General features: G+C 40.0%; 1 protein-coding gene across 3 annotated transcripts; it reads right to left on the bottom strand.

Moving 5' to 3' along the window:
- Positions 1-5,107: 5,107 nt before the first annotated feature.
- Positions 5,108-87,694, bottom strand: cdin1 (CDAN1 interacting nuclease 1). Of its 3 annotated transcripts, none has more exons than XM_078796077.1 (12): positions 87,536-87,694; positions 87,209-87,327; positions 72,055-72,100; positions 70,530-70,594; positions 68,754-68,814; positions 65,064-65,136; positions 52,766-52,845; positions 52,508-52,557; positions 51,326-51,393; positions 49,067-49,132; positions 48,767-48,872; positions 5,108-7,308 (listed from the first exon to the last, which is right to left on the bottom strand). In XM_078796077.1, the coding sequence occupies exons 2-12, from the start codon at positions 87,307-87,309 to the stop codon at positions 7,173-7,175; spliced, it is 852 nt and encodes a 283-aa protein (XP_078652203.1). In that variant the 5' UTR covers positions 87,310-87,327; positions 87,536-87,694; the 3' UTR covers positions 5,108-7,172. The 3 variants fall into 3 exon arrangements, with proteins under 3 accessions (XP_078652203.1, XP_057947397.2, XP_057947400.2); XM_058091414.2 differs by having other exon boundaries at positions 87,515-87,674; XM_058091417.2 differs by lacking the exon at positions 5,108-7,308 and adding an exon at positions 48,046-48,093 and having other exon boundaries at positions 87,515-87,674.
- Positions 87,695-121,896: the final 34,202 nt, after the last annotated feature.

Below are 121,896 nucleotides of genomic sequence, written 5' to 3'. Positions count from 1 at the left end.
TGGAACATGCAAAGAGTGTTTCATATTGTGGAACTATTGTGCACACAACATTATGTAGCGTGCACACACAATACTGTGGAGGTGGCACACCACACTGTGGTGCTTGCACATGATATTGTATAGTGTGCACACAATATTATGTAGTGTGTACACACACAACATTGTGGAGGGCGCACGCAATATTATGTAGCGTGTACACATAACATTGTGGAGCGCACACACAACACTGTGGAGCGTGCATTGAACATGCACACACTGGTGGAAAGTGCACACAGTATCGTGGAATGTGCACATAATACTGTTGCGAGTGCACACAACACTGTGGAACATGCAAAGAGTGTGCATATTGTGGAACTATTGTGCACACAATATTATGTAGCTGTGGAGCTGGCACACCACACTGTGGTGCTTGCACATGAAATTGTATAGTGTGTACACACACAACATTGTGGAGGGCGCACACAATATTATGCAGCGTGTACACACAACATTGTGGAGCACACACACACTGTGGAGCTGGCACACAACACTGCGGTGCATGCACATGATATTGTATAGTGTGCACACAATATTATGTAGTGTGTACACACACAACATTGGGAGGGCACGCACAACACTGTGGTGCTTGCACATGATATTGTATAGTGTGCACACATTATTATGTAGTGTGTACACACACAACATTGTGGAGGGCGCACACAATATAATGTAGCGTGTACACACAACATTGTGGAGCGCACACACTACCTCGGCACATGCACATGATATTGTTTAGTGTGCACACAATATTATGTAGCGTGTACACACACAACACTGTGGAGCGCACACACAACACTTTGGTGCTTGCACATGATATTGTATAGTGTGCACACAATATTATGTAGTGTGTACACACACAACATTGTGGAGGGTGCACACAATATTATGTAGCGTGTACACACAACATTGTGGAGCGCACACACAACACTGGAGCTGGCACACAACACTGCGGCGCATGCACATGATATTGTTTAGTGTGCACACAATATTATGTAGCATGTACACACACAACATTGTGGAGCGCACGCACAACACTGTGGTGCTTGCATATGATATTGTATAGTGTGCACACATTATGTAGTGTGTACACACACAACATTGTGGAGGGCGCACATAATATTATGTAGCGTGTACACACAACATTGTGGAGCGCACACACAACACTGCGGCGCATGCACATGATATTGTTTAGTGTGCACACAATATTATGTAGCGTGTACACACACAACATTGTGGAGCACACACACACAACACTGTGGTGCTTGCACATGATATTGTATAGTGTGCACACAATGTTATGTAGTGTGTACACACACAACATTGTGGAGGGCGCACACAATATTATGTAGCGTGTACACACGACATTGTGGAGCGCACACACAACACTGGAGCTGGCACACAACACTGCGGCGCATGCACATGATATTGTTTAGTGTGCACACAATATTATGTAGCGTGTACACACACAACATTGTGGAGCGCACGCACAACACTGTGGTGCTTGCACATGATATTGTATAGTGTGCACACATTATGTAGTGTGTACACACACAACATTGTGGAGGGCGCACATAATATTATGTAGCATGTACACACAACATTGTGGAGCGCACACACAACACTGCGGCGCATGCACATGATATTGTTTAGTGTGCACACAATATTATGTAGCGTGTACACACACAACATTGTGGAGCACACACACACAACACTGTGGTGCTTGCACATGATATTGTATAGTGTGCACACAATGTTATGTAGTGTGTACACACACAACATTGTGGAGGGCGCACACAATATTATGTAGCGTGTACACACAACATTGTGGAGCGCACACACAACACTGGAGCTGGCACACAACACTGCGGCGCATGCACATGATATTGTTTAGTGTGCACACAATATTATGTAGCGTGTACACACACAACATTGTGGAGCGCACGGACAACACTGTGGTGCTTACACAAAACTAATCCCAGCCTTTACATGACATTTAATACTGCACACTGATTAAAACTGTGCAATAATTGAAACATGGTGTCTATTAGGTTGTAAACCACTATTGAGGAACTACAGTGTTGGATGTTAATAATTAGTATAGAGCTAACCCGATGGTATTCATTTTCCCATCAAACTTTCTTCCTGTCAGTCAAACTTGGCCTCTTTCATTCCCCCAGTTCATGTTCTCATGCCCCATTGTTGTTTTTAAATAACATCTGATTAGCAGGCAGCCACAGCTTCCTAAAAATACAAAAATCCTTCCTTCATACTATATCTGCCCCCCCCCCAGTCACCGTCCAGTTCCTTTTTTTTCTTTAAATATAAAATTTTAAAACAGTTCCTCTGGCTCTTCCAGGAAAACTTTTATTTATTTCCACCCTGTGATATCTTCCTGGCAGAGAGGATCCCTGACTAAAAGCTCCATGCTGCCTGGGGCAGAAACAGAGCGGCGTTTCTCTCCACATAAATAACACAGAAGCGTGGAGGAAGTCTGTCTGGTGGTCTGCTGGAGGAATGAAACCTTTTGCTTCAAGTCTGTGTGAAATCTCAACGGGCTATTCAGCAGTTTTCTTGAAGAGATATATAAAAAAAAAAAAAAAACATGAACCCAAGATGGACATCTGCGAGGTCCCATAGTGGATATTGGAACAAACCAATCCGGTCTCAGGAGAATTTAGTCAAAAATTGTGCTAAATATATGATCTCATTATATTACTGCCTTTTTTGAGTCTTTTAGAGGACATGCATGTCCCGCTAAAACCCAATCAAAAAGACCAGCAAGGAAAACATCTAATTTGAAAATGATTAGTTAGTTATTAAATAAATTAAATGTCTTGTATTCTGGCCGAGTGGTTAGCATCACATTGGCCATCACTGTGTGGACTTTCAAGTTAACAGAATGCATACCAGATTCCATTTTATATATGTATATATCAGGGGTCTCAAACTCAATTTACTTGGGGGCCACTGGAGCTCGGGTCTAGGTGAGACTGGGCCGCATCAGGTTTAAAAAAAAACAAAAATGCATTTATTAAAAACAAAAAAATTAAAAAACTTCGCTATGGTTCCAATTTTCTACAAGAAAAGCTCTGATAAAACATTCCACTGTTCTCAAATATCTTACTTTTTATTTTTCTACACAAAATAAGATGAAAAAAAATAAACAAATCAAGAATAAAGAAAACCAATCAATCAGTAATAAATAAATAAAATAATAATAATAAAACGGAAAATAATAAAAACTTAAGAAACCACATATAGTTGGTGGGTAGACAAATTATTTTTTCAGATTAAAATGAACAAAGCATTATTAGAGCCCTGTAGACATGACAAAACACGACTATAGTCACATTTATACTCTTTTTATTTACAACATATTGCGCAACTGCAGGGTCTTGAGACACATGCTAACTTGCAAACTAGAGAGCTAGCAACCTAAACAGTAGCCTTCAAGTTATTTCCTTTAAACTTAAATAGCCAAAAACTTACCACTTCCACATGGATAGGGAGGGTAACTATTAACAGTTATTTAACCTTTAACATGAACATTAATCAAACGTAATAATTTTTTCTGGGTACATATCAAACTTAACTAACATTAAACTTTCATATCAAGGCGGGGGCCTCAAAGGCCCGCAGGCCGCGTGTTTGAGACCCCTGGTATATATTAATATTTGACTCCATTTATAACATGGACATTGTTGACAACATGTCATTAATAAAATGTAACATATCCAGTGTGTACTAAAATATATTTCAAAGAGAAACACTGTCTCATTTCCTCAGTGGATGTCCATAACATGACCCCTGCCAACTGGCCTTATTTGGAGAGCGCCCATAGAGCTGCTATTATAAATAATTAGTCTGAGGCTATTTTTTCTATATTTGTGCTTGTGTCGTGGAATCTTGTCAGCTGCCGTGACTTTGAAGTGAGCTTTGAGAGCGGCAGTATTTAGTTGGCATTGTGTGCGCAAGCTAATTTATAGGAGCTGACCCCGACTCCTCTTTTGTGCCACAGCCATCTTGGAAAACAATGGCAGGAAGGCTCCAAACTTGAGAGGAACTGATTCTGCTGTTTTTTTTTCTCTTTCTTTCTGGTTGTATTCAACTGAGAATTTTCCCCGTGTGAGTAAAATAGCCCTGTTTTTGTGTCCGACAGGAGCCATAAAGTGATGTCTAAGCATTCCACGGGCAGGCAATAGGCTTGAGTTTAACGGGACACATGGGGACAGTTGTTTTGTACCACCAGGAGAAGGGGGGGTAAGGAGGGTAAGCCATGGCTGCCTGGTGACCCAGCAGTGACCCGGTGGCCTCCTCGTGGAGGGATCAAGGCCTGGATGGGAGCCGGCTAAGGGTTAGAGGTTTAAGGGTAACAAATCAAGCAACACCTCAGTGGTATTCAAGCACACATACCGTGTCTTTTCGGACTGCGTGAGTGCACAGAACAAATATAGAACTGCTTATTTTTATTCTCTAAGGTCGCACTAGCTTCCGTTTTGGAAGTGAAGTAGATTAGGGACAGTGGAGATAAAAGCCTGTTTTACACAGCCTCCAAAAGACGGCCTTTTTATGCCTAATGCCTAAAGCTAATTTACCGATTTCAGTACCAGAGCCGTAACAGCCGTAGCAGTAACAGAGGCGGGACAAACAGTACCAGGCAATTCTACAATGCCGGGACCGAGTTGAGAAGTTGTATACCAAACATATATTTTCTACTTGATATTTTCTAGCTCGATATAAACATATACATCAACAGTTACAAAGTATGTGCTACATTAAGAAAAATGTGGGTAAACCTGAACTTTTTACCTGAAAAATACATAACCACAAATTCAATATCCTGTTATGGAGCTAACTATAGTGGCTTGCAAAAAAAGATAGCTAGCTAGACAAACAAAAAAATCACGTATTCAGTGTTAAGAAAAACATTTAAACTTGTAAAACTAACTAAAATTGTAACCCACAAAATATACAAACATCGCATTAGCTTTATATCAACATAAATAACTGTTTGCTAGCTAGACATACATACATTATATCCTGTATTAAGAATGAAATGGTCCAACATTAACTTTTTACTAAAAAAGCAAACAAATATAACCATGTATTCAATACCCTATTAGGTAGATAGCTATCTAAACAAACACACAGTGTAAATACATTTTCTTAACGTGTAATTAGTTTTACACGTAATGAAAATTCTAAACTCAAAAATATATATCATTATCATATTTGCTAGCTAACAGTTTGCTAGAAATACAGCTTGCTAGCTAGGCACACATACAGACAGATACTATATAGTAAAAATGTTAGGACTCGTAAAACGTAAAGTAGTGACTCAATACAATCAAATATATAGTGTATATAGTCTATGATATAGCGGGTTTGTAGAAATATAGCTGGCTAGACATATAAGAAAAACTTACATATCCAATTAGCAAGCTACTCGATAGATATAGACAGCTAGCTACAGTAGCTGTTGACGCTGTATATACACACATCAAAGGGTCGATAGTAGTCACACACTATACAATATTAAACATCTACTGTTCTTACCATTCACTTCCGCTTCCATGGACTGCAACCCTATAGGCAATGCATATCTTCCTCTAAAAGCATCAGTCAACTTTACGGTCACATTTTTTTTTTTGCTTTTGCTTTTACAGGAGTCCAGTAATGTTTCTTCCATTAGAGTCCACTCTAAAAGAATTTGGGGGTTGTAAAGATATGTTTTGCCCAACAGTCAGTTTTACAACTTCTACGTTTACACATATGCATTGAACACTTCAGAGTTTTTATTGACAACACAGAACTTTTGACTGTACAATTTTGTTTCAAATAACAAACCAGATTTCATAGTCTACATTATCCTCATCTAGGAACGATATCATAACTTCACCAAAGATGTTTCTGAAACAAACAACAGCTGCCTTGATTGAACATTTACAGATTACCATAACGTGATGACTATCAATCTACCCAGACGTCATTCATTCACTTTCTACCGCTTATCCTCATGAGGGTCGCGGGGGGTGCCGAAGCCTATCCCAGGTGTCTTCCCAGAGGCGGGGTACACCCTGGACTGGTCGCCAACCAATCACAGGGCACATATAGACAAACAACCATTCACACTCACATTCATACCTATGGACAATTTGGAGTCGCCAATTAACCTAGCATGTTTTTGGAATGTGGGAGGAAAAAACCCGAAGAGAAAACCCACGCATGCACGAGGAGAACATGCAAACTCCACACAGACATGGCCAAGGGTTGGACCGAACCCAGGTCTCCTAGCTGTGAGGTCTGCGCGCTAACCACTCGACCGCTGTGCCACTTCTACCCAGACTTTATTTATTTAAAAATACTTGATCATTTGGGATCTGCATCTGCAAATATCAAGTTACAAATGCTCACTGGTTAAAATTTGAGGTTCATTGAATGGTTTCAGTAGTTTCGAAGTCAATCAGCAATGATTGAAATAATGACGTTTTAATAAGCTTGCTAATTTCTAAAGACGCACTAAAAAGCAGACATAGAAGTGCATGGCCGAATAATGCCCCCTCAATTAATAAGCCAATATGAAGATGAATTAACAGAAATCTCGCAACAAAATTAATAGTTTGGGAGGAAAGAGGTCACAGTGAGGCCACGGTCTTAATCAGCCAACATTTGTTGTTTATCCGTTTGGAGAGTGACTGAGAGAGCACTGAGTGACGCAGGTGAGAGAAAGCCAGTCGTCCTCCCAACCACCCCCATGAACCGCACCTCACTTATCTGCTTACAGAACGGAAGAGGAAGGAGTGACAAAGGCCAGGACTCTGGGTGTGATAAGGAAGGACCTTGTGTCCAGCACTGGTCCTCGAGGTTACCCTTGGTGTCCATTTCAGAGGGGCCAACCGGAAACCGGGAGAACCAAGAAAGCCTCCATGGGTCTTGTACAGTTGAGCAAAGGGGTGAGAAAGGTAGCAAAGACTAGGGTCAGTTGGAGTTCAGGGCAGCAAGTCATCTCCACGCAGGAAAGCTAAATTACTTCCGGATTCCGGCGGTCCGGTGTTACTGTTCCTTCCCTTCCTGCCTCGCCATCCGCCACTCTCATTCCTTACGAAGTCTACACCCACCCTCTTAGTCCGGCTTCAGTCCTGCTGGGCAGCGTGGCCAAGGGTGACGATGTCCGTAGGAAAGCAGTCTTTGAGAAGGATGCCTCTGTCTCTCTGGCAGTCCAGCTCTCCTATAAACCCGTACCAGTAGATGACGAGACCAGGTCCGAATCTAAGGCACCAGAGAAGAAATGAGTCATGACAGCATGATTTAAAAAAAGTGTTATAAAAAGCAGAGCATGCGAGCTACAAAGATGCACTACCAGTGAGACTCATCTGAAAGTCTTTGATCACAATCCAGGAAACTGAGACAAAAAAACGCAGCCGGTCGACAAGATAAAGATCTCCCTAACAGGGTGATACACACTTCATCACATTACAATGGCAGGGAAATAGCAATAATATGTGAAATAACAAAGCACCACCAAGGACTCCGGAAACCTGTCATCGGAAGCCTTTAGTATATGGCAGACCACGCAGAGTTCAGCGCGAATCCTCAGACTTAAGCACCGCATGTGTTGGCAGCACGACGAAATCCAGCTGTTTCATTCAGATTTGCTTTGTAACCCCCCCGAAAAATGAGTTGGTGAGCTGTGAATTTCCCAGGAGGTACGGGTAATGAGTTTCCAAGCAGCTAAGAAATCAGGTTGAGACTATTTAAATGTGCGTTAACACTTGTCACCTTTGCTTCAGTGAAAACAAACTGTGGCCGTGTTGCCTTTGCCCTCCGAGTGCGGTTCATTTAATGAAGTTTACTGCAATCATTGAAACCTTGGTGCACAGTGGGTTCTTGCGTGTGACACGATTGAACCTGCAACTGCCACTGCAGGTGTTTTACCTGGAAACACTAAATGCACCAAAGGTGTTAAAATCCCACCAAAAAGCATGTTTTTTGCAGACAGAGCTTGATGTGCAACTTATGCAACAGCTTTTGTTTAATATTTAATGTTTTTTGTTACTTCTCCTTTGGTTTCCATAAACGTGACTGATATTCTACATCGGCTACACAAGTATGTGGAATCAAACTATGGAATGGATTGAGTAAGGACCTCAAAAAAAGGTCAGTAAGGATAATTCATAATGCCGCCTACAGAGAACATACTAACTCCTTATTTCTAAAATCACAAATACTTCAACTTGCTGATATAGTTCATCTTCAAACAGCTAAAATAATGCATAAGGCTAAAAACAACCAATTACCTAAAAATGTCATCCAATACTTCTCTACAAGAGAGGAGAAATATGATCTCAGGGAAGAACTACATTTGAAACACTTCTATGCTAGGACTACGTTATGCTAGCCATAGCATTTCAGTATGTGGAATCAAACTATGGAATGGATTGAGTAAGGACCTCAAACAATGCACAACGATGAGCCAATTCAAGAAACAATACAAGCAGTTGATGTTTGCTAAATACAAGGATGAAGAGTCTTGAACCAGTCATGATGTGCTATATATATCACTATATTGACACTTACTATGGTACCCATTATGTCATTGGATGCTCATATCACCTTGTACTTCGGTACGAGATGCATTATTTAAAAAAACAAAACAAAAAAAACCTTAAACTGTATTATAGAAAGCAGGAAGTGAACAAATGTAACAGTTACTGATTGTAAAAGTACCAGATGGAGGGGTAGGATTTAATAAGCTTTGCTTCTTCCTACTCCTTTTGGACATGTGGAACTGTGAACTGATTATGGGATGCACTCAATTGTAATCTGATGCATGTTCAAATGAAATTAAACCATTACCATTACCATTGATTACTTACACATCCAACAACAATCTGGATGTCGCGTCATTCACCATTTTCACTCCTGATACACAGGAAACTAAATAGCTAGTCAACAATAGTTGTTGTTGCTGACTCTCAAACAAAACCTAAATGTGACATCACTTTGAAATCTGGCTGTCTGCGATTCTAGACACTGATGGCAAATGGAGAATTCTTCACCAGGAAGAGACTAAGGCGATCCTCAAAGACAATAAATCATCTTTCTCTTTATTGTACTCCAAAGATTCACCAATGGCCTCTCTCTGCCTCGTGGAGTTTTCTTTGAACGCAAGCTGCCACACATAAAAACATGTCACAGTTGAACTCTGAACCCAGAGTGTCTATACATGCAAAAGCAAAGATTCAGGGCGCTGACAGTGCGGCCGTCCCAGACACTCTTGACACCGTTGCGGACCCTCCGGGGACCCTGACAGGAAGTGGGCAAAAAAGGCCACATGGCGCTAGCCAAGTTCAGCTTGGAGGTAAAGTGCATAAAAACTTCATCTGGGGCCAAATTCAGGTTGAAATACAGCCTTCAACTCCCCCCATGGTGTGGTTTTAATATCAACTTTGGGAAATCTTTTGCATGGTTATGATTTATACGCACTTAAAAGACACCTACAAGCTTAACCCCTACAACTTCAACAGCATATTTTAATAGCGTATATTAAAAACCGCCCCTACTGTTCCAACATATGTGAGCGCTTGTATATCTGTGTACAGTCTGGTGCCATTTGACAAGGCCTTGAGGCGCTATTCTACTTACAGACGCATTAAAAATATGTCAGGGTATAAGCACACAACACCCCCACCTTCCCATCTCTGAGAGGCCCAAATAGCAGTCCTGTCCTGTGCCCCATCCCTGCATTCTAACTTTTACTGTGTGTGATTTACGGTGCTGTATCTATGGGCGAGCAGGCCCGGAGAAAGCCCACAGATGCACGCCGCAAGTTCACCGCAATGTCACACACATACCTCAGCCTCTCAACACAGCCACCCCCCCACCACTCACTACCCTAAACTCCCACCGTTTCCATGGTGGACGGCAACACATGTCAGCCAAGTCTTAATATGGAAATGTTATGGAAACAAAACCTAAACATTTACATTAGATGACTTTTGAACAGGGGTTGCGCTCCTCTTTTTATTCAACTGCTGTGTTTTGTGCAGATTTGTTTTGAGTGGAGGGAGGAGGCTGCAAAAAAAAAAAAAAAAAAGCTGAAGAACGGGGCTACACCGAGCGAAGGGAAAGGTTAAAACTGTACATCAACAGATAAGGCAGCAGCAGACGATACATCACGTCGCCGCCTTGGTAGAGGAGAGGGTGAGCGTAAATTGAAACACGCAAAAATTATCAACAGCGAGGAGCCGTGTCACCAAGGCCCTTTCCATACGGTAAAGAAAATAAATGGACTTTGAATTGTACTCGCAATGAATCCTAAAGGACTGAGGAAGAAGCAGACACTGGGGGATTGAAATAACAACACTGAGTGCTCAGGGTCGAGCTGGAAGTCAAACTATTTCAAAGTATATAGTAAAAATACACAGTAATGTATAGAATGAGCCTCTCACGATATTTAGTAGGATTTTGTACCATAGCTGACTTTCCAAAACTCAGGGGGTGGGTTCCAAAAGGGGTTTCAGGTCATGGACAGTTCCCAACTGTCATGAGTATTATGTGGTATACAGTACTACATATTTTCTTGGTTCTTGCGTCTTTTGGATTCATGATGCCATTTGTCTGCTGTTCTCTTAATTAATCATTTATAATGATATAACAACACTATATATTATATAGGAAAACTTTGTACAGTGGAACCTTGGTTAGTGGAATTAATTCCATCCAGAAGGTTCGACTCTAACCAAAACGGACATTAACCGAATCAACTATTGCCATAAGAAATCATGTAAATCCAATTGATCTTTTACAGAAAGCCAAAAAAACATTTTTACAATTGGAGTCTTACATGCATAAAACTATTTTCGATACATATAACGATGAATGAAAGGAATACATGAACATTCAAGGTTACTTTTACGTGATTCTTCACCTAACTTAAAACAAGAAGGTGGTGGTCACATCATGACTTCAGGAACAGTCATGTCTTCAGTTAAGGTAAAAGTAACATAAAATGTTCATGTATTCCCTTCATTCATCATTTGTATGTATTTAGAATTATTAGGGATATCCGATATTGGCCTTTTTTTTTTGCAAAAAACTGATATGCCAATATCGTACAATGCTCAATTTCCAATATTGATATCAGCCGATACTAATATGTGCCATATATGACATATCTCCTGTGTTGGAATAACAAATATGTGTTGTATACAGCATTTAAAAAAATATCGTTTTTCAGGAAAAAAAAATGGAAAAAAATCGGATTCCATTTTTATGCTGATATCGTGCCAATAATTATTGGTATCAATAATAAACCCCAATTTAGAATTGTTTCATGTATGTAAAACTATAAATATTGGTTCTGTGTTAATATTTATGAACAATGTAACTTTAAAAATGTTTGGTAGATCCTTGCACTGAAGTTTAATCAAGAGAAAATTACCTATGAATAAAAATGTATGCAACACAAACCAGACATTTCCCCTTGCTGTTGCTTCATGAGAACAGGAAATTGAATTAATAATTGGAATAAACATTCTGCATTACGACAAAGGCAGTCATATGATTCCACATTTTAATCTGATTAATCAGAGTTTTTTAATTAATTGATCATAACTAATGACCACTTGTAAGGGTTTTTTGTATTACGACAAGGTCAGTCAAATGAATCCACATTTTAATCTGATTAATCATAGTTTTCAAATTAATTGATCATAACTAATCACCACTTTTAATGGTTTTTTTTGTCTGATAAGTATTACGACAAAAGCAGTCAAATGATTCCACATTTTAATCTGATTAATCATAGTTTTCAAATTAATTGATCATAACTAATCACCACTTGTAAGGTTTTTTTTGTCTGATAAGTATTACGACAAGGACAGTCAAATGATTCAACATTTTAATCTTGTTAATCATAGTTTTTGAATTAATTGATCATAACTAATCACCACTTGTAAGGTTTTTTTTGTCTGATAAGTATTACGACAAGGGCAGTCAAATGATTCAACATTTTAATCTACTTAATCATAGTTTTCAAATTAATTGATTATAATTAATCACCACTTGTAAGGGTTTTTTTTGTCTGATAAGTATTACGACAAAGGCAGTCAAATGATTCCACATTTTAATCTGATTAATCATAGTTTTCAAATTAATTGATCATAACTAATTACCACTTGTAAGGGTTTTTTGTCTGATAAGTATTACGACAAAGGCAGTCAAATGATTCCACATTTTAATCTGATTAATCATAGTTTTCAAATTAATTGATCATGACTAATCACCACTTGTAATATGTCTGATATGTGCCCACTTTCACTGTATTTCATTAACAGACAGACAGATGATAGGACATTATTAAATATACTTTTTTTCAAGGTTTTTTAGTCTGATAATGTAGGGGTTTACACAGCCACGATGCAATAGGAATTCAACCACTTAATCTCTTAGTCAGTGTTTAAGAGTTTTCCCACCTCTTGTGAGTGACGCTCGCTGCGCTGTAATGACTAAGCGGGCGGCAGTTCACTTTGAATTTTTCGGCTAATTGTGGTTTATTACGCAAAAGTGGGCGGGCTGGCTTTAAAGTGGCATGTGCTTATTATATACACCACATCTTCCCTATAAACACCTCGCTGCTGTACATAACAAGTTGGTGAAATTGTTGTTGGTGAAACGTGGACTAATTTCAGGGGAATAAAAAAGGAAAGGTGGGGGGGTGTTCACTCTCTGACTGCAAGCCTTGCTTAGGTTGGTGTTAATGAGCGGGTGCTTGGTCACATTTAAAGCAGGTGCTAAGCAGACTACTGTATGGTAGCTCAATGAGAGCGAGGCACCTTGTAGAATAAAAAGTCTCATAAAGGAAAACAATACTTAGTCCAAAACACGATACAGCTTGATGAATTATCACTAAAATCAAGATAAATGAACACACGCCACCATACATCAATTGCATACCACTGCAGCTCATTTTAAACAAATGCGGCAGCAATAATTTAGGTGACCTCCACCTGAGTTCTCGCCATAAAGGTGTCTTTGTTTTCGGCACCCATACATCAGTCGACAAGAAGAACTGCTGCCAAACTTGAGCTTAAGTCTTTTCTTTGCTGGCAGCAAAGCAGGTAAGACTCTTTAAAAATATAGAACTGACTTGGGTTAGAGGTTGTGAGGTACTCCAAGAAAAGAACATTTAAAATGCATTTTTTTAAAGTCAAATGCCCTAAAAGTTAGACCATTAAACCATTTTTTCTGGAAAAGTATCCCTTAAAAGTCAAGGATAATTTTGCCAATGTGTTAATTACGCAAAATATTGTAACATAATTAGAGTAAAATTAGGTGCCGTCATTAAAGCGTTATTTTTCACAGCCCTAATTGGATTTTTTTTTTTTTTTTTTGCTTTTCCTGTTGCCACTTGGCGGTGCTGAGACAAATTCAGGAAGTGACCTTTGTATAGCTTCAAGGTGTTGTCTTCATTATCTCTACCAATTATAATGAATATCTGACCTTGTGGAACAGAGTTATTCACGTTTACAGTTTAGTGGTCGATTGTCTGATTGATCATCAAAGTGTGAACCAACGTATGACACCACCTAAAATCCTTAGCAATATTCCATTGACGGAAATGCAACCCGTTTTTGACCCAAAATGAAAGCAAAATGGCCAACTTCCTGTTTAAGACCATGGGTTCCAGTCACAATTGACGTCTCCACCAAATTTGTACTGTGAAACTGGTGGCATGGGCTAAAATTTAAAGGAGCCGCTACTGAGTAACTTTATTCGCCTGACCTGATGTACTTTAAATTTTTTGAGAGATTTCATGAATGCCTCAAAAATGTGAGGAAAGTGTCAGCATATTAATAATAAAAATAAACAAAGCAATTAAAAATCGTGTTCCTTGGAAGTGGCATTGCCAACCAGGTTCATACATACTATTTCTCAAAAATAATTTTTAAAAACACAAAGAACAACAAAGATCCTGTGTGTAAATAATACCCCGAGTTGCTGTTTGAGTGAGGGGTGGCGGGGCGTACTGACCCAGGGTCTTGGCGACAGGTGATGCGGCCCTGCAGCTGATCACTGCACACCCTGTGTGTGAGTTTTAATGGTCTTGCGGTAGATGCTTGTCAGCCAACCTGATCATGATAACACAAGCATCCATGCACACGATCAGGTAAATAATCCGTCGCTGCTTTACTTTTAAGTCCTACCTCCTATAAATAACAGCACTAGAATGGAAGAGTTAACCTTGCCCTGACCAAGTTAATAACAAGCACCACTTCTCCTTGTTGTTTTTATGGCTGACAAATGACATGTAAACCACCAACCCGACTGTATGCGATGGATGCAGGACGCTACACAAGAAATGTAATTATTCTAGACAAGGAGGCAGTAAAGATTCAAATATCCAGCGTAATTCTCCGGGACACTTTAATGCTTTTCTGTCGCTGTGGTATGGAAATGTAACTTGACTGGTAGATGGGGTTCGTCTTGGTCACTGCTGGAGGTGGAGGGTGTGTTTTATGCGAAGTTTGTGTATTGTGCTGATGTGTGAGTGTGTCAGTGTGATTGGGTGTGTGGTGAGGGGGAGTGGGAGGTCAGATTGAGGGCTGTGAATTGTATGTTTCATTAATGTACGCTCATCCATGCAATTTATCAGCAGCGGGACAGATACAGGAAGATTAGCAAGTGTTATCTTATCGCCATAGCAACAACATATAGGTCAGCACATGACTCAGAAATCATGCTATTGTTAAAGTATAACACTATATTGCTATATATTAATTGTAATGATAATATAAAATATAAAAATGTTAACATTTAGAAAAAAATATTGAAAACTAACACATGAAAAACACCTGAAAAATTTGTAAAACTAAAATTAAATATCCATTCGCAATTTCTTATGACAAAAAATGTGAGACTTTCTTACTAGGAAACGGCTTATAAATAAATTCAATGCACTCTGGAATCTTTTCTCTAATTCGATCATAAAAATTTCCATATACATTTGGAACACAGCCTATTGGGAAATGACTTTTGAGTTATAATGTATTTATTCTTCAAATTAACCTCTGACATTTATAAACCCCAAAGCTTATAGGAAGCACACTCCACACACTCTCCCGTCTTTATCTCCCAATTGCAAATTATCACTTTCCCTGACCCCCCTACCCCACACCCCAGTGTGACTGACAAAGCTGCCGTTACCTCGTCAACCTTCTCGCACTTCCCTTAAATCTTATCTCACACACACACACACACAATTTGACTGACCCTTTATCAATCAGCTCACTGATAAACTGGTTTACACATTTGTACCTGAATAAACAGATGAGAATCTTATAATACAGCTAAATGATGGATACTATATTAAAGCTGAATTGGCAACCTTCCGAAAAGTCTTCGTGTTGAAGGAAGAAGTCAATCATTGGAACGCTCACCAATCACATTAGCGACACGTACTTTTATAATAACCTGATGACCTCATACCTGGTCAAATTTGTTAGTTACATTTTTTTGAATGCGTATCTTCTTATTATATTGTATATTAAAATATTTATAAGATGCTAAGATCCCACCCAAACCCCTCAAAATAACTTGTTTCCTTTTTTTTTTTAGTTCAGTATTTTTGAGATACTAGAAAGATTTTTCAAAAATGTTATGACATTTAGTAAATATTTATTTTAATTGCATATACTATATGTTATATATATATATAATATTTCTTAAACAATTTTGTAAACAATTGTATTTTTTGTCATTCATTCATTTTCTACCGCTTTTCCTCACGAGGTTCGCGGGGGTGCTGGAGCCTATCCCAGCTGTCTTGGGGCAAGAGGCGGGGTACACCCTGGACTGGTGGCCAGACAATCACAGGGCACATATAGACAAACAACCATTCACACTCACATTCATACCTATGGACAATTTGGAGTCACCAATTAACCTAGCATGTTTTTGGAATGTGGGAGGAAACCGGAGTACCCGGAGAAAACCCACGCATGCATGGGGAGAGCATGCAAACTCCACACAGAGATGGTCGAGGGTGGAATTGAACCCTGGTCTCCTAGTTGTGAGGTCTGCCCGCTAACCACTCTACCACCGTGCCGCCTGTATTTTTTTGTAAATATGAAAATACTAGGTCCCAAACCTAATGTTTAAAAAATGGGCTACACAGTGTACGAGTGGTTAACACGCAGGCCACACAGGTAGGAGACCTGAGTTCAATTCCAGTCCAGGGTGTAGCCCGCCTCTTGCCCGAAGAGAGCTGGGATAGACTACAGCACCCCCACAACCCTCGTGAGTATAAGCGGTAGAAAATGAATGAATGAATGAATGAAACACTAAAATCATGCATTATTAAAATAAATCTAAATAAGCCACTTATCAACATGGTATTCATGCAATACCCTATTAAATTCTCACATTTTCACAATTAATACTACTACTGCGACTTACAATGGTACTCCTATATACTACAATGCGATGCTGCTTCTTCTAAATGTCTTACATTTTCACCAGATGGTCAACCGAGTTCCCCCCCACACACGCTAATAACCATCTCCATCATGAAAATGGCTTGATCGCTTCAGTTATGACACGCTGAGTGAGATTTCATTAACACCTGAAGCTGACATTATTAAAATTCTATTAAAGCAATGGCTTCCAATGGTGGTATCATGCTGCAATGATGATAGGGGTAATAATAACTGCATTGCACGGGATTGACATGCCCTTCTGATATCCAATAGGGCCACTAAATATATATACACATATATTTGTACTTCACTGAGTTTTATCCAAAGCCAAATAGTGGTAATAGTGCTAATTTGAAGATCTGTTCACAGACTCCCTGTGGCACTGAACGTGCCGTATTCTCTAAGCTCCCCATGGTGGGGATTGGACGTGTAGACTGAGAGGAGTGTGGTGCCAAGGGGATACATGCTCCTTTAACCTGTTATTGTGAACCCCCAGCAGCCTTTGCTGATAATTGCCTCCAGTCTCTGGGGAAAGGCGGTCAAAGGAAGGCATCGGGACAACCATTTTGGGACTCCTCTTTGGCCTGCACAGGCCCTGGTCCTAATTCTGCCCTTAACCCTGGCGGCTAGCGTGTTTTCAATTTAGGATGCTCCCCCGCTGAAGCTGTGGCCCTAATCAACATCAGTTTGTACTGTAACCCTATCTGGCCATGTGAGGGCAGCGCCAGGCTGACCGGGCGCCTGCAAACCTGATGTGTCCAGCTGAGTGTTAAGTGTGTGCATGCATGTCTGCGATATTGTGTGTATATGTGAGGTCACAGGATGTGTGCCTGATACTCGCTATGTTTGCTTTCCTCATATCGTGCAGGCTTTGTGGACCCAAACATACAAATCACACATGATAAACACGTAATTTGATGCTCGGGACTGGATGCTCTATTTAAAAAGAAAGTTACTTTGAAATGTGATATTGTATCATAGAATAAGGCAATACAACCATTCAAAATAGTTTTGTAATGTTATATCATAATACTGTATGTCCACAATTAAATACTGTATTAGGGAAAGTCATACTTTTTTCATACAGTGGTTTGGCTTCTCCTGTAGTTAGGAACACAAATGGAATGATAAAGAGCATATCGGTTTTGTTACAGTATACATCTAGACTTACTTACATGTGTCTGTAAGTAATGTGCAACTATAATGAAATGATACCAGTGTTGATTGAAAGAAGTTTTTTTTTAGAGTCTTTTTTTTTGTCTAGCTTGGAGATTGTACCTGCCGAGTCAGCCACTGACTAAGTACATGCGTAAAATGTTCAGTTATTTGAAATAATTTTTGAATCCAAAAATGAAAATTTGGTGTTGAAACCAGGATGCTTCTAGGCATCTTGTCACATATTAAAAGCAGAGTTTTTTTTAATGCATCCATATACTTCATGGCTAACTCCATGCAGTGCAAGTTAAGGTAATGTAACGGTAAGGTAATGTTTCATTAAGGTAACATTACTGACTGGTAGTGACTATTCATTCATTCATTCATTTTCTACCGCTTTTCCTCACGAGGGTTGCGGGGGGTGCTGGAGCCTATCCCAGCTGTCTTCGGGCAAGGGGGCAGGGTACACCCTGGACTGGTGGCCAGCCAATCACAGGGCACATATAGACAAACAACCATTCACACTCACATTCATACCTATGGACAATTTGGAGTGGCCAATTAACCTAGCATGTTTTTGGAATGTGGGAGGAAACCGGAGTACCCGGAGAAAACCCACGCATGCACGGGGAGAACATGCAAACTCCACACAGAGATGGCCGAGGGTGGAATTGAACTCGTGTGACCATGCATGTCTTTCAATATTTTGGACTAATAAAAGGCCATAGTCAATCACAAAACAGTCATCAATTATTCATTTATTTAAAAAAATAATAAAATGCAACAGATTGAGGGCGTGGTGTTTGAACCCCAAAGGGGTGAGGGACGACTGTTTGGCTAACTGTGATTGATATATGTATTTCCCCCTTTTTATGACACAATTTTGACGTATGATAATGTAACAATTCATTTTAATAAAAAAACCTTCATATAAGCATTACATGGAAACACAACACAACAGTTATTTGGTCACATTTAGAGATAGAAATGTATCTTCTAAACTTATTACTGTATTTTCTAAGTGTATATTTTTCTCAACTGATATCAATTTTAGCAGAATACATATTTTATACATTGCCAGTCCTCTGGTTTGAAGATTAGATGCATTTTCTGGGGGTTGCCGGCACTTGATTTATTTTGGGGAAAAAAAAAAGTCAAGACGACATTGTAAGTCTTTGCTTTTAACTTTCCAAAAAAAAAGCAGTTCTGGCAGGGCAGCAAAACTAAATTTATTCTAAAATCACAACAAAATAAAACATGATTTCATTGGCCTGTAGTAGGAAGTGTAACTCATTAGCAAGTGTGCAACTGCATAGCGTTAGATGTCTGACAGCAAAGACAGAAGTCTTTACGATGCAAAAAAATCCTGCAAACTTGGTATTTGTATTCCCAGGGAAGATGACTTTACCTGGTCTTCACTGAGAGGCGAATAAATAAAGTTAGGTCACAGTAAAGCAGGTGTGAATGTTTGTTGTGGAGGGCCTTCTGGCCTCAGTGTCCAAGACTAAAAAACCACTGCCCCAAAATTAGAGCGCGGCCTCTAACGTGTCCCTGGGAGGGGGGGAAAGAGGCCTGGCTTTCGTCCAAGTCAGCACCTTTGGAAGTGCAGTCGTGTTACCGCCACTAAATCAACATGTCAGCGCCCGGCCTAGTAAACTTCTTCACCCAGACTCCACCGCTCGCAGCTACCCCACACACCTAATGAAGTGGTGTGAATGCCCATCTGTCTGCTCCAATGCAAAAGGGGCGGAGCCAAGAAATACATACATTTTGTGTTTTTATTTGGCCCGATGCAAAAACAAATGACTATTAGTGAGGTTACGACACCCCGGGCTGACGACCTTGGCTATTCCAAAACTGTCCCAGTTTGAGAGGGCAAGTTTGGAGATGGACATGGCGGTTGAGGGTGGGGTGGGGGGTGGTGGGTGCGCAAAGCTGTGCTTACTCTGCACTCTTGTTTACATTCCTGAGGGTAATTTTAGCCCCAGGGGGTGGAGAAGGGAAGGGGGTCCGACATGTCGTTGAGGCTTGTCAGTAGTCGACGGGCCAGCCTGGCGCAGTGGCGGCACCCCGAGTTGTGCATTTTACAAAGACAATAATAAAAACATATACACCTGCAGACATTGCTGCTGATGTGGGCAAAAAAGGGCAAAACAAATATAAAAAAAATAAGCCAATATCACCCCATTTCTGATTTTGCCTTTTTTTTTTTTTTTGCCCTTTTTCTGTGCGACTCCTGCATAACCGGCCATGCGACACTGTTTTGCGAAATTCCTGTTTTGTTGAAAGCAATTGTCACTGTCTGACAAGTAGTCTTTCCATCACACTAGATGTTGTTTTTGCCTCTAATTACCTGATTGCAATATGTATGTACACAGGTACAACAATACCCCGCTTTACTGAGTTCTGTGCAGACAATTTTGCGGGATGCCTGTGCAAAAAAGGCTATTGACAAATAAAACAACAACACAACAAGAGTCTGTGAAAGGCAGAATGAGTCCACCTTACTTTTGTGTACGACCCAGGCTCAGTCTCTTCAATTTTCTATCTTCTGAGTAGTACGGGAGCAGTAACAGAGGCGGGACTTCCCCTGTGTGCAAGGGAATGCCACACAGATCTAATGATTTCATTACAATATGACTTGGTACTTTGCGAAAATGCAGTTGTGGCAATATTGCGCTTCTGTCACGGCTCTAACGTTTAAATTTTGTGTGATTTCTGTGTGAAAGGGGCTACAGATAAGATCTGTGTAAAAATAAGATGTGTATTTGTGCGCAAAGTGAGCTTACAGTTATATACAGTAGTTCAGTGCAGTCTTGGAAACGGACCAACCACAGGGTCCTATTAGCTTTGGACAAGGCGGTTACAGCCTGAGTAGTACGGGAGCAGTAACAGAGGCGGGACGTCCCCTGTGTGCAAGGGAATGCCACACAGATCTAATGATTTCATTACAATATGACTTGGTACTTTGCGAAAATGCAGTTGTGGCAATATTGCGCTTCTGTCACGACTCTAACGTTTAAATTTTGTGTAATTTCTGTGTGAAAGGGGCTACAGATAAGATCTGTGTAAAAATAAGATGTGTATTTGTGCGCAAAGTGAGCTTACAGTTATATACAGTAGTTCAGTGCAGTCTTGGAAACGGACCAACCACAGGGTCCTATTAGCTTTGGACAAGGCGGTTACAGCCTGAGTAGTACGGGAGCAGTAACAGAGGCGGGACGTCCCCTGTGTGCAAGGGAATGCCACACAGATCTAATGATTTCATTGCACTATGACTTGGTACTTTGCGAAAATGCAGTTGTGGCAATATTGCGCTTCTGTCACAGCTCTAACGTTGACATTGTGTGTGATTTCTGTGTGAAAGGGGCTACAGATAAGATCTATGTACAAATAGGATGCTTATTTGTGCGCAAAGTGACATCAGCTTACAGTTTATATACAGTAGTTCAGTGCAGTCTTGGAAACGGACCAACCACAGGGTCCTATTAGCTTTGGACAAGGCGGTTACAGCCTATTGTTTTCACTGAATTTGAGGGTGCAAATCTAATTACGTTGTAGTTTTAAAAAATTTGTTACGCAAACAAAACAATAATCCCGGGCTCAAGAACCGCCGAGGGCTTTCGAATGCCTGCTGGGATTTGTCTCTTTATTACTCCCAGCCTGAAAACGTCCCTTCAAAGGCCGCAAAATGTTTACAATGTTCAAAAGACGGGAAAGGGAGGGCAGAGAAGGAGACGACGAAAGAGAGACAGAGCTTATCGAAACTAATTAGGCGAGGGATCAGGATGGAAGTTAAATACCGGGCTATGTGTAATGAAAGCAGCCGAGTGGGGTGACATCTAGGGGTCAGGCCCACACCAAACAGTGGTCCTCAGGCAATCTGGTATTGATTTTCACTCGTTTGGGGATGAAGGTGGATGGTGGTAAGGAGGGACAGAGGGAGGGAGGGAGGCAGAAAAGGGGGAGTCATGTAGCAAAAGAGAGAGCGAGCCAAAGAGAGACGCTAGGGCAGAGTCTAAGGGTCTTATGAGTTGTCAACTTGACAGTTTAACCCCTTTTGGAGTAGAGCAAACAAACCAAGGGATCTCCTGGGCTGACAGTGTTGATCTGTCATAGCGATGACACTGCAAAGCCCCACACAATGCCCACACAGAAGAGGAAGTGTGTGTGTGTGTGTGTGTGTTGGTATAGCACACATGGGTCAAAACATGCAAAAGCACACTCCTTAAGCCTCGGGAAATAGGACTGTAACACTTGCACTGCAATGCTAATACTCATTAAGTAATCACACAAGATTTGCTATTGATTACTAATACATTTTCAGTTTGATTCAGAATAAGGGTGTCAAATCTGGGGCCCGCAACTTCTTTTTTATTGGCCTTGTGGCATATTGTAGAAATCAAATTAAACCAAAACTTCCCTGCAAAAATGGGAAAAATAAAGCAAAAAAGCACAATGTAAAGAGGATAAGCTAACTATATTGATACTAACAATAACACAAAGCTTATAATATGATAAACAAATTTTATTTAGAAATTTTAATTAGGATGATTTAATCATCCATGCATCCTGGAAATAAGGTTGCAGGTATGGTAGAGCCTATCCCAGCTGTTTTTGGGCGAGAGGCAGAGTACATCCTGGACTGGTCGATGATTTAATCATATAAATAAATATTAAAGATAACAACCTTGAAATAAAAATTACAAAATTTTGAATATGATGATGATTTTCAGTATGCTGCCCTCAGTCGGAAACATTTCTCTGAATAGAACCATGGCATATGTTCCTTTTTTTTTTTTTTACTTTATTATACCTATATTTTATTTTGTATTAGTTTTCAAATATCCACAAAATGTCCAGTGGCCTAACTATTCTAAAGTGACTTTATAGTATATCACATTATTATTTTGGTTCAGTTTGAAAAAATACAAAAAAATGCATTTTCGTCTTCAAAATGTCCAGCAAGTAGTCATGTGAATTTTGCAAGAAACTGTACAAAAAAAACAACCCTAAATTACACCACTGTGCAAGCTTCACGTGCAAACTTCCATAGCAGCAATTGAAAATATAAAATAAATAAAATAATAAATGAAAAATACCAAATTAAACAAATGCATTTAAAAAAATGCTAATTTAAATAAAAATATACTGTGGCTACCAAGTGCAAAAAACTAAAATAAAGACAAATGCATATAAAAAAAGAATCCCCCCCTCCGTTCACCAGTAACTTGATCAATATGCTTGCACTAACTTATACAGTAAAAGAAAGAAATATGAACAAATACCACAATTACAAAAAAATATATAGCTATCAATAGTTATTTAAAAACTACAATAAAAAAGATTGCTTGTCAAAATTTGTTCCCCAGCCTTCTTCCACAGCGTTTTCACACACAGGCTAAAGCCAAATAGAAGACTGTCCACAAGCACACAGATGTCAATGCTCTGCTCCTGTCACTCAATCTGAGACTGTCCCTCTGAGCACCTTCCCTTTTATGTTCCTAAACACTTGAAGACCCCGTTGTCCCCTCAGACTCTCACTGCTTTGTCAGATGTCCGAAAGGTACTCCATTCGAGTCACCCCCACCTCCGACTCTCTGCTATGCTTAAAAAACAAAACACACACACACACAAGGCTGTGCTCGTCAAATTAGAGTGGCCCTTATTGTCCCCTATTATGACCTCGGAGCGCTCCATCATGACGGATGCTACGGGGGGACCCTCACTTGTCAGGAGTTGTCAGACGGATACACACACAGTTGACAGGTAATCTGAATGTCTTCAATTAGCCCAGTTAGGCCTGTCATAAACAATTCGATAAGTGCTCAACCAACACAAACAGATAAACACATGCACAAGTGCACAGGCGTACGCACCGCAAGGTCCGCAGGGTATTAATGAGAAGGGTAATGGGTATATCAGCCGATGCTTGTCTTTTGTTTCAAGAAGGGGTGTCCGTGTGTGTGTGTGCTTGCGTCACCCTCCCCTTCCTTTGCTTTGCTCTCAGCTGTGCACTGCTGGCTTCTACCTGGTCACTTCAAATTGCGCCATCTCCTTTCATTAGTACATTGCCGGCTGAGAATCTGAAAGGCCGTGACAAAATTCATTTGAGACGAGCGGGAGCAGATTGCCTGAAGCAGGTGCTATAAGGGAGATAAAACAAAAGCAGCCACCTCTGCGCGTGACTGTATGTGTGTGTTTCATTCCGTGTGCATGTGTGTGTAGGTGGTAGAAGCGTTTCCCTGGTCTTCACAACGTGTTTTTGTCCTCGCTATGGTAAATGGGTAATGGCATATAAGTGCTTTTGGGTAAGCCAGAGAGAAAAAAAGAATGAAAGAAAGAAAGAAAGAAAGGGATCGGCCCAGCGCACACTTTTACAAAGCTGTGGTGAAATCTAAATATTGTTTCAAGCGTGACCAAACAGGCTGACGCCTTTGCAGCAAAAGGGGATGTGTGACAGCGGCGACATTGTTTGATTTGGTCTACCCTTCGTATTATCTTATCGCAGTGCAAAGGTGACACCCACTCAACATCCCCGGCCTTTTGTCCCTTTTTCCAACTACACGCATTCACTATATGCATTTCTTTAAAAAGGCATCGAGTGACACGTTTTGCTGCAAGCTAATGTTTAAAAGAGAGATTTCACAAACACAAGACGCAAGCAATGTTAGCATCAATATTTGAACAAGGCCTCTGCAGGGACGGCAGGGAGATCTCATATACAGAGGCTGGACACTGACATTTGGAATGCTGTCTTTGGAAGCTGCTTCGGGATTTGAGAGTAACGCAGTACCAAGGACCAGGAAGAAAAAAAAGAAAATATCAAGGTCATATTGATATCTCTCACAGTATTGTTTTTAAAAGGCCAAATATATGCCACACAGTCAGGGCCACGCAGACCTGGGTTCGATTCTTTGCTTCGGCATCTCTGTGTGGAGTTTGTATGTTCTCCCTGTGCACATTGCAAAAACATGCATGTGAATGGTTTATTTGTCTATATGTGTCCTGCAATTGGCTGGCGACCAGTCCAGGGTGTACCCCCGCCTCTCGCCCCAAAGACAGCTGGGATAGGCTCCAGCATATTCGCGACAACAAGCATAGAAAATGGATAAAGGGAATGCATGATAACATCCTGAGAGTGGTGTAAAAGTGTCGTTTTATTTTTGAGGTTATCCTTAAAAGCTGGGTGAAACAAAAACAGGAAACTTCTATTGACTTTTCATGACTGTAAAAATAACTGTTTAATATAATACTTATTTTTTGGTGCTCCTGAAAAGACATGTTAATATATACCAGTAGATATTTCTTATATCCAGTTATTATACATATATGTACACATTGAACAATTCTAGAAATGTGTTCCTCTTTTTAGTTTCATGTATTATGATTTATTAAAATCATTGCTGTATTCTAATACTATTTTTAACCCTGGCAAAATATTGTGATGATTTTAGCAAATAATTGAAATTTACTCAATCATTTTCCTAAAATCAAGTCAATCTCGACAAAATGATTGACTACTATCAGGAGGCACCTCTAACATGCATTGTTACCTGCAACGCAATCCAAGAACAAAAAAAAAAGGGGTGGGGGCCAAGAAAAAGAAAAGCCGTCACGGGGAACACGGGGAAGTTGTAATAGGAAATTGCTCTTGGCAACTATTTGTTCAAGCACCGGATTTATTTCGTCTTGATGCCAACCCGGCGAGCCCCCACCCCATTGGAAAACAGCGCAGGTTCCCCCTAATGAGTAATCTATTTCCAAAGCAGTCGTGTCTGGGCATGACAGTTTACTGAGAAGCTTGAAGAAGTGGTAATTACCAGTGTTACGGGGCAATTAATGCATATTACACTGCGGCACTCATAGCGCTGACTGTCAGCTCCCCAATAAAAATGAGCACTCTTCAGCTAAAGGGTGACATTAATTGGGCCCTTAATGACTATGCAGAGGAACCAAGCCAAATAGGAACAAAACAGTGGAATCACTTTGACTCCAGCAGAGGGCTGGAAATTGGACTAAAAATGAGATTAATTGCCGGCGAAGAAAAAAGAAAAAAATATATGGCAAGAGAAAGAGATTGGAATTGTAGGGTGCAGAGAGAGCAAGGAGTGCTCATACAAATGGCAATTCAATTAATTTTTCCATAGTGGATTTTCTCTGTAGACCATAAGAAAAGAGCTTCAAAACGCAAAACTTTTTTTTTAGCCAACAAATTAATGCAAACAATCATTAAAGTGAAATAGACTACTCACTAGCTGATCAGAATTTTAAGACCATGGCTCAAAAAACATGAAACCCCCCTAAAATTAAAATAAAATGTAAAAAAAAAAAGGACTTAGGAATGAGAATTTGCACCATGCTTGTTCAATCACCACAAAATTGGTTTGGGCATGATGCCTGTGTTTCTAGGAGACTAATGAGAATGTTGCTCCAGGTGGTGAAGATGGCTTCAAGGAGGGCATCCAATGGAGATGTTTCCCATTTTTGTAAACGTCCATTGCCAGCCATACCCAAATGTTCTCAATTGGATTTAAATCAGGGTAACACACAGAATAGTAAAAAAAAAAAAAAAAAAAGAGCGAGGTTAGGTAGGCATTGTGAACTGCAGTGTTGTCATTACCACACAATCATGAGGGATCTGCAACATCTCCACACATTAGACACCCCTGCACAAACTTGTTGTTCCATTGAAGGAAAAAGCACCCCAGGTCAAATGTCTGAAACATTTGATCAGCTGATGAACAGCCTGATTCACTTGTTTGTAGTTGCTTACTCAAAATGTTTTTTGTCTCACTCCAAATTCTCATTTTTGCATTTTTATGCTCTACTTACAACCTCCTTAAGATCCAACACTGCAAAATATAAATTCTTAAAATTTTTCAACTTGTCTTAAAATTAAAATCAGTAGCATAACATTTCACATGGATTATGATTTTTATATCAAAGGATGCTGTTTGGTTGACTTTGAAGTTGTGCTAGTTAAAAACAAATCTAAAGGGAATTAATTAGAGTAATGCTGGTTGGTTGACTTTCAAGTTGTTCAAGTAAAATAAAAAGAATGTAAGGTGAATTAACTTGTTTCAAGATAAACGTTTTTCACATTTAGCTAAACATTTTCACCTTCCTGAGTGACATACAACTATTGAAAAACCTTAACAACTATAAAAACTATGGAACAGACACGTAATGGAGAGGAAATGTGATTGCATTTGCAGAGCGATACTGTCACTTAGTGAGGTTTTATAGGTATTATCTTTTGTGCAATGTAATATGTTTGCGTTAGCGTCTACTTGGAAAAATTAATTTGTGTTTTTTAAATTTTCATCTGCCATCAATGGTAACCTTCTTTTGTGGTGTGGACCCCAAAACATCCAAAGAAAAAGCAATAGCAAATGCCTCAAAGGACACCACGCATGATGCCTGAGTTTTGTTTGACTTTTGGTTCAACTGCAAATTGTACGACTTCAGTCGCATTTAGTGTGCAATAAATTGAAATGTTCAGTATTAAACACTCTGAAAGTACAACACACTTACAGTATTTATTCATATAATGCAGAAAGAACAATGAGCAACTCCTGTTCTCCGTGTTGGAGCACCTGAAGCGCTGTGGTCCTTGTGCTGTTCATGCACTGTTGTGTTCTGGTGATGATGTGTTTAAGCACACTAAATAATTCAGTGTAATTGAGTGTTCTGACACAAAGTGAACGCAATAAAATGCGTACTCAAAGTGCACAAGTTTAATTAAGGCTCAAAATGAGTACTGAATACGAAAAATACACACATGTTTAGGTTCCACTGTGCAAACCTTTTTATGAAGCCTCATGACTAAAATGGGATTTTAAACTGAATGCAACCCATACTTTTTCTTTTTTTTTTGGAATGTAGTACTTTTAGCACTTGAAAAGTTTGTTTAGAAGAAAATACCGAAGACATGAAGTCATTTTGATTAGCGTTGCTAATGCTGGTGAGGCTGTAGTCCCGAGCATACCACCTTGAATATGAAAGCTCCCGTAAATCGTAAAAATATCAGCGTGCAAAACATGCAGTCATTTGCATACATTTTTGATTTCTGATTTCCCGGCTATTTAAATATGCGGTTAGAAATAGTGCGGCGCTGCCTCTTGCGCTGTCACGCTGCACACTCACGCTGTCATTGGCCCTGATAGAACTCACGCGCTTCAAAGGCAGCTTTGCAGCCGAGCGGAGAACCAGCAAATATTTGAATTGCAAAAACACATCATCTTCCGAGGGGAGCAAATTCAAGACAACTTTCTGGAGTTGGAGACAACCCCTCCTCCCACTAAACACACCCCTCAACCTCGAGGAAGCGAACCCCTTTTGCACACAGAGCAAAAAAACATATTCACAGGGTAAGCACTCCCCTGGCTAATTTACCACATCCAAATCTGCGTAATGGGATATGACATTCTACAGGGGATTGGGTGGGGGGGGGGGACTTTAATACAAGGAGAGAACCGTAAAATGTTTAAGCTTGCCTTGTATATAAATGAAATCCACCACCCAAATCCAGGTTCTCAGACAACCTGACATGGGTTTGATTACAGAATGAAATGTAATTAGCTGCTTAAGTTCTCCAGTGAGGTCGTTCAGCGATCCTCAGATTCTATACAAACACATTACACCTCAAGATTTTGCACTGCCGCCTACGTATGTTCACAAGAGACAAATGTTGCACGGCTTCCAGCTAAAGAGAAAGTTAAAGAGAAAATGTCCAAAAATAATTGTAATCATAAATCAGCAGTGTGGCTTATTGCTTTATGAAAGTATGAGCCCAGACCCGTTTGATGCCAGAATAAATAGTAGAGTTAAGCCAAACAAGTAAAAGTCGAGGCATGAAGGCCACGGACAACCTTAACATCAATAAATAGTCATCGTCAGACATCTAAGAAAACAGTCATGCAACAAGGGAGACACTCATCTCCTGTCTTTATGACGAGACACATCTGCAAAAGTTGAATTCAGGCTTTGAGGAGCCAGCAGTTTTTCATCATGTTAAATATGCCTGAATGTGTTTTTTTTTTTTGCTGTTTATCACCATCCCAAAACCAAGATACAAAGACAGTTGAAGCTGCAAATTAAGCCCATTTCAAGCTTGGTTCTGAGTGGGTCAACTCACTTTTGAAATCTGGTTGGAAGTCGTGAATTGTGCGCAAAACTGACAACAATTGGCCACTCTCAACCGGCCTTACGATGATGGTACAGTCACCCCTCGTGTATCGTGGAAAATTGGTTTCAGACCCAACCGCCATAAGTGAATTTCCATGAAGTATGATTCAATATTATTAAGTGGAATAGTTTCATAGTTAAGGCACAAAAAAACTCTTTATGATCCTCTAAATACTGTTTTGGTCACACTCACAAGTGCTGAAGAGGACTTCCAAATAGCTGCCGAACGCAACTTTATAAAGGAGTTGATAAACAGTATAAGAGTTGATAATAAACAGCGATTCATCCGTTTAAAATGTTCACTTTTAACATACAGCCATATGTGTTGGATAACGAATCCGGCTGTGCCCCGCCCCGCTTTTACTCATGTTTTAACTGTGTATTAACCAATGAATGTTGTATTTTGGTGTGTCTTCTATTCTGTTTACTTGCTTTATTCAACTGTAAAGTGTCTTTGAGTATCTTGAAAAGCGCTATACAAATAAAATGTATTATATTATTATTATTAGAGGCTGGGCAATCAAGAAGACCAGACAAGACCTTACTTAAAGACGTCTCTGAATGGTAAGTAGTCTTAGCATTTAGCTTTAGGTTTCTACAACATCGGTAATGTGGTCATCACACATTTTTTTGTGGGACTACCAGTGTTTTAGAAACCCGGGTAGATCCACTGATTGTGGTGGGAAATGGCTATTATCAACTGCTTTTGTTCCATTACTTACTCAAAATAAACAGTTAGGATACTGATAAACTGTTACTTCTGACACTTTCGACACAACCAAGTAACGTTAAGTAACTGGCCCAACAGTCCAGTGTGAAATGTCAATTTATGTACCCTTTTGCTGGTAGGGAATGTGTAACTGCAATGGCTTCCGCCTGATGTTTTGCAAACAAATGTAGCTTTCCTTTACACCCAAAGAAACACTTCCTGGGAGACATTGCTAACACCGCAAACAGAGAAGCGGAGCTTGGACTACATTTCACACTGAAGGGAGGCTGACCATTGAGGCAGCAGGTCCGAGCCCGACATGCCACAGCTGAGATGGAGAAGCCATGGCTGAGATCAAGTGGAAAAAATGTTTTCCTCTCATACTGTGTAGAGGTACTAAGTTTTAGTCTTCTTTGTCTTTCTTCCCCATGCAGTTTGAAACAGTGACAACAACTTAAGTCTTAAATTGAGGTTAACTAGGTAGCGCGATAGCTTACTATCCTAATGGAACCTGCCTTTTGTCCCTTCGGTGATCCAGTAGTCTGCACAATGTGATGGAAGTAAAATTGTGTAAAAATGACTCTAAGGCAGGGGTCTCAAACACGCGGCTTACGGGCCAAAGGTCACATAGCATTTAGAAAATTGTGATAAAATATAAGATAAAAACATTTGGAATTCCCCCCAAATTTTAATGTTTAAAGAATAATTTAAATTTAGACAGAGGGGTCTCCTTGACAACACTTCCATTCTGTCTAAATCAGGAGTCTCAAATGTGGCCCGCAGGACACTAGTTTGAGGCCCCGGCCTTGATATGAAAGTTTAATGTTAGTGCGGCCCGCGCAAGTTTGATATGGATGCTGTATGGTATCATGTACCCAGAAAAAATTATTACGTTTGATTAATGTTCATGTTAAAGGTTAAATAACTGTTAATAGTTATCCTCCCTATCCGTGTGGAAGTGGTAAGTTTTTGGCTATTTAAGTTTAAAGGAAATAACTTGAAGGCTACCGTTTAGGTCGCTAGCGCTCTAGTTTGCGAGTTAGCATGTGTCTCAAGACCCTGCAGTTGCGCAATATGTTGTAAATAAAAAGAGTATAAATGTGACTATAGTCGTGTTTTGTCATGTCTACAGGGCTCTCATAATGCTTTGTTCATTTTAATCTGAAAAAAATAATTTGTCTACCCACCAACTATATGTGGTTTCTTAAGTTTTTATTATTTGCCGTTTTATTATTATTATTATTATATTTATTTATTACTGATTGATTTTCTTTATTCTTGATTTGTTTATTTATTTTTCATCTTATTTTGTGAAGTAAAATAAAAAGTAAGATATTTGAGAACAGTGGAATGTTTTACCAGAGCTTTTCTTGTAGACAATTGGAACCAAAGCGAAGTTTTTAAAATTTTTTTGTTTTTAATAAATGCATTTTTTTTTTTTTTGGAAAACCTGATGCGGCCCAGTGTCACCCAGACCCGAGCTCCAGTGGCCACCAAGTAAATTGAGTTTGAGACCCCTGCTCTAAGGTGTTACTCCATATCAACAGGGCAGTAATAATTTAAATCTGTATTTCGGAAGTCATAAACAGGTTTTCTACGCTCTCACTACAAAAATATTCAGTTTATTAATGTATGGAATTTCACTTATTTTGGTTGGGTCTGCAATTAACTGTGATAAATGAGGGAGGGCTTAACAGAAGCAGGTATTTATAATAAAGAAAGGATCATCTAAAAGGCGTACCACCAATGTCTACTGCCCCAGTTGCCCCAGTCAGGTCTGAGCAGGAATCAAATGTGAATAATGGACAGCTTTACTGCACAATGACCTCTTACTGGGCTCTTGACCTAAATCAGTGCTAGCAATAAGGGGCCCTGTGCTAACGCTCAGCTTGGTATGTTTCACCAGCAAGACCTTATCTGTGACTTGAGGAAGTTTGAGTAATAACTAAAGACAAGCCACAACAAAACCAAACCCCACCTTGTCAAACATAATTTACAATGTATACTCCTCTATTTCCAGCGTTGCTGTTGCTGAGACAACTATTATATGAGAACCACAGAGATTTTGGGATGAATGCAAATCTGGGTGAGTTGTTGCAGTCTTTTAGAGCAATGTAACAAAAATCACTTACATTTCATTTTATTCAGGGATTTAGATAATAGAAAAAAAAATTTTTAGACAGAGGGGTCTCCTTGACAACACTTCCATTCTGTCTAAATCAGGAGTCTCAAATGTGGCCTGCAGGACACTAATTTGAGGCCCCCGCCTTGATATTAAAGTTTAATGTCAGTGCGGCCCGCGCAAGTTTGATATGGATGCTGTATGGTATCATGTACCCAGAAAAAATTATTACGTTTGATTAATGTTCATGTTAAAGGTTAAATAACTGTTATTAGTTATCCTCCCTATCCGTGTGGAAGTGGTACGTTTTTGACTATTTAAGTTTAAAGGAAATAACTTGGAGGCTAGGCTTCAGGTTGCTAGCTCTCTAGTTTGCGAGTTAGCATGTGTCTCAAGACCCTGCAGTTGCGCAATATGTTGTAAATAAAAAGAGTATAAATGTGACTATAGTCGTGTTTTGTCATGTCTACAGGGCTCTAATAATGCTTTGTTCATTTTAATCTGAAAAAAATAATTTGTCTACCCACCAACTATATGTGGTTTCTTAAGTTTTTATTATTTGCCGTTTTTTTATTATTATTATATTTATTTATTACCGATTGATTGATTTTCTTTATTCTTGATTTGTTTATTTATTTTTCATCTTATTTTGTGCAGAAAAATAAAAAGTAAGATATTTGAGAACAGTGGAATGTTTTATCAGAGCTTTTATTGTAGAAAATCGGAACCAAAGCACTGAAAAAGTTTGTATATTTTTCTGTTTTTTTTGGGGGGGGAAACCTGATGCGGCCCAGCCTTGCCCAGACCCTAGCTCCAGTGGCCCCCAGGTAAATTGAGTTTGAGACCCCTGGTCTAAATGTATTTCATACATAAATGTATTTCTCAATGTATTTCATAGAGTGGCTGGGCTTGTCCTTAGACATAAGGTGAGAAGCACTGTTATCTGGGAGAAACTGGGAGTAGAACTGCTGCTTCTCCGCAGTGAGAGGAGCTGGATGAGTTGGCTTGGGCATCTGGTCAGGATGCCTCCCGGATGCCTCTCTGGGGAGGTGTTCAGGGCACCTCCAACTGGCATGAACCCCCGAAGACAGGACACCCCAAACCCAGAAGAACAATCTGGTGTATGCTGTCCAACGCAAAAATAGCTCATAAGAGTTTATTTTAAGCGCTGATTATCCAGCAACTTCCATGGTTTTCTTGATAATAACCAAAATCAATTAAGTTCTTACATTAATAACTATAGTATTGTACTGCCAAAAAAAAAACGTTTGGGAGCCATTTTTGTTGCCACTGTTATATTTGTCCAAACAAAACTACTTTAGTTGTACCGAGCAGTAAACTTAACAAGAAACAGAAGAAACAAGGGTGATTTAATAATTTTTTCCATGACTATTTCCAGAACAAAAATGTACACATTCTGGACAGAGAAGAAGGATGGTTTGAAACGTGGGGCTACAACACCACATTTCTCCCACATACAATGCTGTCCTTTCATCCCTTCCTCAAAGACGCGGCCATCTAGCCTCTAAGGGAATAAACGCAGCATAGCCACCTTGGTTACAGATGGGTCCATGATCATCGTTACATTTGAAGGGGATGCTAACGAAGGTGATACCACACTAACGAACATCGTTGGCATTGTATGCTAATGATCGTCATTCGACATGGCACATATCTCATCAAATGAAGTTATTTTTCCACAAGCTTGCAGATATTTGGTACTAAAAACGAAAGGTTTTCAAAACCTCCGGCCAAAGTGTGGATCTAGAGAAAAATCTGATTATGTGTTTTACATTTCCCAGCGTCACTACCTGCTGTGATGTCACACGTGAAACTTGTATTTCCATCAGAAACAACATGGATGCTCTCAGAACTGTGTTGGTTGTAGCTATTTTACAAGCGCTTTTTACTTGCTTGTATTTGCAAGCCCAAATATTGCGTCACTTCAAAGAGCAGAGGTGAAGAGGTCGGCCAACTTTGCTCAAATAACAATTTCACGTCCGATGAGTCCTACTCGTAGCAGGCTCCGACGCCGACTTGCTTTGGCAAGATTCCCAATCAACATATTCTTGCGTCTTGTTGACTTTGTAGTCTATTCAGTCCACACGAGTGAGATGTGCTTTATGTTTGTAGAAGTCGTGGGATGACAGAGGATGATTCTGACTGGATAGAATTTTAGGAACTACTGCCACCTACAGGTTTGGCATACTTATGACTAGGGTTACCAATGCATTTATACGATTACGTGTGGATGCATTAAAAAAACATATAAATATAATAAAATATGAGTTTGGGTGGACACCATTTTCTTCATGAACCGAGAGGGGAAAATATGCGGTTTTAAAAATACCCTGCTACGTGTGGACAAGGCCCAAGACAACAGTTGATTGACCGATTGGATGCCCTGATAATACACTGACTTGGATGAAAGAGAATATTCACAGCCATATTAAAATTAAATTTTTCCTCAATAATATTATGAGTTTATGTTCCTGAAATTGTGACTTTTTAGTTAATATTTTGACTTTATTCTCATAATTTTTTTCCTTTATGCTGTTTTTTTACATTTTTCCTAAGATCATGACTTTATTCCTATAATGTTTTTTTTTCGCAACCTAATTTGGAAAAAAAACAACTGTCAATATTATTTAAAAATAAAATCCATGTCCTTTAATAATTTTTAAATATTTTGTTTTTTCTTAATATGAAGAATTCCTGTAAAATTTGTAATGATTTTTCCATTTCTGCTGTTGTTGTTTTGCCACAAAGGGCCCTCAGGCTGCACTTTGGACACCCCTGCTGTATGTGATGAAATGTTGAGAAGTTATGTGTGTGTGTGTGTGTGTGTGTGTGTGTGTGTGAGAAAGAGAAATAGTCGCACATAGTAAGGAGAGCTAGCACGCTTCCAGGCAGTCGCATCAAAACGGGGAGGGAGACCAAACATGACATCAAGCGTCGCAATTAGCTGACCCCCTTTCCCCGGAGTCGCCGTTTGAAATGCCCTGCCTTTAAAACGGTGATTAAAATATGTTTGCTTTCTTATTCAAAATGACATTTGACAAGGTTAGCAATATTTCAACTAACTGCAAAAACATTCTTGCGGCCATAATCTTTAACTTTTTTTTCCATTGAGGCGAAGGGGCGCAGGTAACCTCTGAGTGAGTTTCCCATGAACTCATTGCTACAATTAAAAAAAAAAAAAAAAAAACATGGGAAGAGGAAGAAAAAGGAAAAAAGAACCAATTCCTCAATGTTTCACTAAGGCATATTTTGTTTCACCCAGACAGTTAATGCTAAATGTTACAGGATTATTATTCAGACAATTTAACCCGACCTATTTTAAGTCATTTTTTAAACCACAAGCTCCATCTTTGCACTTGACTGTCAGCAACTCAGAGGATAAAGTTTCTCCAATCGGTAAACCCCCTCATCACCAAATTAGGACTGGTGTAGACCGCAGTCCAGTGGTCATTCCCCCCAAAAAAGACCAAACGCGATATGATGCGATTTAATGATGCCTTTCACGAGTATTATACAGTGACATCTCCAACAATTGAGAACTCACATTGAACCAACATTTAAGAAGACTTTTTGTCGGCATGCGTTCAGCAATGAATCATGGGACAGGCTCAAAAACAGGCCGTTTGAAGTTAATGGTTTTCACTTCCACTCTGGTTGCAAGAGAAGAGAATGCAAAGTGTCGGTTGGGACAGTGAGTCTGGGCTTTCTGGCAGCTGGGCTTGATGCTGCAATGGCACTTTCCATCAGAGGCCTTTCGCCAGACAGCTATATTCTACCCTCCTTTTGGTTGCAACCATCACGACACAAGAAAGAACGCAACTCAAGTTGTCATTTCAAGTCATTATCAGTCATTATCGGGTGTGACATGGAGGAAAATTCTCAGTGTGGATAATATAGGATATCCCTCAAAATGGGCATCTCAAAAGATGCACATTTGTAGGGAGGCAACCCCAAAGCCTTTTCCTCTGCATAGACCTTTTGTTTCACTTGAAAAGTCCATGAAAAATAACAGCCTATTTCAAATTCCAGACTGATGAAATGTTGGATTGACCTAGTACAGAGTTGGAATTTTATTACCATGTTAACTCCTTTAGAGGGCTTTTTTATGATTCTATTTTAGACATTAGAGAAACAACATACTGGTAGTGGTAGCAGTAACAGAAATAGTCAGTCAGAATTCCAAGTGCTTTTTGACGATGCCCAGTGCCATTTATTTTTAACGTTTTTTTGCTCTTTTTTTCCTTTAACTTTGTTTCTGCAGTGCACTTCAGACCAGTAACAAGTGAACCTGCACTTTGGGCACCCTTTGTGGTTCTTCCTCAGGGTTCAGCGAATGCTGTTAGCTCTGTGAGTACACCACAACCCTATCCAGGATTTTTTGGGGCGGCGCATGTCACCCAACGCTTGTTGTTTTCCGGTAGGGTATGCACTGTAAACTCCGGGAATCAAGGATTTGTTTCCGAATATTTTGGGGATCAACCAACAAAGTCCCAAAGATCAACTGGTCCATCGTGAACGATAGGTTGGCAACCTCTACTCTACAGTCTCCACTCTGCTGAAGCGGTCAGGTTTAGTTCCCCTTGGGATGAACTCTGGTATAGTGACTTGGGTCTCCCGTTGCTGCCCTCAGTCGACTCTTCGTTAAATGGTCTTCCTGCGTTTGGTCTCGTTTATTATTTGTGAACAGGTCTTGTTCAACTCCACTGTCAATATTTTTAAGTGGACAGTCAAGGCAAGTACGAACGATGCTGCTAATGTCCAATAAAAAAGTGAGTTCATTTATTTTTAGGTGTTTAATAGAATACAGTGGTCATGGATTTGTATTATTATGCTAGCATAATGGCGTTTTTGGACACAAATCTGTGGACCTAATAGAGGTTTTATCTTAACCCTCACAATTGATGAGTATAATCAGAAGGTCAGCACTTGGACACAGCCTGCTCATGTGTCTTTGATTACATACTCCCGCTAAGGGAGAGGGAAGCAGCGAGGTTTAAGCTATCAGGCAATCAGATGGCGGACAGACGTGAAACTCAAACCAGAGCCGGTTTGAGAGAAGAGGGCTGCCTGGGAAAAAAAAAAAAAGAAAAAAAAGGATGGCTGGAATTGGGTCCTGACGAAGCTCTTTAACAAATGCCAGGCCAGTGAGGAAAGCCTCAGATGTGCTTGTATTTCTTTCGGTGTCTAGCAACAAGGTCCTGAAAATAATTAATTGTGAAATATCATACAAAAACAAATACCTCTTCAACTGGCTTTTAAAATCTTACTTTACTTTAAGTATGTCAATCAAAATGATGTGCCTTGAACTACAATCAGATAAAGGCCAAACAATTCCAACTGTATCTCAAAGTTACTTCTCGTGAGTGATGAGGTCATATGAAGAATAAAAGTTTGGAAAAAAAAAAAAAAATCTCTTCCAAGCCAAAATTAAGAATGATGGATGGAAATTCAAAACAGCATCCGTGATGATACTTATTGAGGAGCACAGATTGATTTGAAGGTGTTTTATGGTTGTGTGGTTTTTACAGCTCTGCTTAGAATTATTGTTATTGTATAGGATCATCTCAGTTAATGGGTGCTTGGGAGTCATGCCAGTAAGAAAGACGGAAAAAACGGAAAAAGAAAGGAGAAAATCAGAAAATGAAAAGCTTGTGATAAATCACAGAGACAGTTTCATCAGGAACTTTTTTGTCGCCAGTTTTGTGTTAAAAGGAGAGGTCACAGAGTGAGGACACAGCAAAATGACTTAAAAATCTCACTACATATGCATACGATAAGTGTGCATATCTTTAAAAGGCAATTGCATTTCCTCCAGCTACATCTTGAAATACATCCGATGCCTTAAAACCCAAGAAAAGGGTCATTTGTACGATGTGAGCTGGTGGAAGCAAAACGACAACTGCTTGAAAAAAAAAGAGCAAAAATATGATGGGATGGGATAAAAACAAGGTTACGTGTGGGACAGTGGGCCTATAAAAAGGAGCCCGCTGTCTAGGTTATCTATAAGAAACCACTTATCACAAGCGAGCAGCCCTGCACGGTGACTGATGGGCCTCTGCAGAGCATGAGTACTGCTGCATTATCAGGTACACACAGAGCGTCTCTTTAAACACAAAAGGCAGAAATATGAAGCATTGTTTCCTGGGGTGTCATTTGCTACAAAACATTGTATTTGCTGCACTGTCTGAAATAGAAAGAGACAAACATTTGGTGGCAGGACATGGAAATTTAAATGACGATAAGGAAGGTGAGCAGCTCTGATTTAAAGACATTCACGTTAGACCTTTCTTGATGCAAATTTGTTTTTCAAACCTCAGCTTCAAAAAGAATTGCCATGAATTCTGGACTATTGAGCACATGCGTATATAAGTCGCACCCACCTTTATTTAAAGAAAAAGAAAAAACATATATAGGCCGAATTTGTCTGTCACCTTGTAACATGGGAGATTTACACAGACTGACACACTATAAACCCTGCAATCCTCCCATCATCACTTGTTAGCTCCGATGAGTGATTCTTTTTTCCATTGGGAGTTCAACAACTGCCGCGGTCCACACAGTCAAAGCTGAAGCTGTAGTAATTAAACACTTGATCAAACTTACTGAAGATTTTCAGATCAAAACACAATTCATGCATTCACTTATTGAATCAGGACTCTAAGCATAATGGAAACTATAGTTATTTTAGTAGCACCTTATAGTCCGGATTACAGCATATGTATTCAACAGTTAGGGACTGAAAATGAAAGCCTTTTCGTGACTAAACCAAACTGGGCCTATTTAAAGCATTGATTTTTTGGTAAACACTAAAGTCATAATTTGCAATGTTTATGTCGACTTTTCACACTGGGCTAAAACACAGTTAAGACAAAAAAAAAATGGCAACTACTGTATCATTATCCCCCAACCCTACTGGACAGGTGACAGACATCAGTACGCCTTCCTGCATCACGGATATCTAATACAAACTTCACATTTCAAAATCATGCCAGTGCCAACATTTCATAGATTCAATAGATTGTAAATTAATGTCTGGGATATTGAGAGGAAAAAAAAAAAACAAGATCCCAAAATTACCTGCATATTGCAATTAAATTAAATTTAGTTAGATTCAAAGATTATATTCTTTAGAAATCTTTACAATAATACCTGCCATTTAAAACAAAGGTATACAAAAGATTTTGTGTGAGCTACCAGTAACTCGCCACCGGATTTTGAGTAGCTCACCAGCTGGTCAAAAAATAAGCACATAATTAACCATTCAAAGCAGACATTGTGCATCCTTGAAAAAATTGAAAATTGCCATAAAATATCACAAAATGACCGTTAGATGGAATGCAATTTGTGAATAAAATCCATCTAATGTTGCCACTCATATAAATAAAGCCAAAGTTGCTTAGTTCCCCTTTCATTGAAAAATATAAGCAAATAATAATAATAAATATATACATAACTAATATATACAAAATCAAAGTTTGCCCACAGGACAATGTAACGGCATGATGTTCTTTAAAAATATACACAGTATAAACTGTATTGTACTGACTCATTGTTATTACAAATGGAATAAAAACAGTATATAGCTTGAAATAATACAATAATTTCTGTCCTAACCTATAAAGTGTTACTATATAAAGAAACCGTACACAAGACCTGTCTAACAAACAAAGCTGTGCCGATGAAAACTATGTTGTAGTTCCATTTTCAGTATAGATGAAGTGTGCCCTGTCTGAGCCCAGAGGGGCATGGAAGAAAAAAAAAAAAAACAGAAAAAGAAGGAGACACAAAAGTATGTCTCGGGGAATCTGATGTTATACAATGTGAAAGCTGACAAAAAACATGGACATTCATCTTTTACAAAAAAAGTTCCAGTGCAGAAAAAAGGAAATTCACAGAGCTGACACCCTCGCACCTCATTTGACTTGAGGCTTCCCTCTCCATCTCACAATGTCACAGCGAAGCAGGAGGAGGGATATGTATCTCTGAGGTGCCACTTCTCTCTCTCGCTCCCCACTTGGGATCGGCGGCCATGTCAAAACTGGCTCTCAGCCTCAGTGGTAAATGACAAATTTAGATAATGCATATATCTACACTTACTGATAAATTGGAGACACAGGGAATGGGGGCTTAAGTAAAGCTAAATCCTGAGGCTGCTTGAGAGACCTGAGACTGCGGATTACACCCCGGACGCCTTAAACAATGCACCCAAATGTGCATCCTTAAAAGCATGAAATCCTTGAAGCATCAGAGCTTACTTGTCATTTAGCATTAATACTCCAGCATGCCTGCACGGGAGGGGATGGGGGGTGGGGGGTTGACATGATGCACTTGTGTGTGCTGAGGCGCCCCAAAACAAACACTTGCAAAGCCCAAAAGGAACTACCATTGTGGGGAGTTTTCTTTTTTTTGGCTATGGACTATTCTATGAGAGGATGTCATAACAAAGGAAACAATAAAAGAGGCCACGTTCCTGCACTGCATGGGGTGCCCATAACTATAAATACAAGGAAGGCAATGTCACAGGTGCTCTTGCTTTATAAGGGAAGGAAATATTGCTGCTTTCACAGTTACACTCATATCATCTCCTGAACATGGCTTATAGATACCGATAAGAATTTATTTTTGCAATAATATGTATAATAATATCTGTTACAGTGTACGTTAACATAAAATCGAAGCAGGAATATGAACACACTGCATACTGAAACCTAGCTTACCGGAACATTAACATAAGCCACGTTTACATGGACACAAATATTCCAATTCCATTCGGGTTATTTGTTCAAATGCAAAGAATCTAACCTTTGTATACACCTCATTCCAAAAGAAAAGTGCCAATCCGAATGAATATATAATGGGATTCACAGGGGTGGAATATTCCTTACCCCAATCCGATTGAGGTATCTTGTACCCACTCAATCGGAAAGTTGTCAGGATGCGTTCTTTCAGCGTATGCTCAGCTGTGACGTAACACGCAGACGTCTCTCAGGTTTTGAAAATGGCGGACTGGACTACAGCGGAAAGTTCGTTTTTTGATACAAACTTTAAAAGACCTGAAAGTTCAAGTTGCTGCTTTAAAAAAAGCGTAGCAACTGTCCCAACAAACGTGGTAATCACACTCTCATCCGCCATCTTTGATGAATCACATGATGTTGTTTACGTTTTACTCCGCATGCCCCATTGACTATTCCGTTTGATTATAGCGGTGCATGTAGACAGGAGATTGGAATATTCCTTTCCATGTATACACTGTTTTCTGGTACGTCATTCGGAAAGATTCCATTGGGAAAGAGGAAAATCTCCTCATGTAAACGTGGCTATAGATGCACACGCCATTGTGGAGCGGTCGTATGAGGGTCTACTAGAACGTAATTTCCAGACAACACAGTCTCCATTTAACATAAGGTTATCTAGAATATGGTTATGAACTTGTTTACAACATGCCGTAAAAGGGTGTGGCATGGACACACAACATTGTGGAGCAAACGTATGACAATCTAGTAGAAACAAATTGCCTGAAAAAGGCACTGTCTCCCGATAACAGTTGGATAATGTTAATGCTGTGCAGAAAACCTGTTTATGACATGCTGAACAAGAAGGTGGAGTCACACACCATTGTGGAGCAATCACATGGTAGTCTACTGGAAACTAAACACCGATGTAAGATCATCTTAGGACTGACACAACCGAGGTAAGCAAGGTGTCTGTTAGACACCAATCACTGGATTTACTTAAGATCATCTTAATACTGGACATAATGGGGCCTAGCTTCCCGGAACATTAACATGGATGCACACAACATTGTGGAGCAATCGTAGGACGGTCTCCTAGAACCATACTGCCAGAAGAAGTCACCTCTCCACTTCATATAAGTTTATGTATAGTACGGCGAACCATTTAGAACATGTGGTGAAGGGGTGGAGCAGAATTTAACATGGACACACAACATTGTGGAGCAAACGTATGACAATCTAGTAGAAACAAATTGCCTGAAAAAGGCGCTGTCTCCCGATAACAGTTGGATAATGTTAATGCTGTGCAGAAAACCTGTTTATGACATGCTGGACAAGAAGGTGGAGTCACACACCATTGTGGAGCAATCACATGGTAGTCTGCTGGAAACTAATCGCCGATATAAGATCATCTTAGGACTGACACAAACGAGGTAAGCACGAGATAAGTGTAAGTGTTTGTTAAACACAATAACTGGATTTACTTAAGATCATCTTTAATACTGGACATAATGGGGCCTAGCTTCCCGGAACATTAACATGGATGCACACAACATTGTGGAGCAATCGTAGGACGGTCTCCTAGAACCATACTGCCAGAAGAAGTCACCTCTCCACTTCATATAAGTTTATGTATAGTACGGTGAACAGCAACCATTTAGAACATGCGGTGAAGGGGTGGAGCAGAATTTAACATGGACACACAACATTGTGGAGCAAACGTATGACAATCTAGTAGAAACAAATTGCCTGAAAAAGGCGCTGTCTCCCGATAACAGTTGGATAATGTTAATGCTGTGCAGAAAACCTGTTTATGACATGCTGGACAAGAAGGTGGAGTCACACACCATTGTGGAGCAATCACATGGTAGTCTGCTGGAAACTAATCGCCGATATAAGATCATCTTAGGACTGACACAAACGAGGTAAGCACGAGATAAGTGTAAGTGTTTGTTAAACACAATAACTGGATTTACTTAAGATCATCTTTAATACTGGACATAATGGGGCCTAGCTTCCCGGAACATTAACATGGATGCACACAACATTGTGGAGCAATCGTAGAACGGTCTCCTAGAACCATACTGCCAGAAGAAGTCACCTCTCCACTTCATATAAGTTTATGTATAGTACGGCGAACCATTTAGAACATGTGGTGAAGGGGTGGAGCAGAATATAAACATGGACACACAACATTGTGGAGTAAGTACATGACAGTGTGTTTTCCGGCGATAAGTTTCTAGTAGACTATCTCCACATAATGTAAGATCATTTATAATAGCGCACAAGAAGTGTTGTAAGGGGCATAGCTGCCTAGAGCATTAACATGGAGTCATACAACATTGTGGAAAAGTCACATGATGAAATTAATCGTCTGTCTCCCCTCAACATAAGATTATCTATAACACAGCGCAGGGAACTCAACAGCATGTGGTAAAGTGGGGTAGCTTATCACACAACATTGCGGAGCAAGCACATGACTGTCTTCTGAAAACTAATTGCCGGAAAAGCCACTATCTTCACATAACATATGGGCATCTATAATAGAGTGCAGGATAAGAAGAATAGCACACCCATAACGAACAGGCTATTGGAAAGCAATCAATGGAAGCAATACCACTGTATGTTAAATTTCTAATCCTGTGCAGGGAACCAGTTTACAACATGCATTAATGAACATAAACACGACATTGTGTGGTGATCATATGACAGTAGAATGGAAACTACTGTGGGTAGATTCGGCAGTGAACTCGATGACATTTTAAAATCTTAAAAAAAAAAAGTGGACATTAAAATGTAACACAATTTCATCTTTACTTCAAAATATCACCGTCGCAGGCCACAGGACTTGCATGTGTATCACCGTCACCCGAGAGGTGCCAGTACCTGTCCTCAGGGACGCTCTGTTACGTCCAGGCCAATTGAATCAGGAACAGCAACCATAGCCTTTGGGTGTTCTCTCTCAGGTGACATCTCCTATCTACAGGGGGGCTTTATGATGGTGCTGCTGCCGAGAAACCATATCTCGGTTAAACTAAGACAATACTCTATTTCTATAACTACTCACAAAAAAAGACGCATATTTGAGTAGCATCTAGTAAGTCAGCAATGATCTATAAGATAATTAAACATTCAGCTCTTTGGTCAAGATGATGAAAAATGATGGACATGTCAATTAAAAAAAGACTAATGCATATGTTGACTTAAGAAATTCGAGTGCTTAAGTTGACGGCTTGTAGACATTTATGGAATCATTTCAGCAAAATCCACAGCACACAGTTACGCCTATAACTGGAAAAAAAAAGTTCACAAAGATCTCAAGATGTGTTATTGCAGCTGTGTCAACTAACAAAGAGCATCACGCAGCATTGTGTTTAATCACAAGCCAAAGTGTCAGTGAGAAGATTAGTAATGTTGGGTGAATGATCTTGAGTTCTGGCATCAAAGTTGAGGCATCAAAATAAATAAATAAAGAAATAATTGCTTTATGACCAAGATGAACTTTTGGCAGAAGATAACGTTTTGCAGACATGATATATCCCACTTTTCAAGCTGGAATCTTTAAATCCGATACCACAATTTGGGGTAAAAATATGCATAGATGAGAAGCATTGGACAAGCAATTGGCTAGCTGCTGTAGTTGTCAACATTTGTTATTGAGTAATTTCTCATTGTATTTTCGTGACAATGAACATGAACCAAATATATTCATTACAGCATTCTTCCGTTTTCCTGTGATTTGATCCTAGGGTTTCGTCAAATACAATGTAACAAACTAGCCTGTTTACAATGCAATGTATTATTCTAAGAAATCACATGATCAAACAAGGAACACTACGCTCTGCTGACATTGGGCCAATGAGAGTTGCAAGTGCCAGGAAGTTGTGACACACAACTGAATTCGATCTCACCAGGATGTACCCAAAGTCTGCATCAACAGTAAGTTCCATCTCTTTTGTCATTTCTAATTATTTTCGGGTGTCTGGATTAGTTGAATTTACATTCTTTGCAATGGGAAAATTTGCCTGGGTTTTCATATGTTTCAGTACTTTTGGTAAGAATTAATGGTGAAAAGTCAGCTTCCACTGTTTTGTCTACGGTGGTTAGAGTGGTGCATCTTATTACACTCTTGTAAAAAAAAAAATTACAAGTTTTACGGCGGTGACAATTATTGTTACATGATTAAATTCATATGTGGCCTGAAGATTCTGAAATCAGAACAAAACAGACTTTCAAACACACAAAAAATATATCCATATTTGTGCCTTCAAGACACAATTCCAGATGGTCAAGACAGAGATGATGTATTAAGGCAAAGCAAAATGTCTTAACCCCTGCTTCATATGAGGGCTAAATGAGCCATACTGTGCCATTATATTGTTATCAATCATTTTGTGTGTGGATGCCTGACAGCTCCTTATCAGAGCTAACCTTTTCATGCCTCCGTTAAAAGAGTTTTTGCAGTTTAAAAATCTCACAGATGATTTACTTTGGGAGGAGAGATGAGACCATTGATGCCCATGTTCATTTCCTCATAGGCCAAGAGGACTGGCCAGGATGAGGTTTATGCAGAGAACAACATGAACAAAAAGACAATATTCTGATGAGTAGTATTGATTTTTTTTTTTTTTTTTCATGGTACACCGTTGCTCTGGGCAATTAAATTGTGCAGAGATCCTTCATATTAATAGGTGGACTTTATGAGATGAGGGGCATATCATTAGACTTAATAAAAGGCAAAACACGACAATGAAGGTGAGAAAATAGAAGCAGATCAATTTAAGGGCTCGGTACTAAGGTCTGATATCAATGTCCATTGTTATGATTGATTTCGTATGGTGGCACAGTGGTCATGTGGTTAGTTCATTGGCATCATCAAATTGGTCTTTTTGAAGAAACATCGAGAACTCAGAACAATGAATTAAATAAAACTAAATGATGCTGTGATTTAGTTTGGGCCCCCCTGATCATTTTCAAGATTTCCCTTTATAGGCCACTGGTTGTTGGGATCAGAAACTTCAGTTAAATATATCATATAGCAGACAAACACAGTGATGGATGAGAAGTGAAATGAAGTTTATAGGATTAACTAAAAACGTGCGATAATTATTTAAACAAAAGTACGCAGGTGTATAAATTTGGGCACCGCAACAAGAAAATTAACTTAATATTTAGTAGATCCTCCTTTACAGAATAAACACTTCCAATAGCTTCCGATGAGGGTCTGGATTCTGGCTGCAGGTATTTTTTACCATTTTTCTTTTCAAAACAGAAATTACCAGGGGTGTCCAAACTTTTTCATACCACTGTGTATATAATGTGTGTTTGTCGAGTGTGTATGCATATGTGTACACAATACACAATGTGATCTATTTGTGTATATGTGAGTTACTCAGAGTATTTCTGAGTTCTTTGTCAGTTTTTGTTTAAAAAACGCACATTAACAAAAGTGAAACATACTCAAAATAAGAAATATGGTGTGATTTTTGTAATCAGTACAATTTGGGGAACTATTGTGTTACTCTTGTGCTAACTAACAATGCCCTGAAGACCACCGTGTTACATCTGTTTAATTAAATGTAAATTTATCAGATTCTTCTACTGTGGTAATTTTTTTTTTAATCCACTGTCTTCTTCAAAGTACCGCAATGCCATCATGCAATGTTAGCAATGACGCTAAATACCGAAAACAGCATATCTTGTTCAAACAGTCTTAAAGTGTGCTTACCCACATTTCTCAAAACACACAAGAGACTCGTTACATGTTTAAATTAATATTCACCAGCAGGTGAGTAATTCTTACACAATAATGCAGAGAGTTGGGCGAGATGGATAACTCAATTATCCCAACATCCGTCAGAGCACAAGGGCTTGCCGGCTCTGGAATGCCACCAGCTATGATTCATGGCTGAACGACAACGATAGCCGCTGTTAGGCCATCTCATCCAGGCACTGGGCTTGAACACACTGTCTGATTCCACAGAAGACCATTTTTTCATGCTTTTTTTTTTTTTCTTTCTTGCTTTTTCCCTTATTTTTTCGGCGCATTGTACGTGCAGCATCATTACCCCTCACTCTACTGAAGAGGGGGTTCATTATGGGGTTAGTGTGTTGGCAAGACTATTGTTTGGATGATAAATGCAGTTGGTTAGAGCTTTGGAGAGAAAATTACTTATATTTTTTCACTTTCCGTCTACAAACCCATGTTCCCACAGCTCCCCCCTTTTTTTTTCCCTGCAAACCAAGAACAATTAACACAAAGGGTGAAGCAGCTCAGTTAAACCAAATAGGGAATTCAGGAAAAATAAGCAAATCAGTGGATGTGTCAATCAAGAGCAATGAAGTAATCACAAACTCTGCTGTAGATTTATAAATAATGGCTTTGGGGTTTATAGTTTGGCATGCATATCCCAGTTTGAAGCATACAGGAATGGACAAAACACCCCAAACATCAGCCCCCTCAGGGTTCACTTTGCTGTTTATACCATAAAGCATTGACCCACAATGACATAAATATCTGAGACAATGACGTTAAAGGGCTAACAACGAATGAAAAGTCACGTCACATGTGGAAATGTCAGCATTAAATGTCAATTAAAAATTAGCAGCTGCTGAAAAAGGTACGGATCTGATAGGACTGACAGTTTAACATTCCTGTTCTGACACCGGGATGTTTATCTGACCGGGCTTGTGGCTGACATGATGGGATCTACATTGTCACTTGTCTAATACATTTGGACAAGGCCGTGCCACTGAATATCAATGAAAGACACCTCAGGGCAAATATGTAAGGCTCTCAGACTGTGGCTATCCTCCCAATCAGCATGTAACTACCATGATAGTTTATCTGCTGGTGACTGGCAGCGCTGAGATAAAAGACGGAAACTAAAGGCGACTTTCTGTAGTACACAGCAAGGATTTGAAAATGTCATCTGCCTTTCTGTCTGCCTGTAGAGCCACTCATTCAAAATCTGGTCACAGTTACTATTTATTATTTTGGATTTAACAAACAGAGTCATGTGTGTCTTTAATGGGGCCACTAACCATCAAAAACATCCATTGTTTAAATTTGAAATAGTGACTTCAGTAATATTGTTAATATTGTACAAAAAGAAAATAATACATGGATGAAAGGCACACATTTGCATATCTTATTTTTATCTTATTTTTAATCATTATTTTTTTATTTCAGGCAGGGAAACAGACTCGTATAGTGGCAGCAGGTAAAAGTCAAATTAGACGTCATAAGATGCTCAGTGGGCGGCACGGCAGTCTAGTGGTTAGCGCGCAGACCTCACAGCTAGGAGACCAAGGTTCAATTCCACCCTCAGCCATCTCTGTGCAGAGTTTGCATGTTCTCCCCGTGCATGCGTGGGTTTTCATACTCCGGTTTCCTCTCACATTCCAAAAACATGCTAGGTTAATTGGCGACTCCAATGAATGTGAGTGTGAATGGTTGTTTGTCTATATGTGCCCTCTGATTGGCTGGCCACCAGTCCAGGTCACTGTCTACCCGAAGACAGCTGGGATAGGCTCCAGCGGTAGAAAATGAATGAATGAAGATGCTCAGTGGAGAGCCAGGATGCTGAAACAAAGCAGCATATCGTTTCAGCCTTTCATCCAGATGGCAACAGAGTTCTGGGGGCCCTGAAACGGCATTTTTTGAAAAGGGCTTATAGTGTGGGCACTTGACAATGCCGCCTTGTGGTTTCCATATGAACAAGCAAACCACTACTTCAAATGATGATGTTGCCGTCACATGAACGGAAGTGCACTGCTGCTGAAAAGTCAAATTAATATTTTGACAAGCATGACTCCCAGTTGACATTAGCCTGATATATATTGTCTTATTAAGTAATTATACTTCATTGTCAGTCCAGACAAGCTGAAAACATGTTATGTGTTCCTTCTACTTCTGTTGTTTTGGTGTGTAACATGGTTCTCTCTGTGTGTCTGCTTACAGCGCCCCATGTAGTTTTTGCTCAGTGATCCATTTTTGTCTGCATGTGACACCGTGTGGACGCATTTTTTTTTTCAATACACATGAAAAACAACCCAACAAGATTTAAAGCTGCCATTTTCCCACTGTTTTTGCCATTCTTTAACAGCACCGACATTGATGGAGGCACAAAATGACCATTTTTGTTGGAGGCAATTGTTGCCAACAAATATTACATAAATCAGCACCATCAGTGATCTAATAGTCGGATGTTGTGTTTTTGTGTGAAACAATATCCAACTTTGCTGGGTTCTGAATCTACTTTTAAGGCTCTGTGTATGCTAATGAATAATAGAGGAAAGACAAGAAAAGAAGACTAACCTGTTCCAGTAGCTCCAGAATTGTTCGTTGAGGTAAGTGCGGTGACTGTGGTCGTCTCCGAATGAGGCTTTGCTCTCAATCCAGTGGATAATGTGTCCCTCCACAGCTTTCCATTCGGAGACACATATAACAGTCATACAGATGTTCATGTTTTCATCAGCTACTCTTTGACTGTGTTGGCAAGGTATGGAAAGTCAACGTAACTTTGTTAAGCATGAAAACCTAACTAAGTATGCACACTCAACCATTGCCAAGGTATCTAAAGGTTAGCACACTGACAATTGTGAAGTAAATACTAACCAACTGGAACCTCCAGGATGATGTCTGGTGTTTTGTCATAGCCTCGAGCTCTCAGTTGGTTTTCATCTACAAGAGAAGACAGATGTATAGTATTCATATTGCTTTCAATTGAAACCAGCAATATTCACCAATGTGTTGTTTTGCAAAGATTCCTGTTGTGAGGTCAACATCATCAATATCTGATGTGCACATGCTGTGTTGGCACAAAAGCTTGCACGCCAGTTTGTAGTTTGGCGAAGCTTGATAAAATATATAGCAAAGGGGACAAGGTTGGCATTATAGCCTGAGTAAGCGTAACCCAGGTCCTCCCAGACTGCAGCCATTGTCCTTGACTTTTTGCGCACTTCAGCCATTATCCCCACAACACCTGATTTCTCCATTAAATCTCAGGCTGACCAGGTCATTCGGTTCCAAGGGCCTGCCTCTTTGTCTCCAGTCAAGCTCAACTAATGGGGCATGGAGGAGAATTGAGAAGAGATGGAGGGTGCTGGTGTCAGTAAAGAGGCAGCATCAACTAAAGATGGAGAAAAAAGGGGAGGCAGGCCTGAGGTCAGAGAAGCTGCCAGTGGCTTGCGGTGCACGGGGGGCATCCTGTGCTGTGCTAATGCGCTATAAGAGACAGACCTCCATTCGCGCCGGCTGGGCTGTTGACATTGTCATGTGGCTCTGATCGCCTTTTTACATCACCTTTGATTAAAATTAATGGGCCGTCCCTGCTGTTGGGTAGCTTATTTCCAATCCATTTATCAAGCGAGGTGAGGCTGCCTCACTGGCCCTCGTGCCCTCTGACAGTTTTAGAACAGTCCTCTGTATAGCCGTGAAGAAAGGTCAACACCGCGGGTCCAAATAAATGATGTGGTCTTAATGACACAAGGAATGACTTTCATCCTTCACTCACCTGACCTATGGGATGATGATGATGATGATAGGATGGGAGCGGGAGAAGGGAAGCAGGGGGTTAAATATTAACTTCCACAATTTCACACATGGCCAATATCTTGAATAAATTGGGTTGGAACAAGAAACTTATAATCCCAAAAATACAATACAATTATAATACAGAATATTTTTCAACAATTTAAAATATACCGGAATTTCCACATTACATTACATTGCATTGATCATGTGTTACTGGTAGATCGCCAAGGTAGTTTGTGTTTGTGTTATTGGCTATTATGCTCATTTTTCAGCCCTTTGTATTGAGTTGTGGTCTCCTATAGAGCAGCTACACACAATAACCCGCACAGAATTTTTTTTTGATCTTCCAGAAACTGTACCTATTCCAGCTGTATCTCCTTGGATTTACAAAATGGTCTGCCCACTCTGCTGTGATTGGTCACACTTCCGAGTGTTCCAGAAGACTTCCGGACTACTGCCGAACCTCACAGTATTGCCGGTATAGGAGTTGATAATAAATTAATAAACCATGTGGAGAGCTACTTGAAAAGTGGTTAGCTCATGAGCTACTGGTTTGAGACCCCTGACTTACCATGTATGAACTGGTAACATAGGTCCGCGTTTAATAAGTGCAGACAATCTTGGCACAACATCCGTAGTGGAAATATGTTTTTTTTTTTTTTTACATGGGACTACCTATGTTTAAAAAGACAGGTTGTGGTGAAAAGGCTATGAGCAACTGAACATCACAGTCATTTTTTAGAGCAACAATCTGTTAGGTTTGCCTATTGGTTTAAGAAAGATCAAACTTACAGCCAGCTGACTTTATTTTAGCATGTGAAGAGAAGTTTTCATTTCTGCAAAGTGAAGTGCAAGGTTTATAGGAAATGCACGCTCATTTAGAGAGAGGTGGGCCATAGGCGGTATTATATCCATGACGAAGGAGGTTTTTCTCTTATGACATGAAAACCCACAACTTCAAAAGTGACTGTTTGCTTCTCTCAAAAGTGTATCAAACAGGTGACGGTGATGAAAGCCTTTTCTCATCTACGCTGCTCGTAAACAGTCTTTAGGGACACATATTACTGCTACAACATCATTAAAATGTCTGATTTGCATAATAGGTGCCCTTTAATACAGTACTATGGGTGTAGAACTGCATTAGATCAATGCTAGCTTTGTTGGTCATGGACTATTGCTTAACACTTTTACTAACATTAGGCTATTAGCCATAAAAAGTATACATAAATTCAGCACCAATCAATCATAGCGGGTCCTGTTACTGAGCCTGCAACAAAAGACTTTACTTGACCACAGCAACTTCAAAAGAATCCAATATAAAAAGGTCAGGAGATGACTTACCGAGAAAAGACAGATTCTTCTCCTTCAGTTTGTCACGAAGCAGGACTTCGTGCTCATGGCCGATAGCACTGAAGATTTAAGAGTCAAGGATTCTGAAAGCAGTTTGTTTCTGTGTGTCTGCTGAAGCACCATTAACAACTATAACATGATAATGTTAGGTTTCACGGATTTTGACATATTGCAATATACTAGTGATGGGCATTTGACTGTCGGAATGTTCTGACAGTTTTCTATTGATGAGACTAATATTGCAGTTTTGTTGACACTGAATCAACAGTGCCTCTGTTCGCTGCACTCCATTTTGACTCAATTGTATTACGTCCCATGAGCAAAACTAAAGAGCATCCAGTTGTAATTATATTAATATGTAGATCCGATGAATGTCCTGCTTTGACATATGGGGAGCCCATTGGTGTTTTATGCAAAGTCAGAGCCATTTGTCTTCCAAAAGCACGACAGCAAAATCAGGTTTCAGCTTAATTGGCTCTCACAACAATTCTCTAAAGTGCCTTAATAAGTGGATAGGTTTAGAAAGTTCATATTATAGTGGAATAGTATCCTACCAAGATTAATAATCACTGTTAATTATTTACTGCTAAATGTTCAAATATGGGTTGACTGGAGTCATTGCGTTAAATAATGGCTAGACATAATGACACCTCCTACAGGAGAGAGTCAAAACATCTCTTAGTATTAAGAAAAATGGGTTAGTGGTAGTTAGGTTACCTCAGCTTGTGTATTTTGTTTATTTTTTATACTACTTTCTTGTGAGAATACCCCATGAGGTATGAGCTAAACACTAACTGGATAAATGTGTCATGAGCTCTCCGTGGTGCTGAACTGCTTCCAATTGATAACAAAGTAGATTAGCGATTTACACAGGCCACTTTAGCTAATGCCAAATGACAGATCCCAAAGTTATTCCATTTTTCCTTTGTATCACACAACATTGGGTCTGATCCACATGGCGGACGCGAACATTCAGCCGCCATCAAGCCTCCCTACAACCCCAACCCCCCTCCATATCCTGTATCATCATCTGCAATAGAAGGATGGCCAGCCAGGATGAAACGCCTCCTCTGTGAAGCAGAAACTTTTATGTGGGGTGGAAGGCAGACACATCTCATCCCCTTCAATAGCTCCTCGTCAATTTCGAGCTTAAAATTTTATGGGATAGGATACTGTTTGATGCAGTCTACCAGTGGTCCATAACAGCAGTCATTTACTGTGCACTGAGGAAAGGGTGGGGGAAGAAATGTTATGGTGTGTGGGGGGAAAAAAAAGGTACAGGGATTTACCACAGTGAAGGATAAGCAGAAAACATGGGCTATGCTCATAAACAGTCAGCTAGATGCTAAGCAACATTCAAAAACATAGTATAGACGTAGTAGATTTCAACATGGCAACTAACTCTTAGTAATGATAAAACATGAAACGTACCTGGTACACATTCTTGGACAAAGTTTGGTCCGGGATTAGTGATGGCTCCTTGAGCATGCTGTTGAGGACTGTTTTTGAGGCTGAAAACAAAAATAACAACAACCTATATTAAACAAATATTAAAGTTTGTGTATGACGTTTCAAAAAATCAACATGCTGCAGCCTCAAATTATTAGTACATTGTCTCCTTGCAAATAAAAAAATACTTGGCTGTAATTACTTTTCTTATGTGTCTCTAGTACATCTGTTGTTTACGGTGGAGTACACCAAAAAGAAAGTCTGCTGCTTTATACATAAAAAAAAAAAAAATCCAGGCTAATATATTAAAACTGACCCCACAAAAATACATTACAATTTATGAACCCAGAAAAAAAAAACAAATTATATGCTAATGCTTCAATATTTCATTGTAATATTAGTGTAAAATGTAATATAAAATATATATTTAATTACATTTATTTTATTATTGTATAATTTTTATAGTAATAATTATATATTTGTGTGAAAATGCAAAAAAAATTGTATAAATGCCAAATATCCCCGGTGCGAGCATGACAGGGACCATGGTTTGCGCTGTAATTGGCTGCAGGTAGCCGTGGCTGCTGGTCGCGCTGGGAACCCGTTCCCCTTTTGTGGTGTTGCAAGCTTTGTGGCGCTGGTCTTGTGTCCAGCAGAGGTGCTCCTTTATTTTAGGAGGTTAGTTTTTTTTCTCCATCCCCTGTCCTAGTGTTCTTCCCCTTCTTAATCGCCAAATCATCCTGTCCTGTCACCCCTCGTCTCACTGCATAGTATGTTGCATATGTATGGACGGATGATTACACAATTTCGCTTGTACCGTTTAAGTGACAAGAATAAAGGCCATCTCATCATCAACAAATATGGCCTTCACCCTACCAGTTCTATCCATGCTGTAATTTATATCAATAAAACAAAGAAAAACAGACAGAATACTGAATAAGACTGCATGGTTGCTCGACTGACTCCATTAAAAATGTCCGCTTGGCGTCTATACGGATTTTCTGTAGATAAATGTTTCAGTCCAGAGCACAGGAGCTGCACGTAGTTTATCTATGCTCCAAACGCTGGCTGCTCTGCATCCCTCATCCCCATTCTTGTTCTACTAACATGATAAATCAGAAAGAAAAGCCTGCTGGATGGAGGTACAATGGCGCTGGGAAGAAAAAAAATACTTAAATCATTTCTTAAAAAGATTTGGATTAAATGGATTGTAACATTGTGTCAGGAAATGGTAGCGGCCAACCGTTTTAGTGATATACACGCATGCTCCTGACAGACATTACAGACAATACAAGGAATGTTTCAATTCACATTTCAAGCATGGGTGGCGCCTGTAACAATACTGTCGAGAATCCCCGGCTCATCCCAAAACTATGAACACAATATATGTATATATGATGTGGCTCATATAAGCTTCTGAAATTCAAAGAGACGTTTAAAAAGGAGCATTTTAAAGCCTAGGTGTTGCTCTTTTACAGGCTTTGCTGTCACAAAGAGGACGTGTTGATCTCCCGTCCACCTGATCTTAAACCAAAGCAGAACGGTGGAAGAGGGACGCAGCCTAAAGCGCTTCCATCCTCGCTGACACCTCTTTTATTTGTGCTACCTTCTCTGTTTTAGCCACATTCTCCCTCCAGCTTATAACCCCACACTCCCTCCTCTCACAACTGCCAAGCACAGGCTTTATTTCTTTGCTCATTTCTCTCCCAGGTTTTTCCCCCCCTCAGCAGATCCATACCACACTCCTGAGCAGGAAAAGAAGGTTGTAATTTCCCCTTGAGTTAGGACACCTCATGACAAATGATAATGGATAATCAATAAAGCCAGGAAATATGAGGCAGCAAACTTTATGAAGCCGGGAGACACATTACTCCCGGACAACACTGGTTTTCCTTAACAAAGTCACCACTCGACTGTGCCTAATAATCTGAAGGAAAATCAAAGGAGCCACAAACACATCAGCAATATTGGCAACTTATTCCACTTTAATGGCATTTTGATTGATTTTTTTTTACCCCACCTTCTTCCTAATGGTCCTTTTATAGATTTGACGCTGCTCCTGCAAAACAGTCATGTGTATTAAACCTCCCTGAAGGCAAACGGCAGCCATTAAACCTCTTGTCTCACTAGCACTCATAATTGGAGGTTGACCACCACCACAATTTGCTCTCACGTAACAACACAAAAACACTGTTCTTGCACTAAACCAGGGGTAGTCAAGATGCTGCTCCCGAGCCACACATGCTCTTTGGCTCGTATGTCCATCCCAGACCGGAATTCTGTCAGACTAAAATGAGTGTTTACAGTTTCAAGGTATACCAAAGTGTGAAAACGGACGAGAGAAATTGGAGCATGGCCACCACGTGGACATTTTTTGTCACATCCTGTGTTCCTCCTTGCAGTCGGAAATGGGCTTCGATGTGTGTCAGCATGTACTCTATTGCCAAAAGTCTGGCATAGATTCCGCTGGCGTTAGGACCGAGCGGCCATGCTGTTGTTGGTCAACATCAGTGATGGGAATACTTTTTTCAGTAACGCATAATCTGACTAATTACTCTTACTGTCAGCATAACGGCGTTACCATTTTCTACACCCCGTTACTGCACGTTACTGAAGCCACCTAAAAATATATCACCGACTTCATAACTAATCTGCAGCGCAGTGAGAGTGTGAGAGTGTTGCACAGTGACAAGGGAGGGGGGTGAGATAACCACAGATTGGCTAAGGTTTAGTAAGATTGCGTCTTCAGCCAATCACAGAACTTGGGTGGGCGGGTGTTTAGAGCACATAAGCGATGAGGATTGGCTAAGATTACGTCTCCAGCCAATCGGTGAACTTGGGTGGGCAGATAGCAGGGGCGAGTAATTAAATATTGACTTTTACTGGTAACTAGTTACTTTTGTAGTGGAGTAACTCAGTAACTCAGTTACTTTTTTTGGAGAAGTAACTAATAACTATAACAAATTATTTTTTTTTAAAGTAACATGCCCAACAGTGGTCAACATACTGTAATACTCACATGACTAGGGTGGGCGGATAGCAGGGACGAGTAATGAAAAAATTACTTTTACTGGTAACTAGTTACTTTTGTAGTGCAGTAACTCAGTAACTTTTTTGGAGAAGTAACTAATAACTATAACTAATTACTTTTTTAAAGTAACTATGTATCTTTCTTATTATTTATCCAGGAATATTTAACACTTGTATATTTCTGCAAATTGAATGTAGTAAACACCTTAACACCTTCTTGTTTTTTTTTTTTAACCAAACCAACATAATGATGTGATTGTTGATCACACCTCTTGCTACAACGTTTTATATCAACACAAAACATCACAATCCGTGAGAAGTGTAACCCGGAAGTGTTTGCAGCTGTGGCAGATTCTGCAATACTTAAATATGCTGCTGTTTTTAGACGTGTACAGTTAAATTGATCTGGCACCCTTATTAAGGATGTTATATACAATATTGTATCCACTTTTAAAATGCCACAGGAGTAGTTTATTCCGGACAAATTGTTTAATTGCGCAAATTGCTGTAAGCACTTTGTTTGATAAGGCCGGTGAGGTGGGCCAACCCGAGGCTATTCTCCAAACAGTTCTGCAGGCTGGATGAAATAGCAGTGCATGCCCCGAGCCCAAGTTTGACATATATGATCTATTTGCTGAATCAATGTACAGAAATGAGAAAAAACAGACACCCATGTGCATGGCAATATATACGAGTTTATTTTCATTGAAGGTTAAATTAATGATTTATTAATTTATTACAACAAGAGAGTTTTTCTGAATGATAATTCTTGTAACGTTTAAATCTTGTGACACCCTTATCGTTCAGCAGCATTTCAACACATATAACAACCAGCCGGCCATGACATTAAAAATGGATACAACATATAGTTGTATCCTAATCTGTCTCATTGTAACAATATGTTTGTTATTGTGCTTTGGGCTGCATTGCATCAAACTCATAGCCGATTCTCTAATATTCTGACCTTCTGATTAGACTACTTTCCCTCTCCCTTTTGTCTCTTGTGTTTTTTTATTGTACGTGTGGTGACTAATCACACCAAGGGTCCACTTCCCCTGCTATTTTCTGCAGCAGCGAGGTTAAAAATAGCCATAAAGACATGACCTTGGCGCTGACATTGTGGAATTTCAGCCAAGCATTGACGTGTTGAAAATCGAAGGCCGGGACCGCTAATAAATCACCATGCTTTTAAAATGAATTTACCCTAATGCTCATTCATCACACGTTGTAATACCTTTTTGCAGGCCCGGCTAGGTTTCGCTGCTGTGCACAAACACAGCAGTAAATAACAAACAGCATCTCTTGCATCGTCCCAAAGCTTCCCGACATCAGCATACATTAAAGACGCCCCCACCTTGCGTGGCTCCTCTATGAAACTCTGAGCTCATCTCCACGCACATACCAGCGTCTTGCATACACACAAAAACGACATACATAAAATACAAGAATATAAAAAGCACAATCTGAAGAAGAGCAGACACAGAGAACAAAGCCCCGCAAGCGCGTCCTCGCCGCTTGTAAACATTCACCAAATTTACTGTAATTGTCCCGCGTTGGTATAAATTGTGACTAAGGCGCTGTATCACAGCGTCAGCATCTGAACAGAGAGGGTAGAAAATAACAAACACGACGCTACGCCTCCACTGGGATTTGCTAAAGAAAACAGCCGGGGTAAACAAATCACGAGCCTGTGTTCGTATATTCAAAAGAAGATGAGCTCAACTGATTTATTATTGCTTACTTGTGTCACTTTTTCCTGTTTCTTTACTATAAGATGGAAAAGTCATTATCAAAAATGCGGAAAAAGCTCATTAGATAGCAACATTTGTTGAGGGAGGTCCGTAATAAACAATAACGGATGATGATTGTTATTGCCCCTGACACTGATGAGCTCCTCTGCAAGTTTGTTTATTAATTAAAAAACCCACTTCATCCACAAACACATTTGTGTGTCTGTGTTTGGGGAGGGCGCGGGGTGGGGGCATTTAGCCATTTCCTCAACATAACCCACCACCCCCCTTTATGCTACACTACACTACACACTCCCCACGCAACCCGAGCCACTGAACTGTGCAAGTGGGGGGGTACACTCGTTCATCAAACTTCATGGAGCGAAAGCAGAGACAGGTCCTGATAATGTGCGCCGCTAAAGCTGATTTTCCATGATGAATCTCGGAGCATATAAATTGGCTAATATCTGAAAACATTTACAGATACTAGAGGAATTGACTACTTGTGGGACGTGATGGATGAGGCTCCCCAACGCTGGACGACAGCTCCGCAAATCTCTGCGGCTGCAGAGAACCCTCATTTGATTTTCCAATTTACTCCTTTTAAATGTCTACTCCCCAAAAATGGAGGGAGGGGTGCGAGGATGAAAAAAGGCTGAAACCGTGGGACATTTAAAATAGTTTTTTACTTCCTTACTTTTAACTTCCGGTGTTGGTCTATACCAGGGGTCTTAAATGTGTGGCCCGCAGGATACTAGTTTGAGGCCCCCGCCTTGATATGAAAGTTTAATGTTAGCACGGCCCGCGCAAGTTTGATATGGATGCTGTATGGTATCATGTACCCAGAAAAAATTATTACGTTTGATTAATGTTCATGTTAAAGGTTAAATAACGGTTAATAGTTATCCTCCCTATCCGTGTGGAAGTGGTAAGTTTTTGGCTATTTAAGTTTAAAGGAAATAACTTGAAGGCTACCGTTTAGGTCGCTAGCTCTCTAGTTTGCGAGTTAGCATGTGTCTCAATAATTTGTCACCGACCAACTATATGTGGTTTCTTAAGTTTTTATTATTTGCCGTTTTATTATTATTATTATTATTATTATTATTATTATAGTTATTTATTACTGATTGATTTTCTTTATTCTTGTATTCTTGATTTCTTTATTTATTTTTCATCTTATTTTGTGTAGAAAAATAAAAAGTAAGATATTTGAGAACAGTGGAATGTTTTATCAGAGCTTTTCTTGTAGAAAATTGGAACTAAAGCGAAGTTTTTTAAATTTTTTTGTTTTTAATAAATGTTTTTTTTTGTTGTTTTTTTTGAAAACCTGATGCGGCCCAGTCTCACCCAGACCCGAGCTCCAGTGGCCCCCAAGTAAATTGAGTTTGAGACCCCTGGTCTATACAAACAGGTAGTCTTTTTGAAGTCATGGCCAAGTCAGTCACTCTCAATCCAGTAGAAGCAGAAAAAAAAAAAAAAAAAAAAAACATTCACGGTTTCTTGAATTTAATGTAAATGTTGTAATCTGTTGCAAGGCAGTTATTTTATTTTAAAATAATATACAGTACAAAATCAGTGAGCATGTGGTCCACACAGTAACAAGCCCAGTATGTGCGGGTTCTAACTAATGTTGGGTAAATACATTTTCAGACATGTATGCATCTTATAGCTTGATTGACATTTTCAGTTAATCTGGAGCTGTGAAAACATACAACTGGCTGGCAACCAGTCCAGGGTGTACCCTGCCTGAAGTTGGCTGGGATAGGCTCCAGCATACCTCCGCGACCCTAATGAGATAAGCCGCCTAGAAAATAGATGGATCATTATTATAGCTACTATTATTATAATAATTGTGTTATTATTATTATTTAAGGGGCTGACGGTGGTCTAGTGGTTAGCGCGCAGACATCACAGCTAGGAGATCAGGGTTCAACTCCACCCTCGGCCATCTCAGTGTGGAGTTTGCATGTTCTCCCCGTGCATGTGTGGGTTTTCTCCGGGTACTCCAGTTTCCTCCCCCATTCCAAAAACATGCTAGGTTAATTGGCGACTCCAAATTGTCCATAGGTATGAATGTGAGTGTGAATGGTTGTTTGTCTATATGTGCTCTGTGATAGGCTGGCGACCAGTCCAGGGTGTACCCCGCCTCTCGCCCGAAGACAGCTGGGATAGGCTCCAGCATCCCCCGCGACCCTAGTAAGGATAAGCGATAGAAAATGAATGAATTATTATTTAACTAATTAAATAATTGTAATAAATTAAAAGCTAATGTTAATTAAATCTCCACTTGTATTACTTGGTAGTTTGAGTATTAATCTATTGTGCTGGTGTATACTGTAAAGAATGACAAATTGTCCTTGTCCAAATACTTTTAGACCCATGTGAAGGTGCAAGCTGATGATACGAGGTGCAGGAGGAGGTCGGTCCCTGTAGAGGTTACTGGGGCAGAACTGATCTGCTTCCACCTGACTCTCCCTGAAAGCGCTGAGATGAGACTTTACATTCCAATGTCTGTGTGTGTGTGTGTGTGTGTGTGTGTGTGTGTGTGTGTGTGTAAAAGAATTGCAGTTGTAGATCTGGCAGAGCTGTGCCATAGCGAGAGGCTACGTAGGTCAGGCCATTAGACTGCGGCAGAGGCTGGCTGGAGCTTCTCTCCTGAAAAGGAGTAATTAGTATACTTGTCAAGTGAAGTGCCACGGTGCTGCTCGCCTCCCATTTGCCCCCTCCCTCGCTTGCATGCACACTTGCAAAGAATCACTCATCTTGCCTCCTTATTCCCTGCCTTTCTGCTAATGAAATGCTGCTGCTGCTGCTCTCATTATTTGTGTACACACACACACACACACACACACTTCTGCCTTTATGCGAGGTGAGCAAGAAGCTCCACAATGACAGTGGACTCCAAGTTTCACCAAATAGAACAAAATGCCACAGCTAGCCATCAACATGTGCGATCTGCAAAAAGCTGAAGCATATTATGAATAGATCAAAAGGAGCCTTCTAACATTCTCGCAGTGTTAACATCAAACATGGGACATTTATAACCTGGGCTTCTGTAAAGGAATGCGACAATAAATCTTGAGGGCGCTCGAATCACACGGTTACAAAACACGGAGCGGCAATCTAATCCGGAGCTGGGCCTTGGGAAAATGGAAAAGGTCAAATAGCTAGCAAAATTGCCTCCTCCTCCTCAAAAAAAAAGTATGTCTAAATCTGGATGCACATTGGCTGCTGTCAAGGAGGAGAGATTGAAGCATAACAAAATGGTGGGTGGGTGTGTCGTAGCTCCCCCGTGTGCATGTATATGACGATGCCACAGTGATAATGATACACAGTATAGTTTTATATTATTTATTCATTATATTTCTTCTATGAAATCTATTTGGGTTTTTATTGTACTCAATGGTTTGCAATTTTACCATAATATTAATTATTGAATTTTTATATGAATAGATACATTAAATTATTATTTTTTAAATGCTTTATATAATATTTAATTTAAATAATCCATCCATCCATTTTCTATACCGCTTATCCTCATTAGGGTTGTGGTGTATGCTGGAGCCAATCCCAGCTGACTTTGGGCAACAGGTGGGGTACATCCTGGACTGGTCACCAGCCAATCACAGGGCACATATAGACAAACAACCATTCACACTCACATTCATACCTATGGACAATTTGGAGTCGCCAATTAGCCTAGCATGTTTTTGGAATGTGGGAGGAAACCGGAGTACCCGGAGAAAACCCACGCATGCACGGGGTGAACATGCAACATGCCGAAGCGGGGAATCGAATCCAGTCTCCTAGCTGTGTGGCCTAACCACTATCCACATTGCAGTCAATATCTATACAATATAAAATGTAAATAAATATAAATACTGCATAACAGGGTCTCAAACTCAATCACACTTGGGGCCAAAACTCAAGCCGACTTTAGGTTGACTTTTGATTGGGAGTATTTGGTAAATACATTTGGTAAATTTGGTAAAATTTGGTAAATTCCATATTTGGGTGGTTTAACTTTGTTTTGCTTTTTGTTAATGAGTTTGCACTTCTCAGCCACCGTAAAATAGTGATGCTTCCTCAGCCTAAACTTTACAGCTTTACAGGTGTCATCTCCTTTATATGCGGTTAATGTTGTAGTATAGACATCAAGAGCAATACTCAGGGTGGTATACAGTCCGCCGTAGTAGTTAGTTACAGCCACCTACTAGCTGCTAATTGCAGACTCAACCATTCAATATAAAAAACATTGACTTTAGATATGATTAACGCCAGTAAACCAGTCTAATGTCTTTATTTAGCAGTATTGCTATACATACTGGTTTCCTAATACTCCAGCATTGGACATTTCTGACCTTGGAATTGTCAAACAGTACATATAGCATGTATAGCGAGGAGCATTATGCTTGTTGATATGATATTCAATATACTGTAATATCATATATTTGAATGCATTGATTTATTTACAAGCACCACGAATAAATAATATGCTATTCTGCATGGCTAATACTTACTGAAAAAAGCAGGGGAGTGGGATTGAGGTGGAGGGATCGAGTCGCAGCTGTAGCCATGGTGAGGTTAGAGGAAGGAAGGAGGGAGGGAGAGAGAAAAACAAAACAAGGAAGGCGCAGAAAACAATTTGAAAGCCTGTATCGATCCAGCACTGGTGATTGTACACATATTCCACACTCCCAAAGGCACCATTTCCGTGTCTCTTAAATGCAAAGGTGAAGAGAGGGAATTAAAAAAAACAACAGTGAAACGCAAAGCCGAGCCACTAACCCAGTTGCGGGGTAATGTCCCTTATACTGAAGTCGATTGATCTTTGCTGGCCTCCTTTTGCAAGCCCAAAGAACCAGTCTGGGACTGAAGGACGAGCATGACAAATATGTCTGCCGATGGCTCTAAAGCAGGCTGTTAGCTAATTGCCAGCAAAGACAATTATCTTGGCATTGTTTCATAATGGAAAAACATCACCAGTGTCTAATATACACACGGGGAGGTAGCTGAGGTGGCCGGCATGGGGAACAATTCATTTGCAAGAGTCCATGAGGTCATGAGGAGGCTGCAGAGATGCTCCAGCAAAACAGAGCTTTCCCCTTGCCCTGTCTCAGCCAGCTATGATAACAAAAGAAGTGTAGGGATGAAATAGGTGTAATACGTGATTGTAATGAAGAGCGACAAAACCGAGCTATGTGAACAATAATAATGAAAGAAGTGTAGCTACAAAACAGACGCAAAGTTCTCTGTCCTGTCAATTAATCTAAGTCAACCATAATAACTAAAGAAGTAAAACAGATACTCATCTCACTGTCCTGTCAAGTCTAGTATAGTAAAGACAAAGTGTGGCGACAAAACACATTTCTGTCCTGCCAATGCATTAAAGTCCACAATTATGACTGAAGAAAAACAATAGTACTGAAAAATATTCGCCCCCTTCCTGATTTCAATTGGTTTTGCATGTTTGACACACTTTCAAATCATAAAACATTAAATTATTTTGAAATGAAACTTTTTATTATTAAGAGAGTAAAAAAATCCAAAACAACATGGACCTATGTGGAAAAAGTGACTGTTAATTAAGCTACACCAGTCTGGAACAGGTTATAAAGTCATTTCTAAAGCTATGGGATTCCAGCAAACCACAGTAAGATCACTACATGCCAAAACACAGAACGTGGTGAACCTTTGAGCGCAGTGACAACTCATTCAAAGAGATGCTGAGATGATGTGGCATGACCTTACAACGGTGCTTCATTCTGGAGAAGAGTGGGCCAAAATTCCTCCACAGCGCTGTAAGAGACTCATTGCAAGTTATCGCAAACACTTGATTTCAGTTGTTGCTGCTAAAGGTGGACCAACCAGTTATTAGCTTTAGGGGGCAATCACTTTTTCATACAGGTCCATGTAGCTTTGGATCTTAATAATGCATTTTGTGTTGAGTTGTTTGATGGTCTGAAACATTTAGTGTGACAAACATGTAAAAGAATATTGAATCAAGGAAGGGGCTATCTCAGGGAAGAACTAAATTTGAAACACTTATATGCTAAGACTACGTTAAAAAGCCATAGCTTTTCAGTATGTGGAATCAAACTATGGAATGGATTGAGTAAGGACCTCAAACAATGCACAACGATGAGCCAATTCAAGAAACAATACAAGCAGTTGATGTTTGCTAAATACAAGGATGAAGAGTCTTGAACCAGTCATGATGTGCTATATATATCACTATATTGACACTTACTATGGTACCCATTATGGCATTGGATGCTCATATCACCTTGTACTTCCGTACAAGGTGCATTATTTAAAAAAATAAATAAATTAAAAAACTGTATTATGTAACAGTTACTGATTGTAAAAGTACCAGATGGAGGGGTAGGATTTAATAAGCTTTGCTTCTTCCTACTCCTTTTGGACATGTGGAACTGTGAACTGATTATGGAATGCACTCAATTGTAATCTGATGCATGTTCAAATGAAATAAAACCATTACCATTACCATATTTTTCACACCACTGTATTTGTCTTGTCAATGCGTCTAAGTCAAAAATAACAATCACTCCAGAAAGCGATTGAAGTTGAAGTTATTTCCTACATTGCAGATGCAAATATGACACTTACTGTATGTAAGTATGATGAACAACGTCAAATCGTGTTTATACTGTATAGAGATAGAAGGAAGCAATGTAATATTATCTGTGACCGTGTGTGCATCTTCCTGAATGAATGACCAGCTCTACAAGCTGCACCGACTTGTATTTTGACAAGCAGTGGATAACGCTGCTGTAGGTCCAAAGCAATCACATTTTGACATTGACAAATGGCCGTGCTGTGGTGAATTTGAAAATAACACACATCCGCTTTCATCTCTTTCATGATTAAATCGCAAGCACATCTTCTCTGGTCATCTCAAAGCAAGAGTGCAGACACACAGGCTTCTGCATACTGGAGCTCTATTGGAATCACGGCGATGCATACTTAATGTACGCATTCTCTTTCTCAATCTAATTAATTAAATATCATGTTGACATTGTGTTTTACAGAGTGAATTTCTAAATATATCTGGACAATATCTTTGACAATTTCAACAAAAATATTTTAATCTGGAGTTTACTTCCCCAGCAGCTCATCCACCAGCAGTACCTCGGAACAGTTTGATTTTTTTGTCACTTTGTCACTCAATTTCCTCAGTGGAAGGTTATAGAGAGGATGCAGGAGGAGAAGGTATGGTAGATGGATGCAAGCGGGGATGAAGGGGGAAGGACCGAAATGTTATAAATAACACTGATGAGGTGAGCTTACATTGATCCAAATAGCAGTTAAGAGGCTCCTACCGCTCAATTGTCAAACCTACTAGAAGTAGTCTGTTGCTCATTTGGATTGAACAGGAAAGGGAAAATAGAAGTAAACTGGAAAAGTGGAGACGGGAACAGGGGAGGATTCCAAAGACAAACGACTGCAATTAAGACTGATGGAGAAGAGAATGAGGCAAATAGAAATGTGTTACTCACGCATTCCACCCTCCAGATCCTGAAGGAACCTGTCTAGGATGATGCGAGCCATCAGCGCAGGAGACAAATCCACCTGTAACAGGACAAAAAAACATGATTAAATCAAAATTATCCATTAAATCTTGCTAACCACTAGCTTAAACCAATGCAAAGAAAACTGCTTTATCGATCAGAGCCAAAGGTCATTACTAGGGGAGTCAGGAGACAACCAACTCAGAGACAGGATTTTAAAAGTACTAAGTAAGAAAAGTACTAAGCGGTACAGAAATGGATGGGCGGACGGACAATAACAAAATAGGATGAGACAAGCGATCTTTTTTTATTTAATTGCGTCACAGAGCAAAGAATCGAAATGTTTATTGTCCCACAAATTGACGCTAAATTATATTATTGTCAACATTTATGACCAGACCAAATAAACCATTAATGTTCTGATATACAATCATAAATAATAACTAGATGATGCAATGTCAGCTGACATTGCTTGTGAATGCGTGTTAATTCTGCAGTGTGGAAGCAAAAATTGATGATGATGAAATTGATGAAAATGATTGGTGGCATGATCGGAACACCCAGACTTTAAAGACTTTTGTCACCCTTTATAACTATTCTCTTGCAATGAAAAAATTAGCGCTGTCAAAATAATGCATCAACAGCAGTAACCAATTTGTTTAAATAATTATGTGCGTAATTAACTCATGTGCATCATGCAGTAGGTTATATGTTTATAATCCTCTCCTTTTTACATGTCTTTCTGTTTATAAAATACAGTGAAATGGATATCAGACATAGCAAATGATGATTAATCACGATTAATTTGTAAACTGAATAAAAATGATCTAAAAACAAACCCGCTTCTCAGCCTGTCTTACTATTTTGTCCTTTTAAAATCAGGTGTAATTGTCATCACCTTCAATAAATGAGACTTAGCATTGCATTTCCACTCTCTTTTGTCTCTTCCAGGTCTTTTTCCTCTCTGTGCTGATTAGACTCCCCTCCATTAACACCTTTAGATAGCCACGAGGTTGGCAGGTTTCTGGTAACTAGCATCCCAGAGCTGACACATGAAAAATGGCAAAAATCACTAAGATTCCCCCCGCCTGAATAAAAGGACCACCTGATTAGTTCAGGTACTCGCACCTCCATAATTTTCATATTAATCACCAGTCCATTACCGGTCCTGAGTCCGACGGTGGATAAAGATCACACCACTGAGGAGTCACAGGACGTCCTTTTGTTCTGCTGAATATAATTACTCTTCATCAGCTTTCTGATCCGATTTCATTGTTCCTCACATCTGGAGAGTGGGGCTTATACGTTAACGTATTGGCATCCGTTCTAAAGCCTGTATGTTTAAATGACCTTTACATAAAAAGTCTATATTAGGCATAAAACGGCAATATTCATGGGAGACATCTCGGGGCGAAAAGGCTCTGGTAGCAGTTTTCATCATTGTTAATCATTTCTTTCCATTGGAGATATATTGTCTCATAAAGGGATGGAACTACATCAATTAGTGGTCTGAGAGACCATGAGTGCTTGGTTTAAATGTTAAGTAGCATATTAAAATGACAGTTAAATGGTTCATAGACGGTTATCTCTGAGCTGGATTCAGTCTTTTAAAAGAGGGGCGAAAAAAAATCTTGTGTCAATTAAATAGAAAATGAATAATGACAGTTAGCTTTGAGGAGCCACCGATGCATGTGAACTCCTCTGATTTTAGATTAAGAAACACTTGACTGGCATAAGCCCCACCATAAAAATTCTAATGCATGCGTTTAAATGGGCAAAATAAGACGGAAATGACAGGACGGCAAGGCAGAGAAATGACCAATAAATACAGGAGCATCTGGCTTTTCAAACTCGATAAATAATATTGAATACATATATAGTCCTGTTCTTGAATTCTACCGCTTTTGACCTTATCCACTTGTCCTTCACTGGGAAGGTCAAGTGTTCCCAAACAGAGACAAGAGAACACGGTTGTGTCATGTCGTCATTTCACTTGTGAACGGTTGTCTGTTAAAAGCCGATTTCAATTGGATGTTTGATTAAATCAAATGCCTGGTCATTTCCCATGATCCTTCAGGTATAGAAGCAGGAAGTTATATTTTCTGGAGCAGAAGCTAACAGTTCCACGAGTTGAGGAAGTAAAAAAAATTCTCCTTCTATCATATCCATGGTGCAAGTAGACATAGTGCTTTTTCATGTAAAATTTTTTTTCTTCTCATAAAAAATTTGTGACGTGCATGCACAGAACCGAGAACGTTTCCGGGATGGATTGCAAAACAACAGTTACACATGTCAGAAAACAGATAAGTCATGAGATGTAACAGTATCATGTAGGGCTACAACTAACATTATGTTTTCACTTCATTAATGTGAAGCTTTCCTTCATTTTTCATTCATTACGGTTGCGGGGGTGTGCTGGAGCAATTAACCTAACATGTTTTTGGAATGTGGGAGGAAGTCGGAGTACCCCGGGGAGAACATGCAAACTTCACATGCTCAAGTGAAGATTCAAACCTAGGTCTTCCGGATCACCTGACTGTGTGGTCAACATGCAAACCACTTCTTCACCGTGTGGCTCCTAATCTGAAGCTTGTTGTTTTAATTAATCGAGTAATCTGTTCAGCTCTTGATAGACCGAATCAATATGAACCAAACACAAACAGTCTACTTTCATGGATAACTAAAGAAAAAATCATTATCATTTTAAGATACCAAAATAGTTGTCAATTAATTGGATTAATTGCAGCTCTCCACCAGTTTGCATGTTCTCTCCGTGCATGCGTGGGTTTTCTCCCTGTACTCCGGTTTCCTCCCACATTCCAAAAACATGCTAGGTTAATTGGCGACTCAAAATTGTACATAGGTATGAATGTGAGTGTGAATGGTTGTTTGTCTATATGTGCCCTGTGATTGGCTGGCCACCAGTCCAGGGTGTACCCCGCCTCTCGCACAGCAGCTGGGATAGGCTCCAGCACCCCCCACAACTTATCCTAGTGAGAATAAGCGATAGAAAATGAATGAATTAATTAATAATTGCAGCTCTCGTATTGCGTAGTATCTTTTGATTTAAAAAAAGACATTAAGAACCACCCAGTTGACATCTGTCTCCTCCTTTTTACATCTGCACAATGAATATCTGTTTTAGACAGATTGGTGACAACAATTGAGCGAGATCAGACTTTTGTGTACATACAATAAGTTTTACATCTTTGAGTTCAGCCCATGAAAAATGGGAGCAAAAACTAAAATCCTACACTTACTATATTTTTGTAATTGTCATAATTGGTACCCTTGAGTTACCCTAACACGCAACCTTTACGACATCATGTCAAATTAAAGAAGTAATGAAGTGATAGAAGAAGGAATTAACAGTTGAACCCTTCCCTCCCTCACCTGTCTGCAGTTTGCGGCAACTTTGCCCGGGCTGCAATTTGGGGCAAATTGCTCGATAAAAACACACACAAAGTATTTTCACATCTGCTTGATGGAGGTGAGAGTTAATTACATTAAATAATTGATAATGGAGCTGACCATTTCACCAATTTTGATAATGACTAACAGACAAGAGAGAAAATCAAAAACTGCTGCCAACTTCTATATAGGCATTGATACAAAAGGACATCAATGAAAGGGGATGATGGGGTGGGGGATGGGTGGTGGTTGGGGTTAAACCATTACCTCATTGGCCAGCTCCAGCAAGACGGGAGCAGAGGGATGTGCCTTGGCCTCGCTCAGATACCTTCATTACGACAAAAAAGAAGAACAAAAGCTGTGACAACAAATGGGCCACAAAGGCAGACACAAGGCGGCTTTAGAGGGCTAGCCGAGACATGCTAATGTCCCTGATGACTTTGGCCTGGGTGGCATATGGCAAGCTCTGTGTGGTTAGAGCAACGCTGCTTGGAGGGCTTCAAATTTCCTTCAGAGTCACGCATGAATACGATGGTTCATTAGTGAGGTAACCCCTGCCGCCCAAAAAAGGCTGTTTTCCCTCCACGGCTGAAACTGAACTTCTTAAAGGGGACCTATTATGCTAATTTTTTGGCCCTTTATATTGAGTCCTATACTCCTATAGAGCAGCTACTCACAATAACCAACACACAAAGCTTTCTAGAACTTCCACAATTTGCACCTATTCCAGCTGTATTTCTTTGGATTTTGTGCTTCCAGCGAAAATGGTCTGTTTTCATGTATTCCACCTAAGACCCGCCTCCAGGCACGCCCCCGCCGCTGTAGTTGGTCACACTTAAGTGCTTAGGATGACTTCCGGTGTTGTGCCGCTACCTGCCAAACTTCATAGGAGTTGATTAACGTTATGGGAGTGGATAATTGTCTCTTTAAAATATTTATATATAATGAATTTAAATTTAAAAATAAATTTAAAAAAATAAAACATCCGCTTTTAACAGACAGCCATATATTTTGGATCTGGAATTCAATCGGGAAGTAGAGACTGGACATTCCGAAGTTTCTCACGAAAAGAGCGTACTTCAAGATGACTCAATGGTAAGTCAATGGTAACTCTATGGTAAGATGTGGGGTGGCATGGCTCAGTTGAGGAGTTGTCTCCCAACCTGAAGGTTGTAGGTTTGATTCTCCGTCCTGCTGTGATCATGTCGAAGTTTACTTGGGCAAGATACTGAACGCGCTCCTGATGCTGCGTCATTAGCAGGTAAATGTGCTAACAGTGTCAAAGCGAAATACCATTTACCAAGTAGTTTTAGCGTAATGTGGTCATGACATGTTTTTTGCAGGTCTACCAGTTTATAAAAAACTTGGGGAGACCCACTGATTGTGATGAGGAATGGCTTTTAGCAATCCTGCTCTACAATGCCACACAGACAACCGCTTTTGGTCCACTATTTACACAAAATAAACACAGTTAGGACATTAATAAATTGTTACTAACTGCTTGCTGTTTGTCGGCTAGTCCAGCTGCAAACTGGCCCATGTTCACAAGACAGACCAGTGTGAAATGCCGTTGACAAATTAAAATTGTTGTATTTTGCTGGTAAGGAATCAGGAACTCCAATCACTCGTGCCTGATATTTGCGTCGTTCAGAATTGTAAACAAATGTAGCTTAGACCGGAAGAAACACTTCCTGGGAGCCACTGCTAACACTGTAAACACAGAAGCAGATTCTGGGAGAGGGCAGAGAGCGTATCTCTCCTACAGCGCACAACCATATACAGAAGCCCGCCTTTATCCGGTTTTACAACGCCCTCTAAATCCGGGGGTTTCGAGCCATACCCAACTCGTTTCAGAGCTCACTGAAAGGCTAAAAAAAAAAAAAAGCATCATAGGTCCCCTTTAAAGGTTTGCCAGTGTCTAAAAGATTATAACAACACAGTAAAACTTACTCTGAATGTAATTAGCAATTGAGCAGCCAACTGCATTGCATCCAAATCTACAGTACAGAAAGCAGAGTAATACCATCAAGCAGAGCGCAGTACCTTTCGTAGTGGCTTTCAATGACATCAGGTGCATGGTGCCTTGAGATTGCCCTCTTGGTCCGTTTCTGTCGTGAAAAAAAACAGTAATGTCTTAAAAAGGAAAAAAAATACTACTACTGGTACAATTAACGTTACTAATGTTTGCATGCAATATGGTGTGCGTCTTGTGGCGTTATTAATACAGTCCAACTTGCTGAAGTTGGACTTTTTAAATCATAAAACGTTCCTGTCTATGAGCTTGCTAATATATGGAGACATGAAACCAAAGTCAATTCCGTCTGCGGCTGGCTGTAGTTACAGTTACGCAACAAGTCTCTGCTTTTCTTATTTATCACGGCTGCAAGTTAACCAAAAATGGAGCCAAAGAAAGTTGCATGTGTTATTATGAGTGTGTTTGTGGTTTAAATAAAGAAATACAAAGGAAAACAATATAACTCCTCAGTGCTTCCATTATGCTTAGAATGTATCTTTTCGCAAAAAGCTGTTTTTCTCCCTTTTTTGTTGAGATATTTTGATGAAACTTAGCTATGTTGATTACTAAAGAACATTTCTAATGAAAAATGACAGTCTAGTCATTCTTTAGGTATATACCATGTTTATATAGCCTAAGAACAATATTCCGTGTACCTTGAAAAATCCGTCAAAATCGTCAAAAATGGCCGGTACCAAAACTGATTGAATGAGTTAAGGATTGCAGTGTTTTACGTCGCTGTAAATAAAGAACAGGCCGACATGTTGAGTCTTGGCGTCGCTTACATGCTGCGAATTCTGAAGGAGCACAGGAGATCTTAGGTCACAGTGATTTATTTTCAATAAGTTTCCTGGAGGAGGGGTAGGAGGATCAAAGTGTGCCAAGACTGCTCTGTACCCCCCCCTCCACACACACACTCTCCTCTCCCATCTCTTAATATCACAACAATGACTCTATTCCACAAGCTGACATTTCCATGCAATCTCCTCAGTGATGAGGATGACAAGGGTTAAGAGAGGAAGAGCAGTGTTTATAAAAATCAACTTATTTAAAAACTGCTACACACATTTAAAAAAAAATGCAATTCCACAGGGACAGCCAGGGTGACTGACACCTGTCAGGCGGATGATAAATGACTCCATTTTCTGCCTGTGCTGCCTTCTGCCACTGGCGGCGGCGGCCATTTATCATCATCGGCTGTCAAGCGTGGAAAGCGGCAGTGACAGTGCGAGTCAGCAAACATTTAGCACACGCAGCCGCACTAGACGAGGAAATTATTATTGTCAGAATAATAATGGTTTAGCATAATTTATTACAGGTCCACCAAATAAGCAGGGGCTAGATGTTATTAGACAGATGGATGGGGAGGCTTGGCAGCCATCCACCGAGACTCGGGCAGGCAAGTGCCTTCAACGTGAGGAAGAGCGGGTGGGCGTTTGAGGGGCATCCTCCAAACCAATCAGAGAGCTGGCAGTTCAATTACAAAGAAATAAAGGGACATTCATCATTCAATTAGGCACCTGTCAAGGCTCACAAAGGAAGAAAAGTTCTAACCTGGTACTCCAGGGAGAAGATGCTCAGAAGAGTGGACTGCGAGTGACTGGAACAAATAAAAGAAGGACAAAGTTAATTACCAAAGAGCATTGCACATAGACAAAGGAACAGAGGGGATGGGGGTGGGGGGAGGCTTCAAAGCGGCGGGGCCAGATGCCCTGTAATCTAAAAGAACATGAAAACAAGTGTGGCAAAGTTGTTCCAGATGATCACCTCTGACAATGGAGATGGGGGGGCGGTTGAGTGAGATATGAGAAGGTTTAACATCACTTGCTCATGCATTCTATTTTTCTTTGATACATGTAGTGGAACTGTGGAGAAAAAGGTTCTATGTAATACCTGTATACTTCTACATCTGTGGTTTTCAACTGTAGTTTTCCCCTACAAGCTCATCAAAATGTCTGATCCACTTGTCATAGTCTTCCTCGTCTCTCATGCAAACTCTCATTATCATCATTTACAGCGGGATATAGCATATTGCTGCTTTTTACTAAATTAGAAGTGTATACAAAAGGTACACAAAACTGTGGTGAGAGCAGCCATGTTGTTTGGACGAGAGACAGTACCATTGAGGAAAAGACAGGAAGGTAGCAGAAATGAGGATGCTGAGGTTCTCATTGGGAGTGACCAGGATGGATAGGATCAGGAACGAGTACATCAGAGGGACATTACATGTTAGAGGCATTGAAGATAAAGTCAGAGAGGCCAGACTGAGATGGTTGGGACATGTCCAGAGGAGAGATAGTGAATATATTGGTAGAAGGATGCTGCGTTTAGAGCTGCCAGGTAGGAGGCGTACAGGAAGACCAAAGAGGAGGTTTATGGATGTAGTGAAGGAGGATGAGGATAGTTGGTTTGAGAGAAACATATGCAAGACGGGCGGCACAATGGTTGAGTGGTTCGCACGCAGGCCTCACAGCTAGGAGACCAGGGTTCAATTCCACCCTCAGCCATCTCTGTGCGTGGAGTTTGCATGTTCTCCCCGTGCTTGTGTGGGTTTTCTCCGGGTACTCCGGTTTCCTCCCACATTCCAAAAACATGCTAGGTTAATTGGTCACTCCAAATTGTCCATAGGTATGAATGTGAGTGTGAATGGTTGTTTGTCTATATGTGCCCTGTGATTGGCTGGCCACCAGTCCAGGGTGTACCCCGCCTCTCGCCCGAAGACAGCTGGGATAGGCTCCAGCACCCCCGTGAGGAAAAGCGGTAGAAAATATGCAAAAGACAGGGTTGGATGGAAGCGATTGATTTGCTGTGGTGACCCCTGAAGAGGAAAGGTGAAAGAGAAAGAAGTGTATTTCCTTCAGCACATTCTCCTGCAGTTGTAGCTAATTCCACATTTTCATTTTTTTTTTGTACATTACCTCTATGGTCACCATAGCAGTGTTTTGACCACTCGTGCAACACGCAACGCATGTCGTGAATCACCGAGGATGTCCAACACGGTTAAGCTCCAAAAATGTGCTGCTTTGTGGACTGTCATTTTGTGTAGACGTGTAAAACCACTGTTCTGCACGTTTGAACGGTAGTCACAAGAGGGCCTCACTTTTAAGACGGGCACATGCGAAGCGCCCCCCACAGCAACTGATAGGCTTTGAAAATGGAAACATTCACTGCAGGAGGCAGTTGCTCCCAGGAGTCCGTCCATTCCTTAAGGTTGCCAACCATAAGCTACATTCATCCCAGGCTCCAGTCAACGTCAAACACAACCAACCTCGGAAAAATGCAGTGCAGGGAAATAAGGGATAAATGTATCCTCTTTGCATATTGCAGGAAACATATGCAATAGGAGGAAAAGAAACTGGATCCTCTGCTTTTGTGCCTCCATTTATATTAATGTTTATTTATAGCCGTTGTGGCCTCCTTTTACCTTTTACCTGCTGAGTGGGTGATGCTGAACTCCAAAATGGACTTTATGTGGTTGATTTATTACCAAGGATGGAAAATTGATATCACGGTTCCTACAAATCTGACACTTCATAATTCCATACTTTTTCCAGACTCAGAAAATAGATGTGTATCTCGTACATCAATTATGGCATGTACTGTTTGTTGTCATTGTTCCGATTTCAATTATTCTGAAATGTCACTGTTTTGCTTAGTCCATGTACAAAATGTGTTTTTTCTGCATTTGGCTTAAATTTGTCGCAACCTATAGGAAAGTCCGGGTCCCAGGCTGACGCCAGTTGAGAAGCCCTGAGCTACAGGACAGATCCGACAATATTGCATCCATTGTTCCTTCTACCGCAGGGGATAGGTTCCCAAAATAGCCCGCAATAAGTAGAAACCGTGAAGTAGACAACCTTATTTGTCTGCAATTATTATATATGTTTAAAGACTGTAAAAACACCCACCATTTTTACGCTTTTCTCACAGTTCTCTCTTGTTTCAACACTCTCAAAATAAAAATGTTGTTGTAATTTTAATGATCAATCTCTTGGACACAGTAAATCGTCCCTGCACCATTCAGCTGTAGTGTTTTTGTAACCTTGATAAAACATATTTTTTTCCTGTTGTAGTGTTTTACTCCTCCTTGTCTTCCATGAACTGAAGATTAATTTACAGTATTCAATAATGACACGAAGCTAATCAGAACACAGAACACAATGGGCGGGTTCAATCAGGACTGTTATAGCTGGTTACACATAGAGAAGAACTGGACATGTCTTCAACTTCAACTCACCCTCTACTTGTAGCAGTAGTAAATACACTAACATGGGTCATACAAGAAAACGCAGATAGATTGCTCTAAATACACGACAAGGACACAGAATACAATGCAAAGTCAAAAAGTCAAAATCAAAGTTCATGCACTGTTAAAATCCGTGAATCCGTGAAAGGTGAAGTGCAATGTAGCAAGGGAACACTGTAGATTGGTTTTATTCTTAAAACTGACTATTACATTAATACATGCCTTTCATCTAATATCATGATTTGGACGGACTACAGATGTAGTTAGCTCTTTGAAATGTCCCGTCAGGAAAAACTGCACATTCCCATTCAGATCACTTCAAGCCCATGTGAGAGGAATCATTCAAAAAAAAGGCTAAAAAGTTTAGAGTCAAAGACAAAAGGAGAGAAACATTGAGGACACAGAGAAAAAAAAGCATTGCTGCTTCAGCATTAATTTACAATGATGCTTGGGGACGAAGGGGGCTACCACAATTAACGGGGGGGAGGTGGGCATTAAATGGTCAACTGTCAACATGTGGACACTTAAGGGAGGGGAAGGGGTGGAAAAATGTCTTCCACACTTCAACCTTGCACCTGAGCATTTCAACAACATTACAGCCTTATTGTTGGCATGGGACCATCGGGATCCCCCCGCTGGAACAGACATCTGTTAGGTTTTAAATGGATTACTCCATAATGAGCATGATTACGGCCTAATTGCTAAATCTTTACCCTGTTAACTTTAAAGGGACATAAACTGCCCTTAATATCTAAGAAAATATATCTGCTTCAAAAGCACTAAGCTCTTCTGGAGCTTTGTTTTTACTTTTTGAGTCAGTGCATTTTGTAATGTGATCAAAACGAGACAAAAGCAGCACCGTTGTGTACTCGTGAGCAACAAAAGGTGTGCTCTGAAAGATGTACTGTACTGTATACAAAAAGCAGCAATCTGATGAGATTAGTGGCCAGATCTGGACGCAAACCAAGAACAGTTTGGGTTTAATGGTGTCTTTTCAGCTTTACGCTACAATACCCCCTTTTACATTCGTAGTGCTTTAGAAGTGAATTCTTTGAAAATTAATGTATCACTAACTCCCCTGGGCACAGTAAGCTTGCTAGGTATTAAAATATGGAGCTAAAAGCAACATTACAGTGGTAGCAGCTGCAATTCCAAAATAAAAAATGTTGGTAATGGAAATGGTTTTATTTCATTTGAACATGCATCAGATTACAATTGAGTTCATCCCATAATCAGTTCACAGTTCCACATGTCCAAAAGGAGTAGGAAGAAGCAACGCTTATTAAATCCTACCCCTCCATCTGGTACTTTTACAATCAGTAACTGTTACATTTGTTCACTTCCTGCTTTCCATAATACAGTTTAAGGTTGTTGTTTTTTTTTTTTTAATAATGCACCTCGTACTGAAGTACGAGGTGATATGACCATCCAATGACATAATGGGTACCATAGTAAGTGTCAATATAGTGATATATATAGCACATCATGACTGGTTCAAGACTCTTCATCCTTGTATTTAGCAAACATCAACTGCTTGTAAATTTTGCTTTATTATACAGCAAAACCCCCGAGGTTGAGCAATTCCACCAGCATATTCCAGAAAACATGCCTCGAAAATCACACAACTTTTGGACTAAGGAGCTTTTTCTTTTTTTTTCCCTTTGGCTTTTTGTGGCACTTACAATGTTAACATGTTAATTTGTCAATGTTAACACCAGGACATCAGAAGTGAAAAGGAACACCACCCATTGGCACTTCTGCCTTTTTTAAGCTACTGTCAACATCCATTCCTTATGTTACTACCATCTATTGGCACAAAGGACATTTGACACATTAAGCCATGTGTATTACAAACCAAAAATGTGTCATTACTGCAACAGTGTCTTATTTTTACACACTAAAAATGACCAAAAATTACCAATTTTTACAAATCCCGACTTGCAGATTCCAATTTTGGCATTTTTTTAAAATGACTGATAGTATACACTTTGAATGTTCCAATCTTACTTTGTTGAAACACGCTAACCACAAATGAGGATTTTTCTCTCATAAAGAAACGAAAAAATTTACAAAATTTATGTCCAAACTACTAAATGTCAGATCCTTGATGCTTTTATTTTTCACATTTTAAAAACTCGCACTACTGGTTACACTTCAGATCTGATTTGAGCCTATGACCAAAAATAAAGTGCACATTCACCAAAAATGGCTGGTCATCTACTCAATGATTTACCTCAAATTAGCTTCGCTCTTTCCACTGCTCAATAAGCGCTTAACATGACACGCTGCCTGGCTCCAGCTATAGCAATAGTCTTAGCTGAAGGGACGGCAGCCGACTTTTGCAGATGTCGATAAGATCAGGTTCATATGTAAAGATCGGCCAATCACCGATCCCCCAAAAACAAAAAAAGAAAATTGGAGCCGATCAATCAGTGGAAGCTTAAAAATACATTCCGGTTTCCTAAAAAAATGGGTTAATTGCAAACTATAAATTGTCCATAGCTATGAATGTGAATGGTTGTTTGTCTATATATGCCCTGTGATTGGCTGGCGACCAGTCCAGGGTGTACCCCGCCTCTTGCCCAAAGTCAACTGGAATACGAGCATACCCCCCATCACCCTAGTGAGGATTATGCGGCATAGAAAATTAATGAATGAGGTCTATGTCTTGGTTCAGATTTGCTGAGTCACTCAATCAAACAACATGCATTTCTGCATGAACACATCTTTTATTTGACCTTGGCTGGAATTAAAATTACATTTCACTCTTCTGATACTCTCATCATTTAGAACATGAGAAAACAGAAGGCTGGGAAACAGTAGAGTGGCTAAGGAATCCTTCACTTTCAACCTAATTATCTTCCTCCTACAATGCAAGACGGGGGAGGGCAATAATATGCACCCCAAAATAGTCAAGCAACCGATGAGATTAAAAATAATTAGTGCCTTCCACTTTGTCATTCGGCTGGTTTGCCTGTCTGGTCGCTGCTTCAAGCTCAGTTAAGTTTGGCAATCCACTGCTTAGGAATGTGACAAATTAAACTAAGAATAGAACTGTCTTTTTTTTGTTGTTAAACGAGCATCAAATAATTTGGAATACAAAAGCAAGAGAAGCTGAATACAGCCTTTCAACCCAATTAATATGGGATGGGGGAGGATTTGAGAAGATCAGTTAAATTCACAATCTTCCAATCGACAAATAATTAATTATAAACAATAGCGGTAATTTAGGTAATGAAAGCCACCTGGCTAATGACATGAGGATCATATGGTGCCGTGGTACCATTTGGTGGATCTGCATGCTTGATGCGACACTTCAGGGCATGATAATTTAGACAGAACAACATCTTTGACTTTTCTCCATCACTGACGATGAAGCTAAACAATAAGGACAACAGCTAAAATTCATATATAAGAACTTCACTCATGAACAACAACAGTATGCAAAACACTGCCACATGTCCATATTCTATCAAAAGGCGCACAGCTAGATATGCAAATGCCACTAATTACCCACGCTGATAGCCAAAATGCTAACATCTGTTTCTCAGCACATACTTTGAAAACAACCGTGGAGTAATATAGTTTTTTTCATTGTGCGTTAAGTGATATCATTTGAGTAGAGGAGGTAGAAACAAACACATATATGCAGTAATCCATTGTTTAGTGCAGCTAATTAGTTCCACACCTGACAAGCAAGATTCCCTCTTTCAACAGAATACTTTTGGAGTGAGAACATATAAAATCGGTTTATGACCTTCTAAATAAGGTTATTACCATTATTAGAGCCCTCTAGACATGAAATAACACCCCTATAGTCACCTTTACTCTAGTATTATTCCATATAGTAAGTATAGTCTAGTATTGATAGTGTAGTAGTTAAGACATACAAGTAAATAAAACTTTTGCTCATGTATATGTTGCAATAAAAGTGTTCCGGATGTGCTGACTCGTCATGACGCCGAGGGTTCAGAGTTGAGTTTTAGCTGGATTACCACCGCAGCCGGTCATGCTATTATTATGCTGATTTTTTTTTTTAGGGCTGCAGCTATCAAATATTTTAACAAATGAAATATTCTACTGAAAAATCCTTTGATTGAGTAATACATAAAATAAAATATTCAACTCACTGGCAATATTGACCTGCAAAAACTACTTGAAGTGATGTAATATGCATAAAACACTACACAGAAATAGCCACATTGTTATTTCAGCTCTTTAAAAGAATGTTATGTAAATGTACAAACCTTTGTTTTTGGTTTTTTTTTTTTAATCAGTGTTCAAACAAAACAAAAAAGAATTCAAGCTCATTTGCCCCAAACTGGTAAAAACAAGCACTGAACCGAGATGAAGGACAACGCTAATGCAACACTTTTACAATCAGCTCATACTGTCTGAAAGCTTATTTTCTATCAACACACACTTACTGTACATCAAATTCTATCCAATAACCTCACAAAGACAGTTTCTACCCTAAAAAGTGTCCTTATAAAATGGTTTACAACCAATACTTTACTTAAGAGGGCTGCTTAGCTCAGTGTTTTTAGCTCGATGAGCTGAAAAGGCAATGCAATCTATCGAATGTACTTGGACAACATTGCATAATATGAAGAGGAAGTCGTCATTCCTGTGCTTCCTAATCAAGTAATTGATTGAATCTATTATTCATGAATCCCTCGGCCTGACGTGAAGCTGTGAAGTCAGCACAGCTTTCACTTATTTTGATATTGCTCCTCTCGGCCTGTGCTTCATTCATCCTTTCATTCATTTACGCATGAATTATATGATAAATGTGTCATAACACACTGGAGGGTACTCGGGATCTCTCACAAGAGATGTAGAGATCACTTCCTGACTTTTTGTAATTTATTTGTTTACATGTTTAAGGTTTACTATTTAGAATTTGTACCACAAATGGCAAAGAGGGGAAAGTGTGATGCTAACCATAGAACAAAAAAAATAATTTATAACGATATGGCACTACTGTGGCAAGGAAGACCGTATGCACATCTTTGGCAGCTCAGTACAATATGCCTAAACCAACACTAACAACAACTATGTTAACTGCCACAACGATCCATTATCAGTTAGATGACTTGTGAGTGAAAAGTGTTTTAGAGACTGAAATGAATGCACCAGTTGCTCTTCTCAACCAGCAGCAAATGCCGCTGTCAGCCCGCCCTGATCTGTAAGCACTCAAGAAAAAAAAAGAAGCAACACAAGAAAATTGTGCAGCACTCTATGCACCACTATGTACATTCACGAACCGCCCCGCCTCTCCCCACTCAGACACAGAGACTGAATGACCAAAAAGAGGGTTCACTGACTCTGTTCATTCCACTGTAGAACCAACACGCCAAGGTGTTGAAACAGATGCACAGAGTGAACCCTCTTGTCATCCATCCGGTTTGGTAGAGAGAGGAGGAAAACACACACACATGCACTTGTCGATATATCGAGGCCGGCACAATTATTGAGCATGTTTTTATTTATCGTAAGTATTTATTGATTGATCATCATAGCAGGCATACCCTCATGCAAATGATTTTAGATGGCTTTGCTGTTTGGATGACAGAGGACTGATGATAGCACTCAATTTATCTTTTGTCGGACAAGCTTTTTTCTAGATGTCCCAAACAATCAGAAAGGGGATTCATAAGAGAAAATGGTTTTATCCCACTCTCCAGGAGTCCAATATCTGTATCTTTTGCAGAATAACAGTCTGTCCCTGCTGTTTTTCCTGGAGAGGAGTGGTTTCTACACGCCTTTCTTGACACAAGGCCATCTTCCAAAAAGTCTTTGCTTCACTGTGCAAACAAGTGCACTCACGCCTGCCTATGACCATTCCCGAGCGAGCGCTACAATGATAAATCCCCAGTCCCGAAGCTACAGTAAATCGACTTTCTGAGACAGTCCAGATGTTTGCTGGACTTTCTTGGGCGGCCTGAAACCTTTTTTCACAACAATTAAACCCCTCTCATTGAAGTTTTAAAGACAACCTTTTACAGTATGCCTTTTTCCACTTTATGCACTATAACTGTTGCATTCTCATGATAAATTATATCAACACACAGAGTAATAAGGTTTATGCATTTGGAAGTGGCCCTGAAAGATGGCTCTGCACGCTCGGTTTTACAGAGTTTTTTTCTAACATCAAGTTTACTGACATCAATGCAATCCGGACTTCCTTATATGGACTGCAGATTGCCTGCAGTCAGTAAGCGTGGACCTTCGTATCTGGCAGTCCTTGGCAGCACTTGGGATTGTGACCAATCACAGCAGAATGGGCGTAGCTCAAGGAAGACCAAGGATGGTAAATTAAAATACCGTTTGGGTCAGAAGCAGGAAGTCCATGAAAACACTCCAGAAAGAGGTACATAATCTACAAGATCTAGAAACCTTTCTGTGCAAGTTATCATGTGCATCTGCTCTAAAGGAGTCCACAAATTAATACAAAGCACCAAAAATTTGCATAATAGGTCCACTTGAATGATCTGAAAAATTGGATGGTTTAGGTTGCATCCTTGCAATATCCTTTTCCTGAAGCCCTTAAGCCCTTTTTGTGCTAACTGTGATAACTGCACAAGTGTCCTTACAGGTAACCATAGATTAACAGAGGAAAGACAAATATTTCAAGCACCCCCCCCTTTGTAATTCTCTCTCAATCAGGATGACAGAGTCATCTCCAGCCTTTGTGCTTGTAACTGACTGTTAACCACAGAATCACTAGGATGATGGCAAGTGGTCCTTTTGTTGCAGGGCTGAAATGCAGTGGAAATGTTTTTTTTTTGGCTTTGGAATTAATTATCATTGATCTCGTCTCTTTTCTTTTCTGGTATATATGCAAATTGCCAGCATAAAAACTAAGGTTTGACCATGGCCATTGTTCTAAACTTTTTTTTTTGCTTCACGTTTTTTTCCCCCCACTTTTTTTAAGCATGTTATGGCCAATTATGCAAATTTGACAATTCCGTCCACCGTCATTGCCACAAATAGATTGCAGGAAACACTGCAATTCACAAAATACCTAGTCTTGAATAGTTTCAAAAGGGTCAAATTGTTTTCTCAATAATTTATTGAAAAAGTTGGGAAATACCTTCAAATAAACATTCAAACAAATTTTTTGTTTTCAAAATTAACTAATTAATAGTGAGGTCTAAAATTCTGAGCTTTACATAATGATGCAGTAATAATTATAATATACTAATAATACAATATACTAATATACAAAAATACAGAAATAAAAAATCATAATACAACTTTGAGAAATCAATTCATTTCCAAACAAAAAAAGCTGCTGTCTACCAATTGAATTTACTCTACACATACACAATCCTTTTTAATTCTGTTGAGCTCCGGTTCATATGTTTGTCATGTCAGCAAAATGTTATTTTCTTTGGATGAAAAGTATGCATACAAAAAGTGACATATGTACTCTGGCTTTTCATTTTATATAATATCCACAGTATGCTATTGAAATCTGTAATTTCAGTACACTATAGAGCATGAATGGTAAAAAAAAATGCAAGAAAACATTATATTTTGGCTATATACAGCCAAGAAGTTAGATGAATGTGTAAAAAGGATGGAGGCATTACATGCTGGTTAAGCACTGAGTAAAGAAAACACACACACAAGAGGTACAATAAATAATCAATGAGCAAGTCCCTCTGCTTCGTCTTGAGCCGTCAAAAACAAAGTGTCTGGAGCCCAAGAAATCACCATATCAATGGCACATGCCACAACAAGCCTGCCCTTTGCGTTGCCTCCAAAAGATCATGCTAGATAAACCCCCAATAACTGAGAAATTAACAAATGCTTGACATTTGCTCAACATCCATTATTCTGACACTTGCCTCTGAATTTCAAAAGGCTGAACGCATGCTTAATCAACATTCATATTCCCCGAGCGAGCCGCGGCACCATATTGCAACCTGCCTTGGTGCCAATGAAAACGACACATTAAGGGCCCCGAGTTGAAAAAAAAAAAAGCCTTCATCACAAGGGAGCTGTGTGTGAAAGTAATGGAGGGAAGGAAGGAGACAGGAGATGTGTCACACTAAACTTTATAAGCACTTCCCAAAACAGTGGCATCTGCACAGCACCCAATGAACGACATATGACGAGTGGGCTGAATGATATTTTAAATTTGGGGGGTGGGGGGGGGGGGTGATCATTACATCCACATCTATTCATAACAGACCACAGAAGGACAGAGAGACCTCACCTCCCCTCCCTTTTTATACAAAAGGATGGAGAACTGAGGTCCCCCTCTGGACCCTGGGGAAGCCAAGCAAGACCTCAGAGAGCAGCCCATCATTTCCAATTCTAATGCACGGCGAGAGAAGGACCTAATAGGACTGATGTCACATGCCTCCCTTGCTCTGGTCTGCTAGATACTTGGGCAGGACACCACAGAGGGGGCACGGTATTTGCATGTGTCTCCATTGTGACAGCACCGTGTCCAATGCTTCAACTCCCACCCCTCGCCAAGCAGCAGCCCAGACCCGGAAAAAGAGAAGAGTCAGGCTGACAGATGACTCCCAACATCTGTGTTATGCAGCCGTTACAGATGAAGGGGTCTGCACAGTCCGTCTGGGGGATCCTCCCACTCTCCACCCACCTCCACTTATAGTCCACCAGAGAGAATGACAGACCCTCCGTGGAAATTACCTTGAAATTGTCTCTTACTTGCACTTTGTCCCAAGTTTGAATCGTCCCCATTTTGTGTCCCAAATCGAAAGGCAATGATTATAAAATGGCCCAATGTATTATTCATTGCTTGCTATTGTGCAACACAACTGTCCAGCACATTTGGCCCACAAACGAGTTCCAGTCTGTGACCTACTTTTTTATGACAAACAATGTTGTTTGGCTTTTATAACAAACCTCTGTGATTCAGGTCCCTCATTCAATAAAGGTAAAAAAAGTAAACAAATAGCCTTGCAAAATACTTTTGTAACGAGTGGTAACGTAGCACCGATGGTGCATTGGAGCTCAGGAGAAGCCGTACGTGTAGAAACCCCGCCTGCCCGAAGGATAGCGCTCATTGTCGGACACACTTTGTCAGAGGCACCATTGGTGCGATGGAGCTCTGAAATTGCATGTGAGGGCACCGTGTGGACGCACAGCAGTTGGCTACAGCAGCAGTTTTGCGTATATTTCACACACAAAAACACACCCGTGTGAAATGCCGTTGACAAATGAAAATATTCTTCTCTTGCTGAGAATCACCAAATACAATAACTTCTGCCTGAGCTTGTTTTATAAACAGGGGAGCAAAGGTTGGGGGAAGCAGAGCGGCATGAGGGTTTATCTGGCTTACAGCCACACCCAAATAAGGAGGTCCACTCCTCTATGACATCACAAAGGGGCATTTTTACCATGCCTTTTGAAAGTGTTTTGAGCCATCCCAAACTTCTTGCTGGGCTCAAATCTCATTATCTGAAATGCTGCCATCATTTAATAAGAGAATACAACATTCTAACTACATATAGGTCGGAAAAGTGGAACAACCATATTAGCTCCCCATTAAGATCCAACAGTGCAAAATGTAAATACAATATATACAATTTTTCAACTGATCTTACGATTTTGCTTAAGAGTGTGTATATTTAAATATATATAACTTCTTAGCATATTTACGTGTATTGGTTTACAAAATATCAAAGATGCCTTTGCATCCTTTCATTTGTCACTATGTGGCCCTCTGTGGAAAAAGTTTGGCCACCCCTGGTGTAGATATTACAGCTTCCCTTTGAGAAAAACTGTTTCCACAGGCATACAAAGCGGAGAACAAATGAACCTTGGAGGTTTCACTGTAATAAAATGATAATACCCCAATATGATTTGCTGTCAGCAAGTCAATAAAAGTTTTACCAGGAGTGACTTGGCCTTCATTCACCAAGATGTCTGAATTACAGTATAACATACTGCACAATAAAATGCCTTTATATCTTTGGGATGCAGCCAAATTTTGGGTCAATACCAATACTCAAATAAAAACATTGCCAATAAAACAAATTTAGGATTATAAAAGTTTATTTCACATCATCTGTCCTATTATTTTAACAGATGCTGCACTGTTACAATACAGTAACCTTGTTATATTTATACCACATTGTGGTTCATGCAAATCTCACGTACTGCAATTTTAAAGTATTAATAATGAAATTCTGACAAAAGTACGCTCTTCGCTCTGTCAGTAAAGGTCCAAAGCAAACCAATGCTCCAGCCATGGCCACCCCGGCCAATATTTACGCAGTGGCAGGGCTCCCACACAGTCCGGAGGGACTTGAGGGGGTATGGAGAATGAGGGAGGGTGGCTGACTGGCGTGCCCGAGCGCATGCTAAGAGATGATGGATGGCCTAGTCGATATGTTATGTCTTAAGAGCCTGATTTCCTGCCAGTCCAATCACTAACCCTCCAGAGTCCAGCTCAGCTGATTGGACAAGCAGAATAATTTCGCAGGCTGTGAAAACACTGCTGCCGCGCCTGCCTGTCAGGCCCAGTGAGGAGACTCGGGGATTGTAAAGAGCACCGGCCTCACCAAGATTGGTTATGCTGAACGCAATAATAACAATAGCCGGCAAGACTAAACAGAAGAGCCAGCACCTCAGGGAGGGAGGCTGAGATTGTGCAGAATTATTGGAAGGAAAATGCTCCCCGTGTTTTGCTTTAATTATTACACTTACCAGTACCACTTTCTTTTTTTTTTTTAGGGGAAAATGGCATCAAAGTACATTTGGTCAAGAGAACCAAAAACATGCAGGGGGTTCAAAATACATGTGACGTACCAAACCGAAGCTTGCAGGATGCTGATTTTATTTTATGAATTACCGTAGTAATATTTTCCATGAATAAAATCAGTACAAAAAATCTTACTGGGTTTATGAGAACAAAGTAAAGAAATATATGTTAAAATATTGTCTGATTATTACAAGAATAAAGTTAGAATATTTGGGCAATTAAAAAAAAACAAAAATCAAAATATTACGAGAATAATGTCCGAATTGTACAATAATAAAATCGGTACATATGAGGAAAATCATGTCAGTTAACAAGAAAACTATAAAAACTAACTATAAAAAAACTATAATAATAAAACTATAAAAAACTATAAAAAAATAAGTCAGAATAGTGGACTGCACGGCGTGCTAGTGGTTAGCACACAGGCCTCACAGCTAGGAGACCCGAGTTCAATTCCACCCTCTGTCTTCTCCGGGTACTCCGGTTTCCTCCCACATTCCAAAAACATGCTAGGTTAATTGGTGACTCCAAATTGTCCATAGGTATGAATGTGAGTGTGAATGGTTGTTTGTCTATATGTGCCCTGTGATTGGCTGGCCACCAGTCCAGGGTGTACCCCGCCTCTCACCAGAAGACAGCTGGGATAGGCTCCAGCACCCCTGCAACTCTCGTGAGGATAAATGAATGAAAGTCAGAATAGTACAAGAAATAAATATGATTATTTAGAGAATAAAGTCATTAATTACAAGAAGTTCAATTATTACAAGAATAAAAATGTTATGTAAAAGTCACATTACGGGAAAGTGCTTTACTGCCATAATAATTTTTCCAATAGCCATACAGTTAATATTAGAATATTGCAATATTATGACAAATAAACTGATAAGTTTACGTAAATTAAGTAAAAATTTCATAGCAATACTTCATTGCTATGAATACTTCACGTCATTTTACATTAATAAATCTGGAAAATTTCCAGAATAAATGTCACAAAATTAAAGGAATTAAGTCACAATATTATGAGAATAAAGTCAGTATCGTATTATATGAATTATTATGATGTTATTTTGGCAACATTATGGCTTTGTGCACATCATTTCTCAATTTTTATTCTTTACAGTATGGCCCCAATGCTCTGTAGTAGAATGCTGACAGTGACAACCCAGCCTCAGTTTAGATTCCCTGCATCCCCTTTGGGGACTTGCTATACTTTCCTCTCGATTGGTGATTAGGGAACAATGGAGGTGGGAAGCTCTGAATACATGCGACTTTGTAAGTGACCTCCATGGGATCAGCGGCAGTGTCCTGGTAGCCTTTGGGGGATTACACGTGTTCCGTTCAATAAAGTAAGGGCCCTCAGTGTCAAGGAGAAAGGCAAACACAACCATTAACCTCTCTCTTCGATTTCTGGATGCGCAAGCGCTGCATGGCAAAATACACTGGCTCATTTTGGAGAGGATGATTACTGAAAGGAGGAATTAATGGCCACAAAACCAAGCATCATACTTACTGTATTTAACAATGATGATGGCGACGCAATTCTATTCCATAAACATATATTGATAGTGAAGAGCTGCATTGTATAACACCAAAAGGAATTCATAGCTAAAAAAGCAATAACAGTATAATACAATGCAATTCGCATTAACAAGCAATGCATACTGTATAGATGTCCTGTCACAATAAAAGACGATAAAGCTCTGGTGTCTTACTTTGAAAATCTTTCCTTGAGCATCTTCATACACTGGCGTGTTGGTCTCAGTTGCTCTGTCCATCTCACTATCTCTTTGTATTCAGCTCGGGAGAGTCTCATCTTCTTTTACTGCATATACTGTATACAAAAAGGAAGTTATGGTGCCTGCCAAAACAGCTGACTGTCGTCGTTATGTTGAGTACTGCAATGTGGCAAACGCGACACATTATATTAAAATTGTGCAGTAAAACACCGAGTTCAAATAATCGATTGCTCTCTAATGCATGTTTAAGACAATTGCATACGATTACAGAACATTAAATACCTTGTTAAGGTGGTTGTTTACCATTGAGTCGGCGTTATTCCATGCAGCTCCTTGTTCTTCCGCTTCCCGCTAGGAAGTTGAAGTGATGACCCGTTCGTGACGTGCTCCTTGATTGGTCGAATCCGCAGTGAATTGAGTATACGGGCGTATGATTGGCTCTTATTGACATAAGGGGGCAGAACCCGGCAACGAGGCTCACAGTCACGCCTCATAAAATGTAAGCGATACATCCAGTCGAAATGATAACATTAGTTAATGTGGACTGCAATGTAACACAGGTCAGCTACCATAAGACCAAAGATAAAAAAGATTAAAAAGACAGTAAACGCCTCCGTCAGCTGCTAGTCGACTAAAAGCGAGGAGGTGGAGACGGGGGCGTAAAGGCACACCACGCCACTCTGAAGCTGCCCATCGTGTGTGTGTGTGTGTGTGTGTGTTTGTTTAAATGTTTAAACTAAAATAATCGCTACAAATGTGGGTTAGTCCATTGTCTCTTGTTTGTTTTGTCTCTTCAATGGTGAACAATGTCACATTTGAAGTGCATTACAATGTTTTGTATTAGTATCACCATCCAAGGTATTGTGAATGAAATGTATGGTGTATTTAAATCATAATTCATAATTATGCTGTGTCCTTTCACCTTGCAGTGGTCTCTTTTTTAAACCATGATCTCCATCAACTCTACCTTCACATGGGAAAAAAGGAAGGTAAGTACATCGATGCTCTTGATGTTAATATGTAAATGCGGTGATGTGCTTTCAAGCAGTCCTGTTAAAGAAAAAGCCTTTACATGGATAAAACAAACACAGTAAAACTTTTGACTAATGCAGCTATAGTGTCCCCTAACACTTATAAGTTAAGATGTAATTTGACAAATGTCCCCCAATGGATCAGTATGTTATAATGGCATCATTTAAATTTTAATGACAATTAGTCTCTTAGCACTCCTAAACTCTTGCCGCTGCAGCTCACTAGCACCTTTACATACAGGCTGTGCAAGCAGGTTTGTTTTCATATATCACTGTTCTGTATAAAAAGGCAACGGCGTGGAATTGGGGGACATCCTGGGAATCAGCTGACGTCTTCATGGAGTATTGGTAAAATCCGATGCAAGTGCCGTTTTATTAATGTTCAACTTCACCCCATATGCTGTTCCCCGGGTGCAAAGAATGCACCATCATTATTTCGCATTTTTTATTGAATACGGACAGAAGCCATAAGGCACGTACAACTACTAGTAAAACAGCGTGGACGTTCGCACGCAAGCAGTAGCGAGGAAGTTTCTATATTTAACCCACCCGCAATGTTGAAATGGTATGTTTGGAAACAATACAGATTCTCAAAGAACGACGGAAAGCTCGACAAAACGTCCGTCATTTGAAAAGAATGCAATTTTTCCCTTTGCTTATTCGCATCATGTTGAATTGCCTCATATCGCAAATTGCACCATATCATATCGGATTGCAGTGATTTCAATTAAATGATTATCGCGTCGTATCATATCGCATCGTGAAGAAAATTCCATGTATCGTTAGAGTATCGTATTGCTGGCAGTGTATCGAATCGTCCTCAGTGCAGTACAGATTCACATGTGTTTATTTTGCAGAGATAATGAACATCATGTAGGTTTTTTTCCCACTTGCATGAACCCACACATTTTCCCATAACTGAAATGTTGATGACGGAGTCCAAATGTGCATTTGACAACTCCATCCCAGGTTCCTCTCATTGTGATTCAACAATGTATTGATGAGCAGAAAGCCTCAATCTGACCCGTGCAGTGTTGGAAATAAAGCCCATTGTTGTTGGCCAGTGTAGTATGATGACTTGAGATGAGCTGAGGTCTCGGGCTGCGTGTGTTCATCGGCACAGTCCGTGAGTCTGAAAGGGCTCGGTGACAAAAGGAAGCTATGTAGTAGGATTGGTATATAGCCCTGATAAGATCAGGGCCTCTGAGGAAGTCTGGTCTGATTGCTACAAAGGGGCCGAGGTCAGGGGCAGGAGGAGCGCCTCAGCTATAGGTATCAGAGGATCAAGGGGGTGGGGGGGGTGGCTTTTCTGGGGATCCGTGTGTGTAATAGGTATAAAAGGATCAGTGTAATGTGATGGCATAAAAAGATAAAAATCACAGACGGGGTTGGGGAGTCAGTGAACTATGATGGCTCTCAAAGGGGTAGCATTTTGTTGGGAAGGTGTCACTTCAGTTTTTCATTCTGAAGTTAATAAAGGGTTTCAAACGGAGATAACATGGCCGACGTGTAGTAATGAGGTGTTGTGTATGTATGTATATATACATATATGTAATATATATGTGTATGTATGTATAGATACATATATATGTAATATATATGTGTATGTATGCTCCATGTATATATATATACCTATGTATAGTATATAAATAGATATTGTAAGTGTATTGTATTGCAAGTGTATATGTGAGATACATTAATATAACATAAGTATGCATCTCTGAAATAAATTAAGAAGACACCATGCACTGTGAAGGTAATATAGTATAGTAATAGTAATATAGTAATGTGACATTACTGATGCCTAGTGACCAAAAAGGTACATGTCTTGTCTTGAAGTATTTTTTGACTAATAATAGGCCGTGCCAGATATGACCACCTCCTAAAATGCAATGCACAGGACGCGTATGCTTTCCACCGCAAATGGTGTGTCTACAGGGAGAGATCCTGTATGGTTTCTTCGGGCTTGGTCCGATCTGTAAGCCCCTCCCCCGGGCCTGGCTTCAGGATGAGGCCCCGGTATCCCACATCCGGGCGAGGTGTGGTATCTCCTCTATGGGTCTTCTGAATCACTCTAGGTGTGACCCGTCACCTAGGGTCATGCCTTTGCATGTTACCCTCAGACAACATAGCTCTTAGGATCACTCCACCAGGATATGGTAGTATTTCACGGCCTATTCACTAATAATATCATATGGTCATATGGCTTGTGGGACTCCTGACCAGTACCGTCAGGCCTAGTGGCACGTGGCTTTGGCAGCGGTCGAGGCAAAAACTCGGGTGTGGGAGGAGTTTGGTGTGGCCATTGAGCACAACTTTTGGTTGACCTCAAAGAGGTTCTGGTAATCCATCCGGCGCCTGAGAAAGGGGAAGCAGTGCCTAGTCCGCACTGTAAACAGTGTGACCTGCTGACCTCGACTGAGGATGTAGTCAGACGGTGTAAGGAATACTTTGAAGTCCTTCTCAATCCCGCTGACATACATACCTTCCATAGAGCAAGCAGAGGTAATGTACGTGGACAGTTCCATCACAGTGGCTGAGGTATTGGGGTTGTCAAATTGGTCGTCAGTGGCAAAGTTTCGCAATGAATTCCTCAAAGCTCTGTAACAGTACCTTTTGGATTGGCAGCCCGGAGTGTGGTCCCCCTTTTTAAGAAGGATTTTTTAGAGGATGTGTTGCAGCTATAGGTGGAATCACGCTTTTCAGCCTCTTTGGGAAAGTCTATTCCAGGGTGCTGGAGAGAAGGGTATGGCTGTTGGCGGAACCTCGGATACAAGAGGTTCAATGCAGTTTTCATCCCCGCTGCTAATCCCAGAAGGTTCAGTGTAGAGCTGGTTCTTGGATGAGACTCAACACCTCCAAATCAGAGGCCATGGTTCTTAGTCGGAAATGGGTGGAATGCTCTGTAAGCCGGACCTAGATAAGCGCAGGAGAATGGAATGGAATAATAGGCCATAGTCGTCAGTAGCCATCATTTATTAATTCATTAATTTTTGAAAAAACGCGAAAGAGTGATCTATGTTAGGTCAAACCGCAATGCACCAACAGACATCATATATATATATATACGTTGGCTGCACTGCTTGTAGTACGTGTATATTGTTATAATATTATAATGTATTTTTTTGTCCAACAAGAATTCAGTTTCTACGTCAGCATGTCCTCTGATTGTTTGATGTCTGTAACACTCATTACCAGTCAGCGCAGCATTTAATTGATGGCCTGTATCCATGCAAACAAGATGGGCTAACACAGATTCCAGAAAACCACATCATACTTTTGACTTTACTACAGAACCCGGCTCATCGGGATGCTGGTCGGAAAGCGGAAATTGCTTCCAACACAACAGGACATTACTGAATACCATTGCACACAGACAGGGTTCTGTCTCTGTTATTGCTCTCCTTTGCCTTCCATTCTGTGTCTGGGCCCTTTATGCAGAACAGTGACAGGACGAAAATGTGGCTGTGTGAAATGGACTGGAGTTTGGAGGCTGCATTGCAAACAGCACAGCGGTGCACACAGTGCTGTTAACCAGCTGTGAAGCTTGCTCACAGTGGGAGGTGAATTTACAAAGGATGTCTCCCTGTGATATCTGAGAGGGGCTACACTGATCCCTTTTCCACTGCCATTGTAGTGCTAAGCAAGGTGCCGCTAATGGTGCTTATATAGCTGCACAATATTTACATTTTCCCCTCGCGGAAGTGTCTGTGCCGAAGAATAAACGCTCCAGAAATTGACAGCATCTCCCGCCGAATATAATGATTGATGATTTGCTTGCCGGTGTAATTTCCTCTACTCATCACACACATCTGAAGGATATTGTAAGATCTTCCACGCCTTGCCCATTAGTCTCTCCTTTCCACATCCAGTGGCGTTGCTTACCGTGCATAGAGCGGATTTGGTTTCACTCCATTGTCAGCATTACTGTCATAATGTTTAATTTTTTTTTCACCCCCAGAGATGACTTCACTGCACCGCACCACAAAATTGCTCTCGAATCTTCAGGGAGTCTGGAATCTCAGCTCTAAAAAAAAAAAAATCACAGTTTAAACACGAGGGAAGTCAGAGTCAGGAAATGCCTGTAGTATTAGCATGGTATCGGATTCGCGCATCCGAACAGCATGACTGCCTCCAAAAATCCCACATCCATATTTTAACATCACAGCAAGACAAGACACGTGTTTCACTCGAGCTTTCCACCGAGCATCCTCCATTTATTTTATTATCCTTTTAATGAATCTAATTAGCAGACAAGTAATTAAATGCAATTGTGCCCAATGCTCCTGAGGCACGTGCAAAAAAAAAAAACGTCGGCACGAGCGAATTCACCGGATTAATAAGGGATTGATAATATTTTGGGGGATTGTATTTCACCCTTAAATGGCAGCGTGCGGAAACAAAGGCTTCAGCCCCAGCTCATTAATCATAGTCAACGGGGCTGGCCGGGCCCGATTTGCATGACCGAGGCGGCTGCACATGCTGCCGTTTGGCCCGTGTCTCTGGATCTGCCTCCATTCGGCCCGGACTGTTAGCACTGTGTCAATCAAGATAACACAATAACGCTGCCACAAAAGGAGAGCTGAGAACGGATTTCTGTCCCTCAGGCAGAAGCTCACGCCCCTCACTGTTCTGTATTGTGCTCATAGCAATTTTGTTTTATTACAGTATTACTACTCTATTATTACATTGTTAAATTGAATACCTGAATACTTTGAATATACACTGTTAAATGTGCATCATGCTATCTACAAATGGTTCACTTTTCACAATCCGGTGTGTTCAAAAAGGAGGACAGAGAAGCTGAGTTTATATGAAATATAATAAATTATGTTAGTAATTATGTGATTTTTTTTGGGTGATTTTTCCACAAATATCAATTTTAACAACAAAAATTATTGTTATATTTACCATGCCACAGTTTTCGACTATATAATGTGCATCATACGGTATAGAATCATATGTCATAATATGAGTACCCTTTGTCAAATTCAGCATGTCTGAAAAGGAGTAGGAAGAAGCTGAATTACTGTTGTAAATGTATTGTTTTAAATATAATAAATGTAATGCACGTGTATGAAAGGTAATATATAATATTACTAATTTATTTCTGGAAATTTGGAATCACTGGGATAATTTTTTTTTTTGCCCTTCCACAAAAATCCATTTTACCCCAAAACATAATTGAGTTGCAGTGCTGTGCAGCAGCTAATCTCACCGCTGGCTCTCCAATCTTGAATTGTAATTATCTCATCATGAACTTTAAGAAAGAGGCAATGCTTTAATGGCTTTTTAACTCCATAAGAGGTGACTGAGTGTGCCATAGATAGTTAATGTGTGTGCCACACACGCGCACACACACACACACTGTGGTCTAGACTACCTAGCTACTCACGCTGTGCCCCCCCTCTTTCTCCATCACCACTTCCACCACTCACTTCCATCCCCCCGCCCAATATCCTGGAGGCATTTTTCTCATTATCAAATATTGTTTGATGTCTTTGTTTCTCCATGATTAACCATGGTCACCAAACACCGGTCCAGAATGTTTAAGAATTGAATTTCGGGCCTCGGAAGTGTACCTGCAGACGGGGAGGACGCACAGATGCAGCGTATTTTATGACGCTGGAAAACACAATAAATCCTTGGAGGAGAATCATTAGTGGAATACTAGTGGTTTTTATGACCATTGTTATTCAACGCTGTATTGAGATGCAGTAAATTATTCCCTTTATGGATTCAGGCTTGCATTCACTAAAATTATTCCTTATCCTGCTTGACTTTTAACCAGAAATGCAAATGCTGTGTGTATACATGGTTAATATTTAATTGCAACAGTAACAATTTACAAAATGAACACTCCATCTCTCCCCTATTATGTGTGCGTGTTTTACTGCAGTGACCACATCTGTCAGAACATCATAAAGACACACATATTGACTTCATGCAAGATGTATGACAAAATCAACACAAATAGGACACCAACACCCACGCTTTTATAATATCAGTGTGTCAAAACTAGTGGGAATGCTTAACTCGTCTGAATAGCAGGCTAATGATATTACCCCCGGATTTTGGAGGGAAAGAAAGATGCTGGTGTTTGGTTTTATTTAAACAAACTGCAAAAGAACGAGCAGCCAGACAAGAAGAGAGAGCTCCGTGAATGAAAGGTTATTGTCATTCCACGTGTTTGTATTGTCAATATGTGGAGATGGCTGTCAGGAAAGTGGGGAGATAAAGGTCAATAACTCAGGCAAATGTGTTTGTATTTGTGCACTCCTGCTGATAGCAAAGCAAACGTCAGAGTGCCCCGTGTGCGTGTGACACCCCTCTTCCCCTGCAACAATAACACAAATAGCACAGGTCTACATGCGCCACGACACTCATTATTGTGGTGGCTGCTGGAAAATGAGAGCCCTCCGCACATGGCTGTGACAGCCGGGGCCCGTGTCACTCAAAAGTCACTCCATAATGAAACACTCCACAGATCACAATAGACGATGATAAAGTGTAAACACAAAGGGATTACGCTGCCGGATCACTTTTTAGTTTTGCCCAATTTCTTTTCCCAGAATAATATGATCATTACTAAGTGGATCACAGTAGGCACTGAAGCAAATGTTGGAAGATTGATTGCTGTAAGTTCGGTCAAATTGCATTTGCAAATCTGTATACTTTATTTTGGGTGTAAAACACAATTATTTTATATATATAAATTCATAGAACAAAATATGTTATCTCCAATTGTGGTTGCTTTTCTACCATACCCTAAAAATGTTCTTTGGGGCTTTTGGAAAACAGATTTTAATCCTTCCTTGTCATCTGCAATTTACTTACATTCTATTTTCGTGGGACCAGGGAAAAAAACTAGTCTCCAATTTTGGATGAAACCATTTTGGAGACAAAAAAAACAATTTTTAAATAGATTTATTCAAATAATAGTATGTGAAATATGGTGAAAAAATACAAAATATTCTACAAATTTGGGAAAATGTATCCACAATTTTTCAGGAATACATTTTTAGCTTTTTATATCATCAACAATTTATTGTATTCAATTGTTGACAGGAGGTCAGAGATTTTTTTTTTTAATCTTTCTTCAAAAAAAAACCTAACCAAAATAATTCCCTATTTAATATCTAAAAAAAATTATATTAATATATTATATTAATATTATATTAATTATATTATAATATTTTTTTATAAAAATATTATATTTTGGAGACAAAAAAAACAATTTTTAAATAGATTTATTCAAATAATAGTATGTGAAATATGGTGAAAAAATACAAAATATTCTACAAATTTGGGAAAATGTATCCACAATTTTTCAGGAATACACTTTTAGCTTTTTATATCATCAACAATTTATTGTATTCAATTGTTGACAGGAGGTCAGAGATTTTTTTTTAATCTTTCTTCAAAAAAAAACCTAACCAAAATAATTCCCTATTTAATATCTAAAAAAAAAATTATATTCCACTATTTTGCCGTAGATCAAATTTGATCCTTCCCTGGGATTTGACCTTGTGATTTGATTTGAAAAAATCTGAAAATGATTTTGCATAATCACTACAAAATTGGAGCTGGGTGCTTTTTATTGGACTCTGACTATATGTAAAATAATGGTTTAAAAAAACACCTTTGCCACACTAAGTTAAGCTTTAATCTTAAAAAGCTTAATTTATTTTTCATGGTTCCCTATTTGTGTTTTATTCCTGAGCCATTTAGTGCAACTCTCCATGGCCTTGAGCGTAATAAATGTGCAATTAACAGACTTAACTAATTCATGAGGAAACATTGTGGAACTAACGAAGGGCATAACTACTGTACAAACGCCGCTGTCATTGGCGAATACTGTTATTGTTCTGCTTTTAATTGCTGGAGGAAGAAGAGGCGGCCGGTGCCTTGTTTTGAATGTACATATTGGGTTACCATGGCAACGGGGAACCACTTTGCTCCATTCCGAAGAATTTAACTTACTGGTTTAACCAGTTAACAAACAAATGGTTCTCCTTTTTAGCACACAAAAGGGACGACTGCACCCATAAGTAGTGATGCTTAAGAAGCAGGCTGAGCTGTGCTTAAAGGAACACAGCGTATTTGTATGCTCAAAGACGATGATAGAAATTATTTTTAACTGCTGTCAGTGTAGAATCACCTGAAAACACACCCTAATTAAAGCAGTAAATCATCACAATCGGAGCTTCCACCTACAATTTATGCTTCTCATTTACCCGAGAAGTACATTTTCTCGCACAATGTGCAAATGTTGTCTTTTTGTGAGACTAAATGTACTTTTAGTGTACATATAAAGTCCATAGGGGAGAGGAAAGCGGAGAACCTTCATCCCCATCATTTTGTTTGTTGGCTGGCGTACATTACATGTGATTATGTAAATCTGGAGTTGTTCCTATACATTATGTGGCATCATCAAGATCCTCTCCAAAGCAGTGAAGGAGCTATTTCGGAATTCTTTTATTATCTGCAACAAAGCGAGTCTTTTGTTCATGCTTTGCAGCACACACGCGTATGTAAAGACACAATCACTGCTGCTTCCTTCCGTGACTTACTACTGGCCCCTAGTGGTGCTTGACAGCACTATTCCACCCCAAGCCCCGCATTTTCTTCAACTTCACCTGCCGTTGACACCCCCCCCCCCCTTGCAACTACCTCCTCCCTTTGCCTTATCATGCTCAAACATTTAAAGGCTTGATTTGTTGTATTGTATGACACAGAGCTCCCATTATGCATGGCCTGTGTCCACAGTGGCTTTGCCTCAATGGTGGCCTCAAACAGAGTCAACAAAAACAGGAACCCTGATGTTTTGTGGCTATTGTGAGTCCAAAAGGGCCCGTGTCAATAAGGTATTGTTTGGCCGGAGTGCTGCACCGAAACTGCTGTGAGAATGTTATCAGCGCCTGTGGAAACGGAGGGTGTGCATAATGGTGCTAAAATGCAAGTATGATTGTTTGGACAAACCCAACACAAGTGTGTAAATACCCTTGACACTTTGTCACACTTTTTTTAGTTTAACTCATAATAAGGGATTGATTAAAATGGTTTATTTTGTTTCAAATATGCTTAACAATTCAACATGACCGAAAATGAGTAGGAAGAAGCAGAGTCGCAGCTAACTTGGTGTCATGCAGACATGTATAAAATGCACAGCAAACAGTGTAAAATATATAACATTTGATTCTATCTATTATATTACTATTGAGGCATGGGGGTGGCGCCTAAAAAAACTCAGCGCTAAATAACATTGTTAAACTTACACACAATTTTATGTACTTTATTTGTCACATGTACAATGTAGGGTAAAAAGTTCCTCTTAATTGTAAAATTACACTTTAAAAACTAAATCATAATTCAGCTCATTTTTTCATTTTTTCGGTCTTGAATGTTAAAGAATATTGCCAGCAGGACCCACGTGTTTCCTTTAGCTATAAAACACATTTTTTAAAGTGTCCACTGGATTTTGAATTGTCCAGAAGATTTTCCATAAAGCTAAAAAACACGTTGCTTGAAGTACACACACACACACACACACACACACAAACCTCATTTTGGATCTTGAATTTTTCTAGAATATCATTATAGTAGCACGCTTGCAAAGGACCTCCTGTTTTCATGTCTTGTTTCTCTGTAGTTCAGAAGACATTAGAAAAAGTATACACTCACCTCTCAGAGTTTTCTAGAACATTTTCTCATAGCTAAATAACCCAATATTAAAAGTACACTATCCTCATGTTTTGGCGATCTTGAACTTTATTGAGTAAAAACACTTAAAATTTCTGAAACATTTGCAACACAGGAAGACATTGTACAAATACAAACCTTATTTCTACTGAAGCTTTCCCCATTGCTAAATAACCCACTGTTAAAAATTACACTATCCTAATTTCTCCGTTTCTGACTTTTTCTTGAAATTTCTTGAACACTTTCAAAGGACATCCTTTTCTTTATGTAGAAAGACATTAGACCTTAAAAATGCACATTCCTCATTGAATTGTTTTAAAGTATTTTTTGCATTTTTTTTTTTAGAAAAAAGCAACATTTTAATTTAACAGCAAACATACCTAATTTCACAATCTCAAATTTTCGAGATATATACATTTTGGGGGGTGTTTTTATAGTGTTTGCAAAGTATCTCCCATATCCTCATAGCTACAAAACATTCCACTCCTCATTTCTAAAGCTTTAATTTTCGATAACATTTTTTGAACATTTCCTTGTGGATAAAAACATTGTTTAAAGTACTCACAGCTCATTTCGCAATGTTGAATTTTCCAGAATATTTAGGAGCCACACCTGAACTTCTTGAGCATTGGCAAGGGAGTTCATATTTCCTTGCAGTGAACAAACATTGTTAAAAACATACCAACCTTGTTACAGAATGTTAATTTTCTAGAATTGTCTGGTTTTTTTTTAGCAAGATGTGAATTTTTTCAAACATTTGCAATGGACTTCTGGTTCCCCCAACATTGCTAATAGTATGCATTTTTATCCGTCCAGCTTCTCTCATCTCCTGATCACAGTTATCCCAAGCCCTAATTGGTGCGATAACCTGGAACCACGCTAATAAACAGCAGGCTAAAAGGGTCACCCTCCAGTGGCAGTGCACGGACACACACCGTCAAGTCAGTCATGTCAGAGGAGCAATTAGACAGCTTATAGAGGATGGCACCTCCGCTTCCAGTGTCCCGCCACCATTGGGACGGCTTCTGGTGGAAAAGAGGGCTATCACTCAAAGGGAGCAAAGCCAAACCACACACATTCATTAGTCTCTTTGGGTGGAGATCAATTATCCATTAAGAAGGTAACCACTGGATTGTTTCTGTCATATTTATTACATCAAGTTTTGATTATTATGGTTTGAGTGATTTAGTATGTACTGTCATTAATGTGAACAATTAGAATTAGATTAGAAAGGATACAAATCCATTGTTTGACTTTACATCTGAGATTAGTGATCTACAGTATTTAGCTTTATTTTGCCCTGCATTAGGAATTATGTTATCGTGGGGATTTTAGGAGAATGTCTTACAGAAAGATAAAAATTTTAAAATTATTATTATTAATAATTTTTGGGCTACTTCTCTGGCATTATTCCATTATCAAAGAACCGGACATTTTGTGAAACGTGTTTAAAGCAGTGTCAGGTTTTGTGTGTTGCAACTTTTTAGCAAATACAGAATGAGTGTTTCACAGATTAGCGTCTTCTTACCACATGAGCAATGTTTGCAGGCCTTTGGATGACAAATTTGACCTCGGAACTTGTGAACGATTGTGAGCAGCTGATAACATTGAAGAGCTTGAAGATAGGTCGTGTAAATATGCACCATTAAAAACACTTTGTCTTTAAACAATCAGCACTTTTAAGTTTTATTGTAATACTTGAGATCTGTCCCGTTTTATGTTATCATACAAGGCTTGGTCTTGGTGTGGCTAGGTCTCTCCCAAACCGGTTCTTGGTATTGTGTCTACCGGCCTGGTTCTTGGTCTTGACTTGGTCTCTACATACTTGATTCTTGGTCTTGACTTAGTCTCAAATTGCCTTAGTCTTGCTTGGTATCAACCCCCCAGTTCTTGTTCATGACACAGCAACTTTAGTCTTGACTTTTTCCTCATCAACTTTAATCTCAGTCATGGCTCAGTCTGAAATTGCCTTACTCTTAGTCTTGATTTAGTCTAGACCTGGGCGATACATGCCTGAGCCCTGGACTTGATCCCTGCTTTTGGCTACAACGCAGCAGTCATCCTTCCAAATGGTCTAAGGCAGGGGTCTCAAACACGCGGCCCGCAGGCCAAATGTGGCCCACAAGACACTAGTTTGATATGGATGCTGTATGGTATCATGTACCCAGAATTTTTTTTTACGTTTGATTAATGTTCATGTTAACTGTTAAAAGTTATCCTCCCTATCCGTGTGGAAGTGGTAAGTTTTTGGCTATTTAAGTTTAAAGGAAATAACTTGAAGTAACTTTTGTTTTATCAGAGCTTTTATTGTAGAAAATCGGAACCAAAGCACTGAAAAAATTTGTATATTTTTCTGTTTTTAATAAATGCATTTTTTTTGTTTTTTGGAAAACCTGATGCGGCCCAGCCTTGCCCAGACCCTAGCTCCAGTGGCCCCCAGGTAAATTGAGTTTGAGACCCCTGCTCTAAGGGTTAAAACAATACGAGTGTTATGTGTTGTCACACTGTTTCTCCACACCGTAGGTTAGAAAAATTACAGTTGGAAACAGAAAAAAGCACTTGGGTAGGTTACTGTTTTCAGAGTCATAATTAAGGATAAACATTGCGGAGAGATGACGGTGCGCAGACCTTGGACTTTTAGCCTTCGTCTTTGCGCCTTGTCAGGTGCTCGGGCATGATGCAATGACAGCCTGTTGAGGCGGGTGGTGAGAAAATAAATCCCTATTCACAACATAGCTTTGCTTGTAAAAACACTTTGGGGTCAAATTCACAGAGGCCTCAAACTTATTCCTGCGCCAACCGGTGGATTGGCGTCATTTTTGTTTCTCCTGGTTTTGTTCCCCTAAGGTTGAAACTGCACTTGCAGAGTGCGTCTCTCTCAAGAATGTGTCTAATTTAGTGGCTAAGAGGCAGATTTATACCTGTGCTAGTTATGGAGAAGGTTACTCCCCAGAGAGTCCAATGACTGTTTACATGCGGATCCACAATGCCTTAGCAGATGATGAAGCACCTGCCAGAGATCCCCAAAGTCTGCTGCATCCCGTTTTGTCTGTCCGCTCACATCCCTTCCTCTCTGCCTTTTCACCTCTTCACAGTTGTGTAGCTAACAGCCTTTTTTCTCCCAAGAGCAAACCCATTTACCCACTCGGTTTGCCACCGAGGATAAGCCAGTTTCAATCTGCATATTTCTCTCCTTCTTCTTTTTCCCTCCCTCCATCCTCCACCACACACACACACACACACACACACACACACACACACATATCTGCCATCAGGACAGAGAACTGTGGTCAGGTTTTTGTTTATGGCCAGGAAAGGCAATATCGAGATTGTTTCAGAGCGGTGTCATCACTCGAGATGTATCGCTGTCAAGAGTGTGTTTTATACGTCTGGGCGTTTGGCCGCAGCCATTTTGGGAAGCAGAAAATATCATATCGTATGACCTCCTCTGGTATAAAAGTAAACTATCAGCCGTAAATCCCATACACAACTACAGAGGGGTGTGTTAAAGGGAAAGGAAGTGAGTGGTCCCTCTATAAAGATCACAAGAGGAAAAAAAAAAAATCGGCTCTTCCTGTTCCTGCATATGTTCTTAATGGACTGCTTCCACCAATTTGACAGACGATGGGAAGAAATCAATCAATCAATGAATACATTTAAATTGAATGTTCTGAACCGACTTCCGTGAATGTACGTAGATCAACTTCCCATAGTCATGTTGTCCTTTCAATAGCTAATGTCCTGAAACGGAATCTTCAACCGCGCCTAGTAGTGCACTCAATTTTACCCCATTTCTCAACACACTAAAATATTATTGATTTACTCAACACACTATGGATAACTAGCAATAGTTTTAACCTGTATGAGAAGGTGAAAGTTTGCATTAAAGCAAAGACAAACTGTTGACTGATTTTTGTTAATTTCATTTAATAAAAAAAAATGTAGATAGCTTCACCTCTCTCTATTATTACTATAATTTCATTCAGAATAGGCTTCGGAAGTATAAGACTCTTGTATTAAATTTTTGTCAGAAATATTTGACAACATGGATATTCACTAATATTTTTGTCACCGTATTGTAAATGTATGCATGTCATATTTCTTCAACATCAAGACTAGATCATAACTGCATGCTGTAATGTTTAGGGAAGCATGCTCCACCTGTAATTAAATGTCAGTTTATAAACACACAAATGTTAACAACACCCAGAGCCTTCCTTGACTGAGGTGGTGGCGGTGGCGGTGGCGATGGCTCATCCGTCAATGTCCCTAATGAGGTTCAGTGTAGACAGCGGAGGTTTCCTGGGTTGTCCACTCTTATTTTTCATGCCTGCTACAACAGTAACACAATACACAAACGACAGCGCGTTACATGTGGATCTATGACAGAAGTAGCCTATTCAAATAATACACATATTGTCCTCTCAGGACAGGACGTACTACAGTAAATAGATCATCTGTAGATGCTGGCAGTATGAATGAGAGGTACCATTCACTTTTCTGCTTCCATTTACGATCTGGTTTGTGTGTGTGTGTGTGTGTGTGTGGGTGTGTGTGAGGACCATAAGGTGTCTCGTTCAAGGATGCAATTAGGGGGATTGAACTGCGCTCTGGCGGTCGGTTGACAGGCCACTTTACATCCTGTCCCGCAGCAACCTCGTCATAGGAAGATAGCGAGGCTTTCAGCCAAGACACCGCGTATTTGTCTTACTACGCTGAATTTGGCCTCAGTGCGCCATGACCAGGGTTATTATCAGAGCTCTACTACATTTTCCATTTGGACCTCGACCAGTTGCATTTCTAAACTTGATGTTTTTTTTTTTAACTTTTAATGGTGACTTTAAAACTTGATTTTGAATATAACATGATTTGAGCAAATGTGTTTCAGGGAGGTGAGGTTAAAAAAGGTAGAATTATGCTCTCAGCTACTATAACAGTCGCTCTTTTTCAAACCTTGAGGGATTATTTATCTTTGTCAAACCACATCTCTATTGATTTTAGATGTTTCTATTGACCCAAGACGTTTGAAGGAGCTGTGACTAAAGGTCAAATCTGCACAAATCATTTCCAGCACTCAACCAGTCACTCAATTGTTTTGAATTCAGTTTTTTCTAGTCATTTTCCGTTCACCGCTCTACCAGTCCAATTTCTTATTTTTTTTATGTTCAAGATTTCAGATCAAAGCCATACCTCTTTACCAGGGATGGGCAAAATACGGCCCAGGGGCCACATGCAGCCCACTACGCGTCTGAATCCGGCCCGCCAGTTGCTACCAAAGTATTTAAACCTGTAACATACAAGCTGGCAACATGACTCCAGTAGTCAGAGTCATGTCGTAGTCAGGGATGTTCTTTAATAGTCTAATAGTTTAATAGTATTTTATCGTTTAAAAAAAAACTATAAAATTCCATTTCGTTATTTGATGGAGTCTGATGTTTAAAGTGCTCCTGAAAAAAAAGGACAGAATGAATGACACTTTTATGGATAAATAATTCCAGGTGTGTTGTTAGAATGATAAACATAAAACAGTTTGCATGTATCAAATTTTGAATCTTGACCCCTGGATAATTTTGTTAACTTGAAACATTTCAAGGGTTAGTTTCCTCTTTGTGATACTGAGATATACATACCGCAGATACCAGATCTTTATGCTGTAAAATCGATTCTCAACTCAAAATATCCATGCATTCATACTTAAAGGGGACTTATTGTGCTGGTTTTCGGTGCTTTGTATCGAGTTGTGGACTCCTATAGAGCAGCTACACACAATCACGGCACAAAAAGCTTTCTAGATCGTCCGTATTCTGCACCTCTTTCTGCAGTGTTTCCATGAACTTCTTCCGACCCAAACATTCATTTTACTCCACCGTGGTAGTGGTCACAATACCAAGTGCTCCTGAGGACTTTCAAATATGTAGGTCTACATTTACTGAATGCAGGCAATCTGCCGCCCATATAAGCCCATCCAAAACTGACTGACTTCCAAATGCACAAACCTCATTATCTGACCCCATGATATATGAGGACGTTGACGTTGAGGTCAATCGTCAAATCGGTGCAACTCTATTCAGCACTCGAGCCATCCAAATTTTAAACTCAACACTCTGAATGTTTTTTTTTTTTTTATGAGAATGAGTCTTAAAGTCATATCAGTACAAGCCCACTATTCAACCGCTCGGTTTGAAATGTTCATGTTGTTGTTTTCAGCAAGCATGTTTGTGATTTATAACTATGCGGTGTAAGTATCAGCCCCAGACTTTGTCAATGTATATATCAGAACATGACAAGAGGAAGTGACAACTTGTGTCTGCCGCTGAGGCCACATCCAAGCTCTAATGTCGGAGGAGGAAAATGGCCCATGTCACTCAAGTCAACTTATAATGTTTTAAACCTAGACAGTCGTCGGTGCAGGCCCATAATTTAATACCATTAAAAGTGTCAAAGAGGGAGGAAGGTTGAGAGGGGGGAGGCGGGTTTCCAAAGTCGTAGGATATCTCCACATCTTCCACTTTTGTGCTGGGAAACTTTTGGCATCTCTTGAAAGCATAAAGACCAGTTGGCACTTTTAAAGTGATCATAAAGTCAATCATGATGGCTCGAATTACCCGACAGACGTTGTCAGTCTGTCCCCTCCATCCCCCGACGACACGACATGTGTGTGGGTGCGCACACGTGTTCATGATGTGTCATGTGGATGCGAACGTGCACAGGGGGAGAATTAGGAGTCGCTACTGGAGGAGGACCCAAGTCATTTTAAAGCCATACATTCATCAAAAGTCTTGACATTTTTTTTTTTTTTTTTAAGGAAACGGGACAAATTATATTGAATCTCCCTATGCTAAGTTGAGGTCCGAGCAACTCTCCAATGTCTCCTCATCCACGCATGTTGGTGGGAATTACTGTCAGTTGTTCTGATTTGTATGCGTGACGAGCCTTTTCATGTCAAAAGAATACTAGACCCCACAAGCTCTTTACATTACGGGCAAACATTTGCAATTATGATGAATTCCCGCCCGCTTATCTCAAAAGGAACAGGTTCTTACTGATGGACAAGTCGACATTTTAATGAAATCAACTGCTTTGAGCTGATGAAATAAAGATTGCTCCACCTCGGGGGTGCACTCAAATTGAATTATCAAAGATGACTACATGCGTGGCGGCCTCATTAACTCAGGTATGGTAACAGCGTGATCACTGAATTTGGATACGAGCTCAGCGGAACCTTGAAGGCTGGACTCAATCTGTTCCGGGACGCTGGTCAAGCTCCTCTTTGTTCATATTTCAAACCTGTGGGAATTTCAATAATCTGTTCCACAGTCAAACTGTCACTGCAGTAACAATGTGTATTATTCAACTAATGTCATACAACTGTAAAAATAGGTTACCCGCTGCAACAATGCTAAAATAATAGTAAGATAATCAACATTTGATGACATAGGAGAAAGGAGGGTCAAGGTGTTCATCATTTTTACACAAGTGTTAGCCACTGTATCATAAAGCTAAACTACTCAACATTTACTGATGAGACGTCAATGTCGCTTTTGAGGAAGTCAACAGAGAGGCAGTTCAACTGTGACTGTTTACCGATACAGTATATCGATTATATCCAATAATGATATCAGCAGACGGCAGGTAATAAAATAAGGGTTGACTCGATTCACGCGACTTGGACTCGAGTCAGACTTGAGTTGCAATTTTGATGACTTTTGATTTTGATCAAACACTTGTAACTCCAGTTGGACTTCGACATCAATAACTCGGACGTTAATCTGATGACTAGAAAACATTTTTCCCAAAGAATCTGCCTCATTGAATGCATCTATTAACGTCCAATCAGGTGTAAGAACAAACAACCAGGGTGTGGATTACATTTCTGTGAGCGTGGAAGTGATAAACACCGGATATGCCAACATGGTACCGAGGATAATTTAATTTCCATTCGCAAATTCTGAGGTCACGGTATTTTATCTGGTTAACACTTAATAGTACTTATGACTTGTAAGGACTTGATTTGAGACTTGGGATTAAAGACTTGAGACTTACTGGAGACTTACAAAACACTGACTTGCTCCCACCACTGGTATTTTGTTGAAGGTAAATATGGCACTGCTTGCATAACTTACACTGCATATTGTGGTAGTATTTGTCTTTTATTTGGCATCACAGTGAAACAAGCATAATGTGTTCATTCCTTAAACAAGATGTCACCTGACAGGCTGCCATTATTGGTATCGGTTCATATATATCGGTTCAAGTATTGGTGATGAAGTGCTGGCCAATATCAGTATATCGGATATTGGTAAAAAAAAAAAAGTAATATGAGCATCTCCAGTCAGGTGGCATCTATGTATACGATACTATACTATGCAACTCTGCTATTGTTGGTACCTTTCTGTATTGACATCAAAAAAAAAGCAAAACACAATTATATTTTGGTGATTTTTTTTTTTTTAATGGCGTTCCCCCATTTGTCCAGATCTCTGCTCTTTCCAGCAACGCTCTCCCGGATTCTTTTTAACTCCACGGGGACGAACTAACGTTAAAAGCATGTGTAGTCCCTAGAGACCCGGCGAGTGATGCATGCCGTTTTTATGCGTGCAGACAAACACAGCCCATGATGGTCCCTGTCAGAAGTCCCTCAAACGGAGCCCAAACTTGCTCCCCAATAAACCAATGTTGGTGTTGGGATGAGGGAGGGGGGGGGGGGGGCGGTGACTGGCAATGGGAAACACCTGTGCCGGGGTGAGCAGCAGGGCAGTGGGTTGGAGGGCAGCGTTTTAACACTGTTTAAAAGGGGAAGCAAAGGCAACGGGGAGGTCCAAAGGCCCCTGCAGAAAGACCACAACATCCTTGCTTATGCTGCTGAGAAATTGTAGGTCTTTTAGGAAATTAGTTACAGTAATGTGCTGGTAGCAGCCACTTAAAATTCATCACATATGTGCTGGTGTTATGTGGAGCGCTAACCACAGGCGCAACCTGATAGATGGTATGTGTAAGTCATACAAAGGTGCTAAAGCTGAGAATATTGCAGTAATGCACTCGGTGTTATAGTAAAAAACAACATTCAAAATGTTTAAGTTGTGTCTTCCATTTCAGGACAATTAACAGAATAACTTTTTGAGAAAAAAATATGTGTCATAATGGCAAAATATTTAATATTTTTTCAGCTAAACATGTCCACGGTTGTGATGGGAATGCACTCACAGAAATACTGGAACATAGTCCACCTTAATGTAGGATTTACTGTACATTGTATCATTCCAATAAAATTTGAGAATAATTTCCTTTTAAAAATTCAGTTGGGAACCCATTACAAAAGTGTCACAATTTAAAATAAAAAAATATGTATGATTTTTGACATTTTTTGTAGTTAAAAAATAATTTTCATTACAAAAAACTAAAACCAAACACAAATAACATTCATTAACATTTATCAACAAGGATTTCCTGCAAATTATTTCTTAAATTATTTATGCCAGAACCCATTTCAGAGAAAACAAAGTGGCAATTTTAATTAAAAATCAAATTTAAAATAATAATTTAAAATACTCAAAATCTGTAATTGTGTTGATTTGTAGAAATGTACTATTTGAACCAGCTTGACTTGGAATTATGTTGTTGTTTAATTGTTGTACATCAAAAAGAGCAACATAAGCATTGGGTTGTACTACATCTTCCATCATACCAGAAAAAAAAACACATTTATACAGTTAAAAAAAATAATAAAATGCCGAGAAGATTGCAATCACGCGTCCTCCTGTTCCATCGCCAAACATCTCACCCACAAGCCTCTTCTCTGCGGCCCAGCGCTTCACCTTCCAAGCCAGGTTGATCATTCCATCGTCTGCATCGTCTGTCCCGAGGCGCCTGCTGTCAATTTATCAGCTCCCTGCCTTTTAATTCCGTACTTTCCACAGCGTGAGCATCCGTCTTCGCTGTCGGCGGCGCCGTTAGAGCATCCAGAGCGTGGCGCCGTGCAACTGACTGATGTGAAGCCCGCAACTGACAGGTGTTGAGGCAGGTTTGCAGTGGAGTAATGATCTCTTGCACACAAAAAAACTGTGTACCTGTGCAGCCTTCTATTATGTGGTGCAATCCATTATATGCTGTGTTTGTGACTTTTGATTTTTGAATTAAATGTACGTATAGCCTACCATGGCATACTGTATCAGGGCACTTGCATACTTAACATACCTTATTATTCCGTACAGCATAATATATCATACCATATAATTCTATATTATAAATATCATAATTTATCATTCCACGTGATCAAATAATTAAACTTGCAATAGTAGCCCCGGCAAACAAGTCTGGTGCTTGTGTGTCTGTAACATTACTGGCATCCAGTGACCAGCGTAGAACTCCACATATCACAGCGTCTTATATTGTAATGTCTTATATCTGCATTTTAGTTCATTTAGCTTTTTTATGCTTTGAAAATGTTTAATTTAGGCATACAATACATAACGTTTGCTTAAATTGGCTTATGTTTTACTAAAACTAGACCAGGTTCAACCATGCATGGATTATTGATTAATATATTTTTTAACCCTGATACAGTGAAGTGGCGAGTACATTAATGCTAAAGTCCCTCCTCCTACGATAAAATCGGCAAGGACAAATCTCCAGATGACACGACAAACAATCATAAATTCTCTTAATTTTGAAGCTCCATCGTCTTGCCCGTGTAATCCCCCTTTCCCGCCTCTTCATCATCATCACTCTCTCCTCCATCACGCTCGCCACGTCTAACGAAATTAATTACTGTGTGTTTTATTTCATGCAGGTGTCAGGATGAAATGATGAATGACTTGTAATATCAACACAATGCAGCGAAGGGACGAGCCTGCTTATGTCGCCGTACATGTAGACACAAGACACAATCACACACACACACACACGCACACACTGTGCGCTCTGTGGCTGCTGATATCCAGTTTCATATACGATATTAACTTACAGGGGGAGCCATTATGGTCCGCAATGTCATTACCAGTGATAGCAGCAGGGGATAATAGAAGTGAACTTTTCAAAAAAGGTCCTCATAATTGAAGCCTGGACCCTTCTTGATAAAATTTCATATTGTAGCGCACACCAATCCCCTCATCACGGCCATGGAGCATTGCAGCCGTGTGTAATGAGCACTGAAGCACTGAAGGTCATCGTAATGGGGCCAGATTTGCTGTTGGGGGGCCAGAGGTAATATTCTAATGAGAAAAATCCACTATGCCAATTTAACAAATCTGCATAGATGCTGTTTTATTGTCGCAATCATATCGAAGCCTGGTGCATTCTTTCTCATTTGCTTTGCTTTATACTTAACACAAGCAAACATAAACTCTTATTTGGCCACATTTCAAATCTACTCCACATACTTTGCAGCATTTATGAGAAACTACAGTTGATTCATTGTTTACTTATGGTTGCACGAACATTAGAACCAGCCGGCAAAAAGAATGAACATTAACCCTGAGTACGCCGCAGCGTGACAGTGAAAGAACTTGTGGTGTGTTTGTCCATGCGTGTTGTTTATTGGGAGTTTGCCAGAGGAAAAAAGGGGGAAAATAGTAGAATAGAATAGAAGACTAATATATTGGTAAGTTATTGGTTGAATTCACAACAGGAATATTCCAACACAGGTTGACTGGAAAGATGAATAATGATTTGAAGTGCATGAAAAGTGTAAAGGGGTGGCATGGCGGTCGAGTGGTTGGCGCGCAGACCTCACAGCTAGGAGGCTTGGGTTCAATTCCACCCTCGGCCATCTCTGTGTGGAATTTGCATGTTCTCCTTGTGCATGCGTGGGTTTTCTCCGGGTACTCCGGTTTCCTCCCACATTCCAAAAACATGCTAGGTTAATTGGCGACTCCAAATTGTCCATAGGTATGAATGTGAGTGTGAATGGTTGTTTGTCTATATGTGCCCTGTGATTGGCTGGCGACCAAGACAGCTGGGATAGGCTCCGGCACCCCCCGCAACCCTTGTGTGGAAAAAGCGGTAGAAAATGAATGAATGAATGAAAAGTGTCCATTAACAAGTATAATGCACAAAAGAACCAATCTTTCAATAGCTGTAAGCCATAATAAACTGCTCACCCACCATTTATACCACCTATGACTTCATTGTAAACAACATTACGGCAAGCCTAGCAAGAATGAGTTTCACAACACAAGCTTTAGTAGCAGAGCTGGCATTTTAAAGTGCACGAAAGCCACGAATGATACTTTACTTTAAAGTTGCTATAAAAAAAGCAAACAAAAAAAAACCCCAAATAATATCAGGAAGTTGCCTAGTAGGTTTTGACCTGACACGAATTAGACTACAAGGACTCAACGGTTCCTTGAATAAATGTGGTAACTCACCGTCAAGTCAACAAATTCATTCATTTTCTGGTCCTCACTAGGGTCGCTAGCTGACTTTTGGGACAAAAGGCGGAATACATTCTCTGTTTCTTGTTCTATGGTCACCCTCGCATTTTTTCCAGACCATATTATTGTCAGTTTTGCATGTTTCCTCATTATAAGCGTAACTATCATTATCAGTTTTGATGGAATGATTTTCTAATATAGATCCATATATCCATATATACAGTTTCAACCATAAATATCCAAGGTAATCATGTCTAAAAGCCAGCAGAGGGAAGAGAAATGCGTCGGCACGGACCGAACCTAACATGGCCCTCAGGTCCTCTTTATGAACCGGCGCCTTTTTGTACTTTTATTGAGCTATATCATTTTTTATCATCGTCATCAGAGGACCACGTGTGAGAATCAAAGTCTAATGTCGACGCTGAGGGAAGAAAGCAGTCAGGCTGAATGCAGTCTTTGCCCGGGGTTTCATTTTCAATAGTCCTTTATATTCCACACGGGCCTTAATTCGCTGCCAGATGCAATAAAAACGGATGTGGCCTGTGGAAAGCAGGGTGGCGTCTTATCTTCAAGATGATATTTGCTGCCTTGCTTTTTTTTTTTCTTTTATCACCTTTAAAGCTTCCCGCACAGTTTTTTTACACAGCCGCATGTGGAGCGGGTTCATTCTTCCAGTGCACGCTGATTGAAAAGTGCTTTACGCACCTTTGTGCTTTGATTGGAATTTGACAAACTGGCTGCTTCTTATTTATTTGTCCCAAAGAGTACAAGCCTGTAGCAATCGTAATAACTGTTTAAATTAAACTTCGGCCCGAGTGAGTGATAAGCAGCATAGAAAATGGATGGAAGTTGATGTTGTGGATGCCTATAATGTACTCGCTGCTCCATATGTCCAAAAAGGCTGGGTAACACCCAAGAGTTCATCCATTCATTCATTCATTTTCTACCGCTGTTTCCTCACGAGGGGATGCTGGAGCCTATCCCAGCTGTCTTTGGGCCAGAGGCGGGGTACACCCTGGACTGGTAGCCAGCCAATCACAGGGCACATATAGACAAACAACCATTCACACTCACATTCATACCTATGGACAATTTGGAGTGGCCAATTAACCTAGCATGTTTTTGGAATGTGGGAGGAAACCGGAGTACCCGGAGAAAACCCACGGGGAGAACATGCAAACTCCACACAGAGATGGCCGAGGGTGGAATTGAACCCTGGTCTCCTAGCTGTGAGGTCTGCGCGCTAACCACTAGAGTGCTGTGCCGCCCCTAACCTAAGAGTTTGTGCAGAAATGTATTGGTTATGCAAACCCATTGCTGCAGCATCAAATATACCACACCTGTGACGTGGATGGATAACTATCTCGGCTAAAGAATAGTGCACACTAACACAGATTTAGACAGGGTTTTGTATGATCGAATTATGAAAATACAATACTACTAAAAATACTGCACCTTTTTTAATACTGAAGTATTTTGTTTATTAATATTGAATTCTACTTTGCGGAAATTTGCTGATCGCAACATGGCTGGACCCAGTTAACTGCAGCAATTGTATTTCCATCCATCCTATTTCTGTACCGGTTATCATGCATGCTGGAGCCTATCCCAGCTGTCTTCCAGCTGTGAGAAGCGGGGTACAATCTGGACTGGTCACCAGAAAATCACAGGGCACATATAGACAAACAACCATTCACACTCACATTCATACCTATGGACAATTTGGAGTGGCCAATTAACCTAGCATGTTTTTGGAATGTGGGAAGAAACCGGAGTACCCGGAGAAAACCCACGCATGCACGGGGAGAACATGCAAACTCCACACAGAGATGGCCGAGGGTGGAATTGAACCCTGGCCTCCTAGCTGTAAGGTCTGCACGCTAACCACTTGTCCGCCATGCCCCCTATATATAAATGAGCATGAACCTATTACAGTATATAGGAAGATTACACCCACCACTCTGAGATCCAATGAAATCAAAGATTCTCCCTTTGCAATGGTTAAAAATGGTCCGTTTTGATTGAGACTGTCCATATTTATTATTTATTGCAGTTGTAATTTGCAGTAGTCGACCGGTTGCTGTAATTGTCAACCCACAAAGTGCAGCAGTTTTAATGCAAAATAACGCAAAAAAAATAAAATAATCTATAGTCAAAAAAATTAATAGCATGTGACAGTACTGCAGCATGATAGCAGTTTCTAATATTTAGGTTACTGAGAGAAATAGACAATATTTATTATAAATACACTCAATATGTTTAAATTATTGGTATGAATTGTGTATGATATAGTCGATTTTGGTCTCGAAACCACAGCATCACAAAGATGGAACATGTCATATACAGCGCTAACATTTGCGCCCCAGAAAACTCGTGATCAAACCACGCCCCCCAACCCGCCCGCCGACCGGGTGAGAGGCATGCACGGGGAGAACATGCAAACTCCATGCTCCAGCATGCCCGCGACCCTCGTGAGGATAAGCGGTATAGAAAATGAATGAATGAGTAGTAGACAAACAAAGACACAGTCTGTATTGTAAAGCACACAATATGTGTCATAATAATGTCATACTAGCATGCCAATACGTAGATTTTTGTGTCAATATATGGCATCTCAGACCCAAGACGCAGCAGCAACTTATTGAAGTTCTGCTCCTGATCCTTTCATCCTTTCCCCTTTGTGGGTCATGTGACAACAGCAGTGTGATCTTCACTAGAAAACACGCGGATGCACACAGGAAATAATCAGGGCAACACAGGCCGGGGTTCAGAAGAATGCAAATATTTTCTATAAAAAAAACAATACCACACATATTAAACCACAATATATCCCTGCACAGGCATCACACAACAGAGGAATTGGAAGAAAAAAAACACAACCACCATCACAACCCCCCTTGACAAAACTCTCCCCAAGTGCATTTGCATAAAACATTAAGCTTAACAAAATGATTACACCTGACAAGTTGACTTGGAGGAAGAACATCGCCGGTGGCAGGCGGTTACTTGCGCATCCTGCAATCATTCTCTCGTCAAGCAAGCGTTTTCATGGCCGCCTTTGTAGGCGCTGTCACGCCACGGCGTCCTGATTAATCCTCGCCTTTTGTTTTCCCTTTGCACTCCTTCTTAGTCCCACCCACAAATCCAATGAGCTGCCCTTAAATCAGGTTACCCTGCACCTTGCAGATAGGAGCATTGTTGTGATGGATATGCCAAAACGCATGCCAGGAACTCTCTGTGTGTTTTTTTGTGGAAGCACTGTGAAATCGTACTGCTGTGATTCCATATTATGCCGCTAAGTGTTTGTCTTGTAATGCAATTAAACGTGCGTGTAAGCCGCCCCCGCACACCTCCAACTATTGTGTGTTGTATTTAATAATTTTATACACGCTCTTTTGTGACATTGCCATTTAACCCGAGGTAAAACTGAATAATTTAGAGTAGCATTGAAAGAAGAACTTTTACTGAAAAAAAAAGATGACAATCAAAACATTAATATCCTCTAAAAAAAAATCGAGCACTGAATACATTGCTGAAGGATAGCTCCCAGATAAAGACGGAGAGATTATTTCCGCCTTTCATATTCCCCCCTTCCTCCCGCAGAGCTTGGGTATGATAATATAGTTTTTTTGAGTATTTTGCGAGCGCAAAACTTAAGAAATGAGTGCAGATAAGGAGTGACAGCGACAGAGGCGGCCCAGATCTCGGGCGGTGACAGGTGATGTCAAAAACCTCTGGTGACGCTGTCACTGTGACAAACTTCTCAAAAGAAACAACACGCCGTTATTGAAGTGAGCTGCTGCAAGCCTGTCTGACAGCGTCGTCCCTGCCGTTGAACAAAATGGAAAAGGATCACCTAATTATGCGCCATTTTTTTTTTGCCTCTTTTTTGTCACACTTAAGCCTACAGACCTTTAGCGTATGTCAACACATTTGCAGAGGAGCACTCAGAAGTATACTAGCAAGGCTTTGTTTATCTACCACTTCCTGCTTGGTGTAGCCTCGAACCCCTTTCACATTGCCTTAAAAATATGTCTTTTTTTCTGTGTTGTTCCATCATGGAAAAGGGGGATGAGGAAGTCGACCCGGCTGTTTTCCAATTTTGGAGGTAGGATAGGGAATACGGTGTGTGCATTAGCAATTTTCCTAAATTTTCCTACTGGTGCTGACGTCATCATGCATCTTATTATCTGATTCAGTATTTCGTGTCACTGTGTGAAAGCACACACAGTTCCAGTTTTCTGTTTTCTGTATGAAATGCACACACATCCATTAAGCTTCATGATCGTAGCTGCGCTTTCGTCAGCCTCTTTCACACACATATCCCACAAATGGTGGCATATCGTGGTCTTGTCGCAACTGTGTGCATTTTCACACAGAAACATAACATCCCACTATCTGATAGTGTAAGAACTAATTAAATACTTGTTAGAGAGACACACTTGCCTTCAATATAACGACAACAACCCCTATTGCAGAATAAATTGCATATCCCAGTTCTGCTTTCTGTATGAAATGCACTCACATCCATTAAGCTTCATGATCGTAGCTGCGCTTTCGTCAGCCTCTTTCACACACATATCCCACAAATGGTGGCATATCGTGGTCTTGTCGCAACTGTGTGCATTTTCACACAGAAACATAACATCCCACTATCTGATAGTGTAAGAACTAATTAAATACTTGTTAGAGAGACACAGTTGCCTTCAATATAACGACAACAACCCCTATTGCAGAATAAATTACATATCCTAGTTCTGTTTTCTGTATGAAATGCACTCACATCCATTAAGCTTCATGATCGTAGCTGCGCTTTCGTCAGCCTCTTTCACACACATATCCCACAAATGGTGGCATATTGTGGTCTTGTCGCAACTGTGTGCATTTTCACACAGAAACATAACATCCCACTATTTGATAGTGTAAGAACTAATTAAATACTTGTTAGAGAGACACAGTTGCCTTCAATATAACGACAACAACCCCTATTGCAGAATAAATTACATATCCTAGTTCTGTTTTCTGTATGAAATGCACTCACATCCATTAAGCTTCATGATCGTAGCTGCGCTTTTGTCAGCCTCTTTCACACACATATCCCACAAATGGTGGCATATCGTGGTCTTGTCGCAACTGTGTGCATTTTCACACAGAAACATAACATCCCACTATTTGATAGTGTAAGAACTAATTAAATACTTGTTAGAGAGACACAGTTGCCTTCAATACAACGACAACAACCCCATTACAGAATAAATTACATATCCCGCCTCTGTTACTACTCTGGTGCAACCTTTGAAGGCAAACAGCTTCATAAATATCGGGACTTATTTCCCAAAGAGGCGACAGAAGAGCCAGCATTTGTCTGATTATACCATTTATGAGAAATTCCCACAAGGAGAAATTACCGCAACTTTATGTGCTTTCACACAGCGACACAAAACGATGACATCTGCATCTATTGTGAGATAAAAAAGTACTTGTCAGGCAGGGACACCAAAAAAAAAAAGTTGAGAAAATAGCTTTTGCAGCCTTGTGTACGTGATTGGTTAAATACCTTATTATGACTGAATAAATCACACGTTTTGCCTTTTGAAACATGCTGAATGGCAGCCATATCTGTTTGAAATCATCTGTTACCGACTTGTTCTCTTCAATTCATCTCGGCCGTGCTTTTCCTAGCGAGTGGACGGGCTGCAAGAAGGTGCATGGTATCCCAAAAAGAGCCAGCTGGACCATTGTTTAGGCTCTGCCAGCTGCGTGTTGTCATAACCCATTTTCCTTTTGTTCTGTGCACCAGCACAGGAAGCGAGACAGAGACAGAGTTGTGCGTTTTATAATTTCCTTGAACTTTCATCCTCATGATATCCTCAACGCTTACCGTGTGTGTATGCGTGTCGGCGTGCATGTGTGAGTGACGGTGAGGAGGAAAGGAAGGTCTGTAATCACCTAATCCAAACATACACTCAGGGAATCTCATTACTGGACCTAACGGTTCCATTTGAACCTTATCTGGTTTCAATCAGCCGCCTCTCGTTTGGCGCAAGGCGCAGAAACTTGATTCCTTTTGTCCAGAACTCTTTGCTATCAAGAGGATCTAATTTTTTTTTTGTTGGTGTGGTCTGTCGCCATCGCTAAAAGTGTTTTGGATTTGGTGGCAGTAAAAGACGCTGCTTCTCATCAGCCAGCTCATGGCTAGCAATGAGTGACAAACCACCAGCAGAGGCGACCACCGGCACTCCCTTGAACCCCACACCCCTCCACATTAACCCCCGAGTCCCTCATCTGCATGCAAACGGACATTAAAATGAAACCTGACGCTAGCTCTGGAATCTGTGCAGCGCTTTTTTTTTTTCTCAAACACGGGAATCCTGTTGCCTGTGTGTATGCACATGGGGTCCATGGGTGGGGGGTCACTCAGAGGTGAGCGGGATGCGACGTCAGCTCCTGCACGTGAACTCGGTCTCAAGAATCCCCGGATTAAAGAACTCTAGAATGCTTGAGAGTGGAGAGATAATCACAGGATCTGGAATTCAACAATAACAAACCAGCCATATATCTACCTGTCTCCGGCCTTCCTCCCTCACACGGCCACGGGGTCAAGTCGATGGCTGCGTTCCATCAAGCCCCCCCACCCCTCTTCTTAACGTCCAATGATTTTCCTGCAGGGATCAAATATGACCTCACAGGATAAACCGATAAATTCAAAACCAAAAATGTAATATCATCAAGGGGGCGTTTCTACTTGGCAATAATGAAGGTTTGGGGTGTCAGACACTTTCCACAAGAATATTGGTCCATCTGTAACTCACTACCGGCCAAGTTGTGGTGGACATCGAGTTGATGATAGTGTCTTCAAGAGGTTAGTGGAAATGTTGCTCCACAGGGCATCTAATGTGCATTTTTTATAAAATTCCCGTACCATCCATCTCCAAATGTTCTCAACTGGATTTAGATCAGAGGTACACACAGGATGGTCCACAAGGGTGTGGCTAGTCCTCCGGAAGAAGTCCTTTGTTCGGCAGGCATTGTGAACTGCAGCATTGTCGTTATCACACAGACAAGTGCCTTCGGTCATGAAGGATTCCCCCTGCAACATCTCCACATAGCCTGCGAGCACTTGACGCCCCTGCACAATCTGAAGCGCCATTGTTTTACTTAAGGCAGGGGTCTCAAACACGCGGACACTAGTTTGAGGCCCCCGCCTTGACGCCTTGATGTTCATGTTAAAGGTTAAATAACTGTTAATAGTTATCCTCCCTATCCGTGTGGAAGTGGTAAGTTTTTGGCTATTTAAGTTTAAAGGAAATAACTTGAAGGCTACCGTTTAGGTCGCTAGCTCTCTAGTTTGCGAGTTAGCATGTGTCTCAAGACCCTGCAGTTGTGCAATATGTTGTAAATAAAAAGTATAAATGTGACTATAGTCGTGTTTTGTCATGTCTACAGGGCTCTAATAATGCTTTGTTCATTTTAATCTGAAAAAAATAATTTAATCTAAAAAAAATATTTAAGCCATGAAAAGCAGGATTTTTAATGTAAAAATGCATTTGATAAGTGATTATATACATTTTCGATCAATGTTTTATTTCCCAATACTATAATAATTGGCATCGGCACCAAAAAAATCTATATTGGTCGAGTTCTACAAATGACCAATGTCCTCCCCACTAATTGTTGGTATGATTCATACATAAGGACACAGGAAAAAAGCAGGGAAAATGCTAGTTTTCATGGGCAGTGACAAAGGGGATAAGGACTTCTATTCAGTTTTCTATCAGCCAATCAACGGCTAGCACCATATCATATTGTATCTATGTAGTAACTATGTTTGATACCCCAGGGGAAGGGTGTTTAAAAAGGTACTGTTGTGGAAACAAGGCCATAGACCCCTCTATCAACCATGACTCCAGACCCAGTACGTAACTTTGTTGTTCCGCAGCATAGGAGCTGGGAGGTTAGAGGTCTGGAGCTTTAGAGCGCTTCCTCTGAGACTTCCCTCGGTGCCACGGGCGCTGTGGCTATAACCATTTCTGGGTTGAATTAACAGTTGAGCGGGGGGTGGGGGGGCTGCGACTTGTGTCTGGAGGGGTATTACCGGGGTCTGCTGTAGGGGTCTTCGTAGGGCAGGTATGATTTACATAGCAGTGTGAGAGAGTCCAGGATCTAAGTCTCGTAGTTCCCAGGAGGAACTCGTGCTGGGAGAGTTGCCGCATTGTGTCTGATTTATGTTCTCCTTCGTGCGCTCCCATTGGATGACAGCTTCATTATTTATTTCGGCTAGCTGTGATTGTTTGTTCGCCACTGTTTCAGGTACGATACGTTCCGAGGACTTTGAGATTTTCGACAGTGTCTCGTTTTCAGATCTCACGTTTTGTAGATGTTTGTCTTTGTTGCCCTACAAGACATCAAGTATCATTTATCCTCTTGGTGCTACTTTCTCAGGCAGGGAAATTACCTTACAAAGAGGCCAAGGGTTGCCGATGGAAAGCAAGATATTTCATCAGCGCAAACTATAGTAAATAGCCTGAGGTTAGGAGCAACTAATGATATACGATCTTGTCTAGAGGATGCATGAGACATCCTTTTGTCTTCACAAAACTTTCCTAAAATGTTTTTAGATGTTTTTATTTAAGAAGGACAGGGATGGTGTATATTAAACACCATTTTCATAAAAATATGCAATATTATAGCAAGTTCCATCTATAGTCTATAGACAATGTTTTTTTTGGGGGGGGGGGTCTGGAACAGATTAAAACTTTTTTTTTGTCTGACCTTTTGGAATGAATTAATAGTGAAAAAATATGTGCTTGCGAGGGATGACTTTTTTCGCCTTTGCCTTTCCTCCATGTTTTGCTGTTTTGACACCAACATGACCATTGCACTTCAAAATTTGCACATTGATCACTTTCAAAGCTAGTATCTATAACAGAAGACTTGTTGTGTTATTAATATACTGTGTGGGTCCAAAATTGCAAAATGTCCCTGTTAACAACCTATTAACTTGCCGCTACATGGAAACAGGAACTGCAAATCAGCTCTGTTGCCTTTCCATGATGTCGTCAAAGGGTGACTCTCAAAAATGATATCACAAAACATGTTTTTATACTTTTAAAAGCATAAAATAAGTATTAATAAAAAGATAAAGTGCTGGATTAAGGTTACTTTTACCGTGATTGAAGATGTGACTGTTCCTATGATGATGACACCACCAGGGTGTTTTGTCAAGTTATTTGTTGACTTCAAGAGTATTTCTCACTTTCTTTATCAAAATGTTGCACTTGGAATTTTCTTTGGCTCCAGTTTGGGTTATTCATGTGACAGACACGATTGAATTCGATAAATAATTTATGGCAAAACAGGAAGGAGGTGTCTGTGTTCAACTTGCTGCCACATCAAGTCTTTTGGAAAAGTCATGTCAAGAATCCTGTTTCCAGTGAAACTAATTTGGCATGTCAAAGTACAATCGTAAAACCATCAAAACGTGTTTGGTGGTAACATTTAATTGGATTTATATTTTTAGTGGATTTATTTAACATTGGTTTTGGTTAGAGTCAGACCTTCTGGAACAAATGAATAACTCTAACCAAAGTTCCACTGTTGTTAGTTTAGCAGATCTCTGTGTGAAAGCTGGATTTTTTTTTTCTCTGAAAAGCAACATTTCTTGGTATACCGGGAATCAGGCTACAGAATAAATTCAGATATTGATTAAGTCTGCTTACAAAACAAAACAAATCTGTAAAGACACCCCCATCCATAGCGGAGAGGTCCATTCCCTCCCCTTGCTGCCTGCCGCATTCAAATTATTTGCTTTGGCAGTTGGAAATCGAAAAAGGCTGTAAAAATTGACTTCCTACACAAGCACAGATAAATAAATTTCAGCCGTATTGACAGCAGCCAAACACGAAAAAAATAAAGCTATTGCCCGGCTTTTAATTATTGAAGACATCGATCAGCAAAAGTGATTTATTTGCCGCGGTTCGGTTAAAAGGTCTAATTGAGTTGCAGTTTTGTGGTGGGCATAAAGGCTTTTATTTCCTAATTTGGTTTGGATCACAGAGCGATAGTGATGAGGCATATAAACTTAAAGGAGGGCGATGACGATGATATTTACAATTTATACGTTATTATATTTATATTTTAACACATTGATTTTTTGTTGATGTTCAATGTGTTCCAGCATAATAAATAAATCAGCCAATATATAATTTAAAATATCTTTAAATAACTATGTAAATTATTCATTCATTCATTTTCTACCGCTTTTTTCCTCACGAGGGTCGCGGGGGGTGCTGGAGCCTATCCCAGCTTCGGGTGAGAGGCGGGGTACACCCTGGACTGGTGGCCAGCCAATCACAGGGCACATATAGACAAACAACCATTCACACTCACATTCATACCTATGGACAATTTGGAGTCGGCAATTAACCTAGCATGTTTTTGGAATGTGGGAGGAATCCGGAGAAAACCCACGCATGCACGGGGAGAACATGCAAACTCCACACAGAGATGGCCGAGGGTGGAATTGAACCCTGGTCTCCTAGCTGTGAGGTCTGCGCGCTAACCCCTAGACCGCCGTGCCGCCCCAATGTAAATTAAATAACTTTAATGTAATTAAATAAATTAAAACATCATTATTACAAATAAAATAATATTAAATGGGACCTATTCTGCTTTTCCCACTTTTTTGATGTATAAATGTTGTTACAATTTTGTATTCTCCTTAAATGATGCCAAGGCGTCAGATAAGGAAGTTTGTGCATTTGGAAGTGAGCCCTAAAAGAGGTTTAGGATGGCTCTGCATGCTCAGTTTTACTGAGTTTTTTTTCTAACAGTGCCGTCAGCACTTCCTTATATGGGTTGCAGATATATGCCTTCCATGCCTGCACTCAGTAAACGTGGATCTATGTATCCAGAATTCCTCACGACCTCTCGGGAGTATGACCAATCACAGTGGAAACACTAAATTAAACAGATCGTTTGGGTCGGAATACAATTCTGTGGTGAAACCAGCCATGTTTGGTGTAGAGACAGTGCCAATGAGAAAAAGACAGGAGTCACAACTGGAGGTAGCAGAGATGAGGATGCTGAAATGATCAGTGGGAGTGACCAGGATGGATAGGATCAGGAAGGAGTACATCAGAGAGACATTACATGTTACAGGCCTTGGAGATAAAGTCAAAGAGGCCAGACTGAGATGGTTGGGACATGTCCAGAGGAGAGATAGTGAATACGTATATTGGTAGAAGGATGCGTTTAGAGGTGTAGAGGAAGACCAAAGAGGAGGTTTATGGATGTAGTGAAGGAGGACATGAGGGTAGTTGGTGTGAGAGAGACAGGGTTGGATGGAGGAGATTGATTTGCTGTGGCGATCCCTGAAAGGGTAAAGCAGAAAGAGAAAGAGTTTGGTTCGGAAGCTGGAAGCACTGCAGGAAGAGGTACAAATTCTGGAAGATCTAGAAAGCTTTCTGTGCAGGTTATCAAGTGTAGCTGCTCTATAGGAGTCCACATTTCAATACAAAGCGCCGCAAATGAGCGTAGTAGGTCACCTTTGAATACATTT

This window comes from Doryrhamphus excisus, linkage group LG14, assembly GCF_037039965.1.
Source record: "Doryrhamphus excisus strain RoL-2023G ecotype Guam linkage group LG14, RoL_Dexc_Guam_v1.1, whole genome shotgun sequence".
NCBI lineage: Eukaryota > Metazoa > Chordata > Actinopteri > Syngnathiformes > Syngnathidae > Doryrhamphus > Doryrhamphus excisus.
This window is presented reverse-complemented; position numbering and strand designations above follow the sequence as displayed.

What these genes read in the sequence shown, in the direction of transcription:
- cdin1 (XM_078796077.1), bottom strand. Translation starts at nt 87,309, where the DNA reads ATGAGACTCTCCCGAGCTGAATACAAAGAGATAGTGAGATGGACAGAG. An exon ending in GGATCTGGAGGGTGGAATGC is followed by an intron (nt 52,846 to 65,063) that starts GTGAGTAACACA and finishes TTTTGTTTTCAG; the next exon opens with CCTCAAAAACAGTCCTCAAC. An exon ending in CTGGTAGACTGCATCAAACA is followed by an intron (nt 51,394 to 52,507) that starts GTATCCTATCCC and finishes TTAAATCTTCAG; the next exon opens with TGCTATCGGCCATGAGCACG.